The sequence below is a fragment of the Ischnura elegans genome, chromosome 13 (genome assembly GCF_921293095.1).
Source record: "Ischnura elegans chromosome 13, ioIscEleg1.1, whole genome shotgun sequence".
NCBI lineage: Eukaryota > Metazoa > Arthropoda > Insecta > Odonata > Coenagrionidae > Ischnura > Ischnura elegans.
This window is the reverse complement of record NC_060258.1, coordinates 7,580,899-7,725,077: the sequence shown is the minus strand read 5'-3', so window position 1 is coordinate 7,725,077 and position 144,179 is coordinate 7,580,899. Positions and strand designations below refer to the sequence as shown.

The 144,179-nt window shown below is 37.9% G+C and overlaps 3 protein-coding genes and 2 long non-coding RNA genes across 8 annotated transcripts; 3 read left to right on the top strand and 2 right to left on the bottom strand.

Annotated features, from left to right (window-relative positions):
• Window positions 1-1,311: 1,311 nt before the first annotated feature.
• LOC124170163 (gastrula zinc finger protein XlCGF57.1-like) lies at window positions 1,312-34,307 on the top strand. Of its 4 annotated transcripts, none has more exons than XM_046548866.1 (7): window positions 1,312-1,346; window positions 12,154-12,321; window positions 13,039-13,143; window positions 15,489-15,620; window positions 18,948-19,073; window positions 20,315-20,387; window positions 29,628-34,307. In XM_046548866.1, the coding sequence occupies exons 4-7, from the start codon at window positions 15,597-15,599 to the stop codon at window positions 31,409-31,411; spliced, it is 2,007 nt and encodes a 668-aa protein (XP_046404822.1). In that variant the 5' UTR covers window positions 1,312-1,346; window positions 12,154-12,321; window positions 13,039-13,143; window positions 15,489-15,596; the 3' UTR covers window positions 31,412-34,307. The 4 variants fall into 4 exon arrangements, with proteins under 4 accessions (XP_046404822.1, XP_046404821.1, XP_046404823.1 ...); XM_046548865.1 differs by having other exon boundaries at window positions 1,314-1,346; window positions 12,151-12,321; XM_046548867.1 differs by lacking the exon at window positions 15,489-15,620 and having other exon boundaries at window positions 1,314-1,346; window positions 12,151-12,321.
• Window positions 34,308-43,150: 8,843 nt separating this feature from the next.
• On the bottom strand, window positions 43,151-57,727 carry LOC124170161 (oocyte zinc finger protein XlCOF6-like). Its single transcript, XM_046548862.1, has 5 exons — window positions 57,483-57,727; window positions 53,511-53,678; window positions 52,683-52,802; window positions 48,371-48,443; window positions 43,151-45,874 (listed from the first exon to the last, which is right to left on the bottom strand). Exons 1-5 carry the CDS (start codon window positions 57,540-57,542, stop codon window positions 44,076-44,078), a joined length of 2,220 nt encoding a protein of 739 aa, XP_046404818.1. The 5' UTR covers window positions 57,543-57,727; the 3' UTR covers window positions 43,151-44,075.
• A 28,835-nt stretch (window positions 57,728-86,562) lies between these two features.
• On the top strand, window positions 86,563-133,879 carry LOC124170165 (zinc finger protein 501-like). The gene is made up of 5 exons (XM_046548868.1): window positions 86,563-86,596; window positions 101,064-101,189; window positions 102,754-102,804; window positions 111,181-111,202; window positions 131,678-133,879. Exons 2-5 carry the CDS (start codon window positions 101,148-101,150, stop codon window positions 132,814-132,816), a joined length of 1,254 nt encoding a protein of 417 aa, XP_046404824.1. The 5' UTR covers window positions 86,563-86,596; window positions 101,064-101,147; the 3' UTR covers window positions 132,817-133,879.
• LOC124170167 lies at window positions 111,243-114,391 on the top strand. The gene is made up of 3 exons (XR_006867336.1): window positions 111,243-113,457; window positions 114,056-114,185; window positions 114,311-114,391. It is a non-coding gene; the product is annotated as an uncharacterized LOC124170167 (long non-coding RNA).
• LOC124170168 lies at window positions 113,497-114,342 on the bottom strand. Its single transcript, XR_006867337.1, has 2 exons — window positions 114,302-114,342; window positions 113,497-113,769 (listed from the first exon to the last, which is right to left on the bottom strand). It is a non-coding gene; the product is annotated as an uncharacterized LOC124170168 (long non-coding RNA).
• Window positions 133,880-144,179: the final 10,300 nt, after the last annotated feature.

Sequence of the window (144,179 nt, the reverse complement as noted above, 5' to 3'; positions counted from 1 at the left end):
AAGGACCAACGACGCCAACAACAAACAACAGTCGCCTGAGAGACATTTCACCACTCAATAGCATGGGCTGAGAATATTTTCAACAATTTCTGACATGGTTATAAATCTTACGAACACAACATGCACGACAAAGATCGATCCGCAACGTTTATTTGTTAATACAAGAACATGCAATCAAGCCTCAACATAGAATCGATGATACCTAGTTGCTATTTTATCCGCAAACAGCACACCTATAGAACAGGCCTGACATCCGAGTTTCAAGAAATTTTCTTTCCACTTGAAAAAATAAAAGGACATTTAATTTATATTCGTCAATTTTCTTTCAATTAATGGTAGTTTTATAGTTTATATTTCATTATTATTCAATGATTAGGCTAGAAACTGAATTTAAGGCCGACTTCAGCTTCCACACGGTCACAGTTCATTTGCGGTCTTTACATATAATAAAGGGTACAAAATATCTTGAAAGTTGTATTATAAAAATTACTAAAACATTCATGTCTAAAGCAATGCTATAAAGCTCAATAATTTATCACTCATCGTTGCAAATACCTCATCTATCGATTGTAGGCCTACTGCGTACGTTATCCTCTAGCGCTAAAATATGCAACTTAAGTTCGGTATCTGAGCTAAATGTTGCTTATTTGGTCTATTATAATGTAGTGCGTCAATAAACATGGAATTCGTTGAAATATGTGCTGATTACTCTGCTGCGATGTGATTTCTTTTTGAGGTCATATTTAAATGTGAGCTGAACACGCCCTTTTTCTTAATAATTCCAATGTTTTTGCATTGGTGTACGTAATGGAAATGATCGTAATTTATTAGGAATTTAGTAATCACTGAGTGCTGTGTGGATGCTTTGCTTGAGGAGTGAATTGGTTTAGAGACTGAATTAGTTATTGCTGTGAAACCATGAGTGCTACCACTGGGAATTACTCAGAGTCTCTGTACAGGAATTCCGAGGGCACCCCGTGCAGACTTTGCATGAAGAAAAATGATTATTATTATAACATATTCACTTCAATTGTAGCAAGCCAGATAACTGTAGAGGATGCCTTATACGATTTAGTCCACTTAAAAGTAAGTGGCGGGTTACATGTTATCGATTTCCTTACCTCTTGTTTGTTTAATTCCGTTCTATGAGTACATATTTTCCTTGGTACGTCTGAAATCTCTTGAATATGTTTTCATTCCTTTCTTAGGTTGCTGTGGGAGATGGCCTGCCTGCAACTTTATGTCCACTGTGCTTGAAAAAGCTCATCGAATTCAACGATTTCAGAAATATTTGTCATTTATCGGACGCAGAACTGAGAAAATTTTCGTCCAGAAATTACTTCAGGGTGAGTGCTACTTATATTTTTTCATTGGAATCCTCGCGTAACTTCCACATAGTGTTAAATAATTCTCGCTAACAGATATTAACTTGTTCGTGATTATGTACCGTGTAGCCCGGTATTAGTAGTTTTAAGTTTATATCAACGAGAATGAAAAATGTAGCAAGATATTTGTATTTGTTGGTTGAACTAGTTATAACAGTAACTTTAAAAAGTAACTTAATTGTGTATTTGATGAATCACTTGCCACGACGGGCTAAGTATAAGGCTTTATGACTACAACAAACTGGTACGTGCAACGTTTGTTAAAAATCGCTTTGTTTAGGCATCAAAAGTTAATGGGGTATTAAATTTGTTAATGAACAGCATTAGACGGTACTAAAGGCCCTTGTGCATGATACTCTATGTGCATGATCAACTGAGCAGTGAAAAGAGTCCAATGCCCCACATAGTGTTTCCGAATTAGTTAATCCTGACGAGGTATTAGTTAACTAGCGGTTGGTTTCTCAATGTTGACGAGTGAAGTCGTTTTTTTTTTCTTTTTGTATTGTGAATGTGAATGACCAACTCAAAAAAGATATCAATGAATATGAAAATTTTTGTGGAATATGTTTTCGATGTATTTCTTTTGCTTTTTACCTCCTGTTTGGTTTTAAATTCCAACACTTACAGTTAAGATAATTTATAGAATCGTACTAGCGGACTTTAAGAAGTTTATTTATCATTTTTAACTCGTGATACACGAAGATATATCGAATGAAGTATTTCAACAAATCGATCGAAAATGTTTAGAACAGGTTAAGAAAATTTATTGTACATACCTGGCTATTTAGTGTACTTGTTCGTCGCAATGTTACAATATTAAGCCTGATGCATTTTTTTAATTTGTAACATATCTGATTGATTTGATAACAATATTATCTGCTAAAATTATCTTTGTCAGCTGTTTATCAAATGTTTTATGTCCTTGCTTATATAAACCGTTAATGGAACGATTCTTCAATAATAATATTTTGTGTGCATGATTTTGGTACTATCAAAAATCATGTACACAAAAGTTGTTTTTTATTTATTGAGTATGTGGTTTTTATTTATCGAGAGTGTGGTTTTAGTTAATACACTGTAACAATGGGTACATTTTTATAGGTATCCTAATTTTAAGAGATGTTTTTCATTGTGAAATACTATTTTTTATGTATTGAGATGTTTTTCCCATGTAAGAATCATCGTAATTGTGGTTGGGGATATTGAACACTGTATTTGTCGTTGTTGATCGGGTTCGATCATGAGCAATTAAAAGAATGCAATTATCCATAGACGTTTATTCGGCGAGCTCATACAGTAGACTGCACAGAATAAGTGTGTGTGGCCAACCCACAGGTGAATAGTGAGGTGGCGCTGATGCCATCTCACGGCCACTTTGGCAACTACATCAACATCTCCCCTTTTTTAAGAGTTGAATTAATTAATTCACTTATGTTAGCTGAATCTGAACGAAATAAATACCCATCTCAAAACAATGTAATAACAAATAATATGCATTAACAATATGTTCAACAAAATATATACATGATTCAACACTCTTGAATGTACCGCTGAGGCTTTCTTATCACATGACCACTCTTTGTCGTGTGGTTGCCCGAGCTCTGAATGGTCTCATGTAATTTATTTGTTTCAGGCACTTTAATTACTGGTGTGTCTTGGTCAGTCAATGAATTTCGGGAAATATGGACCCTATTTCTTGTGAAACTGGTACCATTACGGTCCACTACTTCATAAGAACGCGGCTTACCATTCACCGCAACCACCTTTCCTGGTAACCATATACTATCAGGCCTTTTTTTAAATAAAACCGGATCACCAGATTTAAATGGTGACATTTCTTTGGTGTGTTTGTCATAATATCTCTTTTGAGCCATCTGACGTCGAGACCATTTACTTAAAGTATCATTGGTCACACAAGGTTTTAAATTGGCATTATGAGTAGGTATTCTTGACCGCAACTGCCGTGAAAATAGCATTTGTGCAGGGGAAGGCAGGTATGGCTTCGGGGTGTTCCTGTACTCCAGCAAACACAAATACATATCACCACCTGATTCGGCAGATTTTTTATAAATATGTTTAACAATTTTTACTCCACTATCCGCCTGACCATTCGATTGAGACCATTTGGAGCTAACGATTACATGTTCAAATTCATACTGTGACACAAATCTCTTAAAATCTTTAGAAGAAAATTGAGTACCATTGTCAGTTACCAAAATAGCAGGTATTCCAAACCTTGAAAAAATGCATTTTCAATGGTTGATAACCGACTGACTTGTCACATTACTAAGTTTAGCGACTTCAATATATTTTGAGTAGTAATCCATTACCACCAAATACATTTTACCATTCCATTGAAATAAATCAGCACCTAGTTTATACCAAGGAATACCAGGGACTTTATGCCATAACAATGGTTCTTTCGGATTAGCAGGTTTAAACTGTAAACAAGTTGTACATTTACTAATTACATTACACAAATCGTTATTAATCCCCGTCCAAAACAATGCACTTCTTGCTCTAATTTTTGCTGTTACAAGTCCTACATGGCCTTCATGAAGCCTTTCAATCATATCTCTTTGAAGGGCTTTAGGAACAACAATACTATTATTTTTAAAAATTACATCATTAATCTCAGTCAATTCATCCCTGAAATTCCAAAATGGCCTTGCTACAAGACTAACTTCATTTTTACTTCTAGGCCACCCATTAATGGTGTACCTTTTCACCTCAGATAAGCATTTATCCTGCTCAGTTTCCAATTTAAATTTTTCCCACAAGGGTTTTGACATAGGTAGGTTTTCAGTCACCAGTTTGGCTTGACATATTACTTCCTCATTGAGACTTTCTAAATTTGCATCCACGCCATCGGAAATATAAGCTCTAGAAAGTGTATCTGCAATGTACAGTTCTTTCCCAGGCTTATACATAACTTGTAAGTTATAAGCTTGAATTGCTAACATCATACGTTGCAAGCGTGCAGGGACTTTATTTAATGGCTTTTTAAATAGCGTCTCCAAAGGACGATGATCAGTTTCCACAAGAACTTGCCTACCATACACATACTGTCTAAAACGAAGGCACCCAAACACAATACCTAACATTTCCTTTTCAAGTTGACAATAACGAACTTCTGTGGAAGTAAGTGCTCTTGATGCAAATGCTACTGGTTTTCCTTCCTGTAAAACCACTGCACCAAGGCCTGTGGAAGAACTATCCACTGAGAGAATAACATCCTTATTTGCATCAAAGTACTGTAATACAGGGGCAGTGATTAGCTTTTGATTTAGTTTTTGAAAAGCCTGCTCTTGACGATCTGTCCACAAAAACATAACATTCTTTTTCAGCAACTCTCTTAACACTAGGAGGACGGGAGTTTCGCGCTACCTAGAAGGACGGCTAGGGGTCATTTGACCCCTAAAATGTATTTTGGAATAAAACGCCTAATTTTCAACCAATATTCAGTTTAATCATATTAATTGTTGAATCAGTTCATTAAAAACACTATTTCATATAATTAAATATTATTTTCATCGTCAAAAGTTAATAACAATTATTTTAAAGAATCGTGAATTAAACCGTAATCTAGTAGTCGATTGCAAATGTAATAATGAAAATACATACACTCAATACAAAAGTTGTGTTACATGTTTGAACAATAGGGGTACTGGGTTTACAAAATTTGCATTAAAATTTTTGAAACTTATTACTTTGTTGTAAATCTCAGACAGACAGTATTTTTTCAGCGCTGTTCCAACAAACTATTTTTAGCGCTGAATGCGTTCATTGGACGATTTATTAATCTACATCTAAATCTACACACTAACCTGCTAGCCGCTTAAAAGCGAGTGGCAGGGGGTGTTAGAACACCAGCCATTTGCACATGAAAAGGAATTTGGAAAATGGAAAGGAAATTGATGTAATGATTCAATTTGATGGTATTTGGCACCTTTTTCTTTTTTGTGCCCGTGGAGATATGGCTGGTGGATTTGGAGACCTGTAAATAAATTGATACATGCTATCCATCATATCTACTCCCGCTTTGTTTTTACTATGAAATAGGATGGTCTCTGGTATTCTTTTATTCGTTTCGGAAATAGTGTCGTCTGAGATCATGCTGCTGAGTGAAAGTACATTATTGCTCTAGTTTGCCTGATTTGCCTGAACCGGGTACTTCCATATTCAAAATGAAGTAAATCATCCTCCACACTTGCCTCTTGCTGATTATATTATATACATGGCACTAAAGTGCTCACGGGCAAGAAAATAGCGCGAAAACCAGTTGTGGGTCAAATGACCCCTAGCCGTCCTTCTAGGTATAACACGTCATAAAAATTTAAAACAAAACAGTATTGTTGAATTTTCACTAATTTATCAAAATATAGACCAAAATGAACAAAGTCAAGAAGTTTCAAAATTTAAAAAAATATTTTAATAAGAGAAAAATAAATTTGAATCCTGAAAATGGGTCAAATGACCCCTGCCGTCCTTCTAGTGTTAATGGTTCTGATAGGGTGGAATAGTTATCTATATGCCTTGAAACATAGTTGGTCATACCCAGAAATCTTTCAATTCCTTTCTTATCAGTGGGAGGATTCATTTCAGTGATGGATCTCACACGCAAGGGATCTAGACTTACAACCTTTTTGGAAAAAATATGGCCCAAAAAGGAAGCTTCATTTGTGAAAAACTGGCATTTATCTAAATTAAATTTTATTCCATTTTTCTGGGCAACTTGAAGAACTTTTATCACTCTTAGGTAAAGTTCGTCTACACTAGAACCCCAAATACAAATTTCATCTAAATAAGTACAAGTACCTTCTATATTTTCAAATATTTGTGCCATTAATCGATGAAACAATTCAGGGGCACTGGAAACACCAAATGGCATTCTGCAAAAGACAAAACGCCCAAATGGGGTAATAATGGTGCACACCTCACTACTTCTTTCATCCAGCTTCATCATCCAAAACCCACTTGAAGCATCAAGAATAGTGAAAACCTTAGCACCACACATTCTATATTTTATTTCATCAAATGTTGGCAATTGAAATTTAGGAACAATTATACATTTATTTAATTCACGAGGGTCAATGCAAATTCTAATTTTATTACTCCTTTTCCTCACAATGACAATATTGTTGACCCATTTAGTCGGCTTGGTAATTGGTTCAATCACTCCTGCCGCTACCATGCGCTGGAGTTCATTTTTTAATTCTGTGTGGAGACTTAAAGGAATCCTACAGGCTGCTTGAACAACAGGTCTACTATTTTCCTTAACTTCAATCGACACGACACCAGGCAGAGTGCCTACACTACCATCAAACAATTCTGAAAACTGGGAATTAATTTTAGAGATGAGTGTCTGTCGAACATCTTCACTTACAACAGTACATACCACACTCCAGTCACCTTCAATTGACGAATTAGTTACTTGAATTAGATTTAATTTTATGCTGGATTTCAGACCAATTATTGGAGCACAATCAATACCAAGAATTACAAACTGCAATGTATTTATAACACCAGTCCTATCCCTTAAATTTATAGGACAACAACCAACAACTGGTACACTTGAGTGATCTAATTGTAATATCTTTTTAGTACAAGGTTTAATTATTTTCTCATTCAACCCAACTCTTCTAAAATCTTTTATACTCAAAATGTTACATTGAGCTCCAGAATCAATTTTAAACTTAACATCTTCTTGTTGTACAATGTAACTTTTCAAAAGTTCATTTTTGAATGGACAATTACTTCCATCCTCAGCCACAAGAGCAATTCCCAAGAAAAACTCATCACTTTCTTGAGCTTCATGAACTCTACTCACACAATTGTTAGACATATTACAATTTTTCATTTTAAAATTTAAGTTATCATTCTTCCTTGATCTGTTCTTTAAACACTTATTGGCAAAATGATTCAACTTTGAACACAACCGACACCGTTTTCCATATGCCGGACATTTATTTATTCCGTGCGAACCGCCACAGTACTTACAGTTCACTATCCTTTTAGCACCAGGATTACCGTCAATTAGCATTCTGCGATTCCTCACAGCCAACAGGACTTCTTCCCCTTTGTCCACTTGATCCATGGTCACCACGTCCAGTCTGGAGGCCTCGACGTTCTTGAGGAACTTCATCACGTAATCTAGAGTAAGACGCTTGTCGTCCTCTGAAATTAATCTGGTCTTCAGGTCGGAATGTTTGGAATCCAACCCAGAAATTATCTTACTCTTAGTCAGCTCCTCACGTAGCGATCCTAATTCGCATTGCAGACTAATGTTAATTACTGCCGTGAAATAGTCCTCGAACCTCTCATCTGGCATCTGTTTTCGGCAGAAGAAATTGTGCCGCAGCACCGTCAGGCTCTTTTTTGGAGAGAAGTACTCTTCAAAGCGACTTATGACTACGTCCACTTTCGTACTCTCGCTGGCAGTCAAATTGAACGAGTTGAAAACCGAGATGCATTTTTCACCGATGTAGTTCAACAAATCGTTTACTTGACGTTCCTCACTTTCTTTGTCAAGTGCATGCGCTTTTAAATAGATTTTAAATCTTTGTATCCAGAGTTGGAAATTATTTCTCATGTTCCCTTCTAAATTCAAAGGTTTTAACTCGGACATTTTTGCGTCCATTTTACGGTGACGTTCCACGAATTACGCACACGCGAGGAAATTAATTATACATGAACTCGCACTAACACTTCTGACACCATGTCGTTGTTGATCGGGTTCGATCATGAACAATTAAAAGAATGCAATTATCCATAGACGTTTATTCGGCGAGCTCATACAGTAGACTGCACTGAATAAGTGTGTGTGGCCAACCCACGGGTGAATAGTGAGGTGGCGCTGATGCCATCTCACGGCCACTTTGGCAACTACATCAACAGTATTGCTTTTTAAATCGGTAGGGGTTGTTGCATTACGGTTCGTGCGTAAATGTCTGTTTACTCCATGAATTTACCTGTGCTAGTTATTGTCTAAATAAATGAATCCAGAAATGTACACAAGAATGCGTGGGGTAACACACCCAACTTGTGTGAATGCATGAATAGAAAATAGAACCTGTCTGATTTGGTCCTTGCATTCATTATTCATGCATTCACACATTAACTTACATATGATATTGTGTGGTGTAAACAGGCCTTAAAAATATGAGGTGATGATTTTGATTCATCATGTATTTTTTTGGTTAACTTTTTTGAATATTCTTATAATTTGTAGACATAAGTTTTTTTCTAAATAGCTTCATGGCATAGGGAATGGGATGTATTTCATTTTGCAGATCTATTTTGTTTAATGAATTTGAAGTGCATGGAAAAATTGTTGGGGTAGAAATTGGAATGAACTACTTGAATGGGAAGGTCTTCTTTCCTTGTATATTTTTGGGATAGCTTGCATTATAATTTTAATGGCTGTCTTTCCAAAATCACCACCAGGTTATGACACACACAATAAAAACTTTAGAAAGCAGTTTTTGTGAGGCCATAATATCATACTGTGTTGTGTATGAGTGTGTTACTTTGCTTTGTGCAATATTTCTTCAGCAGACGCTCGCTCGTGTACATGTAATTTTGCATTGCACGTTTCATTGTCTCTTCTTGAAAGATGCAACCCATGAAGCACTGGCTTAGAATTCTAATCCTGGAGATATGTGATGAAATCACCCTGAAATAGCCTATTTTTGTGAAGTCCGCATCATCACCAGTTCATTCCTGTTCCTGGCTTCCACAAAGCGATCGTATACCCATCTGTCGATCATTTCAAGCTTGTCAATTTTCGTTCTCCCTGATTTTATGTCTTTCTCCCACGTGGAAACTGGGTAACTCTTCAAAGACAGTATGTTTCAAATCTTTTGCTCTGAAAATAAGTTCCCTTCATTTTGATGCCAGTACCACAGTTTTACCACTCCTGCTTGGATGAATCTTGATGACATAAATGTCAATATAGGGCTTATTCTCAAGAAGCAGTCAAGTAAAAAAATGTAAAACGTATGAAATCAACTAATCTGAAGAAGATGGAACAGATAACAAAAATTATGGTGGCTGACTGGAAAAAATTTACTCTCTCCGAGTCTCGAACCCTGGTCTTTCAAAATGAAAGTGCGGTGCGTTACCACTAGGCCAAACTGGCATTGAAACAATGAGCCAAATTGTTTAATTAAATTCAATGTGATCGTATTTTTAAATTTTAAATGCTTCTTTCCCTCAAACCCAGGCTTATATGGACAAAACCCTTCAACAGTATTCATATCTAAATGTCTACTTTCAAATTAAAAAGGTGTCATCTTCTTTCTTGACAGCACTTGCACAGTCTCCATGAGACTGTTAGAGATACTTCATGGTGATATCAGGTTGCCTCAGGGGATCCCATTTTTTATTTGAAATCAATTATCTATGCTTTCATTAAACAACCATTGTCGACATTAACGTAAAATAATTTTCATAAATCTTCTTTCCTCAAAATAGGGTTGTTCACCATGTATTTTTTATTTAAGAAATCGAAAGATCGTGCTTCAGAAGGGGCAATGACAATTATATTATGCTATTTTCTTCATTGTACATGTTAAGAGAAGGCTTTAAACAGTCACAAATTTTATGTTACGCCAAAAAGCCCTACTTCCATCTTGAATTGATGTGTGACGTCACTAGCCTGTAGATGCCCTACTGCAGTGTTGTTTAAGTGGCTCAGCAGGGTTATTCCACTTTTTTTTAAGATTTCCAGCGTCTGCCGCCAAATCAGTGTTTAAAGAAAATCCAAAGTTATCCTTTAATAAGAGTAATAATAAGCAAAATTACCATTGTACATATTTATTGCTCATCATATCACAAATAGCACTATAATGCACACATTTCACAAGATGTCTTTTTGATACGTATAATCAGTATATTCCAAATCAACTGATTCAATAAAAAACTTGGCTCACAATAAATATAAAAAACTATTAAATAACACTAATAAAACATGACAATCGGTTTTCCAATCACTCTGCACACACAAAAGAATTTGCACTCCTTGAAGTTCGAAAGGATTCTCCACACCTCACTTCCCACTCATTACTAACGACTTAGAATCAGTTTACGTTATTTCACATTGACATTGCGAAGACAATGAAATGAATAGGCTGAAATAAATTATTAAACTAGCTAAACCAGTTATTGTAACATCAAAAAACTTCTAATTTCACTTTCACTTTTACCGTACCCAAAATTTGACCAAAACAAACAACAGCACAATGAAATTCGTGAAATGTAAACACTGGCGAATGCTCAAAATGAATTGGCAATAGGTAATAAAATCAAACAGAACTTAGAAGCGAACAAACGTATGAAAATTAATATGCGTTCAATGTAGCCCTAAAGTACAACTAGCCCAAATGTGAAACATATCCCCTTTGCAATAGTTAGATACCTTAGATCGAAATGTATAGGGTTGATTGAACCAGCATGGAAGAAATAAATAATTTTGTTGAAGATGTTACATTCACAACTCACTTCACTTGTTGCTTCACTCTTTACTCCATCGTCTATATGCAATCATTCACTTTGGGGTACATAAAGGGCAAAAATTGTGTTCACTTGCACTAGAGGCACAATGAAAGTTCACTGCACGTAGTTTCCTAGCAAATGCAGCTATACAAAACTTTCAATGCCTGTCAACGCTAAATACGTTGCCTGCCTAAATTGAAGAATGGATTTTGTCACCTTGATCCATCCGGAAGTTTCATGCACAACAAAGGCCATTTCAAAATAAGGAATAACCTTGGTCAGTGTCTAGTCGGCATGCAGAGTGCTCAGCTTGGCATCGAGGGTACAGGCCAGCATGGCCAGGCGTACAGGCTTTCTACGTCATCACCTCTATTTCAAGATGGCGGACCGTTTTTGGCGGCGTTGAAATTGTTCGAATTTTAATTGCTAATAATTCCACCGTTACTTTTCAACGCATCTGTAATTAATCCCAATCAAAATGAAATTACACCAGAGGTGATATCCATTCGTTTTTTGAGACCATTGTCATAGGCTTGACCGACCCTATTGTAATCTGCATTTTTATCTCCTATTTATCTCAATGGATTTTAATGATTAACTTCAGTTTTATACAATTATAAGAAGTGATTTTACTTGAATGGAGAAAAGTGTATTTGAGTAATGTAAAAGAACTCTTACTTGATCCATTTCTTTAGAGAAATCTAAGGAAACGTAATGCTTTATTCATATAAGAATACATTAGTAACGATTTTTTAAATGAATTAAACGCTCTCATAAGTAGGTAAATCTGTGTATGAAACTAAGAACTGGTTTATGGTCTCTATCCAAATCACTATGTTTTTTGGTAGTTTCATTGTTCATGGAAAGAGTTATTGTTGTTTATGATCAATTTTCTTTGCTTTGAAAAGTTTTTATTTATAATGGAACTTACCCTTGATCAATGTTATGTTGTCAGGTTCTCAAGTTTAACAATGTCACTACAATTTTTTCAAAATTTGAGTTTTTTAATCTTTCTTTACTGTAACTATCACTTGAGATAGCATATGAAACTAGCACAAACATGAATTTTGCCCCACCAACTGAGACATCACTTATTCGACCATAGAGATCCATATCTACCAGACCCAAAACTTGATTGACAGGTATGCTGAACCCACTCCATTTTTATATGAAAGCATAGACAGTATGTTTGACATCCTTTTTTTACTTAAGAGCATCCCATTTATGTATTTTTAAGGAGATAAGTGTTTTTTCACTGTTACTTTTTTAGCAGAGTTTTGAAGGAGGAGAGGCAGCTGATGACAATTCCGGGCCTACTGAGGAGACTAAGGGCTGCATTCAAGGTGTAATTGAACACAATTCACAGCTCACATGCTCAGCCCAAACCACTGAGATATACCTTCCTGTGCCAGACTTAGTACTGCCCAGGGACAATGAGTTGGTAAGTTATGTTCTCGTACACAGTGAAACCTGATTTGAGCCACCTTCATTTGTACAAATTTCTTGGTTCTATAAGGAAGAGGGTGTGTCTGTCATAAGTATAAGTATATTTACGGGAAGTCACTCACAGTTATGCAACCGTCAGTTGAGGGCTTTACTAGTTGTATCGTATGAGGCAGAAAGCTGACTCACTAATATTTTTCAGTCAATATCACTTGTACAACACCGGAAATATTCTGATAGAAATTGCATGTACCTGATGAAGTAGACTTGTTGATAACTGTGTGAAATGTCTGTTCAATCCATTTGTCTTGGTTGTAACTGGGATGTGTATCATTATTGCCCTCTTTTTGTTTGAACCCATCTTCCTCCTTTATTTCAATGAAGGATCCAGCTTGTTGTGGCACCTCTTTATTAGCCTGGGTAAAGAAAATATGAAGACAATTCAATGTACAGTGGAACCTCGATCTATTGTTCCAGCTGTTTTGCCTCTGCTGTAAGTGGCCAAAACTCTCATTCAAACCACACGCTCTTTGTGACATAACTCCCCCTCCCTTGTTGAACATTGATATTCTGGAGTTTGATCTGTGAGTGGCAAGAATATCATTAGTACATTGGCCAGCTGAAGTGGTGTTAAGGAGAAGAGGATCTTTTTATCACCGAATTAGATAATAATTATTTTTTCTTTAATTGAGTGAAGCCCATTACTATCTTCCAGTTTCAAGTAAAAGATGAGAATGAAGGGAATTATCCTGAGCTGTACACATCAGATCCCACAGGAACTTCCACTGATATCCCAGACCCATTGGCCAGTGATGACTTGGTGAGTGTACTCTTGCCTAGTACAGTACTGTTTTTCCCCTTATTGAACTTGCGTAGTTGTGTTTTTCTACGGCACAGTGTCATTTCTTTGTGGAATATTACCAGCACTTCGCAGCAGAAACGTAAAGCATTCTCCCTCACTTGATCAATAATGACCAACTACAGAATATATTTCATGAATGAATCATTTAAATTGAATGATTCATTGTAATGAGCAGTTTTTCTGTTTTTTGCTAGACTGACAGCTCACATTTGTATACTGAGCAAGTGAGTACACTGTCATCACATCACTGAGAAGTCATTATTTTTATGATCATAGATACCCAGTTTTTACTTCCGATCACCACAGAGCAGAAGGGGGGTAAAGAATTGAGAGTTTTACTGAGTACTGTTGAATTTGATACTCTCTAACAGAATTACCATGATGTCATTACTGCTCTTGAAATTAGAGAATCGGTATTAAGTCCATGGCAATTTTCTCTATATCTTATCATCTTTCCTTCAGAACCGGCTACAACACACTATAGTAAATGGGTCATGTTCTTTGATGGCACCATATGGAGTCCCACAAGGGAGTGTCTTCGGACCTTTACTGTTTGCTTTATACATAGATGATATGGTTAACATAGTCGCCTCCACCAATTGTAAAATATTATTATACACGGATGACTGCAGAATTTTTAAACAGATTGATTCCCCAAGAGATTGCCTTGCTCTGCAGAAGGCTCTTGATGCCGTAGACCAATGGTCTGAGATTTGAAGTCTGAAAATTAATCCAGCCAAGTCTACAATACTACCATTCACCCTACGAAGTCTATCCTGAGTATAAATTACCAATTATCTGGAAATCAAATTCCTTCAGTCACCTCTCAGAAGGATTTAGCGGTTATTTTTTACTCTAAGCTGCTCTTCCGTGAACACTTAAAATCCATTTCCACCCATCCTATGTCTTTGATGGGAATGATGTATTGCCACAGTGAGGTGTTGGATTTGATTGCTCTACGCACCTTCTTCCTTTCCTGAGTCTCTTCGGTCCTAGATTACTGCAGCCAAATCTGGTCTACAACCCCACCTTCTTCATTAAAGCTCCTAGGATGCACTTTGAATTTTTTCCTTTCTTATGTCCGCTACCGCCACTTGCCTTTTCGTAACTTCTCCCTCAATAAGATTGAATCCTCTCTTGGCATTGCTACTTTAGCTGATCACCATATCCTCAATGACCAGAGACTTCTTAAATATCACTTATGGCAAATACAGATCATCTGACCTTCTTTCTTTTTTTGCGCTTCGTGTTCCTTCACGAACGACGAGGTCAAGTGACCTATTTCATTGTTTCACCCCCCACCTTTCTGTCTCCAAACTTTCTTTTCTATTCAGACTTCCTTTTTCCATTAACTCATATGCTAAATGTTATGTTCCAAATTTTGATCCTTTTTTTCATCCCTCATCCATCTTGCACCATCACTATCATAATTTTCCCCTATTCCTTACACCACCCGATGAAATTTACAATTCTTTGTTATTTTTTTGTAAGTACTGTTGAATATTTTTTTGTTCATTATTGGTTACATTGCTTTATATTATTAAATTGTTTCTCCTGTTATTTTAGTCCTTTGTAATTGGCCTCGTGCTGTTTTTGGACTGGATTAAATGAATAAATCATGATGCAGCTGCTAGCCAGATCCCAAAAAATAACTCATTCCTTATGAGAGATTGATGCTCACAGGATTGAGATTGTTTCATATTTGTATTTTTTGCTGGAAGTGAACAGGAATTTATAACAAGGACTACGGATTTGTCCTGCTTTACCATTTTCGAATGGGGTGTTGGACGTTAGCAGTGCAAGTAGATTGCCAAAAGACATCAACTGTAAGTGACATAAACTGATTTTCATTTACTTTGACTCAATTTTCTGCTGCTGTTGCTCATAGTCTCTAAACCCTTCCACTATAAATTTAATATATATATTTTGCTTATTCTTAGATTTTTATAATTTTTTTAGAAGTCAGTGCTCTTTGCTTGGCTCCTTTTTTAAAATAAGTTATAATGAAAGAGGAATTCCACAATTTTAAGAGCTACTCACTCTCAAGATTATCCCAATAAAGATTTGCCTTTGTCTTACCAAGGATTTCATTAGATTGTATTGAAGGAATGAGAACTTAATTGGCCAAATGTTGTTGGTTGATAAGGTAAATATGTTATCTACAAAGAGGCCAGAATAGTTCATCAGGGATTATGTACTTGTTTACTACAGAAATCCTGTATTTCAAGCTTCATTCATGATCACTTTTGCTTGTGCACCAATGGATTAAAATGTGTATCAAAGTGTGTTCCTCTTTCCAATAGAGTGATCCATTAACGTACAAGAGCACTTCTGTTAAAAATGATGAGATTAGCGATAATGAAGAAGGATATGTGGTGAATGATTGCTCTGTTGCTGCCACAAGTAAACAGATGCATCAAGACTCTTCTAATCAGGTAATACTATTTATGAACAATTTATTGTCTGTGGAACCTGAATTGCATATGGACTATGTTGTCATCATAAATCCACATTCCTAAAATGCGTGTCTTAGTCCTCAATTCTTGTTTAACATCTGCTTATCTTTTCATGTGTATGTTCTTCCTTTTGTCTACCCTTAATAACCTGACCTATAAAAAACATTCACAGCCATTTTTTCCCTTCTTTCTGTCCACCATTCCTCCTCTTGGTCTGTCGATTGTTCTTATAAGGTCGTCATATCTCATGATATGGCCGATTAAGTTACGGTTTTTGGAAGTCATCTTTTCTCCCACTCCTTCATGCATACTTGTTACTTAGTGAAATTTTGTATCGTCCAAATTCTTTGGGAGCAACACATTTCCAAAGCTTCCACTTTTGACTTTTCTGCAGTTGTCAAATTTGAAACCTTACTACCATTTATAAATATGTTCCATATGTAGTGTCTGATGAATTGTTTCCTTACTTCTGTATTTTTGTTCTCAGCTTTGAGCGAATTTTTAATTTTTGTAGAATGCTTTCTGTGACTGTGCTATTCTACTGATTATTTCTTTCTCGCTTCATCCATCACTGGTTATTCTGCTTCCTGTAGTATAACACGTCAGTTGGTTTTCAAGGTTATGAGAGGTGAATATGACATAGTGATGAAACCATGGTCATTAGTGGAGTTAAATTTTAAGTGATAAAGTTATATTTTGTTGTATATACTTATCTTGGATATATTGCATTTACACCCAAAACAATTTCACATCCTTGAAAGCACTGTTGTATATCTTTTGAGCAAACATGTTGTTAAGGATCAGTTATTTCTGGGAAAACTAATGACGTTCCACTTCAATATACATTGTAAAATTTTTATTTAGTCCCTGGAAGTAAAAACACCTCAATTTGGGTAAAATTAACCTTCATATTTTCCCATTGAAGTTAAGTATCTTTTGTCCTATAAGGAGTTCATGTATAGATATTTTTTTCATTATAAGGGATTGAACGAACTACGGCCGTCAAACAGTTGAAAAAAAATTAATTTCACAAGACCGTATTCTTTGATGGGTGGATGGGAGAGGTAATAATGCTAAAACGGGGAGTGATGGACAAAATAAGACACTAACGGAAATACAAACTTGAAACTAACACACGCACAAGCACTCACTTACTCAGGTTTGTGAAAAACACGCTACCGACAGTGACCGAACCACACAATAGAAAAGGACAAAGGATAAAATAAATAAAACATGCTCCCATTCACGCACCTCGCGGGTTTGCTCCAAGGAACAAAAGGCCGCGTAGGACACACGCACTCACTCACTCAGGTTTGTGAAGCTCTCGCTTACGACAGTGACCCACTCACACAAAAGAAAAAGACAAATGATAAACAAATAAAACACGCTCCCATTCACGCACCTCGCGGGTTTGCTCCAAGGAACAACTGGCCGCGTAGGACACACGCACTCACTCACTCAGGTTTGTGAAGCTCTCGCTTACAACAGTGACCCACTCACACAAAAGAAAAAGACAATTGAAAAAATAAATAAATAAAACAAGCTCTCACTCACGCACCTCACGGGTTTGCTCCAAGGAACAACTGGCGGCGTAGGACACACGCACTCACTCACTCAGGTTTGTGAAGCTCTCGCTTACGACAGTGACCCACTCACACAAAAGAAAAAGACAAATGAAAAAATAAATAAAACACGCTCTCACTCACGCACCTCGCGGGTTTGCTCCAAGGAACAACTGGCCGCGTAGGACACACGCACTCACTCACTCGGGTTTGTGAAGCTCTGGCTTACGACAGTGACCGCCACACACACAGGAAATGGGAAGGTAAAGGGTAAAAAGTGCCCAAGAAGTATCTCCTGACACCAGGTGTTTCTCCTGCCAAGCAGCCCTCCTCAAAGGAGAATGTTCAAAACTATTGCAATTTTGAGCGTAGTAATGCTCGTTGATGGAGAGGTTGATGTAATTGGTCGAACGTCAGGGGTTGGGGGGAGGTGAGTAGCCAATACTGAGGAGGGTCAAGAATTGCGGAGGTGGGGGAAGGAGTGGGGGTAAGGAAGTCGTTGGGATAAGGAAAAAAGGGGGGAAATGGAAAATTACGGAGCGGTTGGAAGAAAGCCGTTATTAGATGTTTTGTGTTTTGAAATCAGGGAAAAAAGACAAGATGTTGCTGGACCTTGGTCACTGTTCATGGTTTTGCCTTGGTGTTTTTGTATGTGTATAGATTCATAAAAGTCTAATAAATGGTCAGGGGCGTGTTTTATAAGGCTGATGTCATTAATGGTGATAGAATGAGAATTGGAGGCCACATGATGTGCTACGGATGATTTATTGAAGTGGCCGAGTCTAAAGCACGCAATGTGCTCTTTGAAGCGGGTGTTTAAGTTCCTACGTGTCTGCCCTATATAGGCTATATTGCACTCGGGACAGGTGACTTTGTATATTCCGGACTTCTGTAGGGGTTCAATCGGGTCTTTAGGGCTTCCAAGGAGGGTTCTGAGTTTATTGTTCGACACATAACACGGTTTAATGTTGTGTTTTCTGAAAACACCTTCGAGTCCTTTAGTGGACGTGGGGTCAAATGGCAGTTTTACGTATTTTTGGTCTTTGGATGAGGTTAGTGTCGTGCTGTCTTGTATACGTTTCTTGTGTTTCTGTTTCTTGAGGATCTTTCAAGTTTGTATTTCCGTTAGTGTCTTATTTTGTCCATCACTCCCCGTTTTAGCATTATTACCTCTCCCATCCGCCCATCAAAGAGTACGGTCTTGGGAAATTAATTTTCTTTCAATTTTTTTCATTAACTTGGATTTTCCTCCCAATATATCTAGTCTTAGTAACTTATTTTTATTAGTCAAAATGTTTGATATACTGACTTAAAAACCAAAACACAGGAAATTATTCTCCTTTATTGACCATATTAACTTTCCATGAATGTGTGTTATTAAATTTGTGCTCTGAAATGTCATGCAAATTTCTCCCATACAATAGTTTTCTATTAAGAATAGGATTACATCTGGAGTTTTTAATTTCCAGAAACCATTGCCCTGAGGATCATTACTTGGCTTTTGAAGGGATTTTGCAATGCAAATAAGAGGTTTTAAGTCTGCATTAAAGTGGTAAATTTAATTAACATGAGCATAAACATTATGCAATCCTAATATTAATTGCTTTGAGGAAGCTTGCAGGGTAGCATGAAGAATGTATCTATCTTGAATGAGCCTTAATTTTATTCCTGAGACAAATACTCAAAAGCATTTCTTTTTTTGTATGTCAATCATGTATGATGACGATTTGGCATTATAATGCAGCCCATAACCTTAACTGCTTCCCAAGGAGAAAAGGTGGAGGCTCAGGACACAGGAGCCATGGTGGTAGACCTGGAGTGGAGGCTGATTGAGGCGAAGAAGGAACCATCTCTGGAAGAGAATGCCCAGGTATGTATGGAATTAAATTTACCCTTTTACTGCCACCGGGACGATATATTGGCTCTCGCTGTTTAAGCGAAAACTGCCAGGGGCCAATTTATCGGCCCAAATCATTTCACTTCTTTTTTGTGAATGTGGCCTTTTCCATGGCGGTAATTTTTGTAAACCTCCATTATGTATCTATGGTTATTAGATGTAATTATATCTTAATAATTGGGAAAGATGTCTAGACGTATTAAATAAAATTAAGTAGGTGAAATATTTTTAAATTTGAAATGTTGCTAATTTCGAAAAATAGCCTTGGCAGTCCTTGTACATCCCATTTGAAGTGGTCTGGCGGTAAAAGGATTAATGGATGAAGGAAATAGTAGGTAAAAATCTAAACATTTATAATTGTAAATGATAGGGTGTTTTCCTTTCTGCACAGCTTTAAAGGTAATGTATTCTATTCAAAGTTACTAAATATTTGAACGAGTTATCTTATCTTAAAATAAGCTGTTTTTATTTTTTATGTTGTACATATGTGTAGTAGTTTTCTTGTCTTATATTTTAATATGTAAAATCCTGGGACTGATAAACCAAACCTTATTAGCCCTTCTGTGGGCACGTGGGGCACCTTAGTGGCAGATAATGTATCATGCATATGCTGTCAATCATGTATTGACATAAAATACCTGTGATATTCAGAATCTACCAATCATACAGGTGTCAAATGTCTCACATAGATGCTTATTAGTAACCGTCGCATTTTTGCACTAAAGAGTGCACAAAATGAAGTGGGTGTGTATGGGCCACGAGCAAACAGTGTAGGCAATGTTTATACTATTTTTATGGGTAATTTGGCTGGTGGCTTACTTTCACGCCTCCAGTGCAAGGGAGGGGCGTGGGGGTGCAAGCGACCTGAAGCTCTATCTTTACAAGTGACCACGCTCAACTATTTTCCCTGCAGTGAGCTGTCCTCCTTCAAAGTAGGAGCGTAGATTCCCAGTGGTGCTGTTTATTGAAAGTACAGTGACTTTTCCTCAGGATTCCTTCTCTTTTGGCTAGGCTTATGCACTGGTGTTGAGAGAAATGCAAAAATATGTAATTCTCCGAGAGTGTTGAAAAAAAAATTATTTTGAACGGAAAACATTTGTTAGGAATACCAACTTATGATGCAATGTTGAGTATGAAGTAGTTTTAGTCAATCCTTTAAAAATGTCCTGAATCCTTTGTGCATACATGATTCAGCTGTTGATGATTTCTTCCAGCTTACTTTAGGGGAGGATGGGGACCCAATTGAGAGATCGACTATTGCCCAGGAGTCCACTACGGAGGCATTTGGTGAGTATTCTTAATGGTTGAAAATAACTCTATACACGGAGGAATTTATGCTAATTGTGGACAATGTACACGTTAATCCTTTTATTTAGCTAACTTTTACTGTTACAAGAGACACGGTTGCGAAATCGACAGAGTCCACAATAGAAGCAGTGGGTTAGTTGTCTTAAGGGCTACAAATAGCGGTGCATAGATAAGTCATGGGCTTCATTCTGATGGGACATCTTTTTACTGGCCACCATCCCCAGTGTGCCAGCATGCTTTCAAATAACTATATATGTCTCTATGGATGCCTTCAGAAGAGTCTAATTACACCATGGTCTCCACAGCACCCATTTCATTCTGGACTGGAACCATGCCATCGACACCATCAATGGGCCTTAAAATTCAGGCCGATTTCAAATGTGACGACTTGCTAGATTTCATGATGACATATCATGAATGGTGGGTTGTACTGGAAGTCATCTCTTCTGAAAGTGGCCTTATTGTGACTGATTAGTCATCCATCCATATAATGTTTTCTTTAGTTTAAGTGCCAAATGGATAGGGGAGAAGAGTTACATTTGCTCACTTTTTAGTGGTCATTTGTATCATTTTTAATGCCTTGCAAAAATTTTTGTTGTATTGAAATTATTAAATATTTAACTAACCAAGTTTTGAGACCAGTTTATTGAAAAAATTTAATCACAAATCACCATAATGGAGCGCCTGGTTTGAGAATCGAGTATAGAAAAGTGAATTTCAGTCTTAATAGAAAGTGTGAATATGAAAACTGGTCATGTGAATGGAGAAATTATCCTTGATTTTGGTCCATTTTAAATTAGTGGGAAAATTAAGGAAAATATTTTAAATGTGTGCATTCCTGTTTGCCCTTCTTTCCCTAGAATAGGCTATGGTGGTTTGTTAGGTTTAATGGAGAGTCAAGCATGAAGCTTCCTTGGTGTAGAAAATACTGTTGACATAATATAAAATCGACAGTAATGCACCAGTAATGAAATCAGTATTGCTAAGAACAACCAAACTTGATTTCAATCCCTTAATTGTAGGATTTCGGTGTTATAAAACAGTGTAGTATTGATAGTGGGTGTCATGCTATCTTTGGTTAGTAAGGTAATGATTCTAGCTGTAAGTTTTATTCACCTCACTGCAGGATGTAAATTCAGGGGCAGTATTTTTCCCCTTTCAACACTGTCACGCCGAACGTGGGTCGGAACTGATGGGCATTTTCATGTCATACACCTAACGTCAGGTATAGCTGTCGTGGATTTTCAATGCAAACGATTAGACATCTGCTCCTGCCAATGTGAGGGAAGGGAATATACCCCTGAGTTAGAAATCGTGGGATGGCCATACTCTATATTACGAATTTATTTAGTATTAAGCTGTAAAGTTATGGGCAGTCACCTATACCCTTTTCTGCCAGCACCTTTGGTTGGATTACGTTTTTGTGCTACGAGAAGCATAAGTACATTTTAAGCATTTCTGTATGGATCTCTTTTTTGGTGGAAATGCATGGGTATTTTATTCCATTAGAATTCAGACCCAGCTCATCAGCGAGTCTATCCCTCACCCAGTCATAGCATTAATCCACAGCCAACTTATTGCATTACCAGTTTTTTTTTCAACTAAACATTGTATTTTATTTTCATAATTTACTCTTTTAAAAGAATTCCTGCAGTGAGGATGATCATAAATGAGTGGAAGGGTTCTGGTCTTCTACGTATGAAAATGTCCATCCCCTCCACCCAACATCCAGCACGAGAGGGTTCAGCCCGACCCACCTACTCATTTATATCCTCACCGCAGTACTCCATCGCGAAGTGGTTTCACTGTCAATGATTTTTGCTGTGATATTTTTTGTTGCATACTACATACTGTTGAATTTTTTTTACTTTGAAATGAATTATCCATTTTTTCTCTGTGCATAAGCAATTTTTTGAACGAAATTGTATCATTAAAAATAACGAATTTCTGAAGTTATAGTCTTAGGACCTTGTGTTCACTAACTTTGTTGTCACAGTAGGCTGCATTTTCCGGGTTTCACCGCATCGTGGTTGCGTTGGTGACAACAGTTTCTCCTGCATTCCAGCAGGCGTCTTTAGGTCGAAGTGATTATGCCGTGTTTTGGCCGCCGTTATATAGGCAGCCCAGTGGTGTAGGTTCGTCCTGATTGGTCGCCTTGCGGCCAATAGCGTAGGGGTATGGGGCGAAGAGTTTCTTCCATGTGCTGTGGACTGCGTAGCTATCCTCTCGATTGAAATTATGAGGATGTTTGGATATTTCAATCGCCTCTCGGATGATCCTAGGAAAATATCGATATTCTCTGGCGATAACTTTTGTTTCTTCCCAGTTAATGTCGTGTCCAGGTTCACTGAGAGTGTGCTCAGCCACAGGCGGCAGATGGAATTGTTTTTTTTCACCGCTCTTCTATGTTCTTGAATGCGGCACTTCACAGCTCTCCCGGTCTGTCCGATGTATGACATACCGCAACTGCATTCAATTTCATAAACTACTTCGTAGGCGTGAGGTGAGATACGGTCATTAGGAGTCGGAAACGAACACTACTGTCCATGTGGCCCAGGTTTCCCAACTGTCCTGGGCGCCTAATTTGCCTTGCCAGCATTCATGCTTCAAAGGCACGTCGTTCCTCTGGTGCGGGTCTCACGGTGTCAGTGTGCGCCGTGCGCCGTCTTAAGGAAGCAGCCTCGGCCTCTTCCTTGGTGGTAGGTTGGCTGCAATGTCCGTGCTTGCGATGGGGCGCTTGTGACGGTCCCATGGCCGCACGGTTATCTCAGCCAGCCTGCTGATTTCCCGGTGTGTGGAGTCTCCGGCTTTCTCGAAGAACTCCGTGGAGAGTCTTGGAAGTAGGACGTCCAGCGGCTCCAACTTTCCGTCTCGATGCATCTGCTCCACTCGGTCGTATCGGCCTCGGCTCAGGATGCATCGTAATGCGTTGTTTTGCACCACTTGGATTCGTTGGAGGGTCGATTTGGGCACTCCGGACCATACAGGAGCTGCGTATGTGATGACGGGCAGCACGTAGCTTCTGTATAGTTTCCATTTGGTGTCCATGCTGAGCACTGGCGGTTGTAGAATCGGCCGGAGCCGATTTAACGCCGCTTGTGCTTTTGCACGGGCACGTTCTGCCTGTCGTCTCCAAAGCAGCTTCCGGTCCAGCAGCACTCCGAGGTAGGTGACCTCAGACTCCCACGGGATGTGGACTCCATTCACCGTGACACGGCCAACTCCCTGCGACGCTCCTTGGGCAGACGGGTTGAACATGATGGCCTTGGTCTTGGTAGCGTTGACTCTTATCAGCCATCTTCGGTACCATTTGGTGACGTCGAAGATGGCTTCCTGTAGACCGTCTGCTGCTGCCCAGCCTTTCATGGATCTTGTCAGGAGCGCAGCGTCGTCTGCGTAGAGGGAAAGGATCGTGTTGCATCCGTGGTCCCTGGGGATGTCATGCGTGAAGATGTTGTAAAGAATTGGCCCGAGAACTGAACCCTGGGGAACGCCAGCATTGATGGGCTGGGTTCTGGATTCTGCCCCGAGCCAGTTAACGCTGAAGGTCCTGTCCTTCAGGTAGTCCCGGATGAGTCTGAGGATCCAGTCCGGGAAGTTGAGTCGGCTCATCTTCAGCAGGAGTCCTTGATGCCACACCCGGTCGAAGGCTTTCGAGATGTCGAAGAAAGCCCCCGCGACCGAGTGTTTCCTGTTGAAGGCGTCGGTGATGAGGTCCGTTGTCCGTGCCAGCTGCTGGACCGTTGAGTGCTCCTCGCGGAAGCCAAACTGCTCGTCAGGAAGGAACCCAGCTTCCCTGATGAACTCGCAGATAGGCCACCGTACGATTATCTCGAAGATCTTGCCGAAGCCGTCCAGGAGCGAGATGGGACGGAACTCCTCCGGACCGAGTTCGTGCTTCAATGGTGACTTCGGCAGGCAGGTAATCTTCGCCCTCTTCCAAGATGTCGGGAAGTATGATATCCTGATACAGCCGTTCAGGATGCTGGTCAGGTATACCGCTGCCGCCCTCGGTAGTTGCCGGATGATGGTGTTAGGAGTCGGAAGATGTTCTCTAGTCTTCTTAACAAAGTGGAAGCGTGTTGTAACGCCGAATTTTTTTTTTTTAGGATTCTCGCGATTTATTCACTGGTTCCAGCTACAAAGGGGATTGTCGCATAACCCGCTGCATTGGGCTTCTCCGTTTTAGGACTTGGTGTCTTATTCTTGAGTTTTATTTCTATCTTTGTGGTCCTTTTAAGGACCATGTCACTGTGATATCCATTGCTGGCCAGGGCCGTCACCAAATGTTGTTTTTCCGCGGAAAGTGAGAGTTGGTCAGAGATGGAGTATGCTCTGTGCACTAATGTCGAGATTAGAGCTGCCTTCTGAGTAGGGTGGTGGTGTGAGGAGGCGTGCAGGTATCGGTCCGTATGTGTCGCCTTACAGTAGACTCCATGGCCGAGTTTTCCATTACGTTTCTTCGTCACCAGTACGTCTAGAAAGGGTAGGCAGCCGTCCTTTTCCACTTCCATGGTGAACTTGATTGAATCATGTTGGTTGTTGAGGTTTCGTAGAAAATTCTCCAATTCTTGCCCTTAACCCATTAATGCCCAGACGTATCTTTAGATACGTCACACTTTAAAAATTCCTAAATACTCTGTGGTTTGTTGTTAATGCGATTTCTTTCCGTAATACGACAGAATAAAGTCTTTAAATGGTATACAAGAGATTTAGATTATTTAAGCCAATATTTGAAATTTTTATGCTTACTTACACATGGCTGGTCATGAACTACTCAGAAATCGCTACGCTATGGTCTTGTGAAAATTAAATTTTCACATAAACCATTGAGTTATCTGAATCCATTTTTTACCTGATTTATTTTAAATGTATAAGGAATATTATCTTTTTAAAGATATTCGTTTTTCTTTCAAGCTCATCACAAAACTAATCAGTAAAGTTTTGACGTATCTAAAGATACGTCTGGGCACTTGTGGTACTAAAAATTCAAGTTTTAACTCATAGGTATGTTTCATTCTATTTATTGATTAGATGAATAAGTAATAATTTTATAAACCTAATTATGCGATAGATCGAAGACAGTTTTATATTCCTGCCATTTCATGAAGTATAATATTAAACAATTAGGTAAATACAGCAAAACAGGAATTTTCTCAGAATTATTGTGCATCCTCATTTGAATTGTGATAAAGTACCTTCATTGGAAGCAGAAAATGAGTCAGTATTGGATTTCTGGAAATGCAAAAACTCGCATTATCAAGTTGCCTATCCTGGCACAGTAGCGGATACAGAAAAGAATTCAAGGGGGGCACAAAAGATATCTTGAGCTATCTTTACTTGTATCGTAATGAAAAATAATCAAGTCACGTGCAAAGTTTAGGAAAGTATTATTTAAAATGATTATAAACAAGGAATTATTATTATATATATTATATAATTATTATATATACTAGGCAATGCCATCTTATGATATGAAAGAGTTACAATTGTAGTTCTGCCCCGTTTGGCAATGTGGGTGGCCACGTAAGAGGGGGGCGTGCTCCCCCTTCGCCCCCCATATATATGTTTCTGCCACTGCCATGGCATTACTTGTATTCTGTATCGCCGACGGTGGAATGGATTGATTACTTTGTTTCTCGTTCAACTTTCCCCTGGCAATAATATCCAATTTGCAAGCCGGAAATCAGTGTACGAAATAAGCAACTTTGGTGAACATTGATAAAGAAACTTTGTACTACGCTCCATCACCAAAAACCCTGTACTTTGTATTCAAATTCGAGTCTCCGAAAGATATACCTGACATAAGGAGGAATCTGCGCTTTAAAGACTTTTCAACCGTCTCTTCTGTAAATACTTTTTTGTTACTTTTGTTGCACACCGCTTGCTATATAAGTCAAGAAAACAGCATAGGGGCTCCCATTTATCGCTGAGAAGAGAAGACGTACCTTAGTGATGGAGCAGAGGTGAAACAAATCTGAAATAGCTCTAACATCAGTGCTGTCAGCAGATAAAATTCAAGACAAATTTTATGATCAATTGTTAAAAAATGTTAGTATATTCTTAGTACGTACAAATCGAAGTGATTTATGAAGTGTTTGGAATATTGCCTCTCTCTGGTCACCGTCTACTTAGTTGATGGCTTTATCGGAGGTCATCTCCAGACTGCACCATCTAAATACTTTCTCAGTCAATGCGAAGGAACAGGTTTGAAGAAATGTTAAGGTTTCTGCATCTGGCAGATAATTATTATAATGGGAAGAATGATGGCAAGGATAGGCTATATAAAGTTCAACCTTAGTTTGAGGTTTTGAACTAGACTTTCAAAATTGTAAGCGCTGGAGAATACTGTTTGGTGGATGAATCATCCAACCTCTACTATGGTAGATATGGCTGCAAGCAATGTATTAGAGGGAAACGAGTAAGATTATGGTTAAAATTATGGTGTATTTTCGAATCAAGTCAACCTTTATCAAGCTGTAGCCAACCTTCAGAGAACAGATCTTGGTCAAGGAGATGTACTATTAGGACTAGTGGATTAGTGAAAATTACCACCAGGTACAAACATATCTGCTGACAACTTATTCATATCAGAATTGATTACTATTAGCATACATAAAAAAATGAAAACTCCTGTTTGTTATTGTTTCCGAAATGCCAGTGGCGATCGCGGACTACAATTCTCACATGGGTGGAGTGGATCTGTGTGATCAATTCCTGGCAAATTACCGGACAACAATTAGGAATAAAAATGGTGGTTCAAATATTTCAGATGAGACTTGCATGTATCAGTTGTACAGGGATGGATACGGTATAAAAAACTCTGATACAATATCAGACTGCTGTAAAATTTCAAAATGCAAATGTAAATTGTTCACGTTATAATACTATAATAATACTCAAAATTATATTCTTTGATGCATAATAATTCAAATTCAAGTATTAAAAACTACTGATGAAGGCATGGGTAATGAATTATATGGCAAAAACGTGCATAAACACAATTAAATGATAATGGGCATTTTTGACCCCTTAAGTGCCCAGATGTATCTTAAGATACGTGTAGGATTAAGTACTATGGAAATGTTAGAGATTTTTTAAAATATTTTTTCCCGCATCAGGTATGATGCCTAATCATAATTTAAGCAAAAAAAGTAAAATTTTTAGAAAAAAATCTTCTGGGCATTAATGGGTTAATGTGGCCTGATGACAAATGTGTCGTCCACGTATCGGATCCAGAGGGTTGGTTTCTTTTTGTAAGAAGTCAGCACTGAATTCTCAAATTCCTCCATAAACAGATTGGTGATCACAGGAGACAGTGGAGATCCCATAGCAGCGCCATCACTCTGTTCGTAGTAACGGCCATTCCACGAAAAGAATGAATTTGGAAGACAATGCTCCACAAGCCTGGTAAAATCTTTGGGTAATCCGTTATCGATGAGCTTTTCCATGATCTTGATGGAGTCGTTAATGGGTACGTTGGTAAAAAGAGACACAATGTCGAAGCTTACTAGCAGATCTCCATTCTTCACAGTAGTTTCTTGAAGACGTTCAATGAAGTGCGTTGAATTCTTCTCGAAGGATGACGAGTTTCCAGTGAAGGGTTGAAGTGCTTCTGCCAGGAATTAAGCCAAGAGCCCCTTCATTAGCCTCTACGGGGAGGAAATCTACAGGAAGACGAGGAGATTAGAGGCGCTTAGGAAGAGTAAATTAAAACTTCCCTCCACTACAAATCAGTTTAAAAATCCAAAATGCTCAAAAGAGCTTAGTAATTTTTAGAAGGTTAAATTATTTAAAACAAATACTAAATTTGGTTTAAAAATATTGGTAACGCAATAAGTTGTCCATGGACATATGTTTAGATAGAGATAGAGGCTCAAGTGCATTAGCAGGCATAAAGTAAGAGCACACCGTTGAGTTGTCTCCCAAATCTGAGTAATGAAAAACACAACGGTGACTCTACTCTAAAATGAAGCTGATAGACTCCAAACATTCTTATACTGTTCATAGCGTGGAAATTTTTTCCTAGTGTAGGCGCTGGCAGGAGAGGATTCTTGTGACTGCCCATAATGTTGCATCCCAACCCTTTAACTCTTTAGTAGGCAGGTGGGGCACAAAGGTGGGCGATAGTGTTTCAACCGTATGCCATTTATCATATGATGGCATATTATGCACCTGGTATTAGTAGCTGTACATCATTTAGTCCTCGAAAATATCACACAGTTTTAGTAATTGGCACATGGTTAGCATAATAAGAGCAAGAAAGGAAGCCGGTGTGACTTGGCCACATGACTTTGCCTTACGCCAGTGTAATTTTTTTTGTCAGCATTGCTTATAAATATGCAACAAATTTTGTATGACATTTCTCTGCATTGACGAGGACACAGTGTTTCACACATCTGAGTTACTGTTATGGGTACCTTGGCAAGTGACCTTCTTTATTGCCTCATCTGCATGGAAAGGTAGTGGGGGTGCAAGCGGCCTTGAGTTGGTGCTATAAGAGCTGAGGCGTCTGTGCAATCCTGAAATATGTAACCCCGATACGCCACCAAACGATTGTTTATCTCGATACAGTTAAGGATATTTGGTTACCCGATAGTTATTTTGGTTATTTTAGTGCTTTAAGCTTTAAATGTTTAATAGTTTTATGAAAAATAATTCAAGAATAATTAAAAAAAATATTTACAAGATGTTCGTCTGTAGTGCCACAAAATTTACGATTTTAATTTTTAATTGGTTGATTGAGTGATGTTTTAATGTACAAAATATTTGCCAATCATAAGATATTGAATTGAATAGTAAATTAATTTGTATTTTTTAAATATCTACCTTAGGACAATTCAAAATAAAGAAAATAGGTTTAAATCACAGTCTGCCATAAAAAGGACTAATTCTTAAAGTGGCCTGATTTTATTCTTCTTCATCAATTGTAGGTCAGATGTGTGGTGTGCATGTGTTTTGACTTATGTATTAATACGATGGGTTATAATGATTCCTGTTGCCTTAGACGTTTATATGTTTTGCGTTTCTTTCCCAATTTTTTCCCATCTATTCATTTTCGGTTTATTTTTGTTTCTGGTTTCAAGTCCAAGCAAGGCTAGATTTTAACCCAGTGAATTATGACTTTATTCATCCATTATATAACTTTTGAATAGTAGGTGTAGGAATCTTAGTTTTCATGTTTAACTATGATAGTTGTCATTTGAAATTCTTTTCTAGGGGTCCAAACAACCGATAGAATGCCCATTCAAACAACATCAACATCATATCTGCCTGCGGAGGGAAATTTAAGGAGTTATTCAAATGATGAATGCAATGGTACCACAGCGTTGGTGACACAAAGTGACATCAACGCTGGAGCATCCCTAGTAAAGACAGAAAGAAACCTGATGGATGAAGACTTAGAAAAATGTGGTGCTCTAGATACTGGCAAGAAAATACAAACAAATAGCTCAATTCCTGATAATAGACAATGCAATGTGAGAAACAACAAATCACATGAACTCAGTGGAACCGGAGGTGCAAAGACATTTTTTGGAGATAAAGGTGGTTTTGATGCACCAAATACTATGAATAGCCTTAGGAATATCAGAATCAATAGAGATGAAAGAAATGGCTGTGAGACCCTCGTGGGAGACAAGGAGGAGATGCCTAATTGCTCGCTCAACAATCCTAGGAGCAGTAACAGGTCAAACAAAAATTCATTTTGCTGCAGAGATGCATTCAACGACAAAAATGAGCTAATCAAACACACAAAAAGTCATTCTGTTGCTCATAATTTTGATGCTGTAGCAGAGTCATCAATCGCAGAGAAATCTTATTCGTGCTCAATCTGCAAAAAGTCCTTCTCTCTGCATAATGACCTTGTTTCCCACATGCGTTCACACACAGGAAAGAGACATTTTTCATGCAATGAGTGTGAAAAGTCTTTCTCGGATGAGAGCGCCTTGGTTAGACACGTACGCACGCACACGGGGGAGAAACCTTATTTGTGTTCAGTCTGCAACAAGTCCTTCTCGCGGTCTAATGACCTTGTTTCCCACATGCGTTCACACACGGGAGAAAGACCTTTTTCATGTATCGAGTGTAAAAAGTCTTTTATGAATAAGTACTGCTTAGTTCGTCATGTTCGTATACACACGGGAGAGAAACCTTTTTCTTGCAATGGGTGTGAAAAGTCTTTCTCGGATATGAGCAGCTTAGTTAGACATGTACGTAAGCACACGGGAGGCAAACTTTATTCTTGTGGCATATGCTCCAAGTCTTTTACTCGGAAACGGATCTTCAATGCACATATCCGTACACACAAGGGAGATAGACATTTTTCATGCATCGAGTGTGAAAAGTCTTTCACGAGCAAGTACCACTTAGTTCGTCATATTCGTACACACACGGGAGAGAAACCTTTTCCATGCAACGAGTGTGAAAAGTCCTACTCGGATGAGAGCGCCTTAGTTAGACACATACGCACGCACACGGGGGAGAAGCCTTATTCTTGTAGCATATGCTCCAAGTGTTTAACTGAGCGAGGCAGCCTCAATGCACATACCCGTACACACAAGGGAGAGAGACCTCATTCTTGCAACTATTGTGAAAAGTCTTTCTCAAATAAGAGACACTTAGTTTCACACATTCGTACACACACGGGAGAGAAACCTTTTTCTTGTACAATTTGCTCTAAGTCTTTTAGTGAGAAAGGCAGCCTCAATTCACACATCCGTACACACACGGGAGAGAAACCCTATTCTTGTAGCGAGTGTGAAAAGTCTTTCTTGAATAAGAGCCACTTAGTTACACATATTCGTTCACACACGGGAGAGAAGCCTTATTCTTGTACAATTTGCTCCAAGTCTTTTACCCAGAGAGGCAGCCTCAATGCACACATCCGTTCACACACGGGAGAGAGACCTTATACTTGCAACTTGTGTGAAAAGTCTTTCTCGAATAAGAGCCACTTAGTTAGACATGTACGTACGCATTCAGGAAAGAAACCTTTTTCATGAAACGAGTTTGAAAAGTCTTTCTCGAGAAAGGGCGACGTAGCGACACTTTTTCGTACACACTCGGGGGAGAATCCTTATTCGTTTAGAAGGTGTGATAATTGTTTTCCTGTGAGCAACTTTCTGGTTGGATACCTTCGAACGTACTCAGGAGAGAGACTTTCTTCATGCAGAATTTGCAAAAACAACATTCACTCTGAGGTGATTTCTCAACAGTCACGTGCGAAACAACACTGAGGAATGTTGTTATTCGTGCGGTGACAAAGAGAGCCTATTAAAATGGACATGTGTGCACACCCAATTGGATATTTATTTTTGCAACATCTGCAGCAACTGTTTCACTCGTAATACGACTTAGTTACATGTTCTTACACAAAGAGAAGATAAAACTTATCAATTTAACATTTGTTGTATATATTCTGATGTGAGTGCTTACCTTCACAGTCATATGCATGCTCACATGTAAGAGCAGCTATTTTTATGCAAAGCCTGCATCAATCCATCACTGCAAGGAAAGGCCTTGACCACCACATGTGTACATGAAAGGCTTTGAAACATTATTCATGCTAAGTTTGTGCTATTTATTTCACTTTTTGTTCCAACCTCTACTGCCACATCGTCACACTAGTGAGAGACATTATTCATGTTGTGTATGCTGTGATGATTTCACTCGGGTAAGTCACCTTCGTGGATGCAACACGTTTGCTCGGGGACAGGATAATTCATATAAATGTTACAAATGTTTCCAATTCAACATCATGCTAATATGCACCTAAGAGCCCAATAGTTAATTCTTGCCTACACATCGAGAAATGAATGATAGTTTAGTTCCAACAGGGATTATTGGCAATCTATGTGAATGCATGAAGAATGCACCAAGTCATGTATTTTTAGATTTTTTAAGTGAATATTGGAGGAAAGTAGTTGCAGAAAAGGGTACAGTCAGTCTGGCAGATTGGGATGAAGCAGCCTGCATTCCACATTTTTGATTGGAGACGACATTTATATTCACTCCAGGGTGTATTGCTCAAGGCCCAGCCTCTATAGTCATTTCATAAGTGGTTCTGAATTTTCATGGAATGTATCATGTGTCTTTTGATTATGCTTGGTTGAAATAATCAGTATTGTGTCCGCATATTATAAATAATGCGATATTATTGCATTACAATAGGCTCATGTCCGAGTTTGCCAATTTAATGTTATTTATTTTCATTCTTAAAATATTTGCAACTTTATTCATACTTTTTTGTTTTCGGTCGAGGCTGAGCTATAATCCACCGAGTACATCTGCTGTGTTGCGTATGTTGGGTAAAACTTAAGATATAAAGTTTAGTGGCCATATAAGAAAGTTAACTTGTCGAAAAATCAGTTGTGGACAAAAAGCGGCATGACCCCGAGCTGATATGAGTCTATCCCCGGCCAAGATAGGCTATCTAAATGATACATAAAGCCTGTGAAGATGCCGTGATTTGGCGTTGGGAGGCTTCCCCTATTTGTGCCTCACATCACCTGGGGGTGAAGGCAGCAGCTATTCTTCATATGAGTAAGGGTGGAGACCACAGTGGTCTGCACGGCGACCCTCGTTTCACTGCAGGCGTGGGAACATATACCTAAACAGCTGTAGTACTACAATGTGAAAGGCAAGGGAAACTGCCACTTTATTGTCCACAAGAGTCGCTGCAACTCCAACTTTAATTAACCATACATGATGGAATTCTCTCAGGTAAAACATGATGGAGTTGAGCTGGACCACCATTCTGATCTCCAGGAGGAGACTGCCCGAGAGGGTTAATTTGTCAACTGTGTTACAGTTATGACGCAAGGTACATGGAACGTGATATCACCAAGTACCTGCGGTAAGCTACAAAACATTATGGTGGGAATTCGAAATTTAAATCTCATGCTGAATATGTCTTTTTATTGAGTTAACTGCGAAAAACGTGGGCAGTTAAAAATTTCCATGGCAAAAATGATACGTTTAAAAATACAAAAATGTAGGTGTTGCAAACAGTCTCCCTTTTCTACCCTTTCCATCCCTAAACTTTTCTGTCATGTCCTCTCAACTTCAAGCTAAGGACGTCAACTCTTTGTCTAAGAGAAATACCTCTTAAATCCCTCCTAATTGTTTTCTAACTATCCCGTCAACCTTCAAAAATGTATTCTAAATATCTTTTTACTTCGAAAAATATGTTGCAGCATGTTTCATGCAGCCTTTACTGCAAGTCTTTTAATCAGAATGCTCATGATAATGAGCACAACCGTACACTTATCAGGGAAAAGCCTTAATCCTGCGAGTTCTGCTCTCTGACTAGTCCAACCATAACAGGCAGTATCATGCAACACAGGAGATCAACCTTACTCATGTTACATTCGCTGCCTGCTTTTTCTCTGAGATTTGCCTTGAAAGTTAAATATTAACACAGTTATTCTAATAGTTTGGCAGTCTAATTTATAAGTGTTAATCAACCTTCAAGATCATTACTCGTGATTGGCTGAGGGATTTTTTTGTTTGAAATCGTATGTTTACTTTCATTATGTTGTAGTGTTAGTAAACATCAAATATGATAATGTTTGATAACCTAATGCATACATTCTGGTATTTGTTCAATTGTGAAAACTATTCCCTTTTCTTTAACTGTAGAACATCACAATTCATGAAACATGAACCAAAAACGTCTATGTTAGCTATTCCTTTCAATTTTTTTGTCTTTGTTCCTCATACATTCATTTCTCTATTAATATCATTTCCATAACTATATATGAAGAACAAAATGGATAAACTGATCTATATGGTGATTGATACTCCTGGATTCCCTTAAATAATAGATAGAGGATATCCGTCATGATCTGATATGGCCTCTTGTGAATTATTTTGTAAATAAACCAATATTTGAAAATATCAAATTTTTTTGCCTTTTCCTATGCTAATTGTATGTTGTTATTTTTGTTTATCAATTCTCATCAATACTGAAAGCTGCCCTGTGTTACAAATTCCGTAAGTAATATGCTTTTTTCAGGTGAGGTTGTAGTTTGCATGTGCCACGGTTTATAAGTGGTATGGTTACCCATTTTCTACGTGTATTAAGTCAAATAGGGGGCGGGGGTCGCCGTAACGCTAGTAGTACTTAATTATGCCACTAGATGGCGAAACCGGTTCACTATTCTCGTACCTAGTTTGCAAACTTATCGCGTGGTGGCGCGTCGATAAAAAAAAAGCGACCGTCTCCTGGCCAGTGCGGACATTTCGTCATCGTATCGTCCGGCCGTCTCCTTGTCTCCGGAGACAATAACCGCTTCAGGGAGACGGTCTCTTTGGTTTCTGTAGACAGTCTCTAAGGATTCGGGGGAGCCAGTCTCCCGTGTGCTAGCTGGGGTGGTCCCACTGAGAAATGTTGGGAATTCCATTTCCATATTAATTTCGAACAATGCTAGAGTGTCTCCGATCCATTGGCAGTCAACCTCCTGACATCCCTTCGATAAATGAAGGTAGATTCAACGAAAATTTTACATTTTTAATACGTGGTCATGCAATGCTAGGACCCTGTCTTGAGATGACTTTATTTTAAATGTAATATTTTGCGTAAAGAATTTGTTTTATATTTTTTAAGCATGAGAAGCCCCAGGCCTAAGATGATGAATGCAAGATTTCTAGGCTGAGTATTTTCATTTGTTTGGTAAGTGGTGTAAAATAATATGTTTGCAACCAAACTTTTAGGTTTAAATAGGTCTTTTTTGCTTGGATTTCCATTGAATGTTATTAAGTTTTAAATTGTAGGAAGGGCCATGGCGCTTTTAACCGGTGACCTATTATTTCTGAACCTCTGACACTATCAACATATCTATGCATTTTTGGAATAGCAAAAATGTAGAGATTGTGTGTAAGGGAAGTCCGGAGCTTCGGCCAATTTTGGTACTCATTTAAGTACTCTGCGACTGAAAACGAATAAAACTAAATCAGGCTACTTAAAGAATCATTAATATCTCATAACCGTCTCATACAAAACTCTCTCGCTCACCTTAAGGCAAATTGACCATTATTTAGCATGAGAACCGCGAGCGGGACTTTTTGTCCCATCGCCCTTTGCAAATGTTTGCCATTCATGTACTAGTGGTTTGATCCTTTTGAAATGCACTAACTTTTACTCATTTTGTATCCTCTTTCCAATGGTCATATTGAAAATATTGTGCGATGTTTCTTCACGAGACAATTGACGATTTACCTAGAACCGCGGTATGGGACTTTTTTGTCCCATATGGGGAAAACATACAATTACAGTTTTTTGTACACATATTTTGTATTTAGCATAATAACAGTTTATTACGAAGGGGATCGGTGAATAAAAACTGTTATTCTGCCAGTTAGAAGCGCAGAAGGGAAAAATCTGTGCACTGCGTCGGCCGGCTACTCACGCAGCGCCGGCCGCGTCACCTCTGCCCGGCGCGTCTGCAGGTCTGACCTTGCAACCAACACGTCAAAATAAGTTTACTGTGCTCCTAGCTATACTTAATAAAACGTTTTAAACATTACCTAAACACGTGCTTTGTTCACACAAACCACAAAAAACCGTCAATTATACTTAAACATGACAGGATCAAGGTGTTTTGAAAATTGGACAAAAAAGTCCAATGCCGCGGTTTTGGTGGAGTTGGAAAGTTCATCGGTTCTACTGTTAACCTTTTCCCTACTGTACACGTACATATACGTGTGGACGTTTCCTGACCCGGGAGACGACGGGCGTATATGTACGTGTGAAATTTACCCGGCCAGGAGATCGAAAGCCCTATATATACGTTTTCTAGTTCCCCCCCTTTTAGGATGGTCGTGGGTTTACAACGTCTTTGTCTCGGGACCCAAAGCTTCGGGGTTTAGGATTAACCCTCGGAATCCGGGAGCAGGTACCCGGACCCTTCGTCTTTTAGAACCCTTCTCAGCGGTACGGGACAGCGGTCATTCAATTGTTTATACAGTCATTTTCGAAATAAATATTTGTTCATTTCTCAAGAATTATACACTAAGAATTGAATTATTTGTCTTCTGAGCATCGTTTACAATTTTTAAACGAAATACTACGACAAATATTAACTTATATCTCGAGTTATGTATAAACATCAACATGGAAATTGTTGCTGCGTTAAATGCGTTAATAATGGCCTTAGAACTTCGTTTAAAATTTGACAATGCTCAGATAAAAATGAGGAATTCAATTCAAAGTCTGTAATTTACGTGCAAGCAACAATTTTCCATTTGCTAAATACATATAAGCAATACATAAGTTGACCGTGAACCAATGCCGCAGGTATGGTCGTAAACCCGGAAAGGAGGGAGCACAACTACTCTCGGAATCTGAGATAATGCGAAGTCCCTGCGAAAAAGATTCAGCGAGACCCTTCTAAACGAATGCCCTCCAAAAATGCTCCGTACCACGAGAAAGAAGAGTCTCTTGGGGCTCAGTATAGCAGTCAAGCTAAGACGAAAACTCCGCCGTCTCGAAAGGGTTAAAAGCCAATTGTGATATTTAATTTACCGCAACAAAAAACTGCAATTGAATCCCGTCACTCATATTTTTCCCGATTCTCCGTACTGTCCAAATCTTAAAATAAGCGACTTTTAATGAAAATGCGATCGAGTCAACCTTGGAGAGGGAACGTTCTATTGAGATCGATTCATTAGAAAATTCGTCGCCCTCCATTCTTTGTCTATTCTCATCTTAAATGTCCGTAATTAAACTTTTTTTGTCACTCAGAGTGCTTCACTTATTCATTTTACATATAATTCCGACGTCTCTCTATGATTGTCTCATTAATATCATTATGGACAGTGGCGAAAAAAACGCAAAGATCATTGACCGCCGAATGCGGCCCGCACAGGAACTATGAGTTGAAGACTTACACCTTTCGAAATGTTGTCCATTAATTCTTTCATTTAACTAGGATTTTTCCGGTGATCATTATGTATTAACTATAGTTATGATCCCAGCAGTTATTTTGCGAAATTAGTGTGAACCAAAGAAAATTTTAAAGGTTTTGCCATCCAATTTTTGTAAAGACAAAATCGTTCATTTGTTTCGGGTAAGACCTATGTGCCTATTCCGTAAGGTACGGCCGTACGACGGGTTTTGTCAGGAAATCATAAAGAGATTTTAGAGCGTCAAGGGTATCTCAAATTCAGCCTCCGCGATAAATAATCCAGCAATTTTCTTCTGGGACAATGACTATTGAAGTGAAAACTTCCTTAGCGGCGTTAAGCACTTTTTCGGGATGGGGAAAAAGCATAGAATTCGCGTGAGCGTCACCGAACCGACACCGCGATCGCTACAGGGGTATATACGTCAGCATCTTAAAATTCGTCTCCTGGTTTTACATCCTCGGTAGTATAGTGGGCTGTATCCCAGCCTGTCACGCGGGAGATCGGGGTGCAATTCCCCTCCGGGGAGGATTTTTTTTCTCAATCTCATACAATTTAAAAAATTTACAATGGATATTTCAACTACGCAGGCTGACTAGGTATAGTAAATAAACTTAGTTAATATATAGACTTTGGAAGTCTCTTTGTTTTAAAAATATTTAATTGAAAATAAAAATCTATAGTGCAGTATATTGTATAAGTTAATTAAATATAAAGAGCTCGTGCATGAACATGCAGAAGAGTGTACATTCTATAAAAATACAGGTCAGTACAATTTAAGGCAGTTTCCTTTATGTGCATAGTGAACAATTATTGGTTTAAAGCATATTAAATAAAAGAAATAAAGGCATATTATATTTAAATATATAAATGATGTTACTTTCTATTCATACACATCATGTTTTTAATGTATACATAATAATTAACAGTTTGCTGAAAAAAATAATTTCAATTCTAGTTGAAAAATGAGAATAACTGGAAAAATTAATTCTTTTATAATAATAAATGGGTTATAATAATTCCAGTTTTCACATCTGTCGGCCAGTCCCACGACTGCCCCGTTTTTTTCTCCTATTTCAATATCATATGGACATTACGTCGTGTAAACATATGAGGCATTTTCCATAGAATTATTTAAGTATACTATATAAGATTAAAAGATAGACTTCAAATTGATAGAACCCGAAGTTAGACAATATCCTAATGAGTTCACGGGCAAGAACGCATGGTAAATGTAGCACGGGGATGAGTTGTCTTTCATAGCACGAGCATAAATAAAAACAAAAGTGAAAGAAAAAAACAAAAGTGACGATGAAAATGCTAAAAGAAAGAAAGTGCATAGCATAACTGATGGAATGGTCGGATGGAACTGAGAGAATGATGCACATATTTAAAAGCGAGTTCTCCTGGAAAGACCGCGGTAAGCCCGTCACAGACTCCGTTCCGCTGTGTCATAAAACGACCTTTTTCGCTAGGGATCGCAAAGTAAAGATGGTACGTAGATATTAGGTGGTATCTTTGTAAGAGGTATTTTTGCATGGGTCTCAGGAAAATAGCTAACTATTTCGAGGTTTGAACACTTTTAATGAAAGCATGGTCCCTAGGCCGGTCCTTATTTTACAGAATTGAGAAAATTTATGTTTTCCTAGTCTCAAAGTGATCCAAATGAAGTTCATATTCACATGTTAAAATTTGGTTACTTGAAAATGACGGCACCAAACCCAGTTTTGATTCTAGGTATGCCCTTGCTCCCTCATCAGCTAGGAAGACCTCGTCATGATGTCAGCTCTACAGACACTCCAGTCTAGTACACCCAGGCCTCTGTCATCAAATTTGGGATCTACTTACCAAGCAGGAAGTGGTTGGACTGACCAGGCATCTGCAAACTATCCCAGACAGCACACAGTGGAATCCATATGGATTACAACTGTAGTCCATGGAAATTCCATGATGGAAATACCATGGTTCCATGTGGATTCCATATGGATATACCATGGAAAGTACTGACAAAAGTCCTCTAAATTCCATGGATTCCATATGGAATCCGCATGGCAAATTGCCATGGAATCCATGTATAATCCATGGAATATTTCCACATGGAAAATTGTCATGGAATCCATGTTTAATCCATGGAAATTATCCACATGGAATTCCCATGGAAAATTGTCATGGAATCCATGAATAATCCATGGAATATTTCCACATGGAAAATTTACATGGAATACATGTGTAATCAAGTGACAAACTAGATCAAATACAATATTTGGTTTTTCCATTGGATAGTAAATTTTGAAAGAGACAGGAGGTCGCATAGGTGACCCCCTGTATCTTAGAAGGGAGCTTTGTAGTGGTGGAGCAGCAAAAAAATTTCACTAAGTGTTCTGGAGATTTAACACAAAATTAGTCAACTCTTCGAGAAACTTGGTAGTCATCATCAGCTTGTCACAATGGTGCTCCTCAATTGTTAACATAGCCTCCCTGTAACTTTTCGTTGTCTCTTAGTACCAGAATGCAGTGTGAAGATCTTTGTCAGCATCAATGGGTTTCATGCCGCTTTTGTTGACCATATCTACATCTGTATTAGCTGAATTATTGTATTTTTATTGTACCTTAAGTAGAGTTAGGTGTCCTTAAAACAATGTGATTTTTATTAAATATTTTACATTCACAACTGTTTTCTTATAGTATAATTTGTAGTTATAGTATCGTATTACCTTCAATTTGGATTTATTAATTTGTTCACTTTGGTAAATTTTAGTTAATCTTTTGCATCTTAAATAAATTTTGGAAAAGGGTTGTTTTCCGTACTCCCATTGTACTAGATATATTCTATACCTTTCAATTGAATGTGTTCACTTGTTTTATATTCTTCTGTGTTGGCCACGGTCTTAGAAAAAGATGTGGTTTCATTAGCTGCATGTGGTTCATTAGCTGCATGTATATATTGGGTGTCAAGGTGATGAAAAACAGGCGAAAGACAAAGAGAGGGCAGTGAGCTAATAAGAAAGATATTTTATCTCATGCTAAAGGAGTCGACACCTTTTCACGCCTCACTAGAAGAGCAGGCAGCAGTTTTCAAGATACTACAGTTGAAGGAAGGCGTTTACTTTTCAGACCAAATTCGCCAACTCACCAGTGTGAAACCAAAAGTCATAGAAAACTACAAAATAAAATTTTTATAAATGAAATCACAATGAAAATTTATTGGAAAGAAAAAAACGTTCCTTCATAAAGCACAGTAATCTGTTTAAATTCAAAATAAAAAATCTGAATGAGAAAAATGTTTGCATGAAGAAGATCAGTTAGCGTACTGGGTGCACATCACAGTGTTGAGGGGTCAAATATGCCGTATGTGTGACATTTTAATTGAAAAAAAATAAATGAACAAACAGGTATGCATTTTCCAGCCACAAGTTGTTATCCTTATAATATGCAACACTCCTATATTCGTAGGAAAGTCTTGAGTGCATAAGATTCAGGATATCCTTGATGTTTCATCAACGGTTTTTTGTCATGGGTAGCACATCAGCAGTTTATTTTTATAGACATAACGATAAAAATGAAAAAATGCTACATAAAAATACAAAATACCGCTCCTATGACTTCGGGGTCAGAAAATCAAACTATGAATTACTATGTAAATACATTTTAAATAACGAAAAACATTTCTATGGAAACTAAAGAATCTTAAAAAAATATAACCTCCGTGGCAAGTTATGTATAGTTGGAAACATGAAGAAAACTATAATTACAAAAAAGAAGTATTCTTTGAATTATTAGGTTACGGAAGTGTTATCAGAGCTACTCCAAAAGTATTTTAAAGATGTTATTTTTTATTTTAGAATGGGTAAATACCAAAACTCTGAACATATTTGAAATACAAAATAAAATATACACTATAAACGCTAAGCTTAATAGGAAGGGCCAGGTTCCTTGAAGGCAGAATGAGATGACAAGTCAGACGTCTGGTTCCACATGTTTAATTCACAGAGCAAAGGTACAATCTCCCGTTCCGACATACAGCCACTAGTTGTCACCCTTGTAATATGCAACACTCCTACATTCGTAGGATAGGCTTGAGTGCATAAGATTCAGGATATGCTTGATGTTTTATCAAGGGTTTTTGTAATGTGTAGCACATCAGTGGTTAATTTTTTACAGGCATAACAAGAAAAATAATACAAAAATACAAAATACCACTCTTAATGTATTATGAATGGAAAATACCTAATATTTTTGACTTGGGGGTCAGCAAAACGAAGTATGAATGACTATTAAAATACCTTCAAAAAAACACAGATTTTGTTTAAATTCAAAATGAAAAATATCTCAATGAGAAAAATGTTTGCATGAAGAAGATCAGTAAGCGTACTGGGTACACATCACAGCGTTGAGGGGTCAAATATGCCGTATGTGTAGCATTTTAATTGAAAAGAAATAAATGAACCAACAGGTCTGCATTCTCCAGCCATGAGTTGTCATCCTTATAATATGCAACACTCCTATATTCGCAGGAAAGGCTTGAGTGCATAAGATTCAGGATATGCTTGATGTTTTATCAATGGTTTTTTGTTTTTAGTAGCACATCAGTGGTTTATTTTTACAGACATAACGAGAAAAATGCTACAAAAAATACAAAATACCGCTCTGAATGTATTATGAATGGAAAATACCAAATAATTTTGCCATGGGGGTCAGAAAAACAAAGTACACATTACTATTTCAATTCCTTAAAAAAAATACTGGATTTTTTTAATTCAAAATAAAATATCTCAATGAGAAATTTTTTCCTTGAAGATCAGTCAATGTACTGGGTACGCATCACAGCATTGAGGGATCAAATGGGTGCATATAACATTTAATTGAAAAAAATATACATGTACAAATGGGCCTGCAATTTCCAGCCACGATTGTTCATCCTTATAAAACGCAACACTTAAATTTGTAGGCCAGACTGGACTGCATAGCATTCAGGATATGCTCGGTATTTTATCATGGGTTTTTGTAATGTGCAGAAAATCAGTGGTTTACTTTTTACAGTCGCAATGAGAAAAATGTATGTACAGTCGAAAACCTTGATAAATAGGAGGTCAAAAGATCGGCCTCATTTTCTCGCTTCTGGAGGTTTCTTTCTTACACCGATTTTCTAAAATAAAAGAAATAATAATAGGTATCTAATAATAAATAATATATATATAATACAATAATAAATTTAATAGATATCATGACTTTCTTAGACAGACATAACTTCCTCCATGACTGTCAGTATGGATTCCGAAAAGGTAGATATTGAGAAACACAGCTCACGCTCTTTCTTCAAGACAACATAAAATCTGATGAATCAAAAAGACAAGCTGACGCACTATTTCTAGATTTTAAGAAAGCTTTCGACACTGTACCACGCAACAAACTTTTATGCAAATGACAGTTATGCGGATTTAACAAGACAGTTGTAAACTGGAAACGCGACTTTCTCAGAGATTATAAACAAAAAGTAGTTCATGACAGAATTAGCACTGATATTGTCAAACTTTCATCAGGTGTTCCACAAGGAAGCGTAATCGGCCCCCTGTTGTTTATTATATACATTAATGATCTCTGCTCCTGCATTAGCAGTAAAATATGTTTATTTGCTGACAACGCTGTCATCTATCGCCAAATTAGTGATCACTCTGACTATGAAATTCCATCATCGACTTAAAAAATGTTCATTTGTAGAGCCAAGAGTGGGAACTCGAAATTAATCCGAGCAAATGCATGGCAGTACATTTCTTGTGGAATTCGTCCAACTCTAACCATGTTTATGCAGTGGATGGTATTAACATAAAGGCAACAGGTGAAGTGAGAAGTCTCCATCGTATTTGGCATTTATTTCCTTACATTAAATGCTTAAATAAAGTCAGAAATGTGTCGTGTTTGGTCTTATTCTTCTTTTACATTATGCGCACATTACTAATATTTCAATCTAATAAAGGTGTAATATCAATTGCCTAAAGTCATTGTGTGACAGCTTTTGGGCTAGCAGATAACTCATGCAGAAGTTAACCTCCAGAAATGGGGAACTTCGAATCAGATAAGCAGAAAAAGGTCAGTGTTGAGAAAGAGGGAAGAGCGAAACATGATTCTATTATTCTCCTGTAACCAGATATTTTCTTTTGAAGCTTTTGATTTATGGTCTTCGTAATACGAACCCTGCGCAAGCTGGGGCCGTTTTGATTTTGGAGGGGAGGAAAGCGTCGGAGAAGCGTCGGGCCGATGACTGATGGATGGAGGGGGTAGCTGATTTTGGGAATTGTGCCGCACAGTTACTATCTCATGGCACTGAGGTTCTCCTGGTGGGGGAAACTGGGGATTTTCCGATTTTTTCCGATGTATTTCGTCAACTTGCCTAAAACAGCACTGCATGCACTAATTGACTAAAGTTCTCTACATTGTCTGAGTAAACTACCAACGATGTACGTGCGACAGTGTATGGTGCAAAATTCAAAGCATTCAAGATTTTAGCTGTAGCATAATTAATCGAGATCTCGTATATGGAATACTTTCTAGCATTTGAGTATTCGCGGATACTGTTCGCACATCTCTACAAAAAGGTTTCTCTCCTGAGTGTTTTTGCATGTGATTGGTGAGAGAAGAACTCGAAGTGAAAGACTTGCTGCAAATATTGCATGTAAACGGTCTCTTGTCTGTGTGTGTGCATGCAAGTATCCGATGAGACTTTATTTGCTAATGAAAGATTTAGTGATAACATGAAAAAGATTTCTATGCTGTGTGCGTACGCGTGTGTTGGACGAGTTTGTCCTTTCTTGAGAAAGTCTTTGTGCAATAATTGCACGAAAAAGGCTTCTCTCCTGTGTGTACACGCGAGTGTTCGACGAGTTTGTTCTTTCTAGTGAAAGTCTTAGCGCAATAATTGCACGAAAAAGGCTTCTCCCCTGTGTGCATATGCATATGTTGGACGAGTTTGTCCTTTCTGGAGAAAGTCTTTGTGCAATAATTGCACGAAAAAGGCTTCTCTCCTGTGTGTACACGCAAGTGTTGGATGAGTTTTGCCTTACTAGCGAAAGCCTTCGCGCAATAATTGCACGAAAAGGGCTTCTCCCCCGTATGGGTGCGCAAATGCATCTTGAGGTTGCATTTAAGAGAGAAAGACTTCATGCAATCACTACATGAAAAAGGCTTCTCTTCCGTGTGAGTGCGCATGTGTCGAGTAATGTTAGACTTCGAGGCAAAAGACTTGCTGCAAATCTCGCATGTAAACTGTCTCTTGCCTGTGTGAACAAGCGAGTGTTTGATGAGATTGTACTTTTCAGTGAAAGTCTTTGCGCAATAATTGCAAGAAAAAGGCTTCTCCCCTGTGTGTACACGTGAGTGTAGGATGAGATTCTCCTTTTTAGTGAAAGCCTTTGTGCAATAATTGCACGAAAAGGGCTTCTCCCCCGTGTGGGTGCGCAAATGCCTCATGAGGTTGCCTTTAAAAGAGAAAGACTTCATGCAATCACTACACGAAAAAGGCTTCTCATCCGTATGTGTGCGCAAGTGTTTAGTTATGCGAGACTTCGAAGCGAAAGACTTGCTGCAGATCGTACACGGATAACGTTTTCTTTCTTTGTGCGAACGCATGTGATTGCTAAGACCGCTCCTCAGCGGGAACGACTTGTTGCAGACGCTGCAATTGAAAGGCCCTCCTTTTGCGCCTCCTAGCGCATCATTTCTGAGGTTTCTCGTGCAAGAGGTGGTGGACTTTGAGGATATATTCTTTGTGTATGGTTTCCCATCCCCATCAGAACTTCCCACTCGTTCCGCAGTTTTTCTCTCTCCAATTCCACCACAGATTTCTAACACAGGCGCATTTACTTTTTGCATCGCCCCTCGTCTTTTCCTTTTCAATCCCATCAATGTCTCAGAGGTGGACGACTCACGAGAATCATTACTTTCTTCTCTTGATGCGGGGACTGTGAAAGACTCATCTTTTCCCATAGATGATTCATCATTAGGATCCAAATTGCTGGTACCAGAATGAATTTCCATGTGTTTGATCAGATCATCATTGGTGTTGAATGCATATCTGCAGTGGGAGCAATAATATAACTTTTCGTTTGAATTTTTACCATTTCTAGGATTTTTGATGAAGCAATAACTCATCTCTTTTTGGTTTTCCATGACTGCTTCAATGCCAATTCTTCTGTTTTCAGTGACTGTGATCAACCTAAGGCTATCTGTGATATTTGGTGCATCCCTCCTACCCCCTACAACAGTCATTGTGGCTCCATTTCCACTGTTTCTAGATGCTGGACTGTGTTTCATATCACTGAGTCCATCATCAGGAATTGAGTTAGACAGTACCTTGTCAGCATTGTGAGAAATGCCTTCTCTCAAATCTTTATCCATCGAATTCGTGCCATCCCAACATGGGGATGCCACAGTCTTGGATTGAATGTGTGTCACTGAGGCTGATGAACCAATACAATCATCGTTAAGATCAACCCATACATTTCTTTCTGCCAGCAGGAATGAAGTTGGTGTTGTTTCTACCAGCACTTGGTCAGGAGTTGACAGCCCTAGAAAGGAAAATCATATCACAATCTAGGACTCACAGACCTAATTTTTAAAAACCATTTGATAGATTGAAACCTATTCCCTTTGATTTATATTTTCGCTGGTTGCTAAACACAAATATGGTGTCATTCTCTTTCGGCAATTTCAATATTGGTTCAATTATGCCTGAAAAGGAAAGACAGGCATCCATAATAATCACTATATTGAAATTGTTGATGAGAAATGAAATCATCCCCTATAAAAATTTGTTCATTCAAAAGACAAATGTGTAATCAGTAATTTTGTATTATGTAAATTGTAATGTTCTTAAAGCTGATATTTTAAATGACAAATAATTTTTCATTTAGGAATACTTAAGGAGAGAATAATGTTTTCCTTTCATTCCTCTGCAAGTAGATCAGAAGTCAGTCTTTTTTGGTAATTTCAATAAACTACAATTTTGTCCAAAAAGAAAGTCGGCTATCAAGAATTATCTCATATCAAGCTTGAAATTGCTGAAGAAAAATGAAATCATGCCCTTTTAAAAAATATCCATTTAAAAGACAAAAACATGTGTTCAGTGGTTATGGATTATACACATCGTAATGTTCCATAAGTTAATACTTAAAATGGCATAGTTTTTTCTTTTGAGAATACTTGAGGAGAAAATAATGCTGTCCTAATCCTTCTACGTGAGAGAACAACAATTATCAAAATATTTAAGGAATATAATTCCTTTAATGTTAAATTGCTCCAGATTTTCAATATGAGTTTACTTTTAGCAGCTACATATTACTTTTCTCACCTCTAAGTAAACATTTTTCATAAAGTACTTAGCAATGGAAATCACGTGTGCCATGGAAGAGGCCACAATTCATGCATTTTTATTTGAAAATTCACAACACATTTTTGTCAAAAAAGGAATGCATCAACCATGAATCAAGCGTAGTTAACAATCAGAGGTAAATTTGATAAAAAAATAAAATTTGTTAAAAATTAAATAATTTCCTCCTTTTGTCCGCTTGAGGATAACAGTTAATAAGTCATAATGGTAGCAATTACATTTTTCCAGGTTGGATATGATATCCGTCTAAATCATTTCCTGATCAACCTGATGAGATCCACATAAGTATATTGAAATATTAGGTATTATCATTTTTTTAATCAATAGCAGCAAACTGTAACACATAAGTTATTAAAATTGAGTTGTGCTGCATCTTAGCTGTATTGATTTGTCTTCTAGTATTTACTTCTGAAACCCATAATATATCTACTTACTATCTGTTACAAAGTATTTTCTGCCATGATTCACTGTTACACCTAACCAAGCAGTTGCCATGCCTACAAAAATAATTGATTAAGGCTGTGCATTCCAAACTTCAAGCTAATGTTATAAATTCAACATGCTAATACCACTTCTGGGCTTACACTCTCAGTACCTTGTGTTCACTAATTTGGCTGTAATAAATGCTAGACATCCATTTAAGATTCAACAATGCTTAAATAATTTTAGTATTTCTTTCGGAAGAGTAAATTTTTGAAAATCATTTGCAATATTTGGTAAAAAAAATGCACAGGCAATGCAATGAGTTGAATGTGGATTCGTGCTAACAAAGGGTTCTACGGTCCACTCCAGTGGTTGGAGTAAGGGACCGGCTGGGTCCCAAATAACAAGGAAAAGGATACCAGGGTAACTCAACCCAAAAAAAAAAAAAAACTCCATGCGGAGAGGTTTCAAATATTATCATGCTACCCATAGCACAGAAAACGTTTACCTTCCATAGATGCAGGCCAGAAAGAATTCATAATGACATTTGAGTGTCAAAACTAGGCAAAAAGTAGGCAGTGGAGTAGTGCATAAATGGGTGGAAAGTACTACCGGTGTTATGTATTTCAGCATTGATGTATCGCATTTCTGCCAAAAGAAGTCGGAAACAATTTCATTCCGTCATTTCACTGAATTCCACCCACATGTTTTATGCAAATACCACCCTTAGTTGTACAGGCACTGGTTTCTCACGCTAAGCACTCATAATGGATCATTAATAATTAGAAATTTTTGTCTATAACACCAGTCATAAAGAACTCATTTGTTGAAGCTCATTGACTGGACTAGAGTGCAGATCTCATACGAATCTTTCACTGCCATAAATGCAATATGTCACTAAAATATGAAATTTTACTAGCCAATGGTCGCACAAGTTAAATATCGATAGACTTCAGCAGAATAAAATATTTTACATTAAAAGGACTTCTACTGTACATAAATGTTAAAGGAAATTGTGATAATTCATTACATTAAATACATGACATTTACAAATATAATACATTACATTTCATATCATTAGAAATCCAGACCACACAAATGTAAAGATAAACATTCTCTCATATTTAAGTGACACGTAAACTAAATAAAACAAAAGTTACACATGGATGACTAACTTAGGGTCTTCATGCTTCAAAAAAGTTACAACACCCTCTCCACGCACATGTATTTGCAAGACCTAGAGGTTACTCACCTATAGCCTCAGTCATAGAGTCATTGGTCATTTCAGAATTACCAATCACTTTTTCGTCCCCTGTAAACATATGCTGAAAGTAGGAATCAACTCATTAATCAATGAACATAAGAATCAATATTCTTTTATTACACCATTCTTTTACAATATAGAACTATCATCCACACATATACAGCAATGAACACTTTGTAATTTCTTTCAACAATGAGACAGTTTTTGAATAATGTTCATTCTAAATTGAATAACTGTGCCTTAAATACTGTGCCATTCCTGTAATCATCTTTACAATTTTTATCGTTGACTTCATTTTCTCATGATTCATACCGAATGTAGAGCTACTTTTATAGCAGATAGTAATTCAATTACCCAATGGAAAACTAGCCACTGTCCATGGAAGCGATATACATTAATAACATTACCAACCCTACAAAGGTTATAATTCCTGATTCTTTATTACTTCTGTGGGTACACGTCACCCTTGAGAAAGCGACCAGAATCGGTCGGTTATGTTAGGCCATCCCAGTAATTGACGCGGTGACATAGCCCAAAAGTTTTTATTCGACAGTAATAATTCCTGTGCTGCAAATAATAAAGGCTATATTTTGGCACAGGGCAATCCTTTTTCAAAGTAAATATCTGTGTAAACGGAGCAACAATTATTCTGTTTTGGTCCATTATATAACTAGAAGATACCATATTTATTTAAGAAAATCATTCACTTAATTGTTCACCCAACTGCGGTCTTAACCATGGTCAGTAACACCTTAGGCCTACACCATCATCTGAACAGGTATTGGGTGGTTTCCTATTACAGTAAAACCTCTATATAGTGAACCTCTTTATCTCATAAAACCTCCATATATCATACAAACGAGACACCCCCAAGACCGCCTAACTACCTCCGCAAATCGTACCGAGACAACTTGAGACCATTAATGCAGCCGCGATTATGTAAATGGAATGACATTTTCAGCAATAAAATTTTCAGGCTTATTTTTTTATAAACCTTAAATAATTACGTTAACCATTAGTTAGGGCAATTTTGTTCCATATGAGAGCATACCTGGCAGTAAATAAGAAAAAGGCATCCAACTATCGTAATCACATTAAGAGACAGTAAATGAAGATGGAACACGTCGTTTTCTCTCGAATCATGGACAAAATCGCACAATAGCACTTGCTTTCTTTTACTTATGGCTTTATTTTCTTGCAAGTGCCTACATACTATGTTCAGTTAATAAAAGAGGCAACCAGCGCACCCTGAATCACTTGCTGGCGGAAATATTTCAACCAACTTCACTCCCATCCATGGAGACTGAATTACTCAACCGCATTGCTACTTCCGCTTCCAAAATGAAAATATTTCATGAATTCACCGCGACTTGAAAAAAATCAAATACAGTTTTGCAGTTATTTTATTCCCATATTTCTCGGTGTAGTACTTTCTTACTACCGCCTTGGTAATTTTTTCGAAGCTTTCATGAACGATGGTAGTTTACAATTTATTGCACTTAACAACAGTCATATGTCTTACCTGCGTATTTATGCCGCAAAATCTTACTCTTCCATCAGGAGTCCGGGTATCGGAATTGGTTCCAGCAATACTGAATGAACATCAATTCATGGGCGACAACGTTAGGTGAAGGAGACAGCTTATTAGCTGATACACGGTAGGGTAATGACATTTTTTACCGTCGCCGCCACATCCTGAAGTAGTTCGCCCAGCATTCTCACAAAGAAATCACTTCCTTACGCAGAACTAGCGTTTCTGTGAGCCCTCAACTGAGTTTTTCTTTGGAACGGTATGTGCATTGTATTTTGGAGAGAGGGAGTTCGACGAAATTTTGAAAATTACGCTCAATTTCTTGTCTATTTTTTGCAGTAGTCACGTGTTTATTATTTTTTTTATAATCTTTAACAAGTCACATGTTATAAGAATGATAAATCAATTTTCTAAAAGATATTATAAGGAGTATTTTCAATTATTTGCCATAACATATGAAAATTACATAATTCATCTTAGGCTGATAATGGATTCGAGAAATAAAATGCGACGGCTTGACATTACCACATAATTAGAAATTTTCTTAGCCATCAAAGAGGGCAGGCAGAAGAAAGACATAGCAGTGACCTTAGGAATGCCATCGTTCACCCTGAAATCTATTTTAAACAACCGAGGAAAAACAGAAGAAACTGCATATCTAGGCTGCACAAATAAAAATAACTCAGGCAGTGACATACGAGGATGAAGAAATTATGTATAGAGATATAAAACTAATGCACTTTCCTCCAAACACTTAGTTAATTACAGCCCTTAGACCAGGGAATTATTTCTTAGGTCAAAAGGCATCAACGAAAACAGCTAGTGATTTATCTATAGTGAAAATGACATTAAAAAGTGCTCATGGAATTGAAAACATCATTTCAAAAGAGTTTGAAATTTTTTTTAAGCAAACTCAACAACTAATTTTATTTTCTAAGAAGGCCTCTTGAACAAGTTACTTTTACCTTTGTTTAATCATTAAATTGTAAATATATGTTTACCTATGCATGCATACATGTTTAAATATATTAATATAATGGCTTAAAAGACTGTAGCACCTTTCATTTCCCAAGGATATGAAAAAATGGCGCCTACCACTGACACCTCTCCATAGTGAACCTGCACACATCAAATTGCCCAAATTTCGGTCCCCTCCATTACGATGTAGAGAGGTTTTACTGAATTTTTTATTGCCTAAATCCAAAGATTTTTTCCTCTGGAGTAAGCATTTAACACTTTTGGATTTTTAAATGACAATATCTATTTTTCGCGATTAAATGAAGTGAAAATTTTCAAGCGCACGAAAATGTGACAGCCAAGTATGAATGATGGGAAAAGCCCATGTTACTTCATTCTGGTCCCCGCTGCCATCGTGTGAGGTGACCTTGTGGCGATGATATGTGAGCCACTGTGATGCAGGCTGCTAGCAGGGAGCAGACTACCCTCCTAGCAGGAAGCACTTGGCTTAAATAAGGATTACTATTCTCCTGTCAAACGAAGGAAACTTTCCGAACTTAGGCAATTTTAATAGGTGATTATTATGAGATGTTTCCCTGAGCTCTGTGCCTCATGCATGCATTGCTTATCTCAGACGATGTAAAGCTCCTATCTACTCATATAGAAACTAGGTCCCTATGATGTCACTTGGAGTGGCATCACATGGGCTCCAATCTGGCCTTTTTCAAATCAGGTTAAAATGGACCATTGCCATACTGGTATTTCTAAAACGAAAGAATTTGTGTATTATGTTTTCGCTAATGGTGGGTAATGAATCGCACCAATGCCTTTCATTTTCTATGATGAAGGAAACTACCCGATTGGTTACCTATACATATAACTGTTAAGATTTCTATGAAATGCATAATTTTTTATATTTGCGGACAATGCCGTTTTTTTATTAACAGAAAAAATATCTAAGTACTTTTTTGTAGTCAAGGGTTTGTTGTTTTACTTTGTTGTGAGTCTTTTAACAAATGTATGAGAATAAAACTCGAAGTAGATATTGGATCCTGATTTTTCCAGGCTCACTGCCGAAGCTTGTATAGTTGCACGAAGACTTCTTCCACGGGTTACCGAAATAATATTTTTTTATCAATAACAGTATTTTTTAATGCTACCACCAGGTTATGGTAAGCAATGTAAAGCAAAAGTGTTAATAGCTGGAGGTATGAAGAGAAGAATGAAATTATCATTTTGAAACAATAGGAGTGATAATGCACACCAACGAAGCTTCAGCAGAAAAAAAGAAGATTTTGAAGGAGGAGAAGTTAAGTAATGGGTAAAGTTATGCCATTTTCCCTTGGGATTGAATGGTCACTCGAGTGCAACCACTACTTCAAAACTCTATTCTGTTCACATCTGTCCTAGTCAGGTCTTGGTACTGTGAATGCAAAGGATGCATGTCCCTTCAAGTGCCAACCATGCAAAGTTTTCACAGACCCCACCCCATGGGTTAAGTGGGATTTACTCTGATTAACTCCTACGTCCCACTCTTTTCTCCCCGGAAAAACATTATTCAAATCCAAACGCAGAATTAAAAAGTCAGAGCAAACAGTAGCTTGATATATATGACATTTTCATTGTCATATAAATGCATTTTACTGCTTTTTCAGGAGCAAAAGTCAAACATGAAGGTAATGGACAAAAGGGACAGATTACGTTACCATGTGAGACAAAAAATGAGTGTTTCTACTGAATGATGTCAGGAAAGATCCAGAGAGGAATGAATTCTTGAGACAGAAAAACTTTACATGGTAAAAGTGCACTTACCTCGTCATCAACTTCCAGGGGGTCTACAGCATCACTTGAGATGCCAACTGCAGTCGGTGAGTTAAATGCAGGATAATTCTCCTCATTGAGGAGCTCTTCGTTTTCCTCTTCCTCATTTAACTAAAAGGGAATGTTGAGTGTCACTCAATAAAAGCTATATAAGTAATAACTTAACTATAACATCTCTAATCCATAATAATAGAACCATGCTCTACTCCAGAGGCCACTCAAGCTGGTCGAAACTGTGTATGCCTGAGATTCTTATGACCAACCTTAACCCTTTTACTGCCGGCCCATTTCAGGTGGGATGTACCAAGACTGCCAAGACTATTTTCTGAAATTATCATCATTTCAGATTTAAAAATTTTTCAGCTAATCATTTTTTTTATACATCTAGATTTTTTTCCCAATTCTTAAGATATATTTACATCTTATAACCATAGATAGATTGTGGGGGTTTACATAAATTACAGCCATTGAAAAGGCCACAATCACGAAAAAAGTGAAATAATTAGGGCCGATAAATTAGCCCCTGGCATTTTTTGCTCAACCAGCGAGGGCCAATATATCGGCCAGGTGGCAGTGAAAGGGTTAATGCACTAGCTGACTCAGCAACAGCTAGCAAACATCGTGGCCTGGCAACCCAGGGGTTGTTTATTTTTTTTTCTTCCAGCTTCACCAACTTAGATGTACCAGAAACTCGCACATTTGAGGGTGACTTCCCTTACAAATGCATACATACACTCAATGCAATCCTAATTTTGTCATACAAATAAGAATTTTACTCAAATAAAGGCCATGCTGCTCCTAGATGAGAATAAAACTTACCACAATATTGGATCTGGGTAACTGGCAGTCTTGCATGGGAATGTATATTTCAGTCATTTGAACAGAGCATGTAAACTGTGAAGTTTCTTCAATCTTATCTCGAATACATTCTTTTGTGCCAGCAGAAGATCCCGCATTGTCATTGGCTGCCTTCTCTTCTTTGATGATCTGTGCAGGAAGAAAAGTGATAAACAAGTCACCTACATCAAAATTAACAAATAAGTCATTCTCATCAGGCAAGGCTGTAGACAGGGCGGGGATCAAGGAGGTTTGATCCCCCCAAAATGAAAAAAATTAAATAGATATTTTATGCTCACTTGGTGCTCACACGACGATATTATGTATATAGCTGCGCAGGGACATCTAGTAGTCCAATGCAAGTTAAGTCAATAATTATCCAAGCGAATTTATAGGTGCAGTTTGCGTAGTTGTAGTGCAGTGTGTGAAATAACAGTGCTGTGAATTAGAAGAGAGGTAGGTGACTTATGGGCCTCCTGAGGGACTGCAGAATTGACATCGACACCAAGGAGTTAATTCATTTGGTCCGTGCAATAAAAATCTGAAAGGTTAAATTAAATTTTATAATAATATTTTCATATTTTCCTTTACGGGTTTACAATAAATATGTATATTTTATGTTTGTCTATTACTCCATAAACCCCCCGAAAATATTTTCTGGCCACAGCCTTGTAATCAGGTGAGCTGTTCAGCCAGAGTCAACGTTTCAATGGCTAGCTCTGTTATCGTCCTCAGGGCATTGAGTGATGGACCAACAATTCATCTGCATGGCCAACAAAAGAGTGACATCATGATGAGCTTTGATGCTCTGTACCTATCTCTACAGAGGATTTCCATTTGGACACATGCTTCAGCTCCTGAGTATGCCCTTCTAAATATATCATATCGTATCTAAATAATCAATATCGTAGAACTATTTCTTCCGGTATGGATAACAACATACTTCACGAAAGATAGAAAATTCTTTGAGCAGCTGGAATGCATCCACATTGGATATAGTCTAAACATCACTGCAGCCATAGCAGATTTTTAATGGAGGATTTTGAGGAGAAGACAACCCAGTGACCCACAGCAGCCTAAATACTGAAACCACTACATGAATGACACATTCATTGTTTGGCCAGATGGGCTGAAGGCTCACCAGTAAACCTCCATAACATGAATAGAAAAAACAACAAAATCAAGTTCAGGAAGGAGCACAAGAAAAATGGATGTCTGCCGTTCCCTGAAATTCTAATACATCAAGAAGATGGCTGATGCCTGGACAGGCGGGTATACCATAAGCCCACTCATATAGATATCTATGTGAATGGGCGGAGTCATCACCATCCCATCCAATGGGATGCTGAAAATTTAATTCAGCCCGTCTTTACCATAGTCAATGAAGAGAGCTTACCCAGTGTATTGAAACTCCTTCAAAAATTGTTTCGGCAGAATGGACACAGGGTCAATGTATTTGAAGTGATCCAAGGTAGGTTGCTTAACCATTTTTCAATTTTTTATTTTTTAATATGTTTTTACTACACAAATGGGAAGTTCAAAACCGATTTTAAAAAATTTCATTTTACACCGTTTACATGTGGTGGCCATTTTTGTTTTGAATCACGGAGGGTTTTTTTCCCTTTGAAGACGTTTGTGTTAAATTAATTATCCCTGGACTGCATCGTGCTACAAGATTGAAACTGCATGGCATCGTTTTTTTCAGTACTTATTTCCATACAATAGTGTTTCATAGCCATAATTCCCCATGCAAATTTTACCTGTCTAAATGGTCTCCAAAGTAGGGGGTCGAAAATTGAAGAATTCCTCTCTTTAGAAATTAAAAAAAAACCATGAAGGAGAAATTTATCAGAGTTAACATTTTTTTGTAGTAAGACATCATTGGGTACAAACATTTTATAGAGTATCAGCATTGACAACTCACTCGTTAATTGTTTATGAATTTTTAAAATTTGTTTTTTTTTTAATTTATGTTAAGTTTGAGGCTGCATATCTCAGATGGGACTGGATAAAAATACACGATTTTTACACATTATATAGTCCTTTGTGATAGCAAAGTGAAGTAAAAATTTCAGTTGTGAAGGGGACATCCATCCTGCCCCTAAGAAACCCTACGAGGAAAACATGTGAACCTTAATAGAACAAAAACAAAAAAAGGAAACCAGTCGTGAGGGCTTGCCTCCCATTCATCTACACTACATCCAGTAAATTATCGAGAATTCTAGGAATAAATTGAATTGACACAATCAATAAGCCACCTTGGAGACTAATGATGTCTAAGAAAAAAGACGATGACAAGCTTGGAATAGGGAATACTTAAACAGGAACTTCAAGTACTGTACTTTAGCATAGAAGAAGGGCTCACCTTAGTTATGAAAACATGGAAATATTAGATAAGGTTGTTAATGGGTTGAGCAGTGCTGAGAAGAATAAAGATATCTGTGCTGTTTGTTGGAAGGAAAAAAAACAAAGCTGCTACACAATACATCAAGGATACTGTATATCGTCCATTACAAAATATTTTACTTTTGCCATTTAAATTATGATAAGACATCATATCTAATGGAGGAAAAAAAGTTTTAGAAAATCTCTAACATTTGCACAGTACTTAATCCTATGCATGTCTTAGCCTCCATATATTAATAACCTCCTCGATCATATAGGATTTAAATTTTTCATTCATCTTTGAGCGTGTCAAGAGGTGTGCCTACGTGTCTGGATTACCAAAAATTGTGCGATGTGATGTAACAAAGGGTAATGAGATAACGACGCAAAAGATGTGTCAAGGCGCAACCAAAAGTTGCACTAGGGGGCTCGGGCACATGCTATGAACCTTTCTGTCTGCTTTGGTTGCGATCCATGCAGCCATAAGGAAACGCAAAGGGGACATACAAATGATGAGAAGAGACGGGACGAATAATCGGAGAACACGGATAACCCAAAATTTCACTTTAAAGTATTGTTATTTTCATAATTTACATAAAACACAAAATATATTATTATTAATGACATAATTCCGCTATTTTAAAGTGCTCCCCAGACGCAATTACAGCTTTCTTCGCCAGTTCGCGATCTTTTTAGCAGTGATAACATGGTTGTACTCGTGTTATTAATGCTCCATATAAGGCCTGGTTGTGAAAACCATACATCCGTGGCTGTGTGATCAAGGATACAGAAAAGTGGTTTGAAATAATGCTTCAAAACCACTGCTCGATGTCTGAAAATACACTGTCAGGCACCACACCACGTAGTCGCCTATCACACGAGTTTCCCTGCTTGCAATTGCAGCAGGACTTGTATCAATGATCACGGGGCACGGTGGTGAGCTGCAAGGCTTGGAAAACAGGAACACAGTACTCCCGTGAATGCAGCTAGCTCGCTATTGCTTCTATTTCGAAGGGGATTCTAACAGAAGTAATATGCTTGGTGTATCCTAGTATTAATGAAGTTATTCCGATGATTTTGCATCCAATTTTATTTTTTTACAAAGGTCGCTAAAAATATTGAGCCAGAGTAAAAATCATTCACGGATAATCCACAACACAGATACTGCAGCCGGATAATCGGGCGTCTGTTATATTTACAACCTCCTTGTACGCATTCCTTTTTCTGTCACTCAACATGCCCCTTTTCTGTCCCTGTAATCATCTACATACCTGTCTTTCTGCCAAAGAAAAAGTATGGACATTAATAGCAACTGTAACACCATGCTTTTAATCATGGATGGACGGATCAAGGATATTTTCTGATCCGGATTCGGATCAGATCCTTGATTCTCGGAGCCGGATCTTTCGGATCGGATATTTTTGGATCCAAGTATGCATTTCATTTCATTAAGTACTGAGGGAGAGTGAAAATCATGCGTGGATAATCCGCAGCCGGATAATCGCTGCTCTGCTGTACTTTGTCTACTATAAAAACTGTGTCGATCAGCGAGAATCCCAAACTTCGCACCTTGGTTCCGGCATCACTATTTCTGGATTCATCCCCTTCATCCAAATCGCTCTCCAGCATTGGACAGAAGCTCTCCTCCTCATCGTCTTCCTGAAATTGCTGCTTCTCGGGAAGATCTGCCTCCGCACAACCTATGAGGGCCTGTCAATGCACAAGGTATTCAGTATCTATTAAAGTTCAACGAGTTCAAAAACCACACAAAAGGTTTTTGGGATTGCCTCACGGGTGAAACGGAGTTGGAACCCCTTATGTGACCATTGGTGGATTGGCGGCGGTTTCTACAACTATTTTCTGGATAGGGTTCTTCTCAGTGATTGACTAATTTTAAAGCTTCATATCCTCCACGATATAGTTACCTAACTTTTTTCAACAAATCCTGGATTTATTATTCAAAAAAACATTTATAAAACGTTCGAGCATGATTTCGATAGAATCTGTGGATTATAAGAAGAATTTGGATTAATGTTTTTTATAAGAGGTGAAATATTCTAGTGGATATTTTGCATTGTTGCTTGTTTACGGTTAAAAGTTTATGTTAGATTGGTGTTTGAAAGGTTTAATTGTCCAAAATAGAAGTCAAATTCATTGTTTTTCTTTTTTAAATTATAAATTTCTTATTATTTCTTTTTGGTGTAAGTAAAAATAAAATTATATATTAAAATTGTATTTTTGCAGTAATTTTACACATTTTTCAAAAGGTTTATCGTGCACCGACCAGGGGGTCCAACTACAGTCCTGCCTGCCTCACAAAGGAAGCTTTAAAGAAATAAAGCAGGAGGGATATAAGTCCTAATTATATTCTGAATACTCCATCAGCAACACCTCACATTATCATCTCACCTGCCTGACATTAAAAATACTTTCTTCTGCTAACCTTTCATATGGGTAAAGAAGATTTGTTTGGAAAATAAATATTCATTCAACCTTCAAGTTTTTCAAGATGGTGGAGTTTTTGCCTTGGCATTACTGCTCCACTGAACCCAACAGGTCTCTTCAGTCCCCTTCCTATGGAGCATTTTTGCATTTTTGCAGGACATTCGTTAAGAAGGGTTGTTTGAGTGGAGTTGCCGAGCAGTAAAACTGGATAACTGGAACTTAAATCATTATTGGGTCACTCCATGTCAGCTCATCCAGGCATGACACCCACCAACTCGGATTTTGATGAAACTTTGCAATTTTCATCCTTTTATGTAGGAATGAAACAGTGTAAAATATTTCTCGTCTATCTCTTATAGTTCCTTTGCAACATTTTAAAGTTTGGGTGAAACCACAGTTTTTCAATGAATGCGTTCTCCAGAGGCACTTGAAACTCCAGAGGGAAATAATTTGTCTCAGCCATATTTTTCATCCGATTCTCTATGAAAATTTACAGGTTTACTATAGAAGTCATGAGGATTCCAAAACTAATTGAAGAATACCCTAAGGGATATAGGATATTCTCTAAACTCAAATGTTTTACAAGATTTTAGAAAATTTTGCCTCAAAAATATGGTTCAATAAAACATCAATGTTTGACCTGAGGCAATATTTGAATAAAGCTAAATTATTTTTTCAAATGCATATTCCTTAAGGTATGACCCATCATCTATAAAAGTAAAATTCACGGCTTTTTGCTTGTTTTGTTGTTCAAAAAATTATTTAATCCATTTGCACAACTCTGGCAGTCAGTGTTGGGTTCTACTTCAAGTGTGATGAAATGCTTGTGTTAATTGTTTTCATTATCTAAGTAAATATTTATGACATGAATCTTGCATATAATAAGTTGTAACATTGAACCATTTTTTATGTGCAGGTTGTTTTTCTCCCGATAAGAAAAATACACTTTTGAAACAGGATATTATAAGGAATTCATAGCACTTAGCCATCATTGCTGGGGACACCTTGATTTTTGCTTTATAGAACACATAAAAATACTGGATGCATGTGAATTCAAGTTAATTTTCTCCATTTTATATAGACAAAAACTTCACGAATATGTTTCACTCAATGAATGTTGTGCAACTTATAAGAATAATGTGAGAAGATACATTGTCTAACCTTGACAAGCATTTACTCTATTGAGGATTAGACATTAACTTGTTGCTGTATCTTCTTTGAAGAAAAGATACTTTTTAACTTCATAGTGGAGCTGAGAAAAAGATCATATTACATTGGAATATGGCAGCATTGTAACCACATATTTTAGACCTGAACAGGGTTCATTGAACAGAAAGCGAAAATGAGCTGAGTAAGCCCTGCCACTTTCACCATTCGTACAATGTAGTTTTTCCCTCAGGATGCAGCTATTGTTTTCCCTTTGTCATCCTCAGTTGCCCTCCAACTTTGGCAGTGTGAACATAAAGTTTTTTTTCCAATAAGTTCTGTAGTTAATATTTGTGTCCATCTCTAGAAATCAGGTATGTTAACCTTAAAGAAATTATTTTGACAAAATTTGTTATTTCTATTTCAGTTAACAATAATTTTCCAGTTTCATATATTGATTTATCATTCAGGCTGATGTCTTAATAATGGCCCATTTTCAAGAATGTGGAAACTGTAGTCGAGAACTTACAATTAGAGGTACAGAGTGCCATAAACTAGCTTCACTAAGTGAATCTCCTAAAATTTGAAGAATAAAGTACATTTTAAAGACAAATGATTGAACTCATGCATGGAATAAGTTCTGGACTTCTTTTGAGTAATTGTGAGAACCAAAAAACCTACTTTTTAGAAAAATATAAAACGTATCAAATAATTTGCTGTGATCCATTTAGATGTCAGAAAAAAAGGAGTAAATCACTACAAACAGTAACAACAGCATTTTCATTCATGATAAGTAGCATACTAGAAACTGTTAAAAGAAATTCCGGGACAAAAGATACGTGATTCATGAAGAGAAAAAGTGGATAAATACACACACCATACATATTGAAGAAAACTGTGGTATTTAAGAGCTAATCCCAATTGCTGGCAGTGATGATAGCATTGTAGATTTCGACAAAGATTGATTGAAAGAAAAGTATTGGAGGAAATAAATTCATCGTTCAAGGAAATGGATGTGTCTCCTTTGAAACTCCATGCAGTTGCATCTCACAGCAAATCAATGTCTCCTAAAGGTAACTGAATGTTGCAACTTCTATTCTGAACAAAAAGGCTTGCAAACTATTGGATAAAGATTTCCTTCCAAAGCATGATTCAAAAGTTGTAGATAAAGCAAGTGATACGGATGTGCTAGTGGGGTTACTAAAAGAAAAACTGGTGACAGCAGGCAGTCGGGGAGAGATAATTCAGATACTAACACTAGCTCTTACTTTGTGGAGCACGAAAAAAGTAGCCACCGGATTTAATGTTAGTGAATATGGAATGCTATACCAGATCCAAGGAGGGGCAAAAACATAGAACAAACTACTGTGGACTCAGTTCAGTCATTTTACCAAAATGATGGGTATTCCTGCCTTATGCTAGGAATGAAAGATAAGATGAGTGTGTCCAAAAATGTCTAATAAATATCTAACAATTAGCAAAATATTAAATTCATAAAGGAAGAGTCTCAAGACTATGAACAACAGCAGCAGAAAATTGAGTCAAAGTATGTAAAAATTAGTTCATGTCACTAACTTTTGACGTCTTTTGGTAATCCATTTGAATTGCAAAACGTACAACACCCCATACAAAAGTGGTAAAGAAGGACCAATCCCTAGTTTTTGTGTTAAACTCCTGTTCACTTTCATCAAAATATCCAAATCTGATCTGATTCCTGAGAATATCAATCTCTCATAAGGAACAAGCTATGTTGTTAGACCATGCTAGCAGCTGCATCATGATGTCATGGTCATGCTATTAAACTGTTCCAAACTCAACAGTACTCCGCTTAACTCTCAATTCCTAATCACACATCTACTCTGTCATGAACAGAAGTGAAAACTTTGCTATATTATCAAGAGAACAATAACTGCTCACCAATGTGAAGACAGTTTACTCACTTGCTTAGTAAACAAATTTGAAGTGTCACTTTAGCAAAAAAAAACATTCATTATTACGAATAATTAATTTTAAATGACTCACTCGTGAAATTGTTCTGTAGTTGGTCATTATTGATCAGGTGAGGGAGAATGGTTTCCGTTTCTGCTGAGAGGTGTTGGGAATATTCCACAAAGGAATGATATTGTGCAGTAGAAAAATAGAACTGTACAAGGCACTAGTGAACTCACCAATTCATCAGTGGCTAATGGATCTGACACATCAGTTGAAATTCCTGTTGGATCTGATGTGTACAGCACAGGATAATTCCCTTCACTGAGGTCACCTTCGTCCTCGTCTTTCACATGAAACTAGGAGAGAATAATGGGCTTCACTCAATAAAAGGAAAACAATAAGAACCTAATTCGATAATAAAAAAGCCTCTTTTGCTTGAAACCACTTCAGCTGGCCAATGTAGTTATAAGATTCATGCCACTCACAGATCAAACTCCAGAATATCAACGTTCATCTAAGGAGGGGGAGTTATATCACAAAGGGCATGCGGTTTGAATGAGAGTTTTGGTCACTTAGAGCAGAGGTAAAACAGCTGGAACGACAGATCGAGGTCCCACTGTACATTGAATTGTCTTCATCTTTTGTTACTCAGTCTTATAAAGAGGTGCCACAAGAGTTAGAGCTCGATCCTTCATTGAAATGAAGGAGGAAGGTGGCTTAAAACAAAGAGAGGGCAATAATGAGACAGAGCCCAGTTATAGCTTAGACAAATGGCTTGAGCAGACATTTCACATAGTTATCAACAAGTCTACTCCATCAGATACTCTATCCGAGGATTTCAGGTGTTGTACAAGTGATATTGACAGAAAAATATTAGTGTGGTTCAGCTTTCTGCCTCATACATTAGAACTGGAAAAGACCTCAACTAACAATGGCATTACTGTGAGTAACTGCCCATAAATATACTTATTTTTATAACAGGCATACTCTCTTTCTTATTGCAACTGAGAAATTTGTATAACTGAAGGTAGTTCAAATCAGGTTTCAATGTGTACCAGAACATAACTTACCAACTCATTGTCCCTGGGCAGTACCAAGTCTGGCACAGGAAGGTATATTTCAGTGGTGTGGGCTGAGCATGTGGGCTGTGAATTGTTTTCAATCACATTTTGAGTGCAGCCCTTAGTCTCCACAGAAGGCCCCGAACTGTCATCACCTACCACTCGTTCTTCGAAACTCTGCAGAAAAAGTAAGAGAGATAAAACACTTATCTCCTTAAAAGTGCATATATGGGATGCTTTAAAGCAATATGAAAAAGGATATTCAACATAGTGTCTATGCTTTCATATAAAAATAGAGTGGTGTCTGCATGCCTGTTAATCAAACACTGAAAATCTATCCCGACGAATGAAACAAATTCTCACAGGTAGATCCCTAATATTCTGAATTACTACAGTGTCTTTTTTAATTTATTTGGGACCATAGTACCTGGCCCTTCACTGTAAAATATACGATAGAGAATGGGGATTGTACAGCGGTATCATTTTCAGTTTTTTTTTCAAATTCCACCAAATCAAAGTTGAGAATGAGGATTAAAAATTTTTGCAATTAAGAAGATGAAATGACCGAGTTTCTGATTCTTACACTTCTGATTCTTTCTTCTGAAATCATAATTTTCGTATAAGTGGCTTTTAAAGGCCAAAATCTCCATTTATTCTTCTTTCGAAAGAGAAGTAGAGGAAAAAACATGTTAAACATATTTTCAATGTATTTATTACCTTGTAGACCTTCTGCTAACATTCAAATATTAACTCCGGAAGAGAATAATACTCGTTGCAATACTGGGTTATGTAGAAAGAAAAGAAACCTCAAAATCATCTTCTCTCACAAAATCATTTCATGAAACTGTTTTTAAATAACACTGATATTATTATCCTTAAAACTTGCAAAAAACAATCATGCAACAATTATGTATTATGCTCTAAACAAAGTTCCTGCTGTTAGTTAATAGATGGATATAGCACTGACAGATGGTCGATTTTGAATTACCTGTAACATCATTACTCAAGCTTAGACATTTGGTAAACAAGCTGCTCGACGACCACGATGAATTTGTCTTGGCAATGGATGCTTAGTGTGGTGAGAAAATCTCTGGGTTTGAGCCCATTAACCATCATTTGTATGAGCAGTTGATTTCCTTCTGTCGTTAAAATAAAACTGGATAAAGTGCATCAAGAGCCCTATAAATTAAACCAAGATGCTGATCTTAGAGAGACAATGTGACATGATTGGTATCACTGCTTCAACGACGGTCATTTCGATAATGACAACTGTCCATGTGAAGGAAGACCAAATGCCTTAAAAGAAACATAATTGGAGACATTGCCTGAGGACGATCAATGCCAAACTCAAGAAGAGTATGCTTTGTAGTTGGAGTTACCCACCAAGCCATTTCCTAGCGATTGCATGTGTTGCGAATTTAATATTAAGCAAGAAAATAGGGTTCACAATGGTTCAACAGTGATTCCACAGCATAAAATGCTTGACCTAATGTTACAAAACCTTGAACATTAAAAATTAAAACCTTTTTGGAAACACTGTAAAACAAAGGCTGAACGCACCAGCCAAATTCCCAGACATTGTACTGTCTGATTATTATTTGTCCCATTCACGTTACTCGGGAATTCCACTGGGTCAGGTTCTCCAACTCCATATAACAATCAGCCAAAGTTTCGATGAAAAAGTTGTCCGCCGCCATCAGGGCACCTGGGCAACTGGTACATAGAAAATTGAGCCGAGATTGAGTTGAAGAATCTGACCCAGTGTAATTCCTACGTAACCTTCTGCACACCATATCCTTAGCCAAGATTTTTAAGGCTGTTATGCAGGATAAGCATCTCAGAACTTAAAAAAAGGATTTCTCAACAATGGTAACAACAAAGGTATAGGTAATTTATTAATACTAAGGTCATATTTAAACTTAAACCACAGTATAATTTAATATAATATATAAAATAAACTTGTTAACCACAGTCTTAATATAATTCTGTCAAAAGTTAAAATGCATTTTTAAAAAACAGAATAGTGTTCATCTATAAAACTATTTAAAGAAACAAATATTTCATTAAAGGCACAAACAGGAATGATTTTAGCCATACATTTTGTGATCTAGTTAATCAAAATTGATGTAAATATTAAAATTATACTCAAATATTAAAAAATAGTATTTACATTCTCCTAGATCTTATATCTTTCTCCCACTTGGAACCTGGGTAACCCTTCAAAGACAGTATGTTTAAAATCTTTTGCTCTGAAAATAAGTTCCCTTCATTTTGATGCCAGCACTACAGTTTAATCACTCCTGATTGGATGAATCTTGGCGACATCAGTGTCAATATAGGGCTTATTCCCAAAAAGCAGTCAAGTAAAAAAAATGTGAAACGTCTGAAATCAACTAATCTGAAGAAGATGGAACAGATTACGAAAAATGGAGGTGGCAGGGTGGAAAAGATTTATTCCCTCCGAGTCTCGAACCCTGATCCTCCAAAATGAAAGAGCGTGCACTACCAGTAGGCCAAACTGGCATTGAAACAAGAGCCAAATTATTTAATTAAATTCAATGCAATCGTATTTTTAAATTTTAAATGCTTTTTTCCCTCAAACTCCCTCAATGAAATATGAACAATTGAAATTTGGGAGTGACCCCTCAAGTACCGCAACGTGAGACACATGGTGATTTATATTTTCATCCACAACTCCATTCCTGTGAGATGACAAGGCATGTTTTTTCTAAAGCTTAGTGGTCCATAATGATCCCACGACTATCATTAAATATTCACTGCATGAAGTCATTCATTGTCAACTGGAGGCTAAAATTGTACACAATTTCTAACTATACCAGAATGTTTGACCATGGCAAGTTTCAAGAAAATCTGAGTCGGTGGGTGTCATGGCATGGCTGATTTGAAATGGAATGACTCAGAGCCAAGAGTGTGGATTGCCTTTCTAAGTTGATATAAGGTGAATTTGAATCCCATACTTTCCTGAATATTATTGTCCAGTCAACACTAAGTTTTGCCAGAAGACGACATGTCTTCATTCTTTGACACTGAAAAAGCAACTGCAACACAATTGGCATCTTGCCTCACAGATAGGGAAAAACCGTTTATGGGATATTGGACTTTTTACACTTTTCCGTGTACGTTGGACGAGGGCCTTTCATGTGCTCTTCTATTGCAGATTAACAAAATGTGTGCTAAATTATCTTTTGACCGTTAATCGAAGTACCTTTTTAGTTGGTATTCGATTTAATGGCCACCGGTAGTTCTACAACATTATATTTCTCGAATTGTGTCACCAAGAAGTTAATCGATTACAATGCAGAGTTTATCCTCAAAACTTCATACCATAACTATTTCAGTCCGCAAAATTTATCTTTCTACATTCCTACTGTTGTCAGCAAAAACCGAAGAGTGTCACCTTTAACTCTGCCAAACCTATACTACCCCAGTCATCGAATAAGAAAAAAGGAAAAGTACTCACCCTGCAACAATTACTCTGCAAACTTTTTCTAAGAACTGCGTCTGATTCTAAACAAATCTTTTTGAAGCCGCTGAATTCCGTAAGTCTCTTCAAACACAGTGGACACATGGTAGTGGGCAGGCCATCTCCCACAGCAATCTGAGATATTAATAAACAAATTATACATCAACGTAAGTCGTAGTTATCTTGGAAAAAACAAAATGAAGTAAGCACCAAAGAAGATCGATTGCATTTGATATGCGACTCACATGTAAGCCGACTAAATCATGTATGGCATCCTTTACAGCTATATTGCATCCCACATTCGAAGTGAATATGTTATAATAATGATCATGACTCTTCCTACAAAGTCTGCAATTCCTTCCTGAAGATTCCGTGAAAATCCCGCTGGTGCGACTCATGTCTTCACTTCAAAATCTCATTCACTGTTTAAATCAGGTATATCGTCAAAGACATCATCTACTCACCGACAAAGATCTCAAAATCTCATAAGGAAACAACATTCACTACGTTGGGTGCTTTCCATTCATTGACACACGTCGACACAAGTCGACTTGCGTCGCGGTTTTCGTGAGTCGCGTTACCTTGGCCCACAGTTTTCCCAACCCACGCATTCATACCAACCCACAAGAGCACAGTCTCTCGCCGCGACCCTGTGACGTGAACGACGGTATTTTGACAGACGGTACTAGTTTGTAATATTTATGATTACTCTGTTATGCGTCCAATAATCTCGCTGCTTCTTTGATATATGGCAGACAAGACATCAATACTTAGTAGTATATACAGATATTCTGCGAATCGTCCCTGATTTACAAGTTGAAGGACCTACAATACTTAATATTTTCTGGCCGCGACGCTTTGACTTGACCGACGGTATGACTTTATAATATTCATCATTACTCTGTTATGCGTCCATTCATCTCGCTCCTTTTTTGATATATGGTAGACATGACATCAATACTTAGTACTATACTCTGATATTCCGCGAATCGTCCCTGATTTATAAGTTACAAGACCTGCAATACGTAGTATGTTTTCGCCGCGAAGCTGAGACTCGCCGGAAGGTATACCTGTTTAAAAATCATCATTACTCTGTTATGCGTCCATTCATCTCGCTGCTTTTTTCATATATGGCAGACAAGACATCAATACTTAGTACTATACTCTGATATTCCGCGAATCGTCCCTGATTTATAAGTTACATGACCTGCAATACATAGTAATTTCTCGCCGCGAAGTTGAGACTCGCCGGAAGGTATACCAGTTTAAAAATCATCATTACTCTGTTATGCGTCCATTCATCTCGCTCCTTTTTTCATATATGGCAGACAAGACATCAATACTTAGTACTATATAAAGATATTCTGCGAATCGTCCCTGATTTACAAGTTAAAGGACCTACAATACTTAAAATTTTCTCGCCGCGACGCTTTGACTTGACCGACGGTATGACTTTATAATATTCATCATTACTCTGTTATGCGTCCATTCATCTCGCTCCTTTTGTGATATGTGGATGACAAGACAACAATACGTAGTACCATAGAAAGATAGTCCCCGAATCGTCCCTGATTTATAAGTTACAAGACCTGCAATACGTAGTATTTTCTCGCCGCGAAGCTGAGACTCGCCGGAAGGTATACCTGTTTAAAAATCATCATTACTCTGTTATGCGTCCATTCATCTCGCTGCTTTTTTGATATATGGCAGACAAGATTTCAATACTTAGTACTATACTCTGATATTCCGCGAATCGTCCCTGATCTATAAGTTACAAGACCTGCAATACGTAGTATTTTTTCGCCGTGAAGCTGAGACTCGCCGGAAGGTATACCTGTTTAAAAATCATCATTACTCTGTTATGCGTCCATTCATCTCGCTGCTTTTTCATATATGGCAGACAAGACATCAATACTTAGTACTATATACAGATATTCTGCGAATCGTCCCTGATTTACAAGTTGAAGGACCTACAATACTTAATATTTTCTGGCCGCGACGCTTTGACTTGACCGACGGTATGACTTTATAATATTCATCATTACTCTGTTATGCGTCCATTCATCTCGCTCCTTTTTTGATATATGGTAGACATGACATCAATACTTAGTACTATACTCTGATATTCCGCGAATCGTCCCTGATTTATAAGTTACAAGACCTGCAATACGTAGTATGTTTTCGCCGCGAAGCTGAGACTCGCCGGAAGGTATACCTGTTTAAAAATCATCATTACTCTGTTATGCGTCCATTCATCTCGCTGCTTTTTTCATATATGGCAAACATAACATCAATACTTAGTACTATACTCTGATATTCCGCGAATCGTCCCTGATTTATAAGTTACATGACCTGCAATACATAGTAATTTCTCGCCGCGAAGTTGAGACTCGCCGGAAGGTATACCAGTTTAAAAATCATCATTACTCTGTTATGCGTCCATTCATCTCGCTCCTTTTTTCATATATGGCAGACAAGACATCAATACTTAGTACTATATAAAGATATTCTGCGAATCGTCCCTGATTTACAAGTTAAAGGACCTACAATACTTAAAATTTTCTCGCCGCGACGCTTTGACTTGACCGACGGTATGACTTTATAATATTCATCATTACTCTGTTATGCGTCCATTCATCTCGCTCCTTTTGTGATATATGGATGACAAGACAACAATACGTAGTACCATAGAAAGATAGTCCGCGAATCGTCCCTGATTTATAAGTTACAAGACCTGCAATACGTAGTATTTTCTCGCCGCGAAGCTGAGACTCGCCGGAAGGTATACCTGTTTAAAAATCATCATTACTCTGTTATGCGTCCATTCATCTCGCTGCTTTTTTGATATATGGCAGACAACATTTCAATACTTAGTACTATACTCTGATATTCCGCGAATCGTCCCTGATCTATAAGTTACAAGACCTGCAATACGTAGTATTTTTTCGCCGTGAAGCTGAGACTCGCCGGAAGGTATACCTGTTTAAAAATCATCATTACTCTGTTATGCGTCCATTCATCTCGCTGCTTTTTTCATATATGGCAGACAAGACATCAATACTTAGTACTATACTCTGATATTCCGCGAATCGTCCCTGATTTATAAGTTACATGACCTGCAATACATAGTAATTTCTCGCCGCGAAGTTGAGACTCGCCGGAAGGTATACCAGTTTAAAAATCATCATTACTCTGTTATGCGTCCATTCATCTCGCTCCTTTTTTCATATATGGCAGACAAGACATCAATACTTAGTACTATATAAAGATATTCTGCGAATCGTCCCTGATTTACAAGTTAAAGGACCTACAATACTTAAAATTTTCTCGCCGCGACGCTTTGACTTGACCGACGGTATGACTTTATAATATTCATCATTACTCTGTTATGCGTCCATTCATCTCGCTCCTTTTGTGATATGTGGATGACAAGACAACAATACGTAGTACCATAGAAAGATAGTCCGCGAATCGTCCCTGATTTATAAGTTACAAGACCTGCAATACGTAGTATTTTCTCGCCGCGAAGCTGAGACTCGCCGGAAGGTATACCTGTTTAAAAATCATCATTACTCTGTTATGCGTCCATTCATCTCGCTGCTTTTTTGATATATGGCAGACAACATTTCAATACTTAGTACTATACTCTGATATTCCGCGAATCGTCCCTGATCTATAAGTTACAAGACCTGCAATACGTAGTATTTTTTCGCCGTGAAGCTGAGACTCGCCGGAAGGTATACCTGTTTAAAAATCATCATTACTCTGTTATGCGTCCATTCATCTCGCTGCTTTTTTCATATATGGCAGACAAGACATCAATACTTAGTACTATACTCTGATATTCCGCGAATCGTCCCTGATTTATAAGTTACATGACCTGCAATACATAGTAATTTCTCGCCGCGAAGCTGAGACTCGCCGGAAGGTATACCTGTTTAAAAATCATCATTACTCTGTTATGCGTCCATTCATCTCGCTGCTTTTTTCATATATGGCAGACAAGACATCAATACTTAGTACTATACTCTGATATTCCGCGAATCGTCCCTGATTTATAAGTTACATGACCTGCAATACATAGTAATTTCTCGCCGCGAAGCTGAGACTCGCCGGAAGGTATACCTGTTTAAAAATCATCATTACTCTGTTATGCATCCATTCATCTCGCTGCTTTTTTGATATATGGCAGACAAGATTTCAATACTTAGTACTATACTCTGATATTCCGCGAATCGTCCCTGATCTATAAGTTACAAGACCTGCAATACGTAGTATTTTTTCGCCGTGAAGCTGAGACTCGCCGGAAGGTATACCTGTTTAAAAATCATCATTACTCTGTTATGCGTCCATTCATCTCGCTGCTTTTTTCATATATGGCAGACAAGACATCAATACTTAGTACTATACTCTGATATTCCGCGAATCGTCCCTGATTTATAAGTTACATGACCTGCAATACATAGTAATTTCTCGCCGCGAAGCTGAGACTCGCCGGAAGGTATACCTGTTTAAAAATCATCATTACTCTGTTATGCGTCCATTCATCTCGCTGTTTTTTTCATATATGGCAGACAAGACATCAATACTTAGTACTATACTCTGATATTCCGCGAATCGTCCCTGATTTATAAGTTACATGACCTGCAATACATAGTAATTTCTCGCCGCGAAGTTGAGACTCGCCGGAAGGTATACCAGTTTAAAAATCATCATTACTCTGTTATGCGTCCATTCATCTCGCTGCTTTTTTCATATATGGCAGACAAGACATTAATACTTAGTACTATATACAGATATTCTGCGAATCGTCCCTGATTTACAAGTTGAAGGACCTACAATACTTAATATTTTCTGGCCGCGACGCTTTGACTTGACCGACGGTATGACTTTATAATATTCATCATTACTCTGTTATGCGTCCATTCATCTCGCTCCTTTTTTGATATATGGTAGACATGACATCAATACTTAGTACTATACTCTGATATTCCGCGAATCGTCCCTGATTTATAAGTTACAAGACCTGCAATACATAGTAATTTCTCGCCGCGAAGCTGAGACTCGCCGGAAGGTATACCAGTTTAAAAATCATCATTACTCTTTTATGCGTCCATTCATCTCGCTGCTTTTTTCATATATGGCAGACAAGACATCAATACTTAGTACTATATACAGATATTCCGCGAATCGTCCCTGATTTACAAGTTACAAGGCCTGCAATACGTAGTAATCTCTCGCCGTGAAGCTGAGACTCGCCGGAAGGTGTATTTGCATAAAAACCTACATTACTCTGTTATGCGTCCATTCATCTCGTTTTTTTTCAAATATGTCAGACAAGACATTAATACTTAGTACTATATACAGATATTCCGCGAATCGTCCCTGATTTACAAGTTACAAGGCCTGCAATACGTAGTAATCTCTCGCCGTGAAGCTGAGACTCGCCGGAAGGTGTATTTGCATAAAAACCTACATTACTCTGTTATGCGTCCATTCATCTCGTTTTTTTTCAAATATGTCAGACAAGACATTAATACTTAGTACTATATACAGATATTCCGCGAATCGTCCCTGATTTACAAGTTACAAGGCCTGCAATACGTAGTAATCGTTCCTGATTTACATGTTACAAGACCTGCAATACGTAGTAATTTCTCGCCGCGACGCTGTAACTTGACCGACGGTATTAGTTTATAATATTTATCATTACTCCGTTACTGCATAGGTATATTATGCGAATTGTCCCATATATTCTAGATGTAGGACCTACAATGCCTTGTAATTTCTCGACATAAATGAAGACAGAAGTACTTGGTACCATACACAGACATTCCGCGAATTGTCCCTTATTTTCTTGTTTTAGGTCCATTATACGATAACTTCTACTTTCTTTGGGTATTTCCGTGATCGTTATGCTGTCTAAGCCATGGGTCTTTTTCCTGAAAATGGTATGTTCTTTCAGGCATACTTCGTCTTTAACAATAGCCTCTCCCTAGCCTTCCATCGCTCCATGGGGGCAGTAAGCGAAACGCCCCGTGGTGACCCTTCCGTGCTTCCGTGATGGGGCGTGTACGATGGGAATATGTTCCTTGAGCTCCTCTTGGTAAAGATGTCGGCGGCGAATGACGCACAAAAAGCTCAGAGATAAGGCTTGAAAATTGACAATGAGAGAGAACTCCTGAGGAATCCCCTCATCGTTAGGCCGATCCTCCCCCACCTATCCCATTCTCGAAGTGTCCTTGACCAGCATAGGAAGAAATACGTGAGGACCGGACGGGATAACGAGGGTGGGGTTGCATGAGGTGAAAGGGAGTATTTGCTAGTGCATAGGAACAACAGTTAATGGATCTTCTTTCGTCCTGGCGTGGACGATTCGGGCATTAGGTAATGGATTCCTGGAAATGAATCCCACTCTTTTTCAACCCCATAAGGGAGGATTTACGGTGATGTGTCTCAGTGACCATTAACCAGTGTGTGCATTAATATCTTCCTGGAATAGAGTGTTTGCAATGGTCGCATTTCCGCAGATACGAAAAATCGCGATCCATGGCAGTAATATTTTTTTTGTAACTGTTTCTTACAAAGGTTTTCTTTACTTCCTCTCAGGTTGAATGCTCTGCATATAATCGCATTTCCTGGGGAAAGTTTATAAAAATGCTGTGTCGCAAATTTTAGAGGAATGCTCGAAAAATTTATTCATAATTTAAAATACAAATCCATGTTACTGAAAACGGAGTGGAAAATTTTAGGTTTATTTTAAATGATTATTATGACGAGTTCTATTGCTGCCAATAAAATCTCTTATTGATCGTGGAAGAAATGACATTCGGAATCTGTCTGTTCTGCAATCTATCTCTCTTATTTTATTTATATGATCTGATCTTCCGTAGTACGTTGGCGTCCGCAAGATATGGTTAACTTCGTCAGAAAAGACACTGCTCTTGAATTTATCTAAAAGGTTTAGTCTATTTTTCAATCTACGGTCCGACAGAGATTCCCATCCGAGTTTATTTAAGAGGTCAGTAACACTAACAAGACTATCGTAACGACCTTTCACATACCTGGCAGCTCTTCTTTGCACGCGTTCTAACTCTGTTATTAAGCCTTTTTCATGAGGGTCCCAAACACTTGCAGCGTATTCCAAATGTGGTCTAACGAGGGAAAAGTAGCTAATTTCTCTCACTTTGTCGTCGCACTTTCGTAATATTCTTTTAACAAAACCCATTTTACGATTAGCTTGACCGGTTATTTCCCGAATATGTTTATTCCACGATAGATCATTATTGAGTCTAACCCCTAGATATTTCACGGATTCAACTGTCTTTAACTGGGTACCCCAAATGATATAGTTACGCTGTAGGGAGTTATTCTTTCTCCAGAAATTCATTACGACGCATTTTTCCAAATTTAATTGTAACTGCCAAGCACCGCACCAAGCTTGGATAGCAGCAAGGTCATTCGTTAGTTCATCTAAGGTAAGTCCGGGTGAGATACCCCACCGGGAGAGATGCCCCGATTGTGGTAGTTTTAAAAATAATCATCAGATTGCTCTGCTGGTGGTGTCCTTTAATTAGTTTGACAGCTAATATCAAGCCTCAAAAGTATCGCGGTGATTCGTTATTTTTTATGCTACTTTAAAACATCATTTCAAGTGAGACTCCGAATTTTCCGCTCTCTTATAAGGTAGAGCATAATGGTTATGGTCGGCATCAGTTAAAATGTTTGAATACTTTGAATTAAGGGGTGAAAACTTGTAGCAGCATGTTTATCAAATGTCCAAAAGCAGTGAAAAGTCATCTTAGACCATGTGTTGGCCCGCTGGCTGTAAGGGCAACTCTCCCGTACTGAAAGGAGAGACGCCCCACCTCTCCTCGGGAGAGATGCCCCAGTGCTACCTCAAGGTATAGATGCCCTACCTGTATTGTTTTCAAGCAATTATAACCAATACGATAGAAGCAGTGGCTGATGTATCGGGGGAATCTGCGTGGGGGATGACTTTAATAAATATGTGGGGGGGGCATGCCCCCCCCCCCCTTGGGTATCCAATTTACACTAGATAGAATGGTAATTTTCCGACCCCCACTACTGCTAGAATTTTCAACTACACTTAGCTCCCCTTGTCCTTATCCTGGATCCGCCACTGGTTAGAAGTAATTAGTAAGTACGTCAATGGAAGAGTGCTAAAATGAAAAGTGCCTCCTAATTTTTTAATTGCTTTGATACAGTCTAATTTGTGGAGATGGGTATGGAGACTATCTCCAATATTATTGAATCAGTTTATTAGAGCTTTTTATGCTATACCCCTTACAATCTTAGCCCATGACTTATTGCTTAAAGCATAAAAAAATCAGAAAGGCCACCTAGGCTACAAAATAAATAATGATAGAACCATTCGCAACAGATTCATCATCATCTTCTAAAGGAAATCACTTATTGCAGCAGGCACATCTCTCTTCTCAGCACTGCCTCCTCCTGACCAGCGTATTATATAAATCCCATCTCCATTAGTGACTGACTAAGTCGTTCGTTTAGGTGATGTCAATCATCGCTCACTATTCACTTGAGTGATTCAATCGATTGTTTAAAAAAAATTTCACTTTAGATCATGCCGAAGAGCAATTTAAACAACCTTTCATGAGACTGAGAGCAGGTAACAGCGGAATAAGTGAGGCTGCGAGGTACTTCTAGTCCCCTCTTGGACTCTTCACCGATGCAGGAAGAGGGTAATGCAAGCAAAAATTTCTTTGGGTCCATTTGGCATGCAGCAGGAAAAGCGACTTGTCAGTCATAATCAACGCCTGGAAAAATCTGGGTTTGCTCCTGATTGAGACACTAGGATATCAATAGCCTATCAGTTTGCTGAAAAACGAGTCCTTCAATGCAGAACTGAAGGTGTAGGGTTATGACTGGCTTAATTCATTTTTAAGAAAAATTAGTGCTAGGCAGTCTTAAGGGTTGTCAGCTGGTAGAGGTGAAGGAATAAATAGAGAAAGCGCTACTTACTTTTCTAAAATACTCTCAGAATTATTTCAGGAGAATGATTTCGTTACCAGGCCGGCCGAAGTCTACAAAATGAACGAGTGTGGTTGTCGGCTAAATAACGTCCTAGGGAAGATTTTATCCACAAAAGGTGCTAAAGATGTTCAGATTCTGACATCTACGGAGAGAGGAAAAAACAGCACTGTGATTTCGTGCTGCAACGCTGAAGACCAAGTTCTTCCTCCGGCATTAATTTTCAAAGGCCGGAAAAGGAATTTACAGAGTCTGCATGGACTCCCACCAAGTTCTGGTTTCAGGGAGATTGACATATTTCCTATGGACCCATCAACAATACCTTAACATTATTCAACATAAGTTATGGAATAATAGCGATAGAAACCCAAAGCTCTTAGCGACTGTCCGGAGTACATGACCCTAGTTCAATGCCTGGAACACCAGGCATTGAACTAGGCTCCAGAGAAAAAAATCCAGAGAGGCCTTTAAGCAACTTTTAAGTCGTCAAAAGATCACCAGAATTCAAAAATGGCACCTAAAAAATCGTTGAATCAAATATCACCATTCCCACCTTCGAAATAAATTCGAGAAAATTGAAACATACAGCGAAAGTACTGACGTTCGGCGAATATGTAAAATGAGGAAAGATAAGTACGAGGAGAAAAAAATGAAACGTTTCCAAAATAGCAAATTCGGAAAAGAATAAGGAAAAACTGATCATTGACGATGACCAGGACAGATTTTTGGAATGTGAGGATAACTATTTTACCACAAAATTAACAGTAAACTTGATCAAATGTTCGATTGCGATTATTGGCTGCACGAATCATGCACAATTTACGGAAATCTCTGCAAACAAGCGTGGAACCAAACTGATCGAGGAAAAAAAGACGAGCAATGTTTAAACAATTGTAAATTAGGTAAAAAGCTCCTGTAAAATATTATTTCTTTTGTAGTCGTTCATTAGTTCATACGAGTTTCAGTGCAATATTTAAAGAATATTTTCACTGGAATCATGCAATTTTGAACAATACTTTTACAAATGTTGATTCAAAATCTGTTTAAATGTTATATTACTACCATAAGTTTACGTTAATTTGAATGTGTTATTATAAAACAGGTTTAATTCTGATTGCATTCAGCTAGAGCTGCATGGGGCATCTCTCCCGAGGAGGTGGGGCGTCTCACCCGGACAGTTTTGAGAGATGGCAAAATGCATATCTATGGAAAAGCTAAAATATTTTGGGGTCAATATTTTTTAATCAAAATTTGCTGGTATATTGTTAATAATCAATAAATGTTGTATTATATCGTGAAGTCCTACATTCTTACTACTACCTCAGTCATAGATATGAAGACATTTCCTTAGGTGGGGCATCCCTACCGGACTTCCCTTATATCTTTGCTGGAACTGATTTCTCTGTAAACTAAAGCGTCGTCTGCAAATAATCGTAACTTACTCTGCACTACTTCGCCAATGTCGTTTATATAAAGAAGGAATAGGAGTGGGCCAATGACACTATCCTGAGGAGCGCCAGAAGTGACTCTAACGTCATTGGAGACTGCACCGTCTAATACTACTCTTTGGACGCGTGGACGCGGTCGCTCAAAAATGCTCTAATCCAGGAAATGAATCTTCGTCTAGACCATAAAATTTCAGTTTTGTTATTAACTTTCCGTGGGGTACTTTATCAAATGCCTTTTTGAAATCAAGAAAAATCGCGTCTACTGGAATGTTGTCTTCCCCGGAGACTTAAATATCGTGGGCGAAAAGCGCTAACTGAGTTTCGCACGATCTGCTTTTCCTGAATCCATGTTGAGTCCCCATTAATAAGTTTTGCGCCTCTAGGTGTTTCATTACCGAGCTGACTACGATGTGTTCAAGGACTTTGCAAGAGATGGACGTTAAAGATATCGGCCTGTAATTAGATGGCTGTTCCTTGTCTCCACTTTTAAATATTGGCGTTACATTAGCGATTTCCCAGTCATTAGGTACTTCGTGTTGCTTGATGGATTTACTGAATATTAACTGCAAGTAATGGACAATTTCTGAGGCTAGTTCTTTAATTACGCGAGAAGGGATTTCGTCTGGACCGGGCGATTTATTTGGACTAAGCGATTTCAATATAGTTTCTATTCCGAGCGTACTAATGTCAATAGCTGGCATCTTATGTATACAGTGATTGTCATCGGTCTCGGGTGAGTTTACCATATATGAAAAAAGCAGCGAGATGAATGGACGCATAACAGAGTAATGATGATTTTTAAACAGGTATACCTTCCGGCGAGTCTCAGCTTCGCGGCGAGAAATTACTACGTATTGCAGGTCTTGTAACTAATAAATCAGGGACGATTCGCGGAATATCAGAGTATAGTACTAAGTATTGATGTCTTGTCTACCATATATGAAAAAAGCAGCGAGATAAATGGACGCATAACAGAGTAATGATGATTTTTAAACAGGTATACCTTCCGGCGAGTCTCAGCTTCGCGGCGAGAAAATACTACGTATTGCAGGTCTTGTAACTTATAAATCAGGGACGATTCGCGGAATATGAGAGTATAGTACTAATTATTGATGTCTTGTCTACCATATATCTACATCTACATCTACAAATTACCCTGCGAGCCACCTCTAGGGTGTTTGGCAGGGGGTGATCAATCACCAGCATGCAGCATGCATTTGGACTCCCACATGCACACCACACCGTCCAAGAAACGTCCCGTATAATAACAAACTATACTACTATATGCTGTTAGAAATAGAATATAGAATAGAAATTCAGAAACATGCAGTAGGTTTTACATAGGTTAGTAGGCCACACTACAAGTCATGCAATCTATTTACGCGTTCTATTGCTGCCGTTATAATCTCTTATTGATCGTGGAAAAAATGACATTCGGAATCTGTCTGTTCTGCAATCTATCTCTCTTATTTTATTTATATGATCTGATCTTCCGTAGTACGTTGGCGTCCGCAAGATATGGTTAACTTCGTCAGAAAAGACACTGCTCTTGAATTTATCTAAAAGGTTTAGTCTATTTTTCAATCTACGGTCCGACAGAGATTCCCATCCGAGTTTATGTAAGAGGTCAGTTACACTAACAAGACTATCGTAACGACCTTTCACATACCTGGCAGCTCTTCTTTGCACGCGTTCTAACTCTGTTATTAAGCCTTTTTCATGAGGGTCCCAAACACTGGCAGCGTATTCCAAATGTGGTCTAACGAGGGAAAAGTAGCTAATTTCTCTCACTTTGTCGTCGCACTTTCCTAATATTCTTTTAACAAAACCCATTTTACGATTAGCTTGACCGGTTATTTCTCGAATATGTTTATTCCACGATAGATCATTATTGAGTCTAACCCCTAGATATTTCACAGATTCAACTGCCTTTAACTGCGTGCCCCGAATGACATAGTTACGCTGTAGGGAGTTATTCTTCTTCCAGAAATTCATTACGACGCATTTTCCCAAATTTAATTCTAACTGCCAAGCATCGCACCAAGCTTGGATAGCAGCAAGGTCATTCGTTAGTTCATCTATATCTTTGCTGGAACGGATTTCTCTGTAAACTACAGCGTCGTCTGCAAATAATCGTAACTTACTCTGCACTACTTCGCCAATGTCGTTTATATAAAGCCGCGAGAAAAGCAGCGAGATGAATGGACGCATAAAAGAGTAATGATGATTTTTAAACAGGTATACCTTCCGGCGAGTCTCAGCTTCGCGGCGAGAAATTACTATGTATTGCAGGTCATGTAACTTATAATTTAGGGACGATTCGCGGAATATCAGAGTATAGTACTAAGTATTGATGTCTTTTCTGCCATATATGAAAAAAGCAGCGACATGATTGGACGCATATCAGAGTAATGATGATTTTTAAAAAGGTATACCTTCCGGCGAGTCTCAGCTTCGCGGCGAAAAAATACTACGTATTGCAGGTCTTGTAACATGTAAATCAGGGACGATTCGCGGAATATCAGAGTATAGTACTAAGTACTGATGTCTTGTCTACCATATATGAAAAAAGCAGCGAGATGAATGGACGCATAAGAGAAATGATGATTTTTAAACAGGTATACCTTCCGGCGAGTCTCAGCTTCGCGGCGAGAAAATACTACGTATTGCAGGTCTTGTAACGTAAAAAACAGGGACGATTCGCGGACTATCTTTCTATGGTACTACGTATTGATGTCTTGTCTGCCACATATCACAAAAGGAGCGAGATGAATGGACGCATAGCAGAGTAATGATGAATATTATAAAGTCATACCGTCGGTCAAGTCAAAGCGTCGCGGCGAGAAAATTTTAAGTATCGGAGGTCCTTTAACTTGTAAATCAGGGACGATTCGCGGAATACCAGAGTATAGTACTAAGTATTGATGTCTTGTCTACCATATATGAAAAAAGCAGCGAGATGAATGGACGCATAACAGAGTAATGATGATTTTTAAACAGGTATACCATCCGGCGAGTCTCAGCTTCGCGGCGAGAAATTACTATGTATTGCAGGTCATGTAACTTATAAATCAGGGACGATTCGCGGAATATCAGAGTACAGTACTAAGTATTGATGTCTTGTCTGCCATATATAAAAAAAGCAGCGACATGAATGGACGCATATCAGAGTAATGATGATTTTTAAACAGGTATACCTTCCGGCGAGTCTCAGCTTCGCGGCGAAAAAATACTACGTATTGCAGGTCTTGTAACTTATAAATCAGGGACGATTCGCGGAATATCAGAGTATAGTACTAAGTATTGATGTCTTGTCTGCCATATATGAAAAAAACAGCGAGATGAATGGACGCATAACAAAGTAATGATGATTTTTAAACAGGTATACCTTCCGGCGAGTCTCAGCTTCGCGGCGAGAAATTACTATGTATTGCAGGTCATGTAACTTATAAATCAGGGACGATTCGCGGAATATCAGAGTATAGTACTAAGTATTGATGTCTTGTCTGCCATATATGAAAAAAACAGCGAGATGAATGGACGCATAACAGAGTAATGATGATTTTTAAACAGGTATACCTTCCGGCGAGTCTCAGCTTCGCGGCGAGAAAATACTACGTATTGCAGGTCTTGTAACATGTAAATCAGGGACGATTCGCGGATTATCAGAGTATAGTACTAAGTATTGATGTCTTTTCTACCATATATGAAAAAAGCAGCGAGATGAATGGACGCATAACAGAGTAATGATGATTTTTAAACAGGTATACCTTCCGGCGAGTCTCAGCTTCGCGGCGAGAAAATACTACGTATTGCAGGTCTTGTAACTTGTAAATCAGGGACGATTCGCGGAATATCAGAGTATAGTACTAAGTATTAATGTCTTGTCTACCATATATGAAATAAACAGCGAGATGAATGGACGCATAACAGAGTAATGATGATTTTTAAACAGGTATACCTTCCGGCGAGTCTCAGCTTCGCGGCGAGAAATTACTATGTATTGCAGGTCATGTAACTTATAAATCAGGGACGATTCGCGGAATACCAGAGTATAGTACTAAGTATTGATGTCTTTTCTAACTTATATGAAAAAAGCAGCGAGATGAATGGACGCATAACAGAGTAATGATGATTTTTAAACAGGTATACCTTCCGGCGAGTCTCAGCTTCGCGGCGAGAAAATACTACGTATTGCAGGTCTTGTAACTTGTAAATCAGGGACGATTCGCGGAATATCAGAGTATAGTACTAAGTATTAATGTCTTGTCTACCATATATGAAAAAAGCAGCGACATGAATGGAAGCATATCAGAGTAATGATGATTTTTAAACAGGTACACCTTCCGGCGAGTCTCAGCTTCGCGGCGAAAAAATACTACGTATTGCAGGTCTTGTAACTTGTAAATCAGTGACGATTCGCGGAATATCAGAGTATAGTACTAAGTATTGATGTCTTGTCTACCATATATGAAAAAAGCAGCGAGATGAATGGACGCATAATAGAGTAATGATGATTTTTAAACAGGTATACCTTCCGGCGAGTCTCAGCTTCGCGGCGAGAAATTACTATGTATTGCAGGTCATGTAACTTATAAATCAGGGACGATTCGCGGAATATCAGAGTATAGTACTAAGTATTGATGTCTTTTCTGCCATATATGAAAAAAGCAGCGACATGATTGGACGCATATCAGAGTAATGATGATTTTTAAACAGGTATACCTTCCGGCGAGTCTCAGCTTCGCGGCGAAAAAATACTACGTATTGCAGGTCTTGTTACTTGTAAATCAGGGACGATTCGCGGAATATCAGAGTATAGTACTAAGTACTGATGTCTTGTCTACCATATATGAAAAAAGCAGCGAGATGAATGGACGCATAACAGAGTAATGATGATTTTTAAACAGGTATACCTTCCGGCGAGTCTCAGCTTCGCGGCGAAAAAAATACTACGTATTGCAGGTCTTGTAACTTATAAATCAGGGACGATTCGCGGAATATCAGAATATAGTATTAAGTATTGATGTCTTGTCTACCATATATGAAAAAATCAGCGAGATGAATGGACGCATAACAGAGAAATGATGATTTTTAAACAGGTATACCTTCCGGCGAATCTCAGCTTCGCGGCGAAAAAATACTACGTATTGCAGGTCTTGTAACTTATAAATCAGGGACGATTCGCGGACTATTTTTCTATAGTACTACGTATTGATGTCTTGTCTGCCACATATCACAAAAGGAGCGAGATGAATGGACGCATAACAGAGTAATGATGAATATTATCAAGTCATACCGTCGGTCAAGTCAAAGCGTCGCGGCGAGAAAATTTTAAGTATTGTAGGTCCTTTAACTTGTAAATCAGGGACGATTCGCAGAATATCTTTATATAGTACTAAGTATTGATGTCTTGTCTGCCATATATGAAAAAAGGAGCGAGATGAATGGACGCATAACAGAGTAATGATGATTTTTAAACTGGTATACCTTCCGGTGAGTCTCAACTTCGCGGCGAGAAATTACTATGTATTGCAGGTCATGTAACATATAAATCAGGGACGATTCGCGGAATATCAGAGTATAGTACTAAGTATTGATGTCTTGTCTGCCATATATGAAAAAAGCAGCGAGATGAATGGACGCATAACAGAGTAATGATGATTTTGAAACTGGTATACCTTCCGGCGAGTCTCAGCTTCGCGGCGAGAAATTACTATGTATTGCAGGTCTTGTAACTTATAAATCTGGGACGATTCGCGGAATATCAGAGTATAGTACTAAGTATTGATGTCTTGTCTACCATATATGAAAAAAACAGCTAGATGAATGGACGCATAACAGAGTAATGATGATTTTTAAACAGGTATACCTTCCGGCGAGTCTCAGCTTCGCGGCAAAAAAATACTACGTATTGCAGGTCTTGTAACTTATAAATCAGGGACGATTCGCGGACTATCTTTCTTTGGTACTACGTATTGATGTCTTGTCTGCCACATATCACAAAAGGAGCGAGATGAATGGACGCATAACAGAGTAATGATGAATATTATGAAGTCATACCGTCGGTCAAGTCAATGCGTCGCGGCGAGAAAATTTTAAGTATTGTAGGTCCTTTAACTTGTAAATCAGAGACGATTCGCAGAAATCTGTCTTTAGTCCTAAGTATTGATGTCTTGTCTGCCATATATGAAAAAAACAGCGAGATGAATGGACGCATAACAGAGTAATGATGATTTTGAAACTGGTATACCTTCCGGCGAGTCTCAGCTTCGCGGCGAGAAATTACTATGTATTGAAGGTCTTGTAACTTATAAATCAGGGACGATTCGCGGAATATCAGAGTATAGTACTAAGTATTGATGTCTTGTTTACCATATATCAAAAAACCAGCGAGATGAATGGACGCATAACAGGGTAATGATGATTTTTAAACTGGTATACCTTCCGGCGAGTCTCAGCTTCGCGACGAGAAAATACTACGTATTGCAGGTCTTGTAAAATATAAATTAGGGACGATTCGCGGACTATCTTAGTATGGTACTACGTATTGATGTCTTGTCTGCCACATATCAAAAAAGCAGCGAGATGAATGGACGCATAACAGAGAAATGATGAATATCATAAACTCATACCGTCGGTCAAGTCAAAGCGTCGCGGCGAGAAAATACTACGTATTGCAGGTCTTGTAACTTGTTAATCAGGGACGACTCGCAGTATATCTGTATAGAGTACTACGTATGAATGTCTTGTCTGCCACATATCAAAAAAACAGCGAGATGAATGGACGCATAACAGAGTAATGATGATTTTTAAACTGGTATACCTTCCGGCGAGTCTCAACTTCGCGGCTAGAAATTACTATGTATTGCAGGTCATGTAACTTATAAATCATGGAAGATTCGCGGACTATCTGTGTATAGTACTAAGTATTGATGTCTTGTCTGCCACATATCAAAAAAGGAGCGAGATAAATGGACGCATAACAGAGTAATGATGATTTGAAAACTGGTATACCTTCCGGCGAGTCAAAGCGTCGCGGCGAGAAAATATTAAGTATTGTAGGTCTGGTAACTTGTAAATCAGGGACGATTCGCGGAATATCAGATTATAGTACTAAGTACCGATGTCTTGTCTGCCATATATGAAAAAAACAGCGAGATGAATGGACGCATAACAGAGAAATGATGATTTTTAAACAGGTATACCTTCCGGCGAGTCTCAGCTTCGCGGCGAGAAAATACTACGTATTGCAGGTCTTGTAACATGTAAATCAGGGACGATTCGCGGAATATCAGAGTAAAGTACTAAGTATTGATGTCTTGTCTACCATATATCAAAAAAGCAGCGAGATAAATGGACGCATAACAGAGTAATGATGATTTTTAAACTCGTATACCTTCCGGCGAGTCTCAACTTCGCGGCGAAAAAATACTAGGTATTGCAGGTCTTGTAACTTATAAATCAGGGACGATTCGCGGAATATCAGAGTAAAGTACTAAGTATTGATGTCTTGTCTACCATATATCAAAAAAGCAGCGAGATGAATGGACGCATAACAGAGTAATGATTATTTTTAAACAGGTATACCTTCCGGCGAGTCTGAGCTTCGCGGCGAGAAAATACTACGTATATCAGGTCTTGTAACTTATTAATCAGGGACGATTCGCAGTATATCTGTATAGAGTACTAAGTATTGATGTCTTGTCTGCCATATATCAAAAATGCATTGAGATGAATGGACGCATAACTGAGTAATGATGATTTTTAAACAGGTATACCTTCCCGCGAGTCTGAGCTTCGCGGCGAGAAAATACTACGTATTGCAGGTCTTGTAACTTGTTAATCAGGGACGATTCGCAGTATATCTGTATAGAGTACTACGTATTGATGTCTTGTCTGCCACATATAAAAAAACCAGCGAGATGAATGGACGCATAACAGAGTAATGATGAATATTATAAACTCATACCATCGGTCAAGTCAAAGCGTCGCGGCGAGAAAATACTACGTATTGCAGGTCTTGTAACTTGTTAATCAGGGACGATTCGCAGTATATCTGTATAGAGTACTACGTATTGATGTCTTGTCTGCCACATATCACAAAAGGAGCGAGATGAATGGACGCATAACAGAGTAATGATGAATATTATAAACTCATACCATCGGTCAAGTCAAAGCGTCGCGGCGAGAAAATATTAAGTGTTGTAGGTCCTGTAACTTGTAAATCAGGGACGATTCGCGGAATATCTGTTAGTAGTGCTAAGTATTGATGTCTTTTCCGCCATATATCAAAAAAGCAGCGAGATGAATGGACGCATAACAGAGTAATGATGATTTTTAAACAGGTATACCTTCCGGCGAGTGTCAGCTTCGCGGCGAGAAATTACTACGTATTGCAGGTCTTGTAACTTGTTAATCAGGGTCGATTCGCGGAAAATCTGTATATAGTACTAAGTAATGATGTCTTGTCTGCCATATATCAAAAAACCAGCGATGTCAATGGACGCATTTGTGAGTTATGGTAAATATAGTACAGTGATACCGTCAGTTGAGTTTTAAGCTAAATGTTGGCATCACTGCAGATTGTTGGGATAAAACTGTGGGCCAAGGTAACACAAGTGTTTTCGTGTTCCATTCGGTGTGTGTCGCCGACTGTTGTGACACAAGTCAACAAATGGTAACGCACAGGAATAGGAGAGTTATAAACAAATGCCGCGAGCCGACACAAGTCGACTCATGAGTCGCATGAATGGAAAGCACCCGTTGTTGTTTGCAAATGAAAATGCTTATAATTATTATGCTCAACGAAAGGACCAACGACGCCAACAACAAACAACAATCTCCTGATAGACATTTCACGACTCAATAGCATGGGCTGAGGATATTTTCAACAATTTATGACATGATTGTAAATCTTACGAACACAACATGCACGACAAAGACCCATTAGCAACGTCTATTTGTTAATATAAGAACATACAATCAAGCCTCAGTATAGAATCGATGATATCTAGTTGCCATTTTATCCGCAAACAGCACACCTATAGAACAGGCCAAACATTCGCGTTTCAAGATAATTTTCTTTCCATTTGAAAAAACAAAGGGACACTTAATACATATTCAATAATTTTCTTTCAATTTATGGTGGAATTGTAAGTTATGTTTCATTAATATTCAATGCTTAGGCCAGAAGCCGAATTTAAGCCCGACTTCAGCTTCCAAACGGTCATAGTTAATTTACGGTCTTTAAATATGAGAAAGGGTAAAAAATATCTTGATAGTTTAATTTTAAACATTATTAAAATATTCCTGTTCAAACTAATGCAATAGAGCTCAATAATTTATCGCTCGTCGTTGCAAATACCTCATTTATCGATTGTAGGCCTTCTGCGTACGTTATCCTCTAGTGCTAAAAAATGCAACTAAAGTTCGGTATCTGAGCTAAACCTTGCTTATCTGATCTATTATAAATTACTGCGTCAACAAACATGGAATTCGTTGAAATATTTGCTGATTACTCTGCTGCGATGTGATTTCTTTTTGAGGTCATATTTAAATGTGAGGTTAACACGCCCTTTATCTTAATAAGTCTGATGTTTTTGCATTGGTGGACTTCATGAAAATGATCGTAATTTATTAGGAATTTAGTAATCACTGAGTGCTGTGTGGATCCTTTGCTTGAGGAGTGAACTGGTTTAGAGACTGAATTAGTTATTGCTGTGAAGCCATGAGTGCTACCACTGGGAATTACTCAGAGTCTCCATACAGGAATTCCGAGGGCACCCCGTGCAGACTATGCATGAAGAAAAATGATTATTATTATAACATATTCACTTCTATTGTAGCAAGCCAGATAACTGTAGAGGATGCCTTATATGATTTAGTCGACTTAAAAGTAAGTGGCGGGTTACATGTTATCGATTTCCTTACCTCTTGTTTTATTCCGTTCTATGCACACATTTTCCACGGTATGTCTGAAATCTCTTGCAAATATTTTCATTCCTTTCTTAGGTTGCTGTGGGAGATGGCCTGCCTGCCACTTTATGTCCACTGTGCTTGAAAAATATCATCGAATTCTACGATTTCAGAAATATTTGTCACGAATCGGACGCAGAACTGAGAAAATTTTCGTCCAGAAATTACGTCAGGGTGAGTGCTTCTTATTTTTTTCATTGGAAGCCTCGTGTAACTTCCACATGATGTTAAATCATTCCCGCAATCTCGCATTCTCATTAACTTGTTCGTGACTATGTACAGTGTAGCCCGGTATTAGTAGTTTTAAGTTTATATCAACGAGAATGAAAAATATAGCAAGATGTTTGTATTTGTTGGTTGAACTGGTTATAACAGTAACTTTAAAAAGTAACTTAATTGTGTGTATGATGAATCACTTGCCACGACGGGCTAAGTATAATGCTTTATGACTAACAAACTGGTACGTGCAACGTTTGTTAAGCATCGGTTTAATTAGGCATCAAAAGGTAATGGGGTATTAAATTTGTAAATGAACAACTTAAGATGGTACTAAAGGCCCTTGTGCAATGATCGACTGAGCAGTGAAAAGAGTCCAATCCCCCAAATAGTGTTTCAGAATTAGTTAATCCTGACGAGGCATTAGTTAACTCGCAGGTGGTTACTCAATGGTGAAGAGTGAAGTCGTTTTTTTTTCCTTTTGGTATAACTAAGTGCTTACTATTCAATCATAGCAAAAAAAAGTGAATAATTTGAGTTCATCAATGACCAACTCAAAAAAGATATCAATGAACATGAAATTTTTCGTGGAATGTTTTCGATGTATTTATTTTGCTTTTTACCTCCTGTTCGGTTTTAAATTCCAACATTTACAGTTAAGATAATTCATAGAATCGTACTTGCGGACTTTAAGAAGTTTATATACCGTTTTGAAGTTGAAATGCACGAAGATATATCCAATGAAATATTTCAACAAATCGATCGAAAATGTTTAGAACAGGTTAAGAAAATGTACTGTACATACCTGGGGCGGAATTCTGTACACCGTACCGACGATTGTCGGTGTCGGTAAGCCGGTCCTACCGATAAGTCTCGGTACGAGCGATTCAGGGGCCGTATTCTGTAACTCCAAACCGATCGGTGCGGCACCGATTCGTCGGGTGCGACGTCACACCGACTCCCGGTAAGAAGTCGTGCGATTCTGTACGAACCCGGTCGGTGCGGCACCGACGAGAGGACGGGAGATCGTCGGTAGCCGTACCGACAGCAAAAAGGTGTCGGTACGGCCACCGACTAGTGGGTTTCATCAACTCCCCGGTGCGCATTGCACGTTTTATTTTGTTTTTACCTCATCACCAAATAAATAATGAGGTTTTCTGCAATTTTATCACACTGTGTCATCATCTATATTGATTACCTTGACAGAAATATAAGATAATGGTTAATAAAAATGAGGTTTGTTAACATATAATTACTTTCTCTCATTTATGTTACCACTTTCACTCGCTTGTAAGAGGCTTTATTTCTCTCTATCATGATTTATTTGCTCCTTTGACGTATAAAAGATATTTTTGATTAAATATGAGTTTTGCCGCAATGTTATCACTTTATATCACTCTGAATAGGCGACTGTTATTTCACTCCATCATCAATTTGGCGTTTCTCTCGGCATAGAAATAAGATCTTTTTATTTAAGTATGAAGTTTGCCACAACGGTATCAGTTTCTTTCATCTGTAACAGGCAACTATATTTCATTTCATCGTCAGCCATTGATTCCCTTGACGATAAAAGAAGATATTTGTTAATAAGTATGAGGTTTACCGCAATATTATCATTTTCTCTCACTTGGAATGCGCAACTTATACATATGTATTTCACCCAATCACAATTTATTTATTTCCTCGTCATTAAACTTCTTTTAATTACACCCAGCTCCTTATTTTTATAACAATTTCCTAACTCGTTCCTCTAGTATGACATTTACATTTGCTTTTGAATCCTACGTTCACGTTCCATGGTATGTTATTTTCGTCTGCTACGGTGCCAATGGCATAACCTTCTGTTGATAACATTTAGACGGAACTTACATAATGACAACTATATTACCAAATCATGAATAAATAGCAATATACGGAACCAATATTTAAAAGAAACTACGATCTCAAGGATAGTTTCAATAATTCATTCCTGCAACAACAATCTCCATCACATACAAACTTTATTGTGATGTTGTAATATTGTTTCCTTCGATTCTGTAGGTACAGCATTACTACCACACATTATATAAGCATTGTTAACAACTTATCCAATATCGTTTATCTTAATCTAGCAATAAGTCGTAATTTCCGCAAATAAAAAGATTGAGAATGACGACAACAAACTGTGCCAATGAGTCTTCACTTGTTTTTACCCTTCTTTCATTGGTGGAGACACGTGAAACTTCGGATATATTCTGATTTTCCCTGTTTGGGAAGGGGAGGGAACCGTACCGACTGGTTTAAAACCGACGACCTTACTGAATCGCTGAAAGTGTCGTCGTCGGTGCGGAATCCGTTGTCGGTACGGTTTGATGTCCAGTCGGTGGGCTTGAAAGGGAAACCGACCGGTGCGGCACCGACGAAATACAGAATACGGCCCCAGGTAGGGGCTTTCTCTAACTCGATAGCAAGTCTTATCGACGTTGCTGCGTCGTTAGCTTATCGAAAATCTTAACTAACGACAATTGGTTTTCTCTACGCTCGCTTAACGATATTTTCTCGATAGCACTAACGAAAAATGCCGATAGCTTATCGGGGGACTTGGGAGCCCGTCTTAAGCTTATCGACGCCCGCTATAATGTTTTAGGTATCGGTTGCTCAGTGCGTGGTAAAGTTATGATTCTGCTACCACAAAGGGATAATGGTATTTTTACTTGAAAAATTATAGATACACTTTTGCAAAGGAGATGGAAAGCATTAAAACGTTTTGCAGCAATCAATGATTATAAAAAGTGGCAACAGAGACATTAGCTTTTGCGGGGGAGTAAACATGTTGTTTGAAGTAGATTTAAGAAATTTATTTACCTTGTGAAAATAACATTTACACATTCCAATTATAGTGCTCCGATTATTTTCAGTCGATAGTTTATTTAGGCTCGATTGATCGGTCTTAACTTTTTAATTAGGGATCTAATCACATCTTGAAGGAGAGAGCAAATGTAATTAAGCATCTAGTGCAGAGAAGACGACTTAGGAATGTTCAGAATCCTAATTTTCGCCGAATTTTTAATTCAAAACAACCTTTTGAATAGCCCCCGATGTGGTCGTAACACAGGTTTTTTGACGCCTTTTTTTGGCTGGCTAAAGCCACCGTTCACGAAAATAATTACGGTTTCCCTCATTTACTCAGAACTCATTAGTCGTCACTTTTAACTTTTGCAATGCTGTTAAACTAAGTCCCAACGAATAATATGTCTGTGTTTTGATGGATACATGCATACACTTATTTTAATATCATTTGAAGTTGCTGATTGCAGTGATTTTCTATGCCTAATTGTGGCTACCAACGATTAACCTATGCTAGGTTTTGCTTTTGTGTGAGTTTAATCAGTAATTCGATGCCTCAACATGGTGAGTGACTATGAAAATATTATATTACTTCCTTAAATGCGCATTTTTTTCTATGTTTACTTTACTGTGTTTATCTTCGCTTTGCGTGGAATAAAATTATAAGTAACAACAACACCAACAACATTAACACTTCCGTAATCTTTACTCAAGAAATTGACACTAAAAAACGTTAAGTTTGTGACACGAGTTCACAATCACAACACTCGCGATGATTCCTTCCATGACATCCGCGTAATCTCGGTATTTTTTATCAACGAATTGATTTCAAACATCCCAAAATATGATGAAAGCGTCAATAAGTTTTTCTAATTGAATAACTACCACTGTGGAAGTTGTGGACTTATAGCGGAAATAAGGCAAACGATGTAAACAAGCCGTGGCTGAAGATGCACTCCGAAATTTACATCGTTATAATACTAATAAAAATAATTTTGTCACTACTATGACCACGAGAGTAAAATTATTATAGGCGTAGGTGAACGAGTAAGTAGCAGACAAAGTCCTCTTCAAGATAATTATACTTGAAAATTACGATACATAATGCACCAAAAGTTACCGATATTCTTCCATCGACGACTGTTGAATCCTTGAATATACACGCTTACTTACACTAATTTCCCCCTTATTTTATTTTGTTCTTCATGGAAATATATTACGACACATTATAAAAACAGTAAATGAATCCACTACTAAAATGATACTCATCAGTTTTCTCCATAATTTATTATTCTTTTCCAAATCGACCGGTGCGTTCTTTAGCAGCTTCTTGTTTATTTATGGTGACTATTTATCGCTTATTAGTTACCGTAGTTAGGCGCTGCTTCTTAATGCTACCGAACGAATAAATCTAGGCATGTGATTGGTTGAAAATTCTAGCCTCACTCGCAGGCGCCAACGGTGTATTGTTTGCTATCGACGAGCCGTGGTCTTGTTTTGCAACGACGAGCTTTCGTTAAGGTGAGATACAGAAACACACTTTCGATAAGAGGGTGTCGTTGCAAGAGAGGACTTTCGTTAACAACCCGTTAACAACAAAACGTTAACGAGTTAGAGAAAGCCCCTACGTTATCCCACCGACAGTTGTCGGTAAACCCGTCGGTACATACCGACGATTTCAAAACGCTCGGTAGGACCTACCGACAAATTTTTAGCAACATGGCGGACTTTTGTTTACACTTTTCGGCCTAAGCTGACGATTTCAAATCATAATCTACGACGCTAGATCCGTGGAAGCGCACTAATTGTATGTTATTTATAATAAAAATGATTGATTAAACACTTGAAACGTAAAATTTACGTAGAGGGAGCAGTATTTAACTTTGCCAATGTTACACGTATATTACATTATGCGTTCCAATAGCGTAAGGTATTTAACATTATAAATATTCCGTCATTTTAAGTATGTAACGTATTGCTTTGCTTTTAAATTACTCACAACAAGACACGATAGGTATCTATTGTTGATACGTAAAGTTTGGATCCGAAATTAATTTATATTTTCAATAAAAACGAATGCCTATTGATGCACTTTCAATGAAATATGTACGTGGACATTTCGTTCACTTTCATATTAACTTCAATACCCTATGTGAGCATCTGAGAATGTGGTTTATAATGAAAATAACTCTCCTACCTTCGTAAGTACTCTTGAGAGCATCAGATAGCAACGACGAAATAGAAAAAGCATATTGCTACTATATTTTAGAAGAATATAAATGGCATCATTTAACTCCTCTCACTCTTTGACGTCGTTACCGGTGCACAAAACTTCCCATAAAATTAAAGCTGAATTTACTACACCATACTAACCAAACACCTTTCGGGACTCCAATATAGGTTTTTATTATTACTATAAGAGCACTGAGTAGGTACGTACCGTGTACTCCATCGGAAGAAAGGGGCAAATAAAAAGAATTATTGCACGAAACAAGGAAACATTTAATGAATTATTCATCATAAAACTACAAACATTTCATTTCAACACGAGAAAACCTTCAACGGTATATCACAAATTAACACTGATCCAGCATATTTAGTCCAAGTCATATCAACGCAAAGTTGTTTGAAATAACACACAAATGGAATCAAAATGCAAACGTTAACACTTCCAAATAGATAGCGTACAGTATGTCACTCAAATTCACAATCACAACACTTGACGCGATGATACTGATGATACCTTCCGTGACATCCGCGGAATCTCGGTGTTTTCCATAACGAATGTATTTTAAATAGACTAAAATGTGATTTCAAGAGAAAAATGTTTTCTAATTAAATAATTACCCTTGTGGAAGTATCGGACCTACGGCGAACAATGAGGCAAACGATGTAAACAAGCCGTGGCTGAAGATGAAGGTACATTGTTACAATACTAATAAAAATAATTTCGTCACTTCTAATCTCAAGAATACAATTATAATAAGCGTAGGTGAAGAATTATGTAGCAGACAAAGTCCTCTTCAAGACAATTATACTTGAAAATTCTAATACATTGAGCACCAAATGCTGCCGGTGTTCTTCTATCAACGACCGTTGAATCCTTGAATATAAAGGCTTTTTTACTTGGGCTAGAAAAAGTCCGATGGTAAATACAGCAAAATCTCGGAATACAAGCCACATCGCACCAACGGGAGTAAGAAATTGTGTTCGCAGAGTGATTAAGCATCGTAAATATCTCACAAAGCAGTGATCAACTCTTTTTAACTTCTTCGCGGGCTGACGAATAACAAATGGCGTTTTCCGAGCCTCATTTGTTTAATGCAAATAAAGGAGAAATATGATTGGTCGAGGCGCCTAGCCTCGCGTGCGGGTGCCACTTTCGTACCAACAAAAGCATTACGTCACGAATTTGTAGGTTGCACCGACAATCTGTCGGTAGCGGCGCTTTGTGAATCACATTTCTATCGGTGCTACCGACGATCGTCGGTAGCTACCGACACCGACGATCGTCGGTATCCGTGTACAGAATTCCGCCCCTGGCTATTTCGTGTACTTGTTCGTTGCAATGTTACAATATTAAGTATAGGGTCATTCCATGTCAAATCAACCAATATTTTGACTAAATGACACCCACCGACTCAGATTTCCATGAAACTTGCCATGGTCGTACATCCTGGTATAACTAGATATTGTGTACAATTTTAGCCACCAACTGTCAATTGTTAATGAAATATGAGCAATTGAAATTTGGGCGTGACCCCTAAAGTGCTGCAACGTGCAACGCATGGTGATTTATATTTTCATCCATAACTCCATTCGTATGAGATGAAAAGCCATGATTTTTTTTCTAAAGCTTAGTGGTCCATAATGGTCCTAAGATTATCATTAAATAATCACTGCATGAAGTAATTCAGCTGCAAAAAAATGAAGTTCACAAAAAAAATCTCGCCTGTACCATTTTTCATTGTCAGCATCCACAGGGAAAGGCCATGCGACTACATACTCATTGTTCAGTTTAAAGTAATCGTTAATGTATGAGCAAAGATCCTGATGGAAAAAGAACGTGAGTCCGACGTTCCTTTTAGTAAAAAAAATATTCATGGTCACGGGAATAAAATGGCTCTTTTTCAAGGCACATAGAAATGACACCATTTAGGGGAGATATAAGCTTATACTCATGATTAAACAATATTGGAGCATGCATTATCTCACTATAGCGTATCTTACTGGCTCTTAGCGTAGGAAACACATAAGCAATCACGTGAATGTACTCTCCCACGTACTGCTTATTTTGTGCTATCTGAACTTTCGCGAGGGAGTTTTAATTAAAAAGAATGCATGATCCATGGTACACTTTAACATTCTACATTTCTTTTAATCTGCGTCCAAAGACCATTTCATATCCAGATGTATTGACATCACAGGAATGTACATTATCAAATGTAAAAAGGAACCGTCATCAAATCATTTGAATTGAGAAATTTATCAGGTACTTCACCTTTCAATGTTTCATTTAGTCATACTATATCTTTGGAAATTTAGGGAAAACAGTAAAATTAGACTAACAACCTTACCAATTGATTTAAAAGTGAGCTTCCTCTTTTTAACTGTCTGATAGCATTCTAAGATGTCTTAGTGTTTTTCACAAAGTCTAAATATTTTTTTTGAATGTTGGCAACTTCCTCCCTGAAGAAGTAGTATGACCTCCCAGAGCTTGTGGTTGCAGGAGAATTAAGCACACACAATATGTCCTAGTGGCACACAGCAAACATATCTCTCTGGCCAGGAGAATAACGAAAGTGAGGGCCCTATAGGTGTCATGAATTTAACTGAAATATCACCTTCTTCATGGTTGAGAGCTTCCACTAGTCCAATGTACCACATTGCTTGCTGTAAATACAAGCTGCATATGAACCAACAGCCAAATTATCAGGGAAATCCACTGTTTCAGAACAAAAATCAAACATAATGCTGTACTTATCATCCAGGCCAGTCAACTTTGCTGTGACTTTTCTATCTGATAAAGGCATCAAATGATGGAAGTTTCTTGTACCTGGAATTGTTTTTGCCTAGGTGGATCTTTGAAGAAGTTTACTGCATGACCAAGCCACATCACTAGACTTAATATAATGGATGTTGATGTTTTTCATATTATCTCTACAAAATTCATACATTCCGCTACTGTTTGTTATTTTCTGTGCCATTCGTTTTATGGTACCACCTATACCATCACAGGAGGACTTTCACTCCTACTCATTCTTACCCACATTGACTTATCTTTGGCTCACGGAATCTGTATAGAATTCTTATCAAGTTCGTAAGAAATTTTCACCAGCTCTACCATGGAATTTAAAGTATACCGGGACTAGCCACGGTGATAACTTTTACGGGAGTCATCCGCAATGCACAATCGTGCAAAATATCCACAGAGAAAAAATCATACGCATTGACCGGGATTCGGACCCGGATCCCCCGATTTCCAGTCAAGTGCTTTAGCCAGTTAAGCTACCGAGGCATCATTCTTCCCGGTGGATATTTTCGGACACTACTGGACAAGATGTGGAGTGGAGTTTGGAAGTGGTTTCTCAGCACATGGTGGTGGCATAGCAGGTATTCCCTTCTCATCAAGTAACTTTTTTGCCTGTCTCACAGTGTAGTCTGAAACATGAAACTCAGTCACAATTCTTTTCCTAGACGAAGATAATGGGGCCAGGGTCAACATTTGAATTTTACCCTGCCAACTAACTGTTGGCAATTTATTCTTAATTTTAGTCAGCAGGTCATCCTGATTGGCTGCCTTTTGCTTGATACGTTGACTGTCACTCTCATCTTCATCACTACTTAGATTTTCCAGGGATGGATTCACTAATTTCAATGCACCAGACACTTAAGAAACAAGGTGATGCTTAGCCTGTGTTATCTATCCTTTTCCATATGAGTGTCTACTGTGAGAAGACAAAGAATGTAATTTCAAAGTAGAGCAGTCTAAAGCCTCCAAACTGCAGTTTGCTTCATCCTATTTTCTATCACTTTCCACCAAGACTTAACTGGTGTAAGTTCTTTATCGCTTTCGTCAATGCCTTTGGAAACAACTTCACTTTCACAAATTTTGGAAATCCTCTTGTCACACCTACAGCAAATTTTTTCTCCAGGCTTCACCATGATGCCCGCTGCTCTAACAGACTTACACTTTTTTGAAGGTATGGTCCTCAGAAATTTCCTCTCAGGACCTTTATGCATGGCAAATGGGTATAGATTTCAGCTGATAACACTCGTATTTCTTGAAGTAGCAATGAAGATGATGAGAGCACACAGTCAACAGTGACGAAATAGGAATATTGCACAGCAGGGCAATTACTTCTCTGTCCACTTCTGGTAGTTCTTTGAAATAAAAACTTTGGGCTGACTTTGTGTAACTCTTTTTGTGAAATTCAGAACTGAGTTCTTTGCCAACACTGCACAATGCTATCATTGCTACATGGCAAGACAGACCTCAATACGAATAAGAGATGTTACAATGTAAGCCTGGCTATCAGTCACACTAACATGAGCTACTTAGTCTGAAATTCAACCGGATATCACTAAGGCATCACCATATGAATGAGAAATGAATTAACTTCACTTGGACTAAAATTGGAGAAAACTTTCTGATGGCTCTCTTCTGCCTTTACATTTTATACCATACTATTCAGTTACCCATTTTCCATGGAAGAGATAGCTTGGTAGGAATAGTCCTGAAAGCACGAAATTAGCAGTACCTTGGGAAGTACATTCACATGATTGCTTATGTGTTTCCTACGCTAAGAGCCAGTAAGATACGCTATAGTGAGATAATGCATGCTCCAATATTGTTTAATCATGAGTATAAGCTTATATCTCCTCTAAATTGTGTCTTTTCTATGTGCCTTGAAAAAGAGCCATTTTTTTCCCGTGACCATGAATGAGTATTTTTTTTTACTAAAAGGAATGTCGGACTCACGATTTTTTTTCATCAGGATCTTTGCTCATACATTAATGATTACTTTAAACTGAACCAGGAGTCTGTTTTCGCATGGCCTCTCCCTGTTGGATGCTGACAATGAAAAATGGTACAAGCGAGATTTTTTTGTGAACTTTATTTTTTTGCAGCTGAATTACTTCATGCAGTGATTATTTAATGATAATCTTAGGATCATTATGGACCACTAAGCTCTAGAAAAAAAATCATGGCTTTTCATCTCATACGAATGGAGTTATGGATGAAAATATAAATCACCATGCGTTGCACGTGGCGGCACTTTAGGGGTCACGCCCAAATTTCAATTGCTCATATTTCATTAACAATTGACAGTTGGTGGCTAAAATTGTACACAATATCTAGTTATACCAGGATGTATGACCATGGCAAATTTCATGGAAATCCGAGTCGGTGGGTGTCATGGCCTGGTTGATTAGAAATGGAATGACCCTATTATGGATTGGTTTAGTCCACATAATACACAAAAACCTATCAGTACAAGCTTGTGGTAAGCCTGAGTGGTCTCAGATAAAAGAGGAGGTTTAATTATTTGAGAGCAACGTCAATAACACGAGACCCTGGGATGTTCAAATAAACACTCGCTACAGCAAATTGTCGCTTAACCAGAGGTAGAACAAATAATTGCCAATACACCTATTGTGAACACTTTCAGAAGATGTCCGGTTTTGTGAGTATGTCATTCGATGAGAATTGCATTTTTGCGGGTGATAGTCCTTGTACTGCCAAATGGCCTATGTAATATCTACTTTGAATGACTGAAATGGTCAAATATCTACTTTTTAATAGCTGGAATTGTTCATAAAGTGTTTTATAACCGGCAAAGATAATTTTCTTGGGGATGATGGTAAATTAAGCCCCTTTACCATATTCTCTTTCAATTATTGGTCCAATCAAAGTCAACATGTACTCAATTGTTTCTGGATATTTTCTATTAACAGAGGAAATGATACATAACTGTGATGTCTTCACTTAAAAAAAGAGAATTTTGGTCTTTCAATATTACAAGCAATCTCTTAAAACCTAATGAAATATGATTTTTGTGAATAAGTGTTAAAATGAAGGTAAATCGTGACTCTAGTTGGAGTGGTGCTTACCAAAAATTCTTAAAAAATTCCCCTGAGAATAAGGTGTAATGCTCTTGAGAAAAGCCTCTTGCAGAGGGCAAGAGCAGCAGGAGTAAACTGATGGAAGCCATTGTTCATTTTTTTTTAAACACAGCAATTGCTTTCTTTGATAACACATGGCATGCAAGTAAATGAAATATAATGGGCATAATTCAGAATACTCGCGTAAACTGAGAAAAATAACTCTTATTTCCTCTTAAATATATATGTTGCGTGTGAATTAATTTCTGACTATCTGTATGAAATATTTGGTTTGCTAACTTTGTGTGATTTACCCATGGTGTCTTGAATAATGTCTAGCAATTCAGTGGTAGATGAGAATTAATATGTACCTGTATGTTTTAATGCAAGGAACTGGTATTAAAATTACATTTGCCACCCATGTATATGTTACATAAGTGCATGCATAAATTTTCTTGATTTCTTTCATCATTGCAATGTATTGATAGTTAAACTTTTTTGTTCAACCATACCGTTTAATGTGTGAGCATAACGTAGGTAGTGGCAAACGCAATATAAACTATAGGTAGGACATTTTCCTCCCTTTGTGTCACTTATTTGTTAGTGGAAGTGAAGACATGACTTGGGCATTTATTATAACTCGCACCCTTTCCACTTATGTGTTAGTAGAAGTGAAGAGATAACTCAGGCATTTAATATAACTTGCATCTTATCGCACACCCAATGGCTACATAAAAACACACCACCAAATTAAAATTTTACCGCCAGTTGTCTGCTTACTGCCACTACTGCTGCTCTCGGCATGCAGAAGAGTCCAGAGTAGGAAATGTCATTAATTGAATGACATCATTGGTTACTGTAACATACTGCCAATAGGGTGGTTTTCTATTATTTTTTTATTGCCTAAATCGAAGGATTATTACTCCTGGAGTACGTATTTCGTGCTTTTAGATTTTTAAATGATGATATCTATTTTTCGCGATTAAATCAATAGTGAAAAATTTGAAGCGCGCAAAAACGCGACGGCTAAGTAGGAATGCTGGGAAAACTCAGTGTGGCATCGTTCTGGTTCCCGCTGCCGCAAGTGAGGTGACCTTGGGGCGAGGCTTTGAGCACTGATACAATGCAGGCTGTTAGCAGGTAGCGGAGTACCCAGCTAGCTGGTAGCGCTTGGATTAAATAAGGATTATTAATACCTTATCAAATGAAGAAAACTTTCCGACCTTAGCCAGTTTTAATAGGAGATTATTAAGACCTGTTTCCCTGAGCTCTTTGCCTCATGCATGCATTGGTAATCTCAGACAATGTATAACTCCTATCTACTCATATAGAATCTAGGTCCCTGTGACGTCACCCGGAGTGGCATCACATGGGTGCCAATCTGGCCTTTTTCAAATGAGGTTAATATTGACCATGGCCATTTGTCTAAACCGGTATTTCTAAAACCAAATAGTATGTTTATTATGAATACACTAACAGTTGTTAAGAAATCGCAATTATTGCCTTTCGTTTTCTTTGATGAAGGAATCTACTTTATTGATTTCGGAACAGTTTGGCAGTACTGTCAGTACGGCCAGTGAATTTACGTGCTTATTTACTTTGTGAAATGAATTTGTACTCTAGAACAATGTTGTTGAAGAAACAAGTTTTAAAAGTTCATACAGCAGTCACTCAGTATAAAGGTCCTGTATTATGGAAAAATTTGCCAAAGAACCGTCATGCGCATGATCATTCAGTCAAAATCGGAACATGTTCTATTTTTTGCATGATTCCTTGAATGATGGCATGATCGTTCATATGATCTTTCACCCTGTAAAGTGGCCTTTAGAGAGAATTCATGGTCATATCAGGTTTACTCGGAGTATCCCATTTTTTATTTAAAATTGATTGCCCATGTGTGTGTAGTAAATATTTTTGGTTGGCAACTATCAACAGCAGTCTTCAACCAAAGCATTGTTTAGGTGGAGTGTCATTGTTCTTGGAAGGAGTGAATAGTGTTTTAAAATCAATTTTCTTTTCCTTGAGAAGTTTTTTTTCATATGAGCATTTCACCTTCAAAGTGCTGTCGTCAGGTTCTTATGTTTAAAAATGTCACTACAATTTTTCTATATTTGTGTAATTCTTTACTTGAATATTCATATTTGTGTTTGCATGTGATTTCTGTGCTATTTGTCTGTTTTAAGTATAATAATTTCAGGGTTATTTGAAAAAATATCGTGTTTTATGGAATAGTTTAGGCATAAAAGTTGAACTTGTTTATTTTTTGGGGGGGGGGGGGGGGGGTCAATTAGTAAAAATTTTGGTAGGGAAAATAAAACAGATTTTAAAATAAAAAGTGCAATGACCAAAAACTGTAGATTTATAAATTTTTTAGGTTGTCTTAAGGTACCTAAGTAAGAACTACACTTTTGATTATGATGAAACCAACATTTAGATACAGCATAAAATCTACCAAAGAAATTATTTAGAGAAAAGTATTTAAATGTGAGCATAAAAAATTGTAATAATTGATCTGAAAAAGATAGGTTTACCAAACCATATTGTAATTAGTTCAACTAAACTGAAACAAACATAAAATAATGTAATTATGCTGTTTGAACATACAAAACTACAAGGCTCCTTTGTATGTTCAAAAGCAAAACTGTGCTTAACAAGGAAAGAGTTTTGACTGACAAGTCATCAATTGCCAATGGGTCTATGGCATCACTTTCAAGTCCAATGAAGTAAGTGCATTTACTCCTGTAACAATTCTATGCGCTTGAAAGCACAGTCTAAATCTTTTGAGGAAATAAGTTGTAAAGGATTCAGTTATTTCGGGGCTAACTAAAGACGTTGTGCAGAAATATACATTATAGAAATTTTATCAAGTCTCTGTACGTAGAAACACCTCAAGAAAACACCGCTTCTCAATTTTACATTCAGAGAAAAATCCTTCATATTTCCCCATTGAAGTTATGCAAATTTTGTCCTATAAGGAGTTACTCTAAAGTATTCTCTTTTTTGTTAACTCAGAGTGGCCTTCAGTTATATGTTGTCTGAGTAAGTTTTTATTTGTCAAAATGTCTCTTAACCAAATTATAAACCAAAATAAACTAAATTTATTTTCTGTTACTGCCCCTTTTTATTTTCCATGAATGAATGTCATTACCTATGGGCTCTGGATTCTCATGCAAAGGGTTCCCATAAAATAAGTTTCTGTTACATATAAGATTATATATTGAGAATAATATCTCCTGAGAATAATCAGGTGGACTTTTCAGGGATTTTGCAATGAAAATAAGAAGTATTAGGAGTATAGTAAAGTGGTATTTTAAAAACATAATTATAAACATTATCAATTCCTGATATTAATTACCTTGAGGCAGCTTCCAGGATATCATGAAGAACAAATCCATTTGAAACTAACATTTATTTTATTCATTTGACTAATCCTGAAAATATTCTGTTTATGTATGTCAATCATTAATGATGATGATTGGGGATTATTTTGCAGCCCAATAATTTAACTGCTTCCCAAGGCGAAAAAGGGGAAGCTCAGGGCAGGAGAGCCATCGTGGGTGTCCTGGATGTGCTGCTGATGGGGGCAAAGAAGGAACCATATCGGGAGGATAATGCCCAGGTATGTACGGAATCCTTGTAATGGAATGTAATTATTTCATGAATGAGATAGGTAAAAATCTAAACGTTTGTCACTGTTAATCATAGGACATTTTGCTTTCTACACAGCTTAAAAGGTAACCCATTCTTAGTGTTTGCAGTTTTTTTTCCTTTTTATGATGATCATTTTTGTAGTAGTTTTCTTGCCTTATATAATACTATATTTAATCCTAGTACCGATAAACTTAACCTTGTTAGTCCTGCAGTGGGGATGTGGAGCAACTCTGTGGCCCCACGTGTTCCATGTGGCTGCTGTTATTCATGCAATGGCATAAAATACCTGTGATTTTCAGAACCTCTCCATTATTTAGGTGTCAAAAACCTCACATAGTTGCTTGTTAGTAACTGGCACATGGTTAGCGTTAAAGCTCTAGCTCTAGCTTTACAAGTGACCGAACTTAACTCTTCCCTGTGGTGAATAAAAAAGAGCTGTACTCCTGCAATGTAGGAATGAGGATCCCCAGTGGTGCTGTTTATTGAAAGATTGAAAGTACACTAACCCTTCTTCAATATTCCTTTTCTCTTTGCTACTCTGATGCACGAGTATTTACAGGCAGTGTAACCCATTCAATTGAAAGTTACAAAGAACTGACACAAGTATTATTATCTCAAAAGCAGCTCTTTATTACTATTTATGTTGTATTTAGGTGTAGTAATTGACTTGCCTTATATGTCAGTATGTTAAATTCAGGTACTGATGAAACATATCTCATGAAGATGTTTATTTTACGAAATGAAATCCTAGTACTGAAGAATCTCATTAAGAAAACCATGGCTCACATTCAATCAAACTGTAACAATCTAAACATTTCAATCAAACAAGTTTATCGGGAGCCGTCCACAAATCTCCTCCAATATTGTTTTATATAACCAATTATTTTAAAAATGGAATGCAGTGAAACATTCACAGGTCCCATTTTATTCCCATAGAAATGGTCACTCTTCAAATAGCAGCGGTAGCCTAGTGTTAGTGATGTTGGGCTACTATCTAGAGGTCCTAGATTTGCATGCAGGACTCTTTTTTCATAATTTGTTTCTACTTTTCATTGTACAAAATTTAAAAAATGCCTGCTGTTCATCATTATTTCCATGAATTTCACATAAAAATTTACTGGTTTGGTGAGTGGAAATATTTTTCAGCAGCAAAATAATTTTTCTCATAGATGCCTAGTTTCAATTACACTATTTTTGATGTTTCCTCACCAAAGAAACCTTAAATCGTGTCTGGCATCGCATGAATAAAGTGACGTCAATTGCAGAGTTAACTAATTAAGATAACATTACAATGAAGGCGTAACATAAATCAAGGATTGCAATCATGGTAAAAGAAGTGGGAAAACATTTTTTTAGCATAAAATATTTTTCCTCTCAGTGTAGAAAAAAATAAATTTTCGAAGGAAAATATTTGTGAGGAATACCAAATTTCAATGTAATGTGGTTTATAAATTATTTTTAGACAATCATTTCCAAAAAAAGGCCCTGAATTCCTTTTCACACATGATTCATATCTTGATGATTACTTACAGCCTCCTTTAGGTGAGGATGGGGACCCAATTGAGAGTTTGACTTATGCCCATGTTACTGTTACGTTACGTCGTAAAATCTGGTTGATTTTTCACGTAAGTCCAGACAGGGGAAATACTCCAACCGTCGGTCACATGCTGGATCAGGGAAAAGACTCCACAAACAAGAAAAACAGCTCACAAGAAAAAGGTAGCCAAAAATAATTTACGAGTTATTACCGTACGATATCTATTCAAAGTAGAGTATTCAAAAAATCAGAAGTATTACAGAAAACAATGATAGTAAATTCATGATCCCAAAGGAAACATTACCAGCAGAAAATTGCTCTAAAAATCTCATGGCTCACAAGACATGTGACTCCCAGCAGGTCTCGACCAGAAAGAGGCTTGCCTATGCAAGGCGAGACAGCTTTTGAGGGGAGGGCTTCTTCCAGGGAGTGGAGGGGTAGCCAGGCGAATTCAACAACCGCCCACTGATGCGTCACTGCCCCTGCAGAAACGGCCGCTCCACAAAACACCATTCACTGGTTTTGAGACAACAGCCAGCACCCAGAATTTTCCCCTCAACTTCTGGGTTGGAGACATCAGAGGAATCGTTCATTGGAACACATTGAGGGGAAGGAGATACTGGGGTGAGGTGTTGGAGGGAGAGAGAGTTTGTGATAGGACAATGGTAAAACTTCTCACTCCAAGTGCAATACTAAGGCCTTAGCACCGATTTCCCCTTGCTTGCCAAGGAGAAGTATTTCTCCGCAGTAGTCCTATATAAGTCTTGCATTGCAGGTAGGCTGGTTTGGAGGCTGGTTCGGAGGCTGCTTCGGAGGCTGTTTCAGAGACTGTTTCCAGAGACAGGATTTTCCAGAGACAGGATTTTGCGAGACAGGGCACTTTGCTACAGGGACCCTTTGCGCAAAAAATCCTTTGCGCGAAAAAACCTTAGCGCGAAAAGTTCTTGGCGGGAGAAGTTCTGCGGATAAGTTCGGAGGAAGTTCGAGGAATTTCTGGGGGGGGGAGGGGTACCAGAAATTTTTGGGGGGGGGCAACACTTAAAAAATGCCACATCCTCTGTGGGAAAATGACCACAAAAATTGCTTGAACTTGGGGACCAAGACACGTCCACCAAGAACTGATTAATGCCTAGAAAACTTATCGAGGCATCACAGGTCCACTGGTTTTCACTGGATGAACCCCCACTGTTTAACCCCCATGAATTTCACAAAAACCATTATTCAGTGGTTAGAATTGAACTGAATATAAAAAGTTTATTGATTGAGACAATAGTATTCAAGAAATATCACTCAAAAATAGTTTTGACAAGAACATACATTTTTATCACTCTGTAAATAATAACCTCAGAAGTGATGTTTGGAATTCAACAGAATTCTTAAGTGAGTAACATGACATAATTACAAGAGTGAGACAAGAAATATTGCTGAATTGATATAGAGTAGATTATTTAGTATTACATAGCAAGAAAATGAAATTAATAATCAATATGTCATAATGTGATGCTTGTTTCGGTGTACAGTGAATCAAAATTACAAATAATTATCATCAGCGACCAGAAGGAACTGGGAAGATTTTTATTGGTATAACACCAGGATATCTTTACCAAACTCAAATGTTCCTTTTCCCATCAGAGATATTTTGTGGTTTTTTTTTAAAACCAAGTAAAGCAATACAATAACCAACCACTTAGTAAATGGGCAAGATTGGGTTGGTGAAGCAGTTGGGTTCATCAGAACCCTGGGTTGTCCCATTAGTTGGGTTCAACCACCTTATCAAAAATCAACGATTGACAAAAATGGGTTTTAACTTCTACCCAAAATTCATATTGCAACCCAAGAGAAAGTTAGGGTCGACCAACAAAATATATACCCCATATTATATAATCATTAAGTACAAGTTTATTCAAAAATACGGTTATTCACTAAATAATTAATAGTTATCAAAATACCAGCAAAAATATTCAGCATAATATGTGTCTCACTTAATTAATATACATTGGCATTAGTATTTCTCCCATTTAAACCCTCCATGTTTGTAAATATTATCAGTCCATAATTAATTATCAATAAAGAATCCTCCAAAATTCAACAAGATTACGTAAATGACAAATAGATTGCACTAAATTCCTCGATTTTCCAATAATTATTAACAATTTATAAGGCATATGGTATTCATGTCAGCTATTGAACAAGTACTGACTAAATTTAATCAAGATGTGTATATATATCTCTCAGTATTAATTAAACAAGTCAAAAAAGAATCATAGGCGATGCTAACAAAATGAGAACTGCATATTGCATCAACAAAAGAAATCACTCTAAATTTCACTCTTCAATTGACAATAGAAATGAGAGCTACATGCTGGTTGCGACAAGATGAAAGTTCATACTTGTCGGGCGATGAAGGTCGCAACTCAACGCCAAATCCACACTAAAACACAGTAGGCAGTCTTAAGATCAGCTGATCAATTCAATCACTCAGCCATCGATAGAATATTGAACACTGCAAAATCACGACACTTATCACTGTCCAGAATTGTGAGAATGTCCATAAAGTCTTGGTGGAGGAAAGGTGACACAAAACACAATTGAATCTTAATAACTGGGGCCACCTCCACAGCTTATCTGGAAACGAGCCATCTCGGGGATTTCCCCCCAAGTTAATCTCCCGTCCTCTCCCTCCAAGCACCCATAATTCCTCCACCTTACCCCATCTCACAATCACAGTAGACCAACACTAAATTACATGAGTGAATTAAGCAGATGAGAATAAGCAAGTACAATACAATATTTCAGAACAATTTCAATTACAAGCATAGAAATAGACTTATTATTCATTATTCAAAACAATATTATTAGAAATCAATAGAAATACAACACCGAAATCAAGCATCAAATAGTATTTGAGAGAGCAAACATTAGCATTCATTGAAAAAAAAAGAATAAAAAAATATCAATGATATTTCTCTCCTTTTAATTACTGGAATTAGCAATGCCACCATGATATGCCTTTAAATGAGAAACATGACAAATTTTCTCTTTCCCAGGAGAAACTTCCAGAATAACTGTTACAGGAGAGAGATACTTTTTAAGGACGAAAGGTCCTTTCCACAGAGGTTCCAGTTTTGCCATTTTCTGTTCACCTTTAGAACTGACAGGATGGTTTTTGCAGAGAACAAGATCTCCCACACAGAAAGTGATTTGGGAGTGAGATTTATTATAGGATTCTTTATACCTGTTTCTGGCCTTTTTTAAATTAGCAATAACATGATTCAGGCATTCTTGTCTGTCATTATCGCTGAGATCATTCTCGAATAAAGATTTTGGAATGTCCCACTGATTAATTAAAGGATGCTTAAGTTCTCTGCCGAAAATTATTTTGGCAGGAGAATAACCACTGCTCTCATGAGAGGCAGTGTTCAAGGCAAAATTTAAGTCAGCAAGCATAGAGTCCCACATATGGTGAGCATTATTGCACAAAATAGCAAGTGCAGATTTTAGATTTCTATGCAATCTCTCTACCTGATTAGAACAGGGATAGTATGGAGAAACAAAAATTTGCTTAACCCCCAGTTGCAAACACATCTCCTTAACGGCATGAGATTTGAAAACTTGTGCATTATCAGAAACCAAATATTTTGGAAAACCGAATTTTGGAAACACTCTTTGAGTGAGTATTGAAACAACCGAACCGGCCGTAGCCTTGCGAACTGGCTCAAGAAAACAAAACTTAGAAAATCCATCAATAAGAGAAAGTACATATTGGTGTCCACCTTTAGTAAGAGGTAAAGGACCCACAAAGTCAATATAAAGTCTTTCCCAAACATCAGAAGGATTGTGCGACGATAGCATGCCAGGAGGTGGAGCATTTCTGGGTTTACAAGTTTGACACAGATGGCATTTTCTGACCATGTCATAAACCTCTTTTTTCATATCCTTCCACCAAAAGTGTCTGCTAATCTTATCATAAGTTTTAGCCATGCCCAAGTGAGCAGACATACTAGAGCAGTGAAAATATTGAAAAATCATAGGCCTCAAGACCGTAGGCAAAACAGCTCTTCCTCGCTTAATTTTAGAATTCCCATAACATAATAGCTGTCCCTTCAGAAAATAGTTTTTGTCGTTCAAGGAATTATTATTAATCTGATTGAAAATATCCTTTAGAACGAGATCAGTTTCTTGGTGTTTTCGAATGTCGACAAATGACAAAGGCAATTTATGTAACACACAAGAATAAGGAACAGCTGACTCCTTATGAGTGTTAGATTCCACATCTAAATGACTATTTGTAGATGAGGATGGCTCAATGCGAGAAAGACAATCTGCGACAGAATTAGATGCTCCTCGAACATGATGCACAGTGAATTTATAAGAGGATAATTTAAGAACCATCCTCCCTAATTTGCCCAACTGCTTAGGATGAGAGAAAAGCCATGTCAAGGCACCATTATCAGTGTACAAGTGAAATGGTTTTACTTGTAAGTAAACACTGAATTTTTGAATTCCAAAATGAATTGCGTGACACTCCAATTCATAAGAAGAAAATTTACGTTCATGTTCCAAGAGTGCCTTACTAGCGAAAGCCACAGGGACAAAATCACCATTTACTTTGTGATTCAAAACGGCACCAACCGCCAAATTACTGGCATCGACAAATAAATGAAATTCCTCGTCAAATCGAGGGAAAGATAACACTGGTGGATTGGTGAGAGCTTTCTTCAACTGGCAGAAAGCCTCATTTTCAACGGCTGTCCATTGAAAAGGAACATTTTTACGTTTCAAGCGATTCAGTGGCATAGAAATTTCAGAATACCTTGGAATAAACTTGCAGTAAAACCCACAAAGTCCAATGAATCTGGCCACTTCCTTCACATTTCTGGGAACTGGGAATTGTTCAATTGGTCTCACTCTCTCAGGATCAACTTGCAAGGTTCCATTTGTGATGAGATGGCCCAGAAAAGTGAGTGATTCCACACCAAGCTTAACCTTGTCCTCGCACACCGTCAAACCGGCACTGCGTAGTTTGTTGAGGACAGCATTAACATGAGATACATGGTCTTCAGCAGACTTGGAATAGATACACAAGTCATCAATATATGGATAGACACATGAATATTTCAAATCGCCCAATACTTCATTAATGAGACGAGTGAATATTTGAGGAGAATTTACAAAACCAAATGGCAATCTATTATACTGGTACACTCCGAACGGCGTCACAAAAGCAGTTAATTTCTTAGAATTCTCAGATAATGGTATTTGATGAAAGGCAGAATTGAGATCAAGAACAGTAAAATATTTTGCATCAGCAAGATATTGGAATGCATGTTCAACAGAAGGTGTAGGATAACCGTCCGATTTAACAACTTTGTTCAACTTACGGTAATCAACCACTAATCTTTCAGATCCATCCTTTTTAGGCACTAGAAAAGCTGGCGAACACCAGTTTGAATTGGAAACCTCAATCACTTTCTTATCAAGTAAAGATTGGATGTGCTTCTTCATTAAATTTGCCTTTGGAGGTGACAATGAATAAGGATGGGATCGAATCGGAGTAGAATCTAGCAGTTCAATTTCGTAGGTCATAACAGATGTGACCCCCAATTCTTGAGAAATCACATCAGGATACTTTGACAATAAACCCTTCAACTTATCACACAACGTGATTTCAGTGGACGACAGAACATGTGATTCGGACGAGTTACTAACTGGCGCCGATTTAAACGCTTCGCAATTGTCCGTAAAGGAAAAAAGAGAATTCGGGGCAATTTCAAAACTGACGTTCGCCGGACGAATAATCATCTTTGAATTACAAATGAAATCCACACCCAGTAACACGGGAAACGGGATTTTAGCTAGATAAAACACGTGGTTCCAAGAAAACTTGCCTATTTGAACCTTGAGTGAGACAGAGGAATTAATATGAAAAGGCTGCCCCGACACCGTGATTAAATCGACGTCAACACTTTGACGAATAATTTTTCTCCGGCAACATTTCAGAGAAGCAAAGAAATCTTCATCACACAGTGAAACTGAACACCCAGTGTCAATTAGAGCCTGGCATGGCATAGAATGAAGATTAATAGATAATATTGGCAATCGAGTCGAACACTTGTCACGGACACTCATCAAACTCACGGCAGGCTGAGTAAATCGTCGTCTTTTGCGACACTCGTTCACTTTGTGGCCAGGTTTATGACAGTAAGAACAATTAATAGGAAAATAAACTTCCCTAGGCGCACTGGAAGAGGCAACAGAAGACGGATTCCTAGAGATACGATGGAAAGTGTTGGAATATTCAGCACAGTCCATTAAATGTTTAGAAGCCTGCGTGATAACAGAGTCCAATTCTACAAATGTGTTAGGCTGATTTGAGAACATAATTGCAGATTTTGTTAAAGGATTTAACCCTTGAATAATGAGTCGCACAATAGAAGACTCGGAATACTGCAAACCCAGCACCTGAGTGGCATTACGCACAGAACACACGAAATCGTGGGGCGTTTCGCGAGGGAACTGAAATCTTTTAACTTTCGTAGTGATCAAACGATCAAACTCTCTGTCACTAACAATTCTAGCCCAAACTTTTTCTGTGATTTGAGACCATGCGAGATTCAAGTTTAACATAGACAACCAAAAATGACGAGAGCTGGCAGGTAGTTTAGATACTACAAGGTACAATAACGTTGACAGAGGAACCAAGGACAAAGAAACGATTTCATTAACTTTTAACATGAAATTAAACCAATTCTCACTGTTTGACACTTCAAATGGCGGAAAATCACTGAGTAATTGTTTGACAATCACTAACCCTTCAGAAACTGGCAATGTCTGAGAAGCAGACATTTCGTGAGAGACATGAACATCACAGCTTTCCTCGTGCGTTGGGCGAGGTGGAACAACTTCTAAAGAAGATTCCCGTTCATTATTAGAAACTTCACTTCCTACGGACACATTAGCCGTACCCCTGGCCTTACGATCCTCGCCCGTGGTTAAATAAGTTTTTTCGTACGGGTTGTCAATACCTCCAGGCATTTTGAAAAGTGAAGTGACGACAACGAGAAAAAGAGAGAGAAAGAGCGAGATTTAAAACTATCTCTCGATACTGGAAGAATCCAATAGAAAAAGAGGGGTGCGAGAATAACTAGCTGCTATCCAAATTATCAAGAACATTACGAGCACTACGAACATTAATGTCAAATGGCATATGACCACGAGGAAAAGTCGGCAACACTAGTCACGTAATCCCACACGAACCAAAAAGCACTTAATGGAACATAAAATAACTCACTTTTAAGAGAAGAAACAACCAGAAACTGCAAAAAGTGGAGAAATAGTGGAGAAATTGTCACCATTGTCCAGCACTCGGAGACCTCGACGAAAGGACAGGAAATCGAACCACGCTCTGCTACCAAAATGTTACGTTACGTCGTAAAATCTGGTTGATTTTTCACGTAAGTCCAGACAGGGGAAATACTCCAACCGTCGGTCACATGCTGGATCAGGGAAAAGACTCCACAAACAAGAAAAACAGCTCACAAGAAAAAGGTAGCCAAAAATAATTTACGAGTTATTACCGTACGATATCTATTCAAAGTAGAGTATTCAAAAAATCAGAAGTATTACAGAAAACAATGATAGTAAATTCATGATCCCAAAGGAAACATTACCAGCAGAAAATTGCTCTAAAAATCTCATGGCTCACAAGACATGTGACTCCCAGCAGGTCTCGACCAGAAAGAGGCTTGCCTATGCAAGGCGAGACAGCTTTTGAGGGGAGGGCTTCTTCCAGGGAGTGGAGGGGTAGCCAGGCGAATTCAACAACCGCCCACTGATGCGTCACTGCCCCTGCAGAAACGGCCGCTCCACAAAACACCATTCACTGGTTTTGAGACAACAGCCAGCACCCAGAATTTTCCCCTCAACTTCTGGGTTGGAGACATCAGAGGAATCGTTCATTGGAACACATTGAGGGGAAGGAGATACTGGGGTGAGGTGTTGGAGGGAGAGAGAGTTTGTGATAGGACAATGGTAAAACTTCTCACTCCAAGTGCAATACTAAGGCCTTAGCACCGATTTCCCCTTGCTTGCCAAGGAGAAGTATTTCTCCGCAGTAGTCCTATATAAGTCTTGCATTGCAGGTAGGCTGGTTCGGAGGCTGGTTCGGAGGCTGCTTCGGAGGCTGTTTCAGAGACTGTTTCCAGAGACAGGATTTTCCAGAGACAGGATTTTGCGAGACAGGGCACTTTGCTACAGGGACCCTTTGCGCAAAAAATCCTTTGCGCGAAAAAACCTTAGCGCGAAAAGTTCTTGGCGGGAGAAGTTCTGCGGATAAGTTCGGAGGAAGTTCGAGGAATTTCTGGGGGGGGAGGGGTACCAGAAATTTTTGGGGGGGGGCAACACTTAAAAAATGCCACACCATGAGCCCACTACAGAGACATCTGGTGAGTACTCTTGAAGGTTGCAAATAACTAATGTAGAGGAATCGATGATTATATGCTTTTATTTAGTCAACATTTACTGTTACTAGAGAACTGATTGAGAATTTGACAGTGGCCCATGAGTCCATAATGGAAGCAGAGGGTGAGTACTCTAAAGGGCTACAAATAAATGTATACAGATTAGGCTTAGGACGCTTTCAGATGGGACAACTTGTCACCGGCCACTGTACATGGCATGGCAATGTGCTTTAAAATAACCATATTTCTCGATGGATGCCGTCAATGGAGTCAAATCACGCCAATATCCAATACACCCATTTCAATCCAGCCCTGCGCTGTGCCATCTACCGGGTACAATATATGCTATTAAATTTTGAGGCCGCTTTCTGATGAGACGAGTCTCAGGATTTCAGGGGTCCATGCCGAGAATGTAGGATGGCATCATTTCCTCCCAAGGTGGCCTTATTTTAACTGATTTTGAAAGATTAAGGACCTGAATAAAGTAGGATAGTTTTGTTCTTTCTAAAACAAGGTCAATGAAAGCAGTAAAAACCGCCAAATAATCGCAAAACAACGCGTAATAACCTCGTCAAAAAATCATGCAGTCTTCCCCGTCAAGGCTGTCTGCTTCGCCGTTCAACCTTGGGTGTCTGGAGGTCCCCTCCCCCCTCTCAAAACAGAGTCAACAAACTTCTCATCATGAACATATTCAGTATTTACTTCATCATCAATAGTATTTAAAAGTACTATCTCAATTGCCTAGAGAACCCGGAAGGGTTAAGAGAGCGAAAATTTCCAATCGACTTTAAACTGGAAAATGTCCCCGTGCGAAGACTACTTTCACATGCTTCACCCTCCCAAAAACATGATTTTGCGAATAAGTATGCCGGATTTCCTCACGCAAAAGACTGGCTTCGTCAAACAATTACTTCCTCGTTCGTTTAAAACATGATTTCATGAAGATGGAAGAGAGATGGGACCGGTACACTTTCACACGTCTTTTATACGTACTGCAATAATGAAAAATTTGTATAAATACCCAATGCCATCGCTTCAGAAATCACTGGAACAGCCAACAGCAGACGATAAGGTAAGTGAACATGCTTATACTACTATCGATATAGCATTAGCGCATCAATTTCACATATCCCTGTACCAATGAAAGGTATGTAACTATAGATATGATTAGCCAAAAAAAATGGTCAATATCAAGTAAATCACTTAAAATGAAATTCATTCTATTATCAATAGTAATCACATATTCTAATACTCACTTGCGATCAAAACTTTTTTTGGATAAATATTCCTCTTTACGTTCTGTAATGACGTTAGCAAAAAATCTCAAGCATATAATCCCCCAATAGTTGCACCTTACCACTGCAGATGGAGTCCACCAACAGAGTTAGTTGCTAACCGATCTGTACTCACACACCATCTAGCGACAGACATGTGAACATCTGGAAATTCACCTCTTCGTCTCATCCCGCCCATTGGCATGCCCCGCCCATTTTTTAGCGGCCATTTGTAAAATTCAGATTCAAAATGGAAGCCCAGGCAGACAATTTATACTACTGTGATGAATAACTTCGTAGTCTGTGTGCGAAGTATATTTGAAATAACAAATGAAGTTAATAAAAATATCTTAAAATAATAGGTAGTTAAAAAAACATCTTTAACTCTTATTTCTGCTACTCCATACATAACGCTAATCCTCCGCCCATTGACACGCACCCCCATCCTAGCAGCCATTTGTAAAATTTAAATTCAAAATGAAAGCGGGCTACGGCAATAAACATCCTCACAGTCTGTAGTAGTATTAATTTAAAAAGTATTTAATATAATAGTTATTAAAAAAAAAGCAAAGAATGAATACGCAAAACCATTGTCATTACGCAGGGTATCACATTGTATATGATAATAACTTACAATATTAATTTAATATGCTTTCAGTTCAATGTATGTGAAAGGGAGAATTACAATGACGCCGGTGCTTGGAAGAAGAAAAAAGATACGTAGGAGACTGAAACACATTGGTCCGTATAAAATGTACAAATTTGGACCAATGGTTATTCTTTTGATGGCAGCAGCCCCGGCTGACGTAGCCGCGACACGGTATGTTAGGTTTTTGTCAGCTGTGGGCAGTAAATTCAAATTTATAACATACCATGAAATTACAAAGGAGCTGCCATCAAAAGAATATGTAGAAATTACATCTAATAATGATGCAGCACCGGCCGCATAACCAACTTATCCCATTGGTGAGTAGAATTAAAAGGTGTTAAAAGAAACCACACACGAACTCTTTAAACAATTTTTAATAAATTATTCTTATCTTTTATTACAAATAGTTTTTCTCCACTACTATTGAATGATGTAACTTCAGCTGCAGTTAGATTTAAAATTCCAGGCAATATCAGTTTTCTTACATCATTTCTTATGGTGATCAATCCCACTAACTTTTCACCATATTTTGTACTTAATTTCTCAACCTTCGTTACTAAATATTTAACATTTTCCTCCATCTCCTCTCTCTTCAGAAATTCGTTTCGGCGTTGAGCCTCTATCAATTTCTGTCGGATCTGTAAGAAAAAGAAAAAAAACATTAGAAACACAAGTAAAAACTTATATAAGAATATAAATTCGAAAAATACTAACCGAAGAGATAGAATTAGTTGATGTTGACGGAGAGGTTAGATATCTAAAAGAAAATAATTTGTGTTTGATTAAAAAAAACAAATAGACAATTTAAACCAGAAGTATCAAAACTTGCTCATTTCTTCCATAGTTACAGTAAAGTCTTTACTAGAATTTTTAAATGCAACTTCTATAGCTATCTTATCAAATATTATTTGACAGATCCGATCATCAGGAGCAATGGAAAAAATTCCATATCATTATGATTGAAAAAACTCTACCTTTGATAGAGATTTGAACGAGAGAAGGACCAGCCAAATCACTCCCTCCGCAGGAAGCGTGAGGAATGTTGGTGAGTGGATTTAATTTTTCCAATATGGACGAATATTCTAAAGTAAGAGAAAAAGAAGGATTCTTCCCTTCAATGCAATCTAGATTCATCAAAATAAACTAAAAATATATAAATACCTCTTTAAGCTGGACGCAACATTTTCACCGTCGGAGGAGTCGGCATGCATATCGATGGTAGCGTCTGAGCTGGCAGCAGTAACGTTGGCAGAGATGGACATGGTGGAGAGATGAAAACCGACAACCTTGCAGAGACGGACCAGAGACTAGGAGAAGAAGACGGCAGAGCTGATGAGTGCAGTTAGCAGATATATGCAGTGAAGAGGTCTGGGAACCCAATCGTTGAGCGTGCTGGCAAGGTTTGCAGTGAATAACAGCAGTTGTTGGAGTGATGTGATGCTTGGAGTTCAGTAGAGATGAGAGTGTGAATTATCCAACAGACAGAGTAGGTATTTATACCCAGTGAAAGTGTCGTCAGTGAAAAGAGAGTGGGGGACTTATGAACTTAAGACGAAGACTCAGATGACATAAAGTATGCGTCGCTTGAAAAACTCGAATTAAGAAGTCTCCGTTTCCGCGCTATTTTATACCATTTTAAGCTACTTGTATATTTTTTTTTGTGTGAATTAAAAGCAAACGTGATTGAAGATAATGTTTGTCCACGTAAATTATTAGATGACGAATCAGAAGATGAATAATCTGATGAATCGTCGGAGGATTTGTACCTATGCTCGCCAAAATAACGAGCACAATCATTTTTATGCATAAAAGTAAATAATGGACATCGTATGCAATTGTCACACCAATTCACCTCATTTCGTACAATATTCATCACATAATTCACCGACAGTATTGAATGATGAGTTAAGGTGTACACTCGTAGTGGTTTATACGGATATATTGATATAGCACAATTTCTACAATACCTTGTCCTTTTTAAACCATGACAGAATTCGTAACTAATAATAATAACATGTATAAAATAACCTATATTATTTTCTATGTCTAATAAAAACTCGATAGGTCTCTCCAAAAGGTGCTGATAAGCATACTTCGATAAACGGGATGAGAAATTAAAATCAAAATTTAAAAGTTCCAATTCATAGGAAGCAGTCAAATCTTCTGATATTCTATTTAACCCCAATTTCCATAAACAAAATCTATGACACTCTATGTAAAATACCAGGTCCGTTTGCACTGATCGTGGTAAAGTTAATTTATAAATGTCAGTTTTCTTATCTACACAAGCGGATATTATGGATAAGCAAAGTTGGTAAAGAGAAGGGAAACCAATTTTTAAATAGCAATCACGCCTGGGAATACCTGATGAGGAAGTATTCAATTCCACAAACTGAGAACGATTCAAATAAACTGTCATTCTTGTGGAAGCCAAGTGTGATGCTTAAAGATTTTGCGCGCTATTTATATACCCATTTCATGGTGAAATAAAAGTGAACATTTCCTCAATAACCCCCCACACTCTTGCGATATAGAAAGGAGAGAAATCAGAATTTGATCTCAATTTTTTAGCGAGGGAGGAGGCACCACAAGTGTGAAGGACAAATGAAAGGTTGTACTTGTTTGAACATGCAACCAGGTCACTGAGCTGTAATTTAGCAATGCTAAAGGAAAAGGCGAGTGAAAGGCTTTACCAGCAGGAATCATAACGTACATCTGAAGCCGGTTTACTCGATCCGAAGCAATACCATAGTGGAGGGTGGGGAGGGGCCGGGGGATCCATTTGTATAAATATTGGCAGCGCAAAGAGCAAAATTATCAGTTCCCGTCCAACTCTTACGACTTGAACATCCCTTGGCAGCGAATCAACTTGTGAATTCCACCAATTCTCTCCACACACCTTTGCTTAATCGTTGGCTTATTTGAATCTTCGATATTTGTCTGCAAGCGCTCAATCCGTAAGTACAGTGTTTTCATACTCATATCACGTCTGCATGTATCCTCAAGTTTAATAATTCTATGGTGTTTGATGGAATTATTTATATTTTTCCAGATATTTACCCCTCCATTTACACGTAAATTATGTCTTCCATTCAACAAATACTAGCTTATTACACGTCTGGTGCTTACCCCACATTAGATGAATTAGAACAGGCCATTAATAATATTCACAAGCGTGTTGTATTTAACAATGAGGACATAGAGGACATTATTACTTTTTCCAACATGAAAGACAAATTAGATGCTTTAAAAGGTAGACGATTCTGTAATTACTGCGAAATCTATTATAACATTGATGAAGCTTTACCTCACGAAAATACGAACCAGCACAGGAATTATATCACAGTTCAACTTGGTAGAGGTTTTAATGAAATAGAATCAGCAATTAGGTCCAGAGTGAGAACCTATTGGATAACTCCTGAGAATGATGATATCAGTGACGTGGTTTCTTATTTGGACGCAATTTAGTTCCAAACAATTGAAAAATTATCTGACGTGGTAGATCAAAATAACTCCATTAAATTTAACCTAGTTTTAATTTGCAAATTTAAGAAGGGTGAAGAAGAGGAAATGGAAGCTTCTTTTAAAACTAACAATCAACGTATATTCTTAACTGATAACATTGGAGAAGTTGTTGACGAAACATTTTCAAAATTACTCAAGGAAAAATCTGAGTTTCACGCCAAGGGGTCTGGATGGTCATTACTTCATGTGATAGGAATGGAATTGCGTATAAACACGTATAAACCATTAAAAGGTTCAAGTTTCATTCCACTTCCCGCAAAGATAAGTAGAAAAAAGGCTGTAATTAACGTTAAAAACAATGATGAATTCTGTTTCAAACATGCCATTTGGGCTAAAAATGTCACTATTAATCCTCAACGCATTAGCTGGTACAACTCTTCCGAGTTTCAAAATGCTTACGATTGGGACTGTATTTCATACCCTGCTCAGCTAAAAGACATTCCAACGTTTGAACGAGTGAATAAAATTTCAATAAACGTTTTCGGATTGGATGATAAAAATAACGTTTACCCTTTGAAAATAGTTAACAACGAGCTTAACGATCACCGTGATATCCTTTATATCGCCAACGAAACAACTGCACATTATTGTTGGATCAAAAATTTCAATAAATTGCTCAAATCTCAAATTACCAAACATCGCAACAGAATATTCATTTGCAAACGATGCTTCACACATTACCATGATGAAGCAAAACTTGAGGCTCACAAAGAGTTGTGTAGGGGGACTGGTGAACCCACAAAAATTGTTATGCCTAGCGAAGAAGATAAAATTATTGAATTTACCCATATTAGCAATTTATTTAGAGTGCCGTATGTAATTTACGCAGATTTCGAATGCCTCCTTGAGAATATTTCAACTTGCGAACCAAATTCACAAGCTCCTTTCACACACAAGAATCAAAAACACACTCCATTTAGTTTTTGTTACATAATGATTACACCTGATGGATGCATGGAACCGAAATTATATAGAGGGCAAGACGCGACACGAGTTTTCATCGAATGCATGAGAGAGGAAGCGCAAAAAGTATTTTCACTTTACAAAAATACAATTCCAATGGTACACCTGACTGCTGAAGAGGAAACGGAGTTTGCAAATGCTATTGTTTGCCACATTTGTGAGAAAGAGTTGGGTAATGAGAGAGTAAGGGACCATGACCACTTGACGGGCATGTATCGTGGTCCAGCACACTCTGATTGTAATACGAAATATAGAATGCCAAAATTCCTGCCCATCTTCTTGCATAATCTCTCATCCTATGATGGACATTTTATTGTTCGTGAATTAAATTACGACGAGAGGCGAATATTTGTTTTACCAAATTCAGAAGAAAAGTATATTTCTTTCGGCAAATCAATCGAAGAAAATTTTAGCATGAGATTTCTTGACACCTACCGCTTTATGGCTGCACCTCTGGCCTCACTGGTGGCACATTTGAAAGACTTGAAATTTACACAAAAAATATTTGGTGAAAAAACACATTTGGTCACACGAAAGGGAGTGTATCCCTATGATTACACCGATTCGATGAATAAACTCGATGAAACTGTGCTCCCGGGAAAGGAAAAATTTTACAATCATCTAACAGATGATGGAATTTCCGACACTGATTATGCGCATGCATGCAATGTTTGGGAAGCTTTCAACTGCAACACTTTGGGCGATTACAGCGATGTTTATCTAAAAAGTGACGTCACTCTTCTCGCTGATGTTTTTGAGAACTTTCGTGATGTGTTTTAGCGCGTACAAACTCGATCCTGCATGGTACTATACCGCTCCAGGATTGACTTTTGACGCAATGCTAAAACAGACACGTATTAAGCTTGAGCTTTTAACAGACTACGATATGTTACTGATGATAGAGAAAGGTATTCGAGGAGGAATATCTCAATGCTGCAAGCGATATTGTGAAGGTAACAATAAATACATGGAGGTACATGATGCTAAAAAAGAGACTAACTACTTGACCTATTTGGATGCAAATAATTTGTATGGCTGGGCCCTATCAAGACCACTGCCATGTTCAAATTTCAAATGGCTTTCACCTGATGAAATTCAAAACCTAGACGTAAAAAATATTTCAGATTTTAGTGAAACGGGATATATTCTTGAGGTTGACCTCGACTATCCGCGAAACCTTCACGATACGCATTCAGATTTTCCACTTTGCTCAGAAAATAAAGTCCCACCTAACGGTAAACATGTCAAGTTGCTAACTACACTCGAAAATAAAACAAAATATGTAATACATTACGTAAATTTGAAGCAGGCTCTTTCCCTAGGTCTTGTTCTGCAAAAGGTGCACAGAGTCATCAAGTTTAATCAATCCCCATGGATAAAGCCATACATTGACCTTAATACTAACCGTAGAAAATTAGCAACAAATGAATTTGAAAAGGATTTCTGGAAGTTCTTGAGTAACTCCTTATTCGGACGCTGTCTATTGAACGTACGCAAACACATTAATATGGAATTAGTATCTAGCGAAAAAAGATTGCAGAAATTAATCAATAAAACTCAATTTTTGGATAGGACAATTTTTCATGAGTCACTCGTCGGAGTTCATTTAAGAAAAACCAGCATCAAAATGAAAATTCCCATTTACATTGGTTTTTGTGTTCTAGACCTTAGCAAAACGTTAATGTATGATTTTCACTATCGAACAATGCTACCCAAATACAACAACAAAATTTCCCTTGCTTACAGCGACACAGATAGTTTTATCTATGACATAAAAACTGTCGATTTTTACAGTGATATGTTGGAAAACCTTGATGTATTTGACACGTCAAATTACTCAAAAGATCATCCTTGCTATTCTGACGAAAACAAGAAAGTGTTAGGAAAATTTAAAGATGAATGCGATGGACGAATCATGACTCATTTCGTTGGATTGCGAAGTAAGCTCTACTCGTATAAGGTTCACGGGTGTAAAGACAAAAAGAAAGCTAAGGGAATTTCAAAAAATGTTGTTGCCAAAAGCATCAATTTTGATGATTATATACATTGTCTCGAGGAAAATTCTACAGAATTTCGTAAAATGAGAGTAATTCGTAGTAAATTGCATCGAATTTATACAATGGGGATAAACAAAGTCACTCTCACTGCTAGCGATGATAAAAGATACATCTGTGAGGATGGGGTCAATACTCTTGCTTGGGGGCATTATAGAATTCCTCAAAAACGTACACATGATGAGGCGTTTGGTAACACTTGAAATTGATAGAACTAGTTTAAATATGATTAAACATTTTTTTGTGTTACTTATAACATCATCATGTGTAATTTTTTTTTTACTTTTTATTTTCAGTATTAACACACATGCACACAATGAATAGCAATAATCCAAAAACCTTGTATCATCTCTGCATCGAATATATTTGTAATAATATATTCGATGTAGCATATAAAAGGATAATGGAGAGTGGCGAACCTATCATGCGTCATCGCATTAAACCGAATGTTCAATGTCAAATTGAAACGGTAATGTGCGATGACGCATATCAGAGTTTACCAAACGAGGTATATTTCGATTTAGAGGACGTCACCTTAAGAAATTTTCGCTATTTATCAATATTTTGACTTTATTTTTTCCTCGTAAAAGTTTTATAAATGATAAAAAAGTAATAAAAAATTTCCAGTGTTAATCATGACGTTAACATGGAAACATCCTTTCACATGCATTTGTGCAGGTCCGTCAGGATGTGGGAAGACCACATTCGTAACAAGGTTTTTAGAGAACTTGAACTATATGTTAGATAGTCCCATACGTAAGATAATTTGGTGCTGTGCTCCAGGAAGTGAGCCTAAAATACGATTACCTGTTCACTTTTTCTCCGAAATACCACCTTTTGAAGAATTTGGTGGCAATCCAACATTATACATGATCGATGACTTGATGAGCGAGGGAGCCTACAGCAAAGATGTGTGTAAATTATTCACCAGAGGTAGTCATCACTTTAACATTTCAGTGTTTTTGATCACGCAGAATATTTTCTATCAGAGCCCACAATCGAGAAATATATCTTTGAATTCAAAGTATATTGTCGCGTTCAAAAACCCCAGAGATAAGTTACAATTTGGCCATTTAGCTAGGCAGGTCTATCCGGAAAAATCGGGGGAATTGGAGAGGGTATATAAGCAGGTTACGCAAGAACCATTCGGTTATTTGGTTCTAGATCTTGGTCAGGACACTGACGAGAGATTCCGCTTTAGAACCAAAATTTTTCCCCAAGACGGTGCCACCGTCATTTACATGCCCCAACGCGATGAAAAGATTGAAGAACAATAAACACTTGCTCCACGTCCTAAAGCCTGCAAAGCCTAAATTACGCACTGCCATATTGAATAGCTCGGACGAGGAGTTGATTAAAACAATTTGCGATTGTTGCCTCAATACTCTAAACGGAAATCATAAGATTGATAAGCGATTGAAACCAACATTATCCAAGCATCGTAACACACTGAGAAAGTTGGTTGAACGGGGGACGAGTGTAAAAAGAAAACGAGCTCTTCTCGTACAAAAAGGAGGCTTTTTACCATTACTACTGGGTTCAATTTTAAGCGGTGTGATCGGTAGCCTGCTGGGAAAATGAGTTTGCAGAAAATGCTCGTAGTGAGTCCCGAAGTCTTTGATCGAAGTCGTGCAAAGGCTAGGCTGAGTAAATTGGATAAGGAAATGAAACTTGTGTTAGCGAGTAAAAGGCTCAAGGATATTGACAAGTGGCATTTGTATAAAAGGATACTCGATAAATATCTCGACTCAGTGTCAGACTTTAAATCTCCCGTACACGTTCCAATAGTGAAACGCACATCACCAACACAACTAGTTGAGGGTAGCGATGCAATGAGAAGGCGGTTAGACGAAATTAAGAGGACAAATTCAGAGTTGGATTCGACATGGGCACGAATAAAGGAACAAATCGAAAGCGATTCTCCACCGAGAAAAATGAAGCGGATAATAGCAACTCCAAGAGAGCCAAGCACACCTCCAAGGGCGCAAAGAATATCTCCAAAGGAGCGATGGACATCTCCGAGATCAATTCCAAGGCGAAGCAAGCGAAAAAGGGTACCAAAAATGTTTGGGGAAGAGTGGGACACGACGTAATAGCTAGCGTGTACAACAATCCCGCACATCCTGCTGGTTTTTCCACAGATAAAAAATTAAATAAAGCGACTGGAATCCCTATAAAAACAATTCGCGAGTGGTTGGAATCTCAAGAGGCGTACACGCGTCACAAGCCGGCGAGAAAAAAGTTTGTTAGAAACCGTTACGAAGTAAACTACATTGATGAGTGTTGGCAATGTGATTTAAATGATTTGAGAAGTTTGAAAAAATACAACAATGGGTTCTGTTATATTTTAACCGTAATAGACATATTTTCCCGCTATGCGTGGGCAAGTCCTCTCAAGTCAAAAAGACCAGAGGAAATTATAGAAGCATTTAAGGTCATATTTCGCGAACGCAAACCATTGAAAATTCAGAGCGATAAGGGAGGGGAATTTGTTAATAGCAAGTTTAAAAGTTTTCTCTCGGATCAAGGCGTAAAGTTTTATACTACTAGTAATCCCGAAATTAAGGCTAGCCTCGTGGAACGCTTTAATAGAACTCTCAAGACAAAAATGTATAAATATTTTACAAAATACGCAACTTATAAATATATCGATGTACTTCAGAAACTCATTAGCTCATATAACCTAAGCAACCATTCACGTATCGGGGTAGCTCCATCTCAAGTGAATGCAAAAAATGCATTTATGATTGTCAGTCGGAGAAAAAGCTTAAGAAAGGTGAATGTAAAATTCAATAAGGGTGATTACGTGAGAATCAGCAAGAGAGGCTTCCGTTCACCAAAGGATACACACCAAATTATACTAAGGAGATATTTCAAGTTTCAAGCATTGATCGAGCAAAACCAATACCAGCGTATGAATTGAAAGATTTGAACGGGGAGGATATAAAAGGAGGTTTCTATGCAGAGGAATTAGTAAAAGTCAACGTGTCTCCCGACACAGAGTACAGGATTGAGAAAATTTTGAGACGTCGGGGGAGTGGTTCTAATTTAGAGTATTTTATCAAGTGGGACGGATACCCATCGTCTTTTAACTCGTGGATTCATGCTTCTTCCGTTCATAAGGTATGAATGAATTTTATCTCACACTGCCCAGCGACAGCTCGAGGGATTTTTTCCCGAGAAATACGATAGCTCATTATCGTACAAAGTTGAGTCATCGCATCGATTTAGACAATAACGAGTGGTATGTCGGTCTTGCTGAGATTTCCATTCCATCTATTGAGGTAAATAAAGCCCCCGAAGATACACCTGCTGAAATTTCTACTCCTTTTATTGAGGTAAAAAAAGCTCCCGAAGACACACCTACCGTTATCGATAACTTTACCCCAGCTTCTCGCGGAGCAGACGAATTGACTCCTAAGGATAATAGGACCCGGACTGAAGAGGGATTAGTTCGAGGGGATAAAGAAGTTATAAATGTGAAACTTCAAGATGATTCATACTTTACAATTCCCATTGGTACTTATGACAGCATTGCGGTGGCATTTGCAAGGCCATACATTGCCTCCAGCGCACGAAAACAAACTTACATTTCAAATGAAGTAATGCGCTATATTGATAGATTGAGTGTAAGGATTAATCAGGTTGGAGTTGATGAACGCATATTACCACGGTCTGTGCAAATTTCAGCGAGCGGAGTAAAATACTCATTGTCTCCAGGAACGTATGAATCGTTTACCAGCTTATTCAATAGAACTTTGTCAGGCTTTAGTGGAAAAGGCAAGGAAAAGATAAAAAATGACCTATCGTTATTATCGGCTGTTCTTATTAGATTATCATTTAAAGATTCAACGTTGACAGATGATGAGCTAGCTGAAATCATTAATGGTGCCAGGGTAGAGATTAACACTAAAGACGGCATAGGAAACAGAGGAAAAAGAAGCATTGCAAATTCCTCAACAAATGTTTACGTTTACACAGATATAGTGAAACCTCAATTAGTCGGAGACACTGTGAGTCGTTGCATCCGCATCTTGAATTCAAAGATTGGGGAATATCAAACGTTCAACCCTATTTACTATTACCCCGTCGAGAAAAACAATATCGAGAGTGTGGAAATTCTATTGAGTGATAAACTCGGTGAAGCGATTTCTTTTCATAGTGGGGAGCAAAGCTCTATAGTGGTGTTACACTTTATAAAAAAGAATTGATTCACGTTAGTACATCATTTTACGACGAGATGGCACCGACGATGGATCGATATTACAGCTATTATTCCAAGCAGGTGGGGGGAGAGATTGGACCTTTGTATAGAGCCTCTTTTAGGGTGCAAAAGGGGAGGGGTATCGGGAGTTTCCTCGCTGGTCTCTGGCGATTCGCGAAACCTTTGCTTTTTAGTGGACTTAAGACTGTTGGTAAGGAAGCCGCGAGCGCTGGGGCAGCAGCTCTCGGAGACCTTGGAACGAAACCGGTTAAGGAGATACTGCGCAGTAGAATGAACGAGGCGGGTCAGAACTTGAAACGAAAGGCTGAGGAAAAGATAAAAGGCATGTCTGGAGGTGGGTTGAGAATCGCGAAACGTCCAAGGCTTAATAAAATAAAACATAGCGGTGGACGTAAAAAGCGACAGTCATCGAGAAGGCGAGGAGGAAAGAAGGTCGCTGGAGGAGGAGGAAGAGACATCTTTTCACGATAATGGCTGAGCACATGCTGTCTTCGTTGGATTTATTCCAACCCAATCCTCCCGTCCAAAATAACATCTTAGCAAAAAGACTCGTATCCTATAAACCCATTTCTTCGCTAGATAATCGCTCTGTCATAGAATTCCTGATCAAAGACTCTGGGGATGCGTACAAGGATTTGAATAGCATATATCTAAGACTTAAAGTGAAACTTTGTAAAAAAGACGGGAATGATTACGCTAGCTCTGACACGAATCAGCCAGGAGTAGTTAACAATATTTTGCACTCTCTCTTCGAACAGTGTAACGTTTATTTCAATGGGACGTTGGTCACTCCGTCAGAGGATAATTACCATTATAGGAGCTACTTGGAAAATGCTTTGAATTATGGTACTGATGCGAGCAGAACACATTTGCGAAATGTTGGTTGGGAACTGGATACGGGGGATGACATCAATAAGACAGATGCCTCAAATGCAGGTTTTAGCAAGCGTAAGGAGTGGTTCAATAATAGTGCCGAGGTAGAGTTGTATGGTAAAATGCATGTTGACGTATTCAATCAATCCGAACTGATGCTGGATCGAGTGGATATCGGTATAAGACTATTGTTATCTAATCATGCTTTCTATCTTATGGGTGGAGATGGGCTATTGAAGATTTTAGACGCAACTTTATACGTTCAACAGTTCGATATTAACCCATCCATTTTAGTTGCACACAATAAAATTTTAGCCAGTAATAATGCGAAATATCACTACAAGCGTACCGAGTTGAAAACTTTTACTGTTCCTTCAGGTGGGCGAACTTTGAGCCTCGACAATGCGATCGTGGGTCGAATACCTAATACAATTATTTTTGCAATGGTGGATAATGAAGCTTACGCTGGAGGTTTGAATAAGAATCCATTTGCTCTCTCTCACTATTCGCTCGAGAATTTTTCCCTCTTTGTGAACGGTGTGCAAATTCCTTCCGAGGGATTACAATGCAATTTTTCAAGTAAAAAGTATTGGGCACGTGCGTATGATACGATATTCTCAGGCAGTGGTATTAAGCATTACAATAGAGGTAATCAAATCACTTACGACATGTTCGGACATGGTTATTTTATGCTAATTTTTGATTTAACACCTGATGATTCTGGAAACGAGAATTATATAAGTCTTGGAGATAGAGGAGTTGTGAGAATAGAAACGAGGTTTGAGAATGAATTATCGAGAACGGTCACGTGTTTACTTTTCTCAGAGTATGATGCAACATTGGAAATTGATAAAAACAGAAACATTATCACAAACTTTTAGTCATGGATGGAATTCAAATTAACAGGTTACTAAGACCGCTCAATATATTCCGTGGAGTTTACGCATCCGATAGGTTACCGAAATCACCACGAAATGGAGTTTACATAATTAATTTAGACCCCTCTTATTTACCTGGCTCGCACTGGGTTGCAGTCTATTTACGCAATCATTTGGCCGAGTATTTTGATTCGTACGGCCTACCTCCTTTTATTCCGAACATATTAAAATTTTTAAAACCATTCTCCGTCACTCGCAATCACATTCAAATCCAAAGCTTTCGTTCGGATATTTGCGGTGAATATTGTTGTCTCTTTACCGCTAGTAAATCGTTAGGTCAAACACTACACAAATTCCTTAGACACTTTCATCACACCACCCCTCATCTCAACGACTGTCGAGTCCTGAAGCTGTTTCGACAGACCTTTAACCGGCTGAGGTGGACCAAATGTCATCCCAGGGCTCAGCGGTGCTGTTCCCGAATAAATACGATGAGCAGAAGGAGGGGGTAATTATTTGAGAAGAAGCAGTCGCAGAATGCAGATCGTAGTATCTATAACTTTCAGCCAAGGAGGAGTGACGGAGCTTGCAGCAGTCGATGTTGATTCAAACCGTCTATTTTGGGGCAGTTTCAAGAAACATGGAAAGCTCGTGGCTGGAGGAAAGAAGCTACGTTTCCCAGATCCTCTACAACGAGATGAGACTTCCTTTAACGAGGGATTCATATCTCACGTGGAACTTTCATCCACCTTGGAAGCTTTGACCGAGAATGCAATGGCACTCTATGCATACACCGAAGCAGAGTGTGAGTTCCTGACCGATCTCACGGGACGTACTTTCATCTCTCTCGAGAAAGAATTACACTGTCCTCCTCCCGAAAAATGCTCCGTTCCTGCCTATTCCTGCCTCAATCCATGTCACAAGTTGCGCAATAGTACCTGCGCATTGAGAGATGCACATTCATTAGCGCAATGGTTTCAGTACAACCGTCTCAAGGCGGAAGTTGATCCATGCTCTGATGACTGTTCCCCCACCCCTCCTCCATCGTCATCCTCCTCCTCTTAAGCAGTTACATTGCTTGTCATACATCAGTCGTCATGCAGACGTCGGAGACATCAGGACCTTCGCCGGTGAAGAGAAAGAGACCCGTTGAACAACCCATTTCTGCTTCATTCCACGACTTTAAGAATTTAGTGCTTCAAACTGTGTATTACTTGAACAGTGCAAAGACAAAGAGTGTGTGTATTGGATACGATCCCAGCAGTGACTTTGAATCGATCGTGCAATTTAATCAAGTTGGAAAGAAAAGTGTGATTGTTTCACAAAGCGAGTGGAAAAGTATCTTGAACTGTGAAAAGGATGTTGCTTTGTTCTTTTACAAAAGAGAAAAGCATTTTTTAACTTCCTGTTTGGCGTATGCAAATTACTTTGGGAAGACACATTTGGTTATTAAAAAAACTTTTAACTTAAAGGAAGATGAGTGGTTTGCATTTGTGAAACTCTTCAAGCTGATAGATCTTTTCCTCCAGAAACTGTCGGTTGGTCGTGACAAAGTGAGACATTTTCTCGCCACCAAACTAGCAAAGAACATCACAGATTGTGATTTTGAACGACTTGAATTAGAGATGGCACTCATAACATATGGTTTGGCTGATGAATAGCCTGTGTGTGAGTGAAAGGCTTTTTAACCTCTGGCACGAATGAGAGTTCTGTAAGTTAGAGAGTCTTGATGTAAGTTCAACCCCTGGCATTGGGCGTAAAAACCTTGTAAGTTGAACATACATCGCGATGAGCGCCATTATCGAATTTCAAGGATTCTCGGACAGCAAAGGAGATTTTATCGTCAAGGAGTTGGCAATCATTGCTGTACAGAATAAATGTTGTAATACGTGGTTATTTAAATTACCACCGAGACTGCTTTCTACAAAAGAGACATACTGGCTGAGAAATAACTATCACGGCTTGACTGAATATTCTGGAGACGTAGATTATCAGGATTTGGAGAGCATACTGTACAACTATACAAAGCAGTACAAAATACTATTCACCAAGGGTGCGCAAAAGGCGTCTTACTTAACCCGTTTTCTTCCCAAGGGAATTTGTGTGGTCAATCTGGAACTTTATGGTTGTCCCTCGTTAAAAAGATTAACTACAAATGAGGGATGTTTAATTGAAATGCATATGGATGGAAATCAGCAGTGTGCTAGAAAGAATTGTTTTAAGCTGGCGGATTGGTGTGAAAAAAATAAAGTATGTTAGATTTTATAGTAAATTGTATTGTTCCGTTTCTTTTCTTGGTCACGTTTTCTTTAATCATTTACAATTTTGTGCAAATGAGAAGGTACGATTGCATTGTGGGATATTTACTAGAGTATGATTACTTAAATGAGAGTGTTGGAGGATTGTCAGCGCTCAGACATGCTGTTCAACTATTTCAAGAACAATATAACATTAGTGGAGGTGGAGATATGAACTATGAAACTGTGAATATGGTGAATAATATAACCAACTCATCCGTGTGTGGATGATTATGTAAAATTTATTGTAATAAATATCTATTTATTTTTACCTTGGTCTTTTATTTTTGAAGGATAAATCATAACAACAATTTAAATAGTAAGTTTTTTTATTCAATAAATATCCACATCTTTCTCAAGTTTAAGTATAAACTTCATTACATGCAGACGAGTACCTATAATAGTGTCTGTGGTACCGTATCTCACTTTTGATTGTATATGGTCCGTGTAACACACAGGTTTTGCACCATCAACACAATCCCTTTGAATCATTCCTCCTCCTCCCTTTGCCTTTGAGCGGAATTGAGGTTGGTAGCACTCATGCACATCCAACCAGATGATCGGACGCTGCTCTTCCGCCAGGCGTCGCTTCCCCGGATCGGTAATGTTATCCTGACTGGTTACATTAAATCTCTCCACGATTGCCCCTGCTTCATTCCGGAAGCCGGAGAAAGTCACCTTCTGCCCAACCACTTCAATTTTCTTGTTCTGATGTCGGAATACACAACAGTACTCCGCGTTAAAAAGTACCGTGAGCACAAAATCTGTGCCCCGATGAGGGATGTAGATGATGTAAGTGTCCGAATCTGACTGCCTCTCCACCACGAGCTCAGTACCCTCAAGGTAAGCCTCGGGATGTCTATGCAGAGCGGCTGTACTGGTGTTCATGGTGACGTTGATTTGTAAAGAATGTTTTCCTACTGCAATCAACTCTGGTTATATAGCGGGTTAAGGGGGTGGTGGGGGTAAAACAAACCAGGACTTATTCAACCCTGGGAAGTTTGTTGACTCTGTTTTGAGAGGGGGGAGGGGACCTCCAGACACCCAAGGTTGAACGGCGAAGCAGACAGCCTTGACGGGGAAGACTGCATGATTTTTTGACGAGGTTATTACGCGTTGTTTTGCGATTATTTGGCGGTTTTTACTGCTTTTATTGACCTTGTTTTAGAAGGAACAAAACTATCCTACTGAATAAGTCATCTGTATGTTTATTGTGAAATCTTTTGTTAGTCATGATAATGACAATATGGACATCGAGACTAGTTTATAGCAAATAAATAATAATGGAGCACATGGTGTGAGATTCGTGTGTTTAAAAGTAAATTTCAGTCTGCATAGAAAATGTTAGCATGGAACCCGGTCGAATGAATGTAAAAATTATCTTTGCTTTAGGTCCATTTTAAATAATTCAAAAATTAGCTTAAAGCCGTGTCCCAATTGGCCATTTGGCTATGCCAATTCCAGGATTTAGCCATGACGCCATCTTGGAAGGATGTCCCAACTCGTTAGCCAGCATAAGGGAGGGAATTTAGGCAGCTAACGCAGCCGCCAGATTTAGGCATCGAGGAGTGCATCCTTCGCCCCACTTTTCCCATGATTCAAAGCGTGCAAAGCGTCTTCAGGAGAAAGGGCATCATGGGTGTCAACAAGGGATAGTACTTGTTTGCAAGTAGTGTTGATATTTTGAGACTTGTTCGAATAATTATTAATTTTTATTTTGTTTATAATAATGAAATTGTGTTAATGGAAGTGTAAGAATTACGGAGAAATTAGTTAAAGAGAAGGCGGCGTTAATTTTAATGCTAATTAATTTTTATATGTTTATGTAGGTATGTATATGTTATTTTATAACATTTTATACCGATCACATGTTATCTTTTGCTACCGTTTACAATTTTAACGTGTTAAATAATGCTTATTGATGTTTATATGCTTCTAATATATACTTAATTATGTAACACAATGTCTAAATTCTTATTTATGTAACACTTTTTTGTACGTTAGGTTAACACCCGTAAGAATAAACTATTATTATTATATGTTATTGGACTAAGTCCCGAAATTGGAATCGGAATAAGTAACAAAAATTAAAATCTATAGTGATTATAAGATGATACCGAAACCTGATTTATGTACGTAAAGCATACTTTAAATAAATTTTGAAAATAATTCCCAAGTCAGACGGTAATCGTTTTGAATAGACTAAATAGACCTGTTCTTAATAGTACAAAACTAGAAATTAATTTGCTAAAATATAAGGAATTCGAAAAAGTACTTGGTTGAGAGACGACGAAATATTACAAACTAATAAAAAGGAATATACGCTAACATTTCGCCACAAACTTAGCTAAAACCTCTAACAAAACCATACGGAACTAAAAATACGAATTTGAAAGTTTACCCCTACTTTACTATTACAAAAAGGTTGTCTAAGTTACTAAAATTATGATTAAATACTCTTCTCCGACATCTAGTACTCAAAATTACTTGACACATCACATTTTAACAATTTAGGGTGGGTTTTGTTCATCATTTGTTCACATCATTCCGAATATCTCTTGTTTTGCATTGGCCTAGTGCCCAGTAGATGGCAGCACCTGCGTAAGGATGTCCCAATTCATGCTCCCTTGTGGTTGGCTGCCCAGAATCTGGCTGGCTAAATACATGATGCCTAATGGCTAACGAGTTGGGACACGGCTTAATTCTTTTAAATGACCACATTCGTATTCACCCTTTCACCGTGGGATTAGCTTTGTAAGGTTTAACATGTGATCAAGTACGAAGCTTCCTTTGAGTAGAAATATTGTTTCAATTATGTAGACTTAAGATAAATGCCCCAGGAACGAAATCAGTATGGCTTAGAAACAACCGAGCTTCATTTTAATCCCATAATGGTAGGAGTTTGGTATTTTTGTTCTGCATTGTGATGATCGTGAGTATCCATGCTGATTTTTTTCTCGATAGATTATGTTTCTAGTGGTCAGTTTTATCCACCTCACCACAGGAAGTATATTTAGGGGCAGTAATCTTTTCCCTATGATTGCTCATTATGGGGACCTTAAATGAATATTTTTTTCATTGAGGGACAGAAAATTATTTTCTGAATTCAACAAAGAAAATCACATGTAAATATGTGTTTTCCTATGCGACATATTCAATTAGAATTATATATATATATAATATTTATATATATACTACTTCATTCATTCACAATGACGCCTTAAGCGCAAACATACGTATAAATTCATATGTAAGGAAAGAAAATATATATATAATACATAAACACAACTACATATCGATGGCTAAGTTCTTGCAACACGTATTTCAAAATTAGCAACTTCTCAGGAGAGCAAAAGAAATATTTTTTTACTTATGCTCTGAAATTGAAAACCAAAATTTCAAAGAACTGAAGAAAAGGTATTCATTTACTCATTTGGAAAGAAAGAAGAATTTTACTTGCATTGTATTTTTTAATTTTATTGCAATTAAAGATACCAGTCTCAAACCGGCCGAATTTGAGGTACGTGTTGTGAGAACTTAGCCATCGATAAACATGCAAACAAACTCAAACATCTGGCTTAAAATTGATGAGAATATTGAAATCTGGCCCTTTTAAGAATTGATACTTTACATGACAGAACGTGATTTTTGAAAATGGTGTTTTATCATGTATTGGGAGATTTATATACTAATTGTTGTTTCTAATTTTGATGCCGTTGCAGAGTCATCAATCAGAGAATTGTCTCTCACTGCCCTTATGTCGAGCGAAAGTGGCAGTTCTTGTGAGCCTACCACATCGAAGACTTCATGTGGGCTGGAGGGGGAAAAACAAGGGCCGAAGAAAAAAGGAAATGAGAGACCTTACTGTTGCAGCATTTGCTGCAAGTCTTTCACTTTGAGTTCTTCTCTCACCACAAACATGCGAAAACACACGGGAGAGAGACCATATTCATGCAACACGTGCAGCAAAACCTTCAGTAATAAGAGCCAGCTCAACACACACTTCCGTACACACTCGGGAGAGAAGCCGTACGTCTGCAACGTGTGCAGTAAGTCCTTCAGTCAGAGGAGCACCCTCGTCTCCCACATGCGTACCCACACTGGAGAGAAACCTTACTCATGCAGCATTTGCTGCAAGTCTTTCACTGTGAGTTCTTCTCTCGCCCCACACATGCGAACACACTCGGGAGAGAAGCCATTTACGTGTAAATTGTGCGGTAAATCCTTCTCTCGGAGTAACCAGCTTGTTACGCACACGCGTACACACACGGGAGAGAAACCGTATTCATGTAGTGAGTGTGAAAAATCTTTCTCTGATAGGAGCATCTTAGTTAGGCATGTACGCACACACTCGGGACAAAAGCCTTTTTCATGTAGAATTTGCTGCAAGTCTTTCACTGTGAGTTCTTCTCTTGGCGCACACATGCGAACAAACTCGGGGGATAGGCCTTTTTCATGCACAATCTGCAAAAAATCTTTCACTCAACCGATTTCTCTCAAACGTCACATGCAAACACACTCGGAAGAGAAACCTTATTCTTGCAACGAGTGTGGAAAGTCTTTCTCAGTTAAGAGCAACTTAGTGACACATCAACGCACGCACTCGGGAGAGAAGCCATTTATATGTAAGGTGTGCAGTAAATCCTTCTCTCAGAGTAACCAGCTTGTTACCCACACGCGTACACATTCGGGAGAGAAACCGTATTCATGTAGTGAGTGTGAAATGTCTTTCTCTGCTAAAAGCAACTTAGTTGCGCATGTACGCACGCACTCGGGAGAGAGACCTTATTCTTGCACAATCTGCAAAAAATCTTTTACTCAACCAAATTCTCTCAAACGTCACGTACGGACACACACGTGAGAGAATCCTCACATCTGCAATGTGCGCAGCAAGTCCTTCACTCGCAGGGACAACTTTCTTTTCCACATGCCTACCCATGCAGGAAGGAAACCGTATTCTTTTATCATTTGCTGCAAATCTTTCACTGATAGAAGCAGACTCTATACACACATCCGTACACACACGCAGCATAGGGACCTAACTCATGCGAAAAATGTGATATCTTTCTCGAATAACAACCACTCAGTGAGACATATTCGTACACACAGTGGAGAGGAGCCCTGTATCTGCAAAGTGTGCAGTTAGACATTCCCTCAGGGAGCATCCTTGATTCCCACATGCTTGCCGACATTGGAGAGAGGTCTCATTCATGAAACAAGCGTGAAAAGTCTTTCTCGAGACTGCACTACTTAGTGGCTCATTTTCGTAGACATACTGGAGAGAAGTGTTATTATCATTTTATCATATAATTATTATTAGTATTTATTATTATTTTTATTATGTATCATTTTTGCATAATAATTTCTAATTAGAAGTATGAGATTAAGTTAGCCAAATAAATGAATTTATAATGTCATGAAAATACTTTTATCATTGCACATAAATTGATCTATTGCGTATATTTTACAAAGGTAGACCTACACCTCAGCCACCACTTACAGACTTGGTTCAATACTGCTTCATACGTATGTCTCTAAAAATTCTATCAATGTGTTGTAGTGTAATATGTGCGCCCCTATAAATATGGAATAATTTGTTATATTCTAATGGCAATAAAATTTGCTGGCTACTAATATATGACGGAAAATTGTTTGCCCTTCAAAGTTGTTCAACAGAGAAATGTAGGGAATTTAATTTTCAAACGGAATTCCAACAATGCTAGGGTAACTTTGGTAGTCAACCAGTTGTCATCCCGTCTATGTATGAAGGATAATTGAATGGAAAATTTATCATTTTAAATATGTACTTATGTAATGCATGGACCTTGTCTTGAGATGATTTTATCTGAAATATAATATACTACTAGAAGAATTTCACCGATATTTTCGTTAAGCGTTAGAAGCACCTGGCCAAAAATTATGAATGCATAATCTCCACGTTGAGCATTTTCAATCGTTGAGAAGTGGTTTGGTGGTGGAACCAAAATTTAAGACTTCAAAATATCGCACTTGCTTGAATTGCCATAGATTTGATTAAGTTTGACATTGTAGGAACTGCCGTGACGCTTTTAATCGGTACCCCTATTTTCTGAACATCTGGCATCATTAACTTATAACTACATTTTAGCATATTAAAAATGTAAATATGATGTTCAACGGAGTGCCGTAGTTACAGCCATTGTAGGTACTCAATTAAATACTCTCAAACAAAATGGAAATTTTAAAACAGGATATTTAAGGGTCCATGTAATAGTATTTTACTCATTACCGTCTTATACAAAAAGTTATGACTCACCTCATGTCAAATTGACTATAATTTTAAATCCAAATAAGGCATTTCGTTCACCGTAGCAAAAACTGCGATCCAATATCGGCACCCATCTTTGTGTCGATTCTCCGTAGTAATCAAATCTATGAATAAGTACTTAATATAAAAAAACTTCGTCGGCTAAAGTACAATATGCGATCGAGTCAACATTGGAGAGAGAACGTTCTAATTAAGATAGATTCATTAGGAAATTGGTTGCGCTCAATTCATTGTCTTATCTCATCTTTAGTGTCCGTAGTTTCCCATTGTGTCACTCAGAAGACTTCACTTTATGGTTTCACATATAATTCCAAAGTCTTTCACAGGTTGTCTCATAAATATCACTATGAACAGTGGTGAAAACAACGCAAAGCTCATTGACGCCCGAACGCGGCCGACTCAGGAACCTTAACTTGAAGACATACGGCATGTGAAATTTTGTCCATCTGTACTTTCATTCAACTGAGAACTTTCTGATAATTATTATATAATAATTATGTATTAACAATTGTTATGGTTCCAAAAATTATTTTGCGAAAGTAGTGTGAACTAAACACACGCAGCATAGCCGTATTATAAACTGTGTCGTGTATATAGGGAACACATTTGCCATTAAAAGCCTGTCATTGCGGAGAGTAATCGTTTCAACATATGTAGTCTGATAATGGCGTATTGGAGTTTCCTGCTGAAATAAGGGAGTGTGCCAGAGGTTCTCTTCCTTCGTTGGAGCCTTCCTCGATCAAGTACTGAAAAATCAGCTGGTTTTAGGGATCAAGGATAGATATACATCAAGGCGCTGTATTATTAGAGTGAAGAATTAGGATTCGAAGAGGCTCTAGAGATTGAATCAGCTCATCGAAAGGAATACATGAACGCCACATCCGGTGGGCTGGTAAGTGTCCCAGGACTGGCATCAGATCTGAGCGTTAACTTTGTAGCTTAAGAGGAATGCATGTATCCAGACGACGCGGAAATGGAAGACTTCTGGGCATCGAAGAGAAGGAGCATTGAAAGTCGCAGAACTCCAGTGGAATCAGCTCTCTGCAGTCAACTTCCGAAATAATCATGACAGGTAAGAGTTAAATTTCAACAAATAAGAAGGCGCATAGTAATTTTATTGCCGTGGAGACTGTTGGAGTTAGTACTCCAGCTAATTGTATTTGTTGCGGCTGTCAAAGGTACGTGAGGATTTAGTGCAGATTTAGAACTGCCAAATATAATTTGTAGCACAAATCGGGTATGTACAATCATTGTGCTCAAATAATAGTGCAGGCATGTACAATGATTCAATATACTCAGATAACGGCTAGGACTTTTACTAGTTGCGTCATACTTTGCGAAAATACTGTGTGTGCCTCCAGATGTATGGTTGCATAATTATACCTCTCATATTTAGGAAGAAATTGACTGGAGGTCGTGAGATATTATTCATTTTAATGGAATGGTTTGTTTCCAAAATGGATATTTACTCGATATCATCGGCAATTCCCACTGTCTCTAATGGTAATATTTTTTTCCATAATCCGCTGGAAGCCACAAATGTCAAATTATTCAGACCAACTCATTATACCTAAGGGAATTGCGTTGGTAAAAGTGGACCACATGGGCAGAGTATTATGTTTTTGGTGTTCGTATTGGTGGTCGTTCCATATAAGACGTGGTTAGTTAGGGCTCTAAACTTTGATGTCTTTCTTTCATATTAATTCAGTGAGATAAATAATACTTTAACCCATTTGAAACGGTGGAGTTATCGCCTTAGCATGACTGAGCCCATGTTCGGAGCATTTTTGCAGGGTGTCCTATAATAAGGGTCTCACGGATAATGCCGCACTCTCAGCACCAACCTTTTTGGACCCTTCCTAGCGGGGACTCCGCATTATCTCCGAGGGCAGTGGGGCTCCCTCTTTTTGGAGTTTATATCCCTACCGGTGGCATAGGCTCACGGTCAATCATGCTTTGTTTAAATGAATGAGCTATATGGATAATGGATGGTTTCACGTAATTTGCAGACTTCGAATTCAATTCCCTGTTTTATTCCGAGAATACTTACAATTTGAGTAAAGCTAAACCGTCAGTATGAACGCGTTTAATGCAGCAACAATTTCCTTGTTGATTTTTTTCCTTACTGAAATGGAGATATAAGTAAATATTTATTGTAGAATTTCGTTTAGAAATTGTAAATGCTGCTTAAAAGACAAAGAATGCAATTTTTAGCTTTACTTTTTTGAGAAAGGAACAAATATATATTTCGAAAACTGAATGAACAATTGAATAACCGCGGTCCCTTATCACAGAGAGTTGTAACATACGACGAGGGGTTCGGGTACCTGCTCCCTGATTTAGAGGGTAAGTCGGCCTAAATCCCGCTTCCATTTGTCCCGAAACTTCGCGAAGACTTTAAGAATCCGCTCATCCATGGGTTTCATAAAAGAGGAAGAGCAATTAAAACGTTTATTTTCGGTATTCCTTTGCCTACGTAAGAAATTCTCTGAAAAACATTTGCGTCCGTCGTGGTCAAAAAACGTCCTGCCGCACGCATATTTTTAACTCCGCCGTCATCACTAGGGAAAGGGTTAATTATTTGGCTGTAATTAAATAATACCACATAACATGTTTTTTACTGAGTCATGTGAATGTTCCACTAGAGTATTTAAGGTGTGAAAAATTATAACTATCGTGTGATTAACACGATAAATGTGCAGACCATCACCGTAGGCGCAAATTGGTTTACATATTTTTTGGACGAGTAATATAGCAAAGAGAAGGCGAAACAAGTTGGAATGCTTAGCGTGCAGGCAAGCAGCATCAAGAGTCAGTTTTATATCACTCTGATGTCGTTTTGATATCACCAACATCACTTTTACATCAGGTGAGTTTGCCGACGTATGTTAGATATCTTTTCCCGCCATAAAAGTGATATCGTTCGAAGTATCTAAAAGTGATATTCGATATATATATATATATAAGTTCGATGTAAAAATGATATTAGTGGAGGAGAGAAAAAGAGGATGTAAAATGGTATGAGGCCTGAATATAGAAGAAGTGTGGTCCGCCCATGCCTTCCCCTTATGACTATGAACACTGATAACGTTGTTGGGGATCTGTGAGGGAATTATGAGTCGCCCAGGCGGCAACGGGGAAGTTTGCCCCGGGCCTCCAATTACAGGTGGGCCCGAGAAAAAAGCTCTCATTGTAAGTATTCTTTAGGTGGAGAGGGGAAAGAGAAAATAGTTCCGGGCCACCAAATGTCTCCTGGATACCCTGTCTCAGGATTGCCCTAAAGAAACGGGGGAAGCTTTCTCCACTACAAGTTACGCAACTTCAGACCACAAATTTTCAGAGAAAATTGTATGACTCACACCAACTCGGACGTCCTTCAACCACATCAGCAGAGAAGGTTGGTTCAAAGTTGTAGCAACGTTACAAATGTTGCATTGTAATGTTAACGGTGACGCAACGTTTTAAAACGTTTAAATGGCAGCGTTACATTGCAACATTGTGGGCAACGTTTTTATTTGTCTATTAGATTTCCCATTCCATAATCTACGGTTTAATCGTTTCTACGTCCAGTAATGGCGTATGAAACAGCTTTTTTGGGGATGCATCGACTTTCATGATTCAGATTTCGTGATTTTAGAATATTTTCAACGAAGGTGCCAAATAACTAATAAAGCGGGTAAGGAAAGGCAGCTTAAAGATGAGATACGAATGAGATAGAAGGTATGGATGGAGTGAGTACGGATTTGGAATGGAATGTTGGGAACCGTGGTATAGGGGGTAAAATGTTACGAGGTACGGCGAAGTGCTGGATATGGTAGGTGAGGATAGGCATCTTTAAGATGAGATACGGAGGAGACAAGGTATGGATGAAGCGAGGACTTAGCGGAGAGGAGATGATGAAAAAAGTGTGATAGAGGGTGAAATGTTACGAGGAACGACAAAGTGCTGTACATGGTGGGTGAGGATAGGCAGCTTTAAGAATAGATACGAAAAAGACAGAAGGTATAGATGGAATGAGTACTTAGCGTTGAAGAGATGTTGAAAACAGTGTCACAGAGGGTAAATTTTACTACAAACGACGAAGTGCTGGACATGGTGGGTGAGGAGAGGCAGCTTTAAGATGAGATGTAAAGGAGACAGAAGATATGGATGGAGGTAGTACTTAGCGAGGAAGGGAATTTTAAAACAGTGTCATGAAGGGTAAAATGTTACGAGAAAGGACGAAGTGCTCGACATGGTGGGTGAAGATAGGCAGCTTCTAGATGAGATACTGAGGATACAAATGATTTGCATGAAGCGAGTACTTAGCGGGGAAGGGATGTTGACAACAGTGTTATAGATGGTATATTGCATTGAAGAACGACGAAGTGCTGGACTTGGTGGGTGAGGATAGGAACATTAAAATGAGAAAGGAAGGAGACAGAAGGTATGGATGGAGCGAGAGCTTATCAAGGAGGAATGTTGAAAACACTTTATAGAGGGTAAAATGTTACGAGGAAGGACGAAGTGCTGCACATGGTGGGTGAGGATAAGCAGATTTAAAATGAGATACGAAGGAGACAGAAGGTATGGATGGAGTGAGTAGTAAGCTGGTAGAGGATGTTGAAAACAGTGTCATAGAGGGTAAAATGTTGCGAGGAACGACGAAGTGCTGGACATGGTGGGTGAAGAGGGGCATATACTAGATGAGATACGGAGGAGACAGAAGGTATGGATGGAGCCAAAACTTAGCGGGGAGGGGATGTTGAAAACATTGTTATAGAAGGGTAGATTGTATTGAGGAAGGACAAAGTGCTGCACATGGTAGGTGAGGATAGGAACATTAAGATGAGATACGAAGGAGACAGGAGGTGTGGATAGAGTGAGTACTTAGCTTGGAGGGGATGTTGAAAACAGTGTAATTTAGGGTAAAATGTTACGAGGAACGACGAAGTGCTGTACATGGTGGGTGAGGAGAGGCAGCTTCTTGATGAGATACGGAGGAGACAGAAGGTATGGATGTACCGAATACTAAGTGGGGAGAAGATGTTGAAAAAAGAGTTATTCAAGGTAAAATGTTACGAGAAACGACTAAGTGTTGTACATGGTGGGTGAGGAAGGGCAGCTTTAAGGAACGCGAATATCCAATTATATTGATACTTTGAGTAGGTGATGGTCGAAAACGTAACGCCAAAATTTAAATATGCGAAACGTATGGCTAAAATATTGTGCGATCAATTTAAAATTTCAAAAATAAATACTTTTGGTCCAAGTTAACTTAATATGTACACCGCATAGCTATAATGTATACATATCTATTGATGGTGATTTTAGGAGAGATAAGATATCGCAATAGGGGAGCTATCCGCTTTTACGTCTTCAATTGTTCTCTATTTCTTCTCCTGACTCAGAGGTTAACCCTGAGAGTCGAAATATTTGCAGAGCGATGAGAATTTGATAGCTGCAGACAGAGAACTTCCTGAATGACTTGAATTGCTTCTTATCGCCCAGAAACTTTATCAAATCTTCGAATAGTTTCATGTTTGTGTCAAAGAAACATCCTATAAGCGTCTCAATTTTAATACCAGCCTCTTCGTTAGAATTAATCCCTTTATTGCTATAAGACGTTGAAGTCATTATTGAGTAATTTATCGTCGACTCACAGTGGTCATTTTAAAAGAAAAACGAGGATGAACAGCGCATGGAATAAATTATTCATACCAACCTTGCTCGAAAATGTTCGCGATACATTATTTGAGACAAGTTCAGGTTCGGATTCCGGTAAAGGCAGATGATTTGCTCTCTGGGGAACATTCCTACAGGTAAGTTCCAGTTAAGAAATTGCCGTGTTGGTACAATATTTAAACCTGTCAGATTTATTTTTATCTTATTTTAACTGTAATGATTGTGTGCTTTAGGAGAGGGAAGTGTTGCTGCAGGAAACTTTCAATGCAATCAAATAGAAGATGGAATCATTGGTGATAAAATATGTTATTAAAGCTTCTTCTTGAAACCGTTGTCCACAGTGTCTGCCTTGGGAACGCCAAAATCCAAGCTGAGTCGCCCCTTGGAGTAGCTGACGGTCGATAACATTAAATAAAAATTTAAATATGCGAATCGGATGGCTAAGACGTTGTGCGATCAATTTAAAAGTATTTTGTGTTTTTTGTGGGACGCGACTAAAATATAAAATTCATTCTCACTTGAAATTTTCGAAAATTAATACTTTTGGTCCACGATAAATCAGCATGCGCAACATATGACTTTGAAGTAAATATAATTATTGATAAAAAGGCATAAAAATTCGCACAGTTTGAGTTTGCTCACGTTAAGCATGTATCGATTCGTGAAACGAAAGATTAAAAGACAAATACGCTAATATCAAATCTTAAATTAACAATCGGTCAGTATGTCTATCCCTGATTGATAAGTGTGAACCTCGCGGGGTCATTTTTGAAAATTTTTGCACAGACAAAATATGACGAAAAAATGGCTCAAAAAATAAAAGAAAAAAAAACAAAAAGTATTAAAATAAATTCAACATGTAAAATAAGTCGTCCGGGTGAGTTCAATATGAACTCGAAATAATGGCGTTTATGCCTTTAAAGTTCTTCCTTAAGCATAGTATTCTACATCCACATAATAACCTCTAGGGTGTTTGGCAAGGGGTGATCTATCACCAGCAGGGGCGCAGCTAGGGATTAAGGCATAGGGCAACTATAATATCGGATGTGTGGGGGTATGGAATACCCACCAGGATAAGCTGTAAGTGCGATATTAATGAATTTCGGAATTTATAAGATAAATTGTACAAAAAGAGAGTTTTACGTCTTCCTGAGGAATGTTTTATTAATCCTTACACTATTGTTTTAGCAATATTTATCCATTATAGAAAAACGGATAAACTTAAAAATTTCTCTGAGCTCTGGGGGGGAGCTCGTTTTAACCCCCAAAACCCCTCTTTCTGCGCAACTGATCACCAGCATGCAGCATACAAGAGCAGCGCATGGTCGAAGAATCATTACGCATAATACTAAATATACGTGCATATTCTTGCATAGACAAAACTTGCAAATGATCTGTAATTCTTATAGAAAATCCATTTAAGTTTAGAAAAAACACAAGATGCAATGAATTGTCCTCGCGAGTGACATGTCTGTTATCCTTAATAGCACTGGCGTATACATATTGAGGGCATAAGGCGGGGGTGTGTCCATTCTTGCGGGGCTCCCCGCATTAGCGAACATTATAGAACAACAATTGTAACTTTTTTATATCATAAGACAGCATTGTCTTGCAAATGCGTGAAACCAGTTTGACTAAAACTATCCAAAACTTTGCTACTAACTTGATTATTTTTCATTAAAATAGAATTATAGGTAGGCGAAAATATCTTTTGGGCCCTCCTTGAATTTTTTCTGTATCCAGTACTGCTTAATAGTACGAGGAAATAATGATATATTGTCCATTTTGCAGTTAATTTATTTTATTTTCTTCCCATTGATCACGTCTTCCATAGTACGGCTCTTAACGTAGGATACCTATGGTTCGACTCACCTGAGAGAGCAATTTGCGTGCCATTGCCGTAATATTACGACCTGCTTATCTTTGTGAGGATTGCCATGGACGTAATATTATTTATCGTCCATCTATTTTATTGACCTCGTTTACGTGAAGCCGTAATATTTCGCTGATGGTACTTTTCCAGTTTACTGCTCAGTGGTTCAGTTATTTCAAAAAGCAACTGCTCAATGGAAAAAGAGTTCTTTTGATGTCTTGAGGACGAAAAGTCTGTAGCTACCGGCACCCTCATCTCAGCCTACTTTGTGTGAAAATTCTTTGGAGGAAAGAACCGTTCGTTGAGGGTGCAGTGACCCTTTTTGTCATCCAAGATTTTGAATGATTTGCTTGGAACAATGCTTTTGTATGATTTCCATGGTTTAATTAGATCAAATTTAGCATATCAAAAAATATTATGCATTTTATGGCGATACATCATTTGTTGCATCTTTTTTATTTTCCAAAAACAGTAGATTTTCAAAATTAAATAATATATTTAAAAGTTCGCCATGAATGCTATTTAACTCATTCACAAAGAAGATCAAAGTCCATTTTTATTGAAATACACATCGATTTAAATATATTCTATTGTTTTAAAAAAATTGCGAATTTATTAAAAATGGCTGGATTTTTCAGTGGGGCTTTAACATTAGCGGCCGGCACTCAAAGTGCCAAGATTGCATTAATTTCCGCAAACGGCGAATAGTCTTGTCCGCTGCATATCATGGCAGTGACCTGAAGTGGAAGTTTGGACGATGAAATTTGTGGTGCGGAATATTATGTCACAAATTTTATAAGAAACATAGTTGGAGTTACTTTTGCAAGAAATCGCGTAAGATTCCAACTACTAACTATAACCAATAATGTAACATTACTTTATAAATTTACAGTACTATTTCCATGATATCACTTGCCATTGTCTTTTTGACCTTCAAATTCTTTTTCTTGGGGTCTTCAGTTCGTATTCTAGTGTCCAAATTGCATAGCTTGCATCTCAGGTGAAATTCGATATAAAATCCCTTTCGAATTTCTCTAACTTCCATGGCCGATATAGTGCACTCAAAGTGTAAACGCCGGGTTATCCTCCTCACTACTTTATCTTCCTCCCCCACTCTATTGCAAATTACTTAATATCTCCCTCGTCTTCTCCAAACATTAAAAATCTTCGTTGTGCAAAACGTTACGTTGGAATGGTGCACACCTCCTTTCACAAGATTCAATCTTCCATGAATGCCCCGTAGCTTTTTATTATCTCCTTCTACTTTATGTCTTATCGTCTTCGTATCCTCCTCCTGTACACCTCTCATATCCTTATCTTTCATGTAAATCCGCCATCGCCTCCTCTAGATGGAATTCTGCATACATGACCACTTACTCCTGTGTCCCTCCACACGTGAAAAGATAACTTTGATGGCAAATTGAGCCATCTGGAGATAAATGAAAAAAATGTTGATTTTGTCTTCCCCATCGTGTCTTAAGTCACGTACACTCATTCATGAAATATCCAGTTTTGAATTATTGAGTAAAAACATTTTTTTACAGATATAAGAGTGGGACTTCCCATTAATTAATTTCAGCTATCACAGATTACATGGCAAGATTATTTTTTGTACGAATTTCTAGAACTTCTTAGACATATCTGATTATTAGGTTACAATTTAATTTTTTCCTGTAAGTGACGTGTCCAGTCACTGAAGGAAATGGATTCGGAAGAAGAAATATTCGTGTATATGCTTAAGTCTTATCTCAGCACAGATTTAAAATATTATTTTTTACCGTAAATGTTCAGCCCAGCTACAGCCAACGGACAACATTGCTGGCATGTCTGTTATCTGGTCATAACAGCCTAAGCCGTGGTTTTATTTTCTTGCCTTATATCGTATACTCATCAACGGAATATCCTGTTTCTGCATTTAAAAGTAGACTTTACAGATATAAGAGAAGGTCTTACCTAATATAATTTTTCATGTTTTGGACGAGTCCTAGCGTGGTGAAGTCATCAGAGGTACTTATTCGCTGCATGGAAAATAAGTGCTCAATTGATACTCAACTCCGATAATAATGTGTAATATTCGTGTAACTTATTTTTTTATTGTGTGCCTGTTGTCGTAATTGCTTGTAGTAGCTGAGTTTCCATAATTAATAAAAGTATTTTATTCCTGTTGTTTCATCGTTAACCAACAAAAATAATTCGTGGATGCATTCGTTATAGGAGTTTCTTTATACCTCAGTGTTAGGTTGATTAACCGTAAAATCGGTATGAACTTCTATTTAATTTTTTATTTTTCTGTTTCAAATTGTTGATTATTCTGTTGAGGTTGCTGAATGTTTTGGGTAGTTTTTTCCCTGAGTGTTAATGCCCCAAGGCAAGTAATAAA

Excerpts from the sequence above, each read along its gene's own strand:
- LOC124170163 (XM_046548864.1), top strand. The coding sequence starts at position 14,961 with ATGGGGTGTTGGACGTTAGCAGTGCAAGTAGATTGCCAAAAGACATCA. Across the intron at positions 15,012-15,488 it reads ATTGCCAAAAGACATCAACT|AGTGATCCATTAACGTACAA; the intron begins GTAAGTGACATA and ends TCTTTCCAATAG. Across the intron at positions 15,621-18,947 it reads ATCAAGACTCTTCTAATCAG|CCCATAACCTTAACTGCTTC; the intron begins GTAATACTATTT and ends ATTATAATGCAG.
- LOC124170165 (XM_046548868.1), top strand. The coding sequence starts at position 101,148 with ATGGGGGCAAAGAAGGAACCATATCGGGAGGATAATGCCCAG. Across the intron at positions 102,805-111,180 it reads AGAGTTTGACTTATGCCCAT|GAGCCCACTACAGAGACATC; the intron begins GTTACTGTTACG and ends ATGCCACACCAT. Across the intron at positions 111,203-131,677 it reads GCCCACTACAGAGACATCTG|AGTCATCAATCAGAGAATTG; the intron begins GTGAGTACTCTT and ends ATGCCGTTGCAG.
- LOC124170161 (XM_046548862.1), bottom strand. The coding sequence starts at position 57,542 with ATGCTGGAGAGCGATTTGGATGAAGGGGATGAATCCAGAAATAGTGAT. Across the intron at positions 53,679-57,482 it reads ATAGTGATGCCGGAACCAAG|ATCATCAAAGAAGAGAAGGC; the intron begins GTGCGAAGTTTG and ends CTTCCTGCACAG. Across the intron at positions 48,444-52,682 it reads CCCTGGAAGTTGATGACGAG|CATATGTTTACAGGGGACGA; the intron begins GTAAGTGCACTT and ends TCCTACTTTCAG.